Source organism: Aplidium turbinatum, chromosome 1 (assembly GCF_918807975.1).
Source record: "Aplidium turbinatum chromosome 1, kaAplTurb1.1, whole genome shotgun sequence".
Classification (NCBI taxonomy): Eukaryota; Metazoa; Chordata; class Ascidiacea; order Aplousobranchia; family Polyclinidae; genus Aplidium; species Aplidium turbinatum.
The window spans coordinates 34,782,638-34,914,930 of record NC_137472.1 but is presented as its reverse complement, the minus strand read 5'-3'; the positions used below and the strand labels follow the sequence as shown (position 1 = coordinate 34,914,930).

General features: G+C 37.7%; 5 protein-coding genes across 6 annotated transcripts; 1 reads left to right on the top strand and 4 right to left on the bottom strand.

Annotated features, from left to right (window-relative positions):
• Window positions 1–11,547: 11,547 nt before the first annotated feature.
• LOC145776222 (uncharacterized) lies at window positions 11,548–41,796 on the bottom strand. Its single transcript, XM_082587627.1, has 17 exons — window positions 41,648–41,796; window positions 41,045–41,185; window positions 40,312–40,448; window positions 39,130–39,196; window positions 38,025–38,224; window positions 37,369–37,485; window positions 32,250–32,311; window positions 25,833–26,047; window positions 25,212–25,285; window positions 24,811–24,915; window positions 24,243–24,458; window positions 23,855–23,992; window positions 22,894–23,019; window positions 17,802–17,927; window positions 17,330–17,434; window positions 16,915–17,031; window positions 11,548–13,336 (listed from the first exon to the last, which is right to left on the bottom strand). The coding sequence occupies exons 1-17, from the start codon at window positions 41,673–41,675 to the stop codon at window positions 13,211–13,213; spliced, it is 2,100 nt and encodes a 699-aa protein (XP_082443753.1). The 5' UTR covers window positions 41,676–41,796; the 3' UTR covers window positions 11,548–13,210.
• Window positions 41,797–41,931: 135 nt separating this feature from the next.
• LOC145776325 (histone H3.3A) lies at window positions 41,932–44,546 on the bottom strand. Its single transcript, XM_082587728.1, has one exon. The coding sequence runs from the start codon at window positions 44,440–44,442 to the stop codon at window positions 44,032–44,034; it is 411 nt and encodes a 136-aa protein (XP_082443854.1). The 5' UTR covers window positions 44,443–44,546; the 3' UTR covers window positions 41,932–44,031.
• A 23,912-nt stretch (window positions 44,547–68,458) lies between these two features.
• Window positions 68,459–78,679, bottom strand: LOC145776205 (uncharacterized). Its single transcript, XM_082587610.1, has 18 exons — window positions 78,628–78,679; window positions 78,426–78,486; window positions 77,935–78,108; window positions 77,591–77,734; window positions 76,737–76,922; window positions 76,401–76,550; window positions 75,839–76,000; window positions 75,591–75,734; window positions 75,268–75,489; window positions 74,391–74,537; window positions 73,945–74,187; window positions 73,666–73,815; window positions 72,178–72,348; window positions 71,648–71,797; window positions 70,480–70,644; window positions 70,037–70,195; window positions 69,395–69,592; window positions 68,459–69,239 (listed from the first exon to the last, which is right to left on the bottom strand). The coding sequence occupies exons 2-18, from the start codon at window positions 78,475–78,477 to the stop codon at window positions 68,998–69,000; spliced, it is 2,859 nt and encodes a 952-aa protein (XP_082443736.1). The 5' UTR covers window positions 78,478–78,486; window positions 78,628–78,679; the 3' UTR covers window positions 68,459–68,997.
• A 9,457-nt stretch (window positions 78,680–88,136) lies between these two features.
• LOC145776194 (cornifelin homolog A-like) lies at window positions 88,137–103,282 on the top strand. The gene is made up of 4 exons (XM_082587600.1): window positions 88,137–88,291; window positions 89,992–90,151; window positions 90,820–90,977; window positions 100,768–103,282. Exons 1-4 carry the CDS (start codon window positions 88,286–88,288, stop codon window positions 100,873–100,875), a joined length of 432 nt encoding a protein of 143 aa, XP_082443726.1. The 5' UTR covers window positions 88,137–88,285; the 3' UTR covers window positions 100,876–103,282.
• A 3,470-nt stretch (window positions 103,283–106,752) lies between these two features.
• Window positions 106,753–127,851, bottom strand: LOC145776179 (sarcoplasmic/endoplasmic reticulum calcium ATPase 1-like). Of its 2 annotated transcripts, XM_082587583.1 has the most exons (24): window positions 127,640–127,851; window positions 127,499–127,516; window positions 127,036–127,118; window positions 126,738–126,842; window positions 125,888–126,026; window positions 120,467–120,547; window positions 119,989–120,074; window positions 119,001–119,156; window positions 118,396–118,500; window positions 118,043–118,246; window positions 117,543–117,734; window positions 117,046–117,177; window positions 116,772–116,901; window positions 116,333–116,538; window positions 115,176–115,359; window positions 114,664–114,815; window positions 113,692–113,912; window positions 113,185–113,387; window positions 111,966–112,051; window positions 111,263–111,396; window positions 110,897–111,014; window positions 110,302–110,419; window positions 109,485–109,583; window positions 106,753–107,873 (listed from the first exon to the last, which is right to left on the bottom strand). In XM_082587583.1, exons 1-24 carry the CDS (start codon window positions 127,770–127,772, stop codon window positions 107,836–107,838), a joined length of 3,123 nt encoding a protein of 1,040 aa, XP_082443709.1. In that variant the 5' UTR covers window positions 127,773–127,851; the 3' UTR covers window positions 106,753–107,835. The 2 variants fall into 2 exon arrangements, with proteins under 2 accessions (XP_082443709.1, XP_082443716.1); XM_082587590.1 differs by lacking the exon at window positions 109,485–109,583.
• Between the last annotated feature and the right edge of the window lie 4,442 nt (window positions 127,852–132,293).

The following is a 132,293-nucleotide window of genomic DNA, read 5'->3' as shown; positions in this document are numbered from 1 at the left end:
GTGTGCGTTTTCCCTACGCCGGATTGCACCAAATCGATAAACAATTCAACTTTTGCTGTAGCAAATTTATTGCAACCAGATGAAGTGGTACGAAGTCAATCGTTAATAATAATAATAATAATAATATATGAGATGTTGTAAAGCAGAGTGCTTATTCATCTTTCAATCACGTACAGTAAACAACTAATAAAGATAATAACAATATTAAGATTAACAGAGGTATCAACAGTGATACACACGCAAAAGTAAACAGCTATATAAGGTAAAAAGACACACAAAAACAATACCAAAATTTTTGTTATTGTACTAAAGCAATATTGGTATGCATCAATTAGGCAGTGACTACTGGAATGCCTAATGCTAACAGTGTAATTGAACACTAGTGTTGGTACAGTAATAACAGTAGGCTACACAATCACAACAATAAATAGTACACTACAGTATTAGATATTGGCAACAACAGTATAAATAGAAGGTAACGTTAAAAATTTTGGAAACAAAACTTACTGTGGTAAGCTTGCACAAAACACAACATAAAAATTAGAAACATTGTGGGGTGTACACAATATCCCGGTTTTGGAAAAATTTATCTAACGAAGCTTTGAATGAATTTACACTTGGCGAAGTAACCACATGTTCAGGGAGACTGTTCCACCCATTGATCACACGGCAAGTAAAAAGTTACTAAATTTTCTGGTCTTGGGCCTTGGCTTTTCCAGCTTAAGGCTGTGTCCTCTTGTAGCAATGTTTTTCAGGTCCAGTGTGAATAGATTGTTGACATTGACATCATACAAGCCATGCATGTATTTAAATGTTTCGATGAGGTCACCTCGGAGTTTTCTGTGTTCTATAGTGGGCAGACCAAGTTTTTTCAGCCTTTCTGGATAGGTTAGTTTTCGAAATCCAAACACAAGTTTTGTGGCTCTTCGTTGAACTGCTTCTACTTTTACAGTTTGATGTTTGAATAAAGCGATTATAAAGCGGTTTTAATTATCTGATTTCATATGCACTTTGAAACCGGTTAGGCTTCACAACCGATTATTCTATATTCGGCATTCTATTTTGCCCATCCCTACATGCAAGACCGGGGGAGTTATTAGTCTGATGCAAATTGTGATCGAACACTACACTAACTGGTCAACAAATTTTAACTTAGAAATCTATTAATCAGAGATACAGTGTAACTTTTTCAGATTAATTTTTGGCGCTGATTCTAAATCTGCACTTGTTTTTTCTCGGATGCAACCCAGTTCGTACCCTAAAAAGATTGAGAAAAAAAATGTAAAAAAAGCCGAAGTTGCTGATCGCAGTTTGCGCAAACAAATAAAAACTCTTAGGATCATTACCGAAAACAGGGTTGATCTCTAAGTGGTCAAAACTGGCTTTTGACCACTAAGCGGTTTAAACCTGGTTTAAACTGGTCAAAACTGGTCAAAACCCTGACCTGACTGGTCAAAACCTCGTAATGTGTTGCTTGATCGTGTTCGCCAGAAAATCATTGAAAACGTGAGGGAGATGGTAGAAGGTGAGGGAGGAGGGAGAAGGTGAGGGAGAAGGAAAAGATGAAATTGACTGGTAAATGAAGCATTTGAATATACTGGAGAGACTTGTTAATTCCAATTGTTCAATTGAGGTGTTCTAAGTTGCATAAAGTAGATAGGCATAAGGCATCACAACTTGTTCCTTTTCTGATAATCCTTTCTTGGCTTGACGTGTACTTTGCTTCAAAGAACGAATCATAAACTATCCTGTCTTTAATTTTTAAAGCATCTTAGAATATGCATTTGCATTGTTTTATTTTAACTGGATAAAATTTGATGGCAAATGTTTTTCATAAAAAAAAAATTGTTGGAATAAATTCTTGTACTTCAGTTGGCTGTGCAAATTGTTCATCGTTCTACCAAGCATTTTTTGGTTCATCAGAAACTTATTTTTAAAATTTGAATTTTCTCAATAATTAAAATAACCAACTGGTTGAAATATCAAAAACAAACAGAGAAGTTGAATATTTTTTGTTCCAAATCCAGCATTTAGGTTATGTTGATCAAAACAAAATATAGTTGAACATCATTACTAATAACATGGAGGGTAATACTTTTAATTCAATTGAAAAGCAACTTAATTCATACACTAAAGGGGTTTTGACCAGTTTTGACCAGCAATAGGTGGTCAAAACTGCCCGGTTTAAACCAGGTTTTAACCGGGCGGTTTAAACGGCCCCGGATCAACCCTGACCGAAAATTTTAAAATGTTTGCGGAAACTGCGGAAAAACGGTTCTATTTTTTTCTCTCGATCTTTTCAGTTTGTTTGTTTTGCGGAACTCCGATCAGCGACTTTGGCCAGATAAGGAATCCTTCCCTAATTTGAGAAAAAGTATAAAGCTGTTGAAAACAAAAACTTGTATTTTGGAAATTTGTTTAATCCTGGGCAAAGATCAAAACCCTAACCTTATTCCTAACTCTGGCAACAGCTGATTGTAACCATGGCAACAAGTGTGTAAAATGGCCACTTCCTGAAAACAAACTGAACTTACCTTTCTGAACAGCTGACTCACCCTGACTGATCTGAGGATTCTTGACAGTTGAAATTGTTATGGCTTATGAGTTCAGCACAAGGCGCGAGCAACAGTTCAGAGCTGCCAAGCTTTTGGAAAATAATTTCATCAGCCTAGAGCCACGGGACGGCAACCTTTAGCATTGAAACAGCCATTTGGTCTCGTCTTCATCAAACTGTGTTTATGTTTTTTGTGTTTTTTTCATATCTTTATCCTGCATTGCGAGAAAGCGGACTTGAGCGTTATGCATCGGTGTACGCCTTCCGACGTACACCTGACCCACGCTGCAGCCGACGGCAATGTCTGTTTCCGGTTGTATACTCTACTTATGACTTAAATTTGGTACCGTACTACTCATTACTCGAAATCGATCACTGGGTAGAGGCAATTGTCGTAAAGTTTCTTTCCCAGAGAAACAATCAAACAACAGCAAGCGCAGGTGGCTGGAGTCGAACATGCAGGCTCTCGACTGCGAACCCAACGCGCTAACTAAAACCTGCTCTGAGCCGCACCATCTAATTGACTGCTTACAGCAAAAACCTAACGCTTACAGGAAAGCCTTTTGTTCGAGTTATTCGGCCGCACCCTGTAGAACTGATTAGTAGTTACCATTTCAACAGCCAGGGATGGAGGAACAACGTGGGCTTGCGCCCACCTACTTTATTTTCTGGGTGGGCCTATGATGGCCCACCCACTTTTGAAAGCCAAGTATTTTTGAAGAGAAAGCAAAAGATTTGACCAAGATAACTTGCAGTTTTTTGTGATATAGAGAAAGTAATTTAAGCTGCAGCAAGGGTAGAGAATGCAGCAACTTTGTCTCTAAAAGAAGGCACTTAAACCAGGCTAGATGGGGATATTGATGCTAATTTTCTCGAAAACGAACTCAAGCTGTTAAAATAGATAGCCTAAAACATTTACATAAATCTATTAAAACGGATCCAGTTTTACCTGAAAATCCCTATGTATGTTTAATGCTACTGCAAAAAGGTCTTTTTTGTGCAACAGACTGGTGAAAAATTACTTAAACAGCAGATTAACCCAAGAGCACTTGAACCATAGGATGAACAGTTGAACACATTCACAAAAACTTGATCGATCAGGTTGACCTCACCTCAATTTGCCAAGAATTTATTGCTTTCAATGATCGTATTATTAAGTTTTTTAGGAAAAAAGTTCAAGTGTAATAACTTACAGTACCGGTAGCCTATAGCCTAGCAGTCACTTAGGCTATAGGCTATAGTGACAGTTGAAGGAACCTTGTTGTTGTTTGATACCAGTAGCCTAGGCCTATTATATTTATTTGTATATTGGTGGTGCAGCTGTTTTGTATGCACATAATACTGCAGGCTCTTACTTTTGGATAACTTTGCTAACTGTTAAATATGTGTAGTTTATATACCATAATACCAGTGTCCAGTACCAGTACTCCTGGTATTGAAACTTTGTGGTAATTAGCTGTGCATTGATGATGCCAGTATTATATTTGCATATTGGTGCTGCGGCTGTTTCATATGCGCACAGCTTACTGTATAATGCTGCAGATTATTTATCCCAAGACCAGGTGGTGTTATAGCCTAACTGTGTGTGTATTGTTTCTTTTTTATTTGTGTGTTCATCGCCATATTTTGTACAGCACTATAAAGCATAGAGAAATAAAACATAGTACGGTAGGCCTAACCTTAGCGGGTTTAACATACTTTATTACACACAAAAAATAGGCTATAACATAATTAAAATAAACTCAAATGTTTTCGACACGTAGCCTACGTGTGTTCTCATCAGGAATTAAATCTGCAATAGGCCTTATAGGTAAAATGAAACTGCGAAGATAAATTTGACTTTGCACTGTAACTGTAACGACACTCTGGACTGAAAAGCACAAACTGAGCAAATGATACGAGAATGATTACGAGTAAATTATGCGGTGGGAAACAGATCACCTGAAGTGTAGACTACAGACATTGGACAAACAATTAGAACACACACAAAAGGAACGATGAGCCACAGGCGAATAACTGCCGGTTAGGAGATAGATTGTTACGTTTGATTCTTAAGGCTTCCATGATCTTAATCTGAAAACCAGATCTGCCTTGAGAGATGATTTTAAATTGGCCCATCGAGACATTGTCAGCGCACGTTTCACAAGAGGCGTGCACTGACAATGTCTCTTGTGAAACGTGTAGGCTACTCTAGTGAAAACGTGATCTTTAATTGTGAAACGTGCTCTTTAATTGCACTTTTAGTTGTTAGGTTTGGGTTTAAGTTGGATTGATTTTGACTGCTGCGCTCTTTAATTGTGAAACGTGCTCTTTAATTGCACTTTTAGTTGTTAGGTTTGGGTTTAAGTTGGATTGATTTTGACTGCTGCGCCTCTGGGCCCACCTACTTTTAAAATGGTTCCACCATCCCTGCCAATAACTGTCAACTCTTAACATGACTGGGAAACACAACTAATCGGTTCATGGTCACCACAGTGATTTAATTGTGACATGAACCAGCACAAAAAGTATCACGTGAGCCAGAGCGCAGAGATAAAAGAGCCGCAGGTTGCCGACCGCTGGCCTAGACTCTTTCTAGAGGAAGCGGCAGGAGTTAACATGACCATTGACCATTGATTTAACAAAGAAAAATAGGTATAAACAGTAAAAAAGAGTGTGGTATTTTTTCTTGCTGCTTATTCTTTTCATTTTAAAATGTTAGTCACTCATTTCATTTCCTCGTTTTCGTCAGTCATAGCCAGGGCTGGATTTCAGCCGGAGCGGTCCGGAGCGCCGCTCCGGAAGCTCGATAAAAAAATTGACTTCTCCGGAACGGCGTTCCGGAAGCTCAAATATTTTATACTCTTATTATGCTTTACCCTGTTCAGTAAAAGTATATCCATAATTCTTAATGAGTCAAACACGTTAAATCGGGTATTCACTCTGATAATATGTGTTCGTACTAGTCTTGACGGAAGCGAACCTGTGAATGTATTTGTAGGTCTTGTTGAGCTCGCTATTCTTACGGCGAATGGCATCTATGATTCCCTGAAGAGCTGCCTAAAATCATATGGCATGTCTACAACATTTTTATCTTCATGTTTGATTGGTGTTGTATGTGATGGCGCGGCTGTGATGATAGGTCGCAAAAATGGTGTAGCAAAATTGCTTCGTGATGAATTTCCAGACATTGTGGTGTGGTAGGCTATTGTGCAACCATAGATTTGAACTATCGGTTCGGCATGCTGTAAAATCAGTCAATAATTTGAATTGATTTCGATCTTTTATGGACAAACGCTATAGGGGAAGGTCGGGACCCATGATCATGGTGGGAGCCATAATTCACCCCCGTTTTTTTTAATATAAAGTACTCTTTTTGCATTTTTTGACGTCATTATATTTTTTATGCTTGGATAACTTTCCCACAATCCTTTGGTCAAAATTGTACTAAAAATGAAGGTGCAAAGAGGATTTATAGGTTTTGGGTTAAAAAAGTAAATTTTTTTGGCTGAATGTGTTTTAAAATAACTCATTTGTTATGCAAGAAATGTTCATGAACTTTTTTATAATGGTAGGTGACGTATTTATGATGAGATTAAGCTGAAAGTTTTTTAGATAGCAATGTTGGTTTTTTTTCAGCTGTAGTTTCATTTCTGAACGATCAGGTAGGGAGCCTTGAGTCACCTTGTGTTGGGACCTACAAGCCAGGGATATCTATAACTGCGGGATTGGAAACTCTGTGGAACTGAAAACCATGTTATACACCAGTAGGGTCATTTTTCTTTGTGCGCTGCTGTGATAAATAATCACATAAATTGACCTCAAAGGGTAGCAAGTAGTAGGCTAAACGAACAACCAAAAGTGTAATCATTAATTCACCTGTAAATTGTAAGGTCTATGCTTGCCTGGTTTGTTTATTTGTTTGTATTCCATTAGTGCAGTTATGTTGTATTTTGTTTGCTGCTTAAAAAATTTCCAGAATGACTATTGGTTTTAGTTCTGATGACGTCGTAAACGGATTGGTTTCGCACTGGATCGATCAGTGAACAAGTTGATGATACAACAGCATATTTCACTGATTGCTGAACACTCCTCATTTACTTCTGATCCGATTTGCAGTACGCACAATGCTACAGAACAACAGTAGGCTGTTTCTGGACTCGTTGCATTCATTCATTTTTTGGATTCATCGTTTTTTTTTTCTAGCAGCGTAAATGTACTTTTATACATCAATTAAGTTTATGTGAGTGTACATTTTGTATTATTATTGCAAAATCTAACTTTGTATATCTTTTAGTCGGTATTTTATTTTGTTAATCTTTCTGTAGTCCTAGTAATGTGATGACCCTACTGATGTATAGCACTGGATAGAGTTTCCAATCCCGTAGTTATAGATATCCCTGCTACAAGCCATGACAAGTGCCTGTGATAGTAGATGTTAAAGTGTCATATGACATCATTTTTTTGTTTTTACACCTTTCCATTAGGATATATCACAATTCTGACTTTTGTTTCGTTTGCAACTATTAATTATGCTATTTCACATGAAAATTCTGACAATTCATCCCAAGGAACCATTTGAAAATTCTCCATCGCTTATTTCAAAATTTAAAGCTTGGAAGCTGGCTTGAAGATTGATTTCACACATAAATAATACAACTATGTTTTAGAATTGTATTTTTGATAGGGCGAAGTGATTTCTTTGCTAAAGTACTACATTTTTTGGCTTATCGCAATTGTGGCTTATCGCTCCCCACATGTGGGGTGCGATAAGCCGCTTGGCATTGTTTATGTTTTTGAGCGTAAGTTAAACATTTGCTGAAATAATAACTTGCGCTTTTGCTGTAAAGTAGGTAGCACTACAAGGCATTGCAAAACCAATTTTTAGAGAAAAATATTGAGAAACGTAGAAGATATGCATCTAAAAGAAAAAAGTGGCTCGCAGGTCCCGACCTTCCCCTAGCCTTTACCACGCTTCTCCTAACAATAGCAGGAAATTGGGTGAATGTTCAGCGGCTGTTGAAGTGCAGTTGTTGAAAATCGGAAGGGTAGGCCTACTGGACACACACATTGGGTAGCCTCGAGTTTCCGCACAGTTAGTGCCGTCTGGAATGATTTCCCAGCACTTTTCGAATTTTTCAAAAAGGGGGCTATTAGCGACACAAGAGATTCTCGGGAACGTGCGAAATATCAAGGACTCTTGTCGAAGATAACATCCACGGATTTCTTGTTGGACTTGGCTTTGATGTACGAATACTCACAAGAATTATCCGAAATAGCCTAAGCTTTGAATTGTAAAACAGAGCATGTAGGCTACTATTTGAGATGCAGATAACAAAATTAATAATCTTGCAAAATTATTTGAAACACGAAGGAACGAACCCGGACGACATTATGGCATTGCTAAGGATGCTGAAGAAAACTTAGAGTTCAAAGGTGTAGAATTACATGTAAACAATTGCAGAAATAGCCCACTAATCAATCCCCGCATCTTCTACACTGTAAAACAAAAAGTGTAGTTGTAACCACTTCTAGGGGTGGTCTAAAAATTCCACTTCTAATTTTTCATTCTCACCCCATAGCCTATTGGGAAAAATGGTCATTTCCACCCTACCAAAGGGTGGTATTTTCCACCCAGCAGAGAAGGGTGTATAGCCTAATCACTTAGGAAATTCCATCCAAGATCGCTTGTTGAATTCAACAGACTTGTCATTTATTAACAGTTGAAAAATACTTGATTCAACTATTTGGCCAGAGGACACAGTAGCCTAATGACACACGGAGAAAACGAAAGCATTGAAGTGGCAAAGAGATTGCGCTTTGATGAACGCGAAGCTGCTGTGAGAGGACTTCGTGAATATATAACTACGAAAAGAAGATCCCAGAGTCTTCAAAATTTGATAACTTCACTATAATCCCTTTCAATTTCATCGAGCGAGTGTGAGCGCGGATTTTCACAAATGAACCTCATACTGACATCTGACTGTGCTTCTCTACACACTGTAACTGTTTCAAGTTTACTCTTTATACGAATGATCCGTCTTTCACTGAGAAATTTTTAACCAGCGAAGTATGTTGGATCCTGATTACGCCATGGACGTAACCCGGCAATTGAGACCGGAAATCGCCAGAGGTTTTACGATTTTGAATACGATAAGTGTCTTAAAAGTTGTAGGCTATAACTTGAAAAATCAAAAGTGGAAAGAACTAAAAACAAATTTTTTCCTTTTTTTTTTTTCTAGGCTATAACTTGTATTTTTTTGTATTATTGTTTTACTAAAATATGAATATTTGCATTGAACAACGCTATATACCATCTATAGATCATGATACTTACTTTAGCAACGTTTTAGGTACATCAAGTGTGTTGTTTCAAAGTCTTATAAAGACATATTTCTGAATTTCTTCTACGGCACCTAGCGCATTTGGAAAGTAAAAAACTAGCGCTCCGGAAGCTAATCTTCTGGAAATCCACCACTGGTCATACCCTACTCTTTTTTCTCCAAGAGCTTGTGCTTCTGCAGCGGATGTCATGCGTCACAACCGGCTACACTTGTTTTTCTTGTTGGTTAAATCGATAAATCGAGAAAATGTCTAGGCCTAGGCCTATACTGGAGGAAGCAGCTTCATGCAATTTTATGAAGACTAAAATTGACACGTGTGAAATAAATTATTATTATTATTATTTATGAACAATGTCATATGTAGCGGACGTTGCTGATTAGCATGCCCGTCAACACGTCTTCTCATCAGTGATGTACGAGCATACAAAAAATATTGACGCCGTCAGCGTAAACGCAAACGTTCGAAAAACCATACGCCGTATGCGTCAACGTAACTTGTAAAAAAAGTTGGCGGCGTCAGCGCATACACTAGCGTAAACTAATTTTGTTTGCTAGGTGCCAAACATTCACACGGTATAAACCACTCGAAACAAACAAGTTTTATTTTGAATTTCCACGAAGATACAGAAGCATCTGAAAGCGTTCATCTGACATTTTGCTGTGTTTTGGTTCCAATATATTGAAAACATTCTTTCAACTGCAGCGCTGGAAGGTATTGGCGTGTTGTAGCGAAAAAAAAATACATTAAAAAGTATACGTTGACGCTATGTGCTAAAAAACTGCGAAAATTTTACGGCGTAGCCTCAAGCGCAAACTATCCAAAAAGATGTCGCCGCAAGCGTTAGCGTAAACAAAAAGTCTACGCCGCATGTATGCGGCGTAGACTTTGCGGCGTATACATACATCTCTGCTTCTCATAAATAATTGGTTCTGGAATCCGAGTGCCTTTGCGCAGGCACTGAACGTGGCGGTAGGCTGTGCACTAAACTAACACTCGATGTGGGCCTAACCACTGAGCTAACACCCGAGATGCACCAAACAAGCAGAAAACATTTCTCAATTCAAACAAACAAAAAGCTGTCAGGTGAGCAACGTGGCCTAGGCTATGGTACTCTTACGGTGGAGCGTGATCTAGTTCTTACACCAGTTGGTCGACGTTGCCGATATGCGAGAGGGGGAGCTTTCTATGTTGGGTTGCGAAGGCAAGTTAACAACTTAGGTTGGTGGTAGACTTCTGAAATTGGTGGTTGACTTAAGAAAAATCTTGAAAAAGGATTCAGCTGTTTCGTGCCACAACTTCTTGAAAACAAAGAGGGGATAAAGATTTAACATAGAAAAGTACCAAAGCATTCCAAATGAAAGTAGGCTAGCCTTTGCTACTTTTCGGAGGTATGTTTGACTAACTCAGAGAACTTTTATACGTAGCATAACACGCAAAATCTATCTATTATTTTATAGCATAGGCTAAGGATCTTATCGAAACTCAATTAATTTAATTTACAAACTCTTCGAAGATAACCGACTAAGACTATAACTTAATCGACATAGATTAGTTAGCCAAGGTCTAATCAGGCACAGCGACAGAAACCAGCTGTCTTTGTCACACGCGACAAGACTAAGCTGGCAGACACAGATTTGAAACTTAGGCTTAACAGCAGGTTTCTCTACAAAATATTGTTTCCGGATTGTGATTTAGGGACAATCATTGACAATTCAGCGGCGTCGCCTACACTTCACAGCCGCAAATGCATTTGTAAATTGAATTGCTACGTGCACTGCTGACGACGGAACACCAAGCTTGCCTGCTAAACACTAATTGGACATGGTTGAAGTGTCTGCCCAAGTTTAATTACATAGGCTAGGCTGACATATTAGCCTTGTTGTAAGCTACTTAACTTATGCAACAACAACTTCCTTCTGACATTTTAATGTTGTCGCGATTAGCTGAAGAAACCGAAAAATGTTTTAGTCTACGTGAAAAGTGTAATTTTTTAAACATGTACGGCAGGCTTGTAAGGTCCACAAGAAACGCACGGCCGTGCCTACGCCTGTTGAAATACAAATGCTACTACTACAGTACAGGTTCGGTTCTAATGCAAGGACTGTTAACATCAGATTGAAAGTTTCCAAAGTGTGCTGACTGAATACGTGTCTTTTTCACTAGCAATAAAGCTACAGCATCTATGATTTGGGTAAGCACAGATAGCCTATCAACGACGTCGATACCTAGTCGCGAATATTTGGAGCCGAAATTATTTTAAAAGCATAAAATTTGCCCGTACGACAAAAACACCGCGTTTTCTTGCGATTCTTATTGTTTTCCTCGAAGACATTTTGTTTGAGGGACCTGGTCCCTTCATTAGTACAGTCAGGGCCTAAGAATTATCTTCGAACGGCCCTGGGAGTACCTAAAAAATTCGAAGAATTTCACATGACTAATTAATCTAACTGGGCTACCGGTACCTCGTCTTGATTTCCTGACCACTTCCAGGCTCGGATTCAAAGGGAAATTCCACACAATCGCTTTAATGTAAACCATATCAGAGATGGTCTCACTCGTATGGTTGCAATTTTATTTATTTTAAAATTTCCTTGCAAAATGTTTGATTCCATGATGTGGTTGCAAGACTAATATTGTAGCTTACTTGGAAATCAATGTAGAAAACAAAATATTTCATGAAGTTTATTGCAGAAAGCGCTTTTAATCTCCGATTATCTCATCACTGAATCAAGAACATCCGAAAAGGTGATGAGGTATCAATATTATTTAGCCATATAATTCGTTTTAAAATGGCAACACTGTTGCCCAATAATGATGATTTTCATATATAAAAAGCAGCACGACATAACTGCATTATGTGCACTTCTAAAAGGGTTGAATGATGACAACAACTTTGCATCTGTCGTAGATATGACTTCCACGGTACCAAAAATATATAAAGAATTCTGTCAACGCGCCAGCTGCAAGGTAAAAGACAACGGCAACTTCTTGAAAAAACTATTGGACATTGGTGGATAAATACAAATGACCTGCACGATCACTTGAAGGGCATGCGTGATTTACCAAAACGAAATTAAGCTTGTCACAAATCATACCGACATTGAAATCTTGCAAAATATGAGTACGTTAGAATGCACAGCTCTAATCGGAGCAACTACACCTCGAGTTGGTGAACACTTGACTTGTTTACTTATGCTTTATAGTAACAGGTGCACAAGTTTCGATAGATACAACTTTTAACAGCTTATATGTTCAGTTGCTTACATTACTTTGACGTCTGAATACGTTTAATTAATGGAAATATATTCTTTTTCTCTAACTGGAATGGTGCAAGGGCTTTGAAAACAACTAGGAAACACTGTTTTAGCACAACAAAGCTGATGACAAAAGACAACAGCAAAAACATTTTTTCTAAAATTATTGCATGCCCTAAGTCGGGGCTACGTTTAAATAACAACATCAAGCACGACAAAAATGAAACTAAACCAAGAAACAAAAGAAGTTATATTTTCCTTGATTCAACGTCTGCAGACGATGCCATATCAAACATCTATGAACAATACTATGAACAACAATAATGTCGAGTCAATGTGAAATTCATTAGTCGGTCAATCGAATGCCGGATCAACGCAAAAAAGAACTAATTTTATTAGCTAAGAGCTCTCTGGGCAAAATAAATATTTTAACGCTTCCATGCAACAATGTGCACAATCAAGTACAATACACAAAAGTCCATTGTCCAGGATAAGTCTGAATGATGTTGTCAACATCTTTTGAATAAGCGAGTTATTTCTCAAAACAACTTACCGACTTAAACTCGTCAGACTATTTTGTTGAAAAGGCGTTTAAAGCAAGCTGTGTAAAAACTATAAGTTATAATAAAGAGACATATGTTTCACATGAATATCCTTTTCAATTGGGTTGAGCGATAGTAATTTGGGCGAAAAAGCACCAGCCGAGAAGGAAATGTTGCGCAGAACCACAAAAGAATATTCGTCATGTTGTACTCTAAATCGTACCACAACCAAACAAACAACTGAAAAAATATACCTTAAAATTCAAACGATAAACTATGAAGCCAAAAAGGCAGCAAAAGATGATTTCACATTTGTTTCAGGTTCTGCGATGAGGTTAAAAAAAAATTCGGTGGCTTTGAAGTCAGAGCAGCGTCAAGAATGACTTTCCCAGACAGCAAATCAGTCGTTTATATTTGCTATCTGGGTTATTCAAACGGAATTTCACTATGAGGCAACCAATCCATTCCGCATTGGCACTTCATCGACAGTGTGAGAATGGATGTTATGGCTAGCTAGCTGTAGTATGTGACGTTGGTTAGTCCGGACTTCGACTACTCGATTGAAAGTCAAAGTTTGAATCAGTTCGTTTCGAAGCGGTGTGAGAATTAAACTTGGAGAAAACCCCGCCTTCTTCTCTCTGCCTTATTTCTTCCAGTTTCATCTAAACATTAAAAAACAGTTAATACAACACAGATCAAAATCACGTGAATGGGTTTGATGGAAAAGGGGAAAGTTGCTTACGGATGTTTACGGTTAAGACCAGGGCCTATGAGAGGGGGTAAGGAGGGTACGACGTACCCTTGAGGGCCCAGGCCTGTGACTGTTGGGGGGCCCAAAATTGTGATTTTATACTTTACGCGCAAAAATGTTGGTTAAAGCCATTCTAAACGACTAAATTCAAGCATAAAAGTTGCTATTCTTTAGTCCTGGGGGACCCGTAATTTAGCAAAAGAGCCCGGAAAAGTATTTGAGTGCATTGCGCGCAAATCAGGGGCCCCAAGTGATGATTTAATGCTTTATGTGCAAAAATGTTCTGTTAAAAGCACCCGAAATTAAATCATAAAAGTTGATTGGTGAAATTGTTGAAGTTGATTAAAAAGTTGAATAAAAAGTTGACATTTGTTGAATTTTTGACATTTTTGACAAAAGTTGAAGTTGATTAAAAAGTTGACATAAAAGTTGAATTCTCCTGTTCGGGAGAGGGGGGCATAGGGTAGCAAAAGCAGGGTTGAGAAAAAAGTTTTGGGGCTTTTTTGTGTTTTCTTTTAAAATTATTTGAAAAAGGTAGTTTCACGCTTATTTCACTTCAAAATGAATTTCGGAATTGGTGCAGGAGTCAATACTTTCGGAATCGGAGCGGAACCGGAGTCAAAAAAACAAGTGACTTCGTTCACCTCTGCTAGACATGTGGTGAATGCAAAAGTTAATGCAGAAAGGTTATTGGTCAATTTGTTTGAGCCTTGGTAGAGAGCTTGACTTTTTGTACCAGATACATATAACACTCAGTAACATTAGCGGATTTAACATTTTTTATTAATTGAAATTGAACACACACAAAAAAAAACTACTAAATCCAACGTTTTGCGACATCACATAGTGTCCTCATCAGGAATAATTATAGGCTACATGTAAGCTACATGATGGGGGCCCGGGCCACTTTTAGATCGGGGGGGCCACGTGCAAAAATTTTTTTTGTGCCTATGGCGCAAAAAACCACCTCTACGTCTACAGTAGCATTAATCCAGCACTGCACAGCATTTTGCAGAAACTTCAAAGGCTGAAAGAAAAAAAAACACAAAACCACACTTTTTCCACGTAGGGGGGGGCCTTTAAAAGTTGGGGGCCTTTAAAAGTTGGAGGGCCTGAGGCACCTGCACCCTTTGCCCTCTCTTAAATCCGGGCCTGCATGTAAGAGAAATAAATGAATCAATTTGAAGAATTTACATTAAAGCTGTACAAGCGACACCTCTCAACAGCACCATTAACAACTGACACACGAATTCAATGCAGGATGGCCTACACAAATTGGCGAGGACAGATCACATGATATGCACAACACAAAACACTAAATAATAGTTTTATTGCAGCCTGATCCTATTATTGTGCACAGATGTCCAATTCTGCAGTAAAATGTTGTATGGTGTGCAATACGCCTAAGCAAACATCACGCGTTTTTCCAAAGGCAAAGGGGGCCCGGAGTGAGAGGGGGGCCCGGAATGACTTCTCGTACCCCTAGTGAAAATTTCTCTCAGAGGCCCTGGTTAAGACTTCCAAAGAAGGGCATACTTTCCAGATTTCTATATTTGCGATTTAAACCATGGAAAAGGAAGTTCACTTGCAAATCAGCACAAAGCTGAGCAGTGAGCACTCACTGGTACTGAGAGCATTTGGGTTTCACCAACGAATACCACGACATCTCGTGTTACATCAATGCCAACTTCAAAGAGAGTCAAATTGTATTTGCAGTCAACTCTGGCAAGAAGGTTTTTCGACAAAAATAGATTAAAACTTGTTTTCGATAATTATTTATAGATCACAACACAAGGTAAACAAATGCTCGAGCGAAACAAAAATTTACCCTCCCTCCGTAATCTTACCACGGCAGGCATAGCTACAATTTAATTACTCAATACTATTTGGATCAGCAAGAGTCGTGAAAGGTCAAAAGTTAAATTCTAAGTAGTCAAGTAAAAAGCAACCATTGAAGAGTCCAATTTGTTCAAATAATGTGCAATAATCGGACGTGGAACCAGATGGTTAGGCTATTTTACTGGTGACTACGTTAATGTGGATAACAAATCAATTCTTTTTTTTGTTGATTCATCGTCTTGAAACTTTGAATCTATGTAGAAGGATGTGATTCTGTTAGTTTGCTGGAGCTTTAGAATATAAAACTAAACCTCAACTGTGCGACATTGAAAACAATATTTGGAATTACCAGTCATCGATTACAATCTACTCCCCGAGTAAATCAGACCTTTTCTACATTGACTCAAAATCTGCAGACGTTGAATCAATGTAGAAAAGGCTGATTTGCTAGCTAGGTGACACCAGATACACACTCATGCACTAACAAGAGCGCATGCACTTCACTCAAAAACATTTCTTCCCAACTCGAAGCAATCTCAACAAGCAAAGCAGTTCTTCACGTAATCAACGTCTGTAAAAGTTGATCCACGACGCTGCAGAGGTACCTTGGCAAGACAATTAGTTACATACATGAAGTGAACACGGGTATTGGCTTCTTCGTCTTCTTATCCTCCACAAATGACTAATCTTGGTGAACAATATGATAGCATCAACGCTATACATCGATGGTTACCAAACGGTGCCAACGTTTAAATATTGCAAGAGCATCATTAATGACACAAAAAAGAAATACTACTGATATAACTAGGGGGGGGGGGGGGCAATTTTAATCTTGATTTTAAAATACAAAAGGACATTCTAAGACTTCTGGAAAAAATTGAAATATCCGTCCAAAACCTCCCCCTTCCCTGAAAATTACTTTTTGCGTTTAATTGCTTTGGCGTCAATTTTTGTTTATGGCATTTAAAGTTTAAGTAGTATTTGTTACTTTACTAAAACACGTTAATAATGTTGCAAGACAGCCATAAACAGTTTTTCTGGTTTTGGTTTCATCGAAAAACAGGAAAAGTGGTCATTTTGATTTGTGCGCTTGTTGTCTTTTTGTACAGTAGCAAATGAAAACTTTGAATGCCGTAAACAAAAAGTGACATCCATACAATATTACGCAATTTTCAAGGTAGGTGGAGGTTTTTGGACGGAAGTGGATTTTTTTCCTGAGGTCTTAGAATGTTCTGTTGTATTCTAAAACCAGAGCTAAAGTTGAATTTGAAAAAAAGCCGATTAACTCCCCCCAAATATAACCGCAGTAGAAAATACACCACGCGTCATAACAACTATGAGATCCAGCTTGGTCTATACGAGCCTTTACTGTTACGTGGGTTTAACAAATTTGCGAAGAACAGAAAAACGTCTAAAACTTTTACAATATGTAAGAAGTTTTGACGAGGTTCTGACATGCAGCAGCAGGACAGAACATACGTCAATCATACAAATGACAACTTTCGTGATTAAACACAAAAGTTAGTCACAGCCAATCGGTCTTGTTACATTGATTTAACGTCTGCAGACGTTGAATCAATGTAAAAAATGACTAGCTTTCTGGCTGGAGTAGCTACGGACCAGAAACGAAGTAAGCATCGTCTTATCTACCTGTAGGGATTGTGAGAGTCTAACAAAATCCTGCTGAACTTGTTCGCTTGTCTTAAGAGCATCTTGCAGGGAGGAGACTTGATTTTTGGTTGCTGAAAGTTTACTCTCTAGCTCTTCCTTGCGACAAAAAGGTAAGAAGGAATTACAATTACGCAATGACGTGCACAATTAAAGTGATTCGATGTTTCAATTCAGACTCGCAAACACTCAGTGCGCGTGGCAGACACAGAAGCAGAAAATTAACAAGAAAAATTCTGAGCGGAAAAAAGATATACACAAATCTAAATATAGTTTTCATTACAGTACACGAGCAGCAAATTAAAGCGATTATAACTCCAACAATTTAGTCTCATTGTGAGGTGAGACTAACGAAATTGTGGGACTATGAAAATAGTTGGTTTTATCTCTCAATCACCTTCAATGTTGTTTCAGTTTTGAGCTTTTCTCTCAAGCCCTTGATGATTTCCTTAGATTTGTTTCTTATCGAATCAAACGACAGTTGATCCTTCTCGGCTTGGGCCTGAAAGGAAGAAAGGAAAGCTTGTTTTGCAATCATGGCGTGGAAGGTTACAATAGAACGGAAGTGCTGGTAACAAAACTTCTTTGCAAACACATGTGACAGCCACGGTGACGTTTCCAACACAGAAGCAGCAACTCGCGTGCAAACATGTAAAACTAAGCATGCAAAACCGTAGGTGCTTCCCTTCAGAAATGATATTTATTAAGTGGAAAGGAGCGGTCTACCTGGCAGTCAGCACAAATCTGAGTATTCACTAAATCCGCGAGCAATTGCAATTTGCTAACCATAACAACGCAGCCATCAGGCCAAAGGTACTAGTTTGGCAATTCGATACAATTTGATACATTTTCACAGACACAATACAAACCAGCAGGTCTCGCTTCTCTGATGCTTCTCTGTGTAACTTTCCTTTTATACCTCGAAGTGTCGTTAGTTCCTTATTAACTTGGTCTAGTTCAGCTGATAATGTAATTTCAAGTTGCTCTTTTGCCACCTAAAAAAATGAAAGAAAAAACACAATATCAAAAACCAGTCATACGACACGACTTTCTTTCATATGAAATCTACGTTCCACTTTCACAACCTCGACTCACAATACTTTGTGATAAGATTGTCACTCATACAACGTCAGATGCATGGATAACTAAATTGGTTAAGCGCTTGAGTTTCTGCAGGAAGGAATAGCAAGATCAAGTAGCGCATGTTTGGATTTGGAGATGTACGCTTCAACAACGCAACTTTAAGAGCTGTTCTCCTTTCAGCAGCACTTAGTAGGTGGAATAATTAACCCACAGCACTCAACAACAAGCGGAAACTTTACTCTGTCAAACTCGGTAACCGGGCCGGCATGTGTCGGTGATTCAAAGCCTCTGGTCTACAAGTATCCAAAACTATCCAAATCAAGCTCCAAAAGAAGCTTTCTCGGTTACGATAAGGATTCTTGCACAATCAATCGCCAACAATAAGCGATTGGGAAAATCGTTGGATCGAGAAACCTTTCAGAATATTAGCCCAGGCAGTTTCACACACTGGCACAGGTTTTAAACCCCTGACGAATACCAAGTTACTGTGATCGACAGAGTAAGCTTCTGCGTGTAATGTTATCATTTGTGAACTCTTCAATCTCATAGATAGATGATGCTGAATGATAATGCGCTGCACTACAGCAATAACTGTGAGATCAACCTTCTTTGCTTGACCGATTGAGTTATGGGGACGAACCAATAAGCAACTTGCCATCCATTGAGTTAGAATCACAACGTTCTGGAATCAACATGCAAGTTCCAGCTGAGAAGCAGCTGCTAGCTTTTCCGCAAGTGAGGAATAGCAACTTCCGATTATCTATCCGAGTTGCTTGTTGAGAAACAGATGGCAAGCAACAACGTGGCACTATATTTCACTCGTCAATAACCAATAACCATTAGGGTGGCTCTTAAAATTGAGTTTTTGAATTTTGCTTGGGACACCCTTTCAAATGGTGAGGTTGTCAGAAAAAATAACTCTTGCAAATTTTTTTTTAATTTGAAGTTGATTTAGGGGTGGCCCTCCCCCCCTAAAGTTCTGTGCCCTCCCTCGAAATACCAAATCTGCGTATCTCGAAAACCACTTGAGCTAGAGATACGGTTTTTGTGTTAAAAGATGCAGAAAACATGGTTTTCTATCTGCTTTCTGAACATTGAATGCATCTATCTTGAGTAGAAAAGCAGTTATTTAGAAAAAAACGCATTTGACAAAATCTTGATTTTACAACCTTTTTTGTGACCACGAAACCGTCTATAAAATTTCGTTTTTTTTCTTAATTTTTGCACCTTAGAGGGAACACTGGTAACGATGTTCATTTCAAAATGTAATTCTGGTCAGTACTGCAAGAAGCGATATTATCGACAATATTTTACATATTGCCTTGCGTATTGTGACAGGATGTCTGCGACCTACACCATCGGACAATTTCCCTGTCCTTGCAGGCAACCAACCAGCTGAGTTTTGTCGCGAAGAAGCCATCCTGTCTCTTTCTCTGCACTACGAACCCCAACCACTTGCTCCACTCAAGTCTCTACAAGTCTGTGAGCGAGCAATCGAGCATCCTCGGCAACTGAAATCGAGACACCCATTTGTATGTGACGCACAACTCCTGATGAAAACCGCTGAAAACCAATCCATCAGCGCGGCTACCTGGGAGGACAACAAATGGAGCTCAGAGTAGAAGAAGAACTCCTCAAGGCTCTAAAGTTTTATCTCTGACACCAGCCCCCATCCAACCAGAATGCATAGTTTGCCAAGGAAGGCCTGGGTGTGGCACAACCGCCTGCGTACTAGGCTACTGGAGTGAGACTATTCCGTTCAAACATGCACAAATGGGGGATGGCTCCATCCACAATCTGTGAGTGCGGCATAGAGGAACAAACCACAGACCACACCATCTGTAACTGCGCCAAATGGTGTGCGTGGTCTGCTTGAACTGGATGACGAATCAATGCAATTGCTGCTCGACACCTGCTCAAGCATCTAAACCGCATCGGCACTGCCCAAGGGTGGTAAAAGACAGAGCCCCTTGACCCCTGGAGTAACAAAGAAGGTTTAAACGAAGAAGAATCGACAATATTGTTCTTGTTGGAATTTGGATTCAACAGTTTCCTGTGCTCAGTAACAACTTGCAAAAGAAACTGAAGTTGGTACTCATCATCAGTTGGGAGTTTGTTAAAATCCGGGATTAGACTTAGAGCAACTCCTCTCTCTGCTCTGTCATTGACTACTGAAAGTCCCTTCGCCATGTGTAAAGCTTGAATAAATGCACCATCTTCAGTCCAATGAGCAGGATCCTTTGAAAGTATAATTATTGCTTCATCTTCAGTTCTTCACCCAACAGCTGAAGCCATTTTGAATTAGAGGTGCAATACTGTTCTAGACCCTTGTTGCTAAGAAACGCATCTACAGTACTTTGATGCTTCGTCTCCATGGTGGACGTTCTGCTGTTTCATTTAACATGGTTGCCACCATTAGCTTTTTACTTTCCACAGACAATCGAGAGTCAAACAAGGCTAGTCCAACCATTTCTTCGGACAGATACCATAAATGCAGACCAAGCTTTTTGCATAAATCGCCTTCGCCATGCAACAAGTGCGATGCATAGCACCTGAAGCTTGAAAGCGGATTCTACGCTCAAGAGTTTCTCCAAGGAATATGACAAAAAACGGGCATTTTAGCTATGCATGAATGCATAAAAGTTTAGAAATACTTATTTCGTTTATTGCTTTACCAGTTTTACAGGTTAGTTTATGAACTTTGTTTATTGAATAGCTTGGGCCACAATACTTGTTTAGCACTGTTTTGTGCTAGAATACCGAAAACAGGTTTTTTCTAATAACTGCTTTTCTACTCAAGATAGACGCAATCACTGTTCAGAAAGCAGATAGGAAATCATGCTTTCTGCATCTTTTGACACAAAAACCGTATCTCTAGCTCAAGCAGTTTTTGAGATATGCAGATTTGGTATTTGGGAGGAGGGCGCAAAACTTTAGGGGGGGAGGGCCACCTCTAAATCAATTTCAAATTCAAAAATTTTTTGCAAGAGTTATTTTTTCTGACAACCTCACCTTTTCAAAGGGTGTCCCACACAAAATTCAAATTTTTTTCATTTTTTGCCAAATAAGAGCCACCCTAATAACCATGTATTGTAGATTATGTTCTAAATCACAAAAAATGACTGCTCGACGGGGAGTGTTTGCACCGCACTCCTGCCCTAGAGTGGTGGAATGATAGACTTCAACAGGGTCGAGAAAACGATCGGAAAAGCTTACAAAGATGGTTTTTGAGCAGTTTTCTTTGTAGAAGCCAGTTAAACAGACAAGTATCACAGTGCTTACCATAAACTCAAAATCAATCTTTGTATTTGGTACATTATGACTCAGCTCTTCGGAGTTGAGTATCTGCTTTGTTTCTACTTTTTATGTTTGATTGTGATATGGACCATCTTGGGTCTGATGCAAATAAATAAATAAATATATATATAAATTATGATGATTACATAGAAACCTGTTTAATAGGGTGAGCTGAAAAACACTTTTTCTGAATTTCAAAGAAAGGAGGTTCAACAATCTGGTAAATGGACCCAAAACTCATTTTTCAAAATGTTGGAAAGTGGCCCCCTCTAACGGCTAAATCAAATAAAGGTGAAATTGACCTATCTCGAGAACTACTTAGGCTGGAAGGGTCAAACAAAGCTCAGAAGAAACAGAAACGCAAAGTTTCTATGTACTGTACTAAGAGACCTTGTTGTTCTAGTTGCACTAAATTAAGTTATTTAAAAAAAAAAAACGCTTTTAATGTTAAACCTAGGAGTCAAAATCACACAAATTGTTAATTATAGGGTTATATCAGTTTTGCTGAATAGTGTATTGTATTTAGGCCTATTTATGCTTCTTAGCCGTCTGTGACTGTTACAGCTCAAGGGTTATTATTTTTATAGGTAAAATGGCAAAACAAGGAGTCCAACATATGAGCCAGGCAACCTGATAGAGGTATTTCACCTTTTCTTCCATTTTCAACCAAAACTTTTCGTGTTTCGGCAGCCAATTGTAGCAAGAATTGACAGCGATAAACACCGTGTTTCGCTCATGAGACTAGGCTCGTCAGTTTCGCATATATAGCTGATTGGATGGTCTAAATAGCTAGCGTGGAAGCTACACCGTTGTGGTTAGCAAATCGCAACTGCTCGCTGTACCAGTGAGTGCTCACTGCTCAGCCTTGTGCTGATAACCGGGAAGAACGTTTATTTCTTCACAAATCCTTTCATTTTCGCTTTTTATTGGTAGTCTCAGTGCAGACCAAAACTATACTTAAGTCGTTTGTTTGGTGTTAATGGTTATATCTGTTGACGTAGACTTGAAGCTGATGGTGGATGTTGGTCCAAATAAGGTGGCTGACCCTGGCTGGTCGCATGCTACGTTTTTATACCGCAACAGAAAATCTCAACCAATTTGGTGTTGCTAGCAAAACTTTGGATGCTGATATATTTTCCATCCTGGTTTAAAATAAAGCAAAATCACAAATTTCCACATGGATCAGAGAACTTTTACAATATGCTACAACAGCAGAACTGATATAACCCTATAATTTACAATTTGTGTGATTTTGACCTCTCGGTTTAACATAAAAAGCGTTTTTTTTTAAATAACTTAATTTTTAATGCAACTACAACAAAAAGGTCTCTTAGGACATGTAGAAACTTTGCATTTCTGCTCCTTTTGAGCCTTGTTTCCCCCTTCCAACAAGTAGTTCTCGAGATAGCTCAATTTAACCTTTAATTGATCTTTTGGGCTGGGTGACACGGTCGTTAGAGGAGGCCACTCTCCAAAATTTTGGGAAACGAGTTTTAGGTCCATTTACTAGCTTTTTGAACCTCCTCTCTTTAAAATTCAAAAAAGGGTTTTTCAGCCCACCCTACTTTCCAAGATACACACTTGTTCAGCGTTGAGTCTCTCTTGCATGAAGCCCAGCTTGCTCTGCAGACGCGATTCTACGTGGCTCTTCTCCACCCTCGCCGCAAGCAACGCTTCACGATACTTGCGAACTTGAAAGTTTAATCCCTGCAAAAATACCGCATTCAAGACGCCATGGTGGCAGTGTACAAAAGTCGCGTTTGTTAAGCCGACGGTTAATAGGCGCACCCACTTTAAGCCAAATGTGGTCAGGTGAGATGTTACTGAATGTATAGGAGTGGCAGAGAATTGTCTCTCGCTCAATGGGCCCACACGCTTCATAATCCGAAATCGTCCGGTCCGGAGGTGGTCTTAATAAGCGGAGACTACTGTACTAGATTTTCGATGTTGTCGTTGTTTGCTGCGCACCCCACTCTCCAAGTCTTAAGAACCACCGTCCATATTTGTGATATCAGCCAGCATTTGTTACGATGGTACAGGAGATCTACAGTGACACCTGGAAGAACCTTCTAAAAAGTGTCACTGTAGCGCAATGTCACTATTGCCAAATCCTACTATACATAATATTATGTACAAAGTACGTGTAAGTTCAAATACTGTATTTTGACTGCACTGTGACGTAATTGGATTGCTTGTGAATTTGTTATTTACTGATCTAGTGAAATGTACTGTAGCGGACAGGTAGAGGTAGAATCGTTTTCTTGCGGTATAAGTGTATAGACGTGAGCGAATATCAACACGTGGGAATGATTAATTTGGTCATTACCATTGTCTAAGCTACTATTATTTTTGTAACTTTGGCTTTTGCAGTCCGGGTTTGAGATGTTCCGTGCCTACCGTTGTCACAATCAAAGACGATTTCGTGGATTCTTTTAATCCTTGATTAGCGGTCAATCAAATCTTGTTGCTACATTCCAGACGGTAAATCAGCCTTTTTTACATTGATTAAACGGCTGATTTGCCGTCTGGGATGAATACAAACCTCCAGGTTAAGGGCAAGCACAGGTTCTTTGCTCAGGTCCATTCTGTGCTTCTCATAGAAGGTTCTGACGCGATCATTTTCTTTCTTTATTTGGAGAAATTCCGTATTAAAATTTTCGCGATCCCTTTGAAGGGTAGACTGTACGAAAACAGCAGTTATTAGCAGCGAATTTTTATTAAACAACAGATCAGTTAACAATGACTACATCATTTCGCTATGAAATCTAGCTTTCACTTAAACGACTACAACTAATGAAAAAAAAAAACTTTCAAAAAGTTTGATTAACCTTAGAGTTCAAATTTCTTATTCTCAAAGCTATCGTGGAAACAAAAGCACCAGTACCCGGGATTGATGCACTCACACTCGTGATTGAGTAAAAACCACTTACCAGTCGCTTGTCATCTTCCGTTTCTTTTCTCTTCCGCCAAGCTTTATCCTCTTCCATCCGACCTTCGAGATCAGTTAACTTCTTGGTTAAATCCATGATTTGCTTCTGCGCTTCCTCAGACGCGTGGGCCACCGACTCCTCGACTTGTATGCGGATTTTCCTTTCCTTATCGAGGAGCTTCCTCAGCTCAGTCGCTTCTTCTTGCAATTTCAAGCACTGAAATATCATAATTAGTTAAACTGTTAAAATATTTCTTTAGAGTTATGCGCAAAAGGGGAAAACCCATAAGCTTTCAATCCTGACGTACCATTCAAAAACAAAACTACTCCAACTTTTGCGCACAATTTGAGTTATCTTGATCATTAACATCCAGCGGGCAGTAGGTTCAAAGAATATGGAAATAAATTTTCATCAAAATCAGAGTGTTTTTTTTTTAATGCTAAACAAAAGTAGATTTTTCAAAAGTTTCCCCGTCTCAGACGTTGTTTTCGCCGACATCCATCAAATTAATCTTGTTTTATTTCAAGCAGCATGGCACGTTTGAAATGAATTGGAATAAAAAAACAACCTTATCTTTCAAAGCTTTCAATTCCTGGTCTGCGTGACTTGTCGTGCAGGCAAACTCTAGGCATTCTTGAGGCGATTCGCTTCTATCAGTTGCATCGGACGCAATCTGAACAAAAGAGATTCACTCACTAGCACCAGTCATTACAAAGGAAATGGAAAGTGTTCAGTTCGTTGAAACCTATTTAAAACCTTAAACTCAGAGACTATATTTATTATTTATTGATGAGTGGAAACTTTGTTACTTTTGTTTTAAGCTGAATCGTCCAACCATCCATTGGCCGAAATATAAAAGCAAGGACTTTTTATCGAAACAAGTTCAATTTCATGTGTAAGTATTTATTTAATATTTTAATATGATGTGAATACTGAATAGTTCAGAATTCACAATGTAGCATATCATACTTCGTCCCAAGCTCTGGCCTTCTTCAGAGAAGATTGATCGATTCCCAGGCGGCTGAGGTGTGGAGCAGAAAGAACTACAAGAAAATTTTGAATAATAAATCATAACACGCAAATGGAAAATGGGCTCAAACCCAGATGGCAAATCAGTCGTTTTTTACATTGATTCAACGTCTGCAGACGTTGAATGTAATCAATCAATGTAAAAAAATCAATCAATGTAGTAAATCAATGTAAAAAACAACTAATTTACCATCTGCAAAGTGCTTGGTTTGTGACAGAAATAAGTGCAGTTTACTTGAATAAACCGACAGAGATGAAGGTGATGTTGCCAGACGTAACTATAAACTAGTGGTGGCAGAATTCTCGCAATAAAGAATAGTGCTGGCACGCAACTGCAAGTTTTCTGTTCAGTTCCCATCATTGAACATGGTCAAAACTGGTCGTTCTACAACTATGGGCGTTTCTTGTTTGATTAGATATAACAAAAATACCAGATTTCACATCAATCATTGTCAAAGTAGCTTTATTTTACATCTTAAAATGTTGCCTCGCTGTTTCAAATGTGCGCTGGTAAATAAACTTTCGAGCTCCACAATATTTACTAGCCTGAGTTTTGCATACCTCGTTGTGTTTGTGACATGTCGTTAGGTACCAAACCCGTTGAACTTGGTAGCGATGAGACGGACGAAATAGAGAGAGAATCTTGAGACAAGGTCGTTGCAGCCGGTTCACATTCCGAAGTTGACGAAGGTGGAATGTGTTGCGTGGGGTAGCTTTGAAACGGCGTGAATCCATCGTCATCGTTTGGCGCTTTGTCATAGGTGATGCTGGGAACTCTAGAAAGAAGATGGCGGATTGCAATTCAAACTCCAGAACATTTGTTCGCCTTAACTATTCTACGAGCCTACATCGACTGCTTGCTTACATACAAACTTGCCTTAAAATTTACAAACTTAAAACTACACGTAGAACTGCAAGGCAGTGTCAGATCCAGGGTTGTTGGTATTTTACCCGACCCAAAAAAACCCGGGTGGGTTTTTTTAATAAAACCCACTTAAAAAAACCCAAAAAAAACCATAAAAAAACCCAGAGCATCATATTTGTCCAGTTTTTATTGGAAAATTAAAAAAATTTACAAAAACACTACAAGGCACTTACAACAAACTTTAAATTAGGACTTAAGGATGTGATTGTGCAGTAATTTCCAAGAATAAACTGAAAACGCAGTGGATATTGCACAGTACACAAAAATCAAGTAATGTCACTTTGTGTATACTACACTAAAACTCATTTATGCAAGAAGGCCTTATAGTTAAATTGGTGAAAGTACTACTCTACTGTAGTCTGTATATATGATGTGAAATGCAATTTAGGAGGCTATTTACCAATTACAGATTCTGGATTCTAACGCATGGCTGTTTCAGAGCATTTGCCTAATTGGCCACGCAATCGCTCAATTGCTCATCCATTACTATATATATATAAATGATAAAAAATATTTAAACATGATGGCATAAATGCTCCTTGCCTTCAAATCTAAACAAATGATGCAATAATGTGATTTCTACCACAGTAGCATCAACTTGGTATAGAAATCAGTGGATGATGCAACATCCAACTTGATCTTGAAACTAATGGATGATGCAACATTCAAGCAACAACAGCCCTAGTGCATTATTTTATTGAGTTATGCAAGCATGTACTGTGAGTGAAAGGCACTTCACTCGTAAAAAGTAGTTTTGAGGTGAAATAAGCATGAATCTACCTTTTTTTGCATCTATTTTAAAAAAACCCAATAAAACCCCAAAAAACCCGGGTTTTATTAAAAAAACCCGGGCGGGTTGGGCTTTTTTAAAAAAACCCGGGTTTTTCTCAACCCTGGTCAGATCACAAACGTGAAAACATTTAGAGCAGTGGTTGTCAACCTTTTGTCTTGGCGGACCCCGTTTGGTGCCCTCGAAGCGGTTGCGGACCCCAAAAAAAAGATTATCTGAAATTTTGGTATATCGCGTCTCCTATAACGGAAACAAATGTTTCATAAGTCTCGAAGTGACACACTTCAAAGAATTTGCTGAACTCGTGACGCACTTATGACGATTGATGGCATTGACAAAGTTAAGAACTTTGAGTTGGCAAACAGGGTCAAAAATCCGTAATCTACATGCTGATTTAATGGTTTTCTATAAATTGTATCGCAAAATAATAGAGTTTTTGCGACCCTGATAAAGAATTTCCTTTTTTTCATTTGTAATCAATATTTCGTTGTAATCACAATCATGGCAAAACTATGACTGCTAATTGGCTGCTGACTAGCGTTTGGATTTATAAATTAAACATTGATTAACAATCTGCTGCCTCAAAAGAATAAAGTTAAACAAAACATTAAAAAAAAATTAACCCTTTTATATGAATGTTTTTTTTTTAGTTAGTTAGGAACTGAACTTTTGTGCCTTTCAAAATTTCAAACGACGCACCAGGGGCATTCCATTTATAATTTTTGTTTGTGTGATAGAGAATGTAAAACTATGAAGAAAGCAAAAAAAATTTCTAAATATCTTGACGCACGGCCGAGATAGAGCACTTTGAATTTTTGGCCACTAGTAGGATTTTGGGAGGTGAGCGCACTGATTTTTTTATTTTGCACTTTTGTTTTTTGGCAATAACTCTTAATCTTGAAGGATTTTTACAATGAAAACAAGTAGTTTACCATTTTTTACCCAAGGAATTCATATTTGCAGTTAAAATTGCAATAAAACATAGATTTGAGTGAGAAATTTAGGTTTGAAATTTTTTTTCAATTTTTTTTCTCTCTTCCCGCTTCGGACAAATTTTTCGGAATGTTGGCAAACAGTTACAAAAATTTTTTTTCCATTGAAGAAAACCATTGTAGTTCTATAATTTCTCCAAGTTTGGTAGATGTAAGTTTTGTTTAGAAGAAGATATTTGACTTGGAAAATCACAAAATTTTTGGTAGAATTAGTATGAAAAATCGAGCAAAAATCTCTATATAAACACTTATGACATTTAAGAACTGTGAATACATCTGCCACATAGATATCCAAGAAGAAGGCTGCTTTATTGTCTAGTCTGTTTCTAACCAGTATATAGAAAGCTATTCAGACAATGCTGAGGCACCCTCCTTCCTTTTCATCTAAAAATAACACACACAAACAAAATCAACATGGCTAAAAACAAGCGACACAATTGCAGCAGTTGGTTTTAAGTGTAATTTTTTTTCAGCATTTACACCAGAAAGGTAATATTTTCCGGTTATTTATGGTCTAGGGGACAGTGGACTCCGCCACTTGCAAAGATAGCCAAAGAGTTTGTTTGGTCCCGGTATGCATTGCTTGCATTCAATAAGAAAATAGGAACCAAAGAGTCTTTTGGCAATACAGCTTCCAGTTTACATCTAGTACAAAAACAAGATTATGAACCAGACAATTATTAACATCGTTGTTCACTCATGAAATCACTGAAAAGCTGTAGAATTTTCTCAAAGTCTTGTTTCTCTATTTGGTAATTACGACCCGATATTGTTGCAGAGGTAGGAGGTGAAACTACACACAAAATATGTTCAGATGGCACACAACAGTAATCATTCCTTGGCCAATAGAAGTATGAGGAGGGACCGGGAGGTGCCATAAACTTTATGTTAATATCTCCTTCTTCATTGAATATTTCACTCACCATACCAATCCACCAGTTTGAGTCCTTTATGCATGCAACATAATCACTAACTTTAAAAGAAAAGGGAGGAGTGGTTTCAAAAAATTTACGTATACCAGTAAAATATGTATCATCACTGATCCTTTTAAAGGCGATAGTGTTTAAAGACTGTAGTTCAAAATGATGGAAAGACCTTGTGCCATGAACAATTGAGCCTTGTGCTACCTTTCAGAAAGATCTCGTCAAATCACTTCAAGCTCACTTCTTTGTATGTCAAAAAATCTTATGCCATTTATGTGCAGCTTGCAAAATTTCAGTAAATCGTTAAATGTCAGAATTTGGTCATTATAAGGTCTTTGAAGGCTTGCCCTAGTTGCCAATCGTTTAACTGTTCCTCCTATTCCATCGCATGAAGATTTACCATGACTAGTGGCGAAAAAACTCCATGAACAATCCATTCCAAAGTCAGTTTTGTGGTAAGAAAGATTCAACAGGTTTTTGTAGTTTTTGTATTGAGCAGCACACCCATCCGAAAAGTATTCAATTTTTTTTATTTCTTCATTCAGGTCTTGACCTACAAAGGTTGTGATCTGTTCGAAAATTTTATAAACAAATGCAGTGTCATGGCATAAATCATCTGAAAGAAAACACAAAGAAATTTGGATAAGGTCATTTTCATTATTTTTGTAATACAATGCCACTGGATGTAACGAACACTGACTTTGATTCCAGTGAAATGATTGCACTTCATCTTGAACTATGAACTGATAGTTCTTTGCAAAATCCAGGAGAGCGATGCAACTATGTAGATCCAAACTTTGCTTGCGTTCAGACAAATATCTGGATTGGCATTTAGCTATATATGAGTGTGCGGTTAGTTTTTCTACTGCCTCAGTAAGACTGTCTACAAAACTGGATGGAGAAGAAACTAGGGTTTTTAATGTTGTTCGATCGGTTGACTGCCACTGTGTGTAAATCATGTCATCTCCAACTTCGCCGATCAGCTTTTCTGTTAAAAAATTATGTAAAAATTCTTTTCCAGGGCAACGTTCACATCTATGGACCATGCATATTTTATTTTCTGTGCTGCATACTACCATAGCCATCAAATCTTTGTAATTTTGCTTTAGATTAGCAGCATTGCATAGTAAAATCGTATTTTGGTGTTGAGTGCAAACACACACTGAATGTGTACCACCATGTGTAACATTGACACACCATTTTACACATAAGGCACAAAACTTTGAAAAGCCAATTTTAACTGCAAAATATTTCTCTTTGAATGCAAAATAAAGTTCCTTCTAGTTGCAAAGAATTAACCGTTTTTGCTTATAAACATTTTTTGCTACACTTACACAATCAGTTTTGCCTGGCATAACCCTAGTGTACTCATCATTTTCATAAAATGCAGCAACAGCTTCGAGTGTTGATTGTGGCAACTTGTTTCTACTCTTGTATGTTGGTTCTGCCAAAATACCATTAGCTGTTTTTAGGCTTTGCGCTTTCCTCACCAGATATTCTGACACTTCAAAAAAATCAGCAGTCTTTTTAACACTCCACGACTTGGGTTTCATTGTTAAAAGTTGTTGCTTTTTCTTGTTTGAATGTTCTGTTACCATTTTTTCTTTTATTTCAATCATCAAATTAAATAAGTCTGTTGAATCCTTTTTTAATGCATTTACCTCAGATTTTGTAACTTCAGTGTGTTTTTGAGCATGGCTTATGTCTTCGCCAATGGATGTGTTGAAAGCATCCTCGAATCTTTCCACAACTTTATTGATCTTTTGCTTGGCCTGCAGTTTTCTTTGCTTCTTTGGTATAACATGAGAAGCTATAGGAGATAACTGACAGGCATCAAATGTACTGTCAAGGCAACGTTTTGCAGATTGTTTTTGTTCGTTTTCTTCTTCGCTGTTAGTGCTGCTTGCAGAACTGGCTTGAGACATTTCTTCACTGAATGACGTGCTTACATCAATGTTTTTGGCCATTTGGTAACAGACAGCACATAATTTCCAACCTGGAATAATCTTAATAGAATGCAGTTCCAGTTTTTCAGCCATTGCTATAGTCACCTTATGGTTTGCCTTGACCTTTTTTTGGTGTTTTTTAAATATATCAGAACATCTAGAAATTTTTTTTTCAAATGTCTTGCCAATAAAGCATTTGTAGTGGTGCATGCACACAGTTTCAAGTTTATCAATATGCCGTAACCCAGACCTCCATTTGAGGAGAATTTTTTCTTCGATAGTATCAAAGTTGAGTAATTGCTTTGATCTTGTGAAGGTGAGTTTATGACATTCATCCCTTAAAGCAAGACCTACTGAACAGCTTTTGTTACTTTCCATAGTATACTAAGTTACCAAATAATTACAGTATATAATATTCAATATCTGTCTAGAATCTGCAGAGAAAAGGAAAATGAGTAAGATGGTGCACAATTACCAATAGTACAAAATAATTATAATGTATCACCAATTAGCAATTTTATTGCTAAATTTGATAAGGTACTGGCATATATACAAAACTGTTGTGATTTTCCAAGTCAAATATTTCGTTTCAAACAAAACTTACATCTACCAAACTTAGTGAAATTATGGTGCAATAGTTGTTTTGTTCAATACAAAAAAAAATATTTTGTAACTGTTTGCCAACATCCCGAAAAATTTGTCCGAAGCTGGAAGAGAGAAAAAAAATTGAAAAAAATTTTAAACATAAATTTCTCACTCAAATCTTTACTTTATTGCAAATTTAACTTCAAATATGAACTCCTTGGGTGCAAAAATGGTAAAATACTTACTTTCGTAAAAACCTTCAAGATGAAGAGTTATTGCCAAAAAACGAAGGTGCAAAATGAAAAAATCAGTGCGCTCGCCTCCTAAAATCCTACTAGTGGCCAAAAATTCAAAGTGCTCTATCTCGGCCGTGCGTCAAGATATTTAAAAAATTTTTTTTGCTTTCTGCATAATTGTACATTCTCTATCACACAAACAAAAATCAGCAAAATCCATTAGTAGGGATTACAAAATTTGAAAAAATCTGATGATTATAAATGGAATGCCCCACCAGGGCGTCACGACGCACAGTTTGAGAAGCACTGTAGCCTAACACACAAAGAAAGCATAATCAATTTTTAAATGTTGTAATTTATCAATCATGCCGGAAATTCGAAAACTTTCACTGACCCCTTGAAAATGCTTTGCGGACCCTCGGGGGTCCGCGGACCCCCGGTTGAGAACCGTTGATTTAGATACCCAGTTTTTATAAATGACTGATTTTGCTATCTGGGTAGGTGTCTTAGAATGACTAATATCAGTACCATAACACAGATGACAGAAACGTCACTCTTGAATCAAAGCTGATTCAACTCACCCACTCTGCTCTGTAGCGTCCCAAGCGGTTAGAGAGCTTGAAATGAACGACTGGTTTTCGACCTGTCAAAAACAAATAATGAAATGAATTGCTAGAAAGTGATTAAGAACATGATTGAACGCAGCATTTGATATTTTACAACACAAGGATTTGGCAAGAAGCTTTAACCCATAAAATTTTGCGATAAATTGGATTGGGAGGAAAACCATTGAATTTTTTTGCAAATCCCACCAATATAAACAAAAGTACATCAGCTTGCAGTAGCCTAATGCAGCTTTAATGTGACTTATACTGAAGAACACAGCTTGGTTAAACATTGCAGGTCCACTGGAGAGTAGAAACATTGAATAATGGACCACGAAATCAAGCATTGAAACATACAGCGGAGCAATCGAACAAGTGATCGATGGATTTCGTGCAAATGTAAACCTGAATGAGCAGGGCGAAAAAAAAACACAGACAGAACATAGGCTCATTGATCAACTGAATTATTATAACTTGCCTTGGAATAATGTGTATGCCAGATAAAGTAATTTTTTACAACAAAAGTATAGTAGAAAGGTTGGAATCACATACGGTTCTAAGCAGCGCCAGCACATAAGTACAGACACAAGAATATAATACGAATGGGTACACCGAGGAATATGATGAACTGAAACAAGGAATAATGCATAAAACAAACACTCACATAACAAATTATCGTTATTACCTTGATTCAACATCTGCAAGCGTTAAATCAACGTAAAAATAACCAATTTTCCTACTTGGCAGGCGATGTTATTCCGATTGAAAAATGAACCTGCTTGCCACCAACTGACAAACATTTTGTAAGACTAAACAAACTACTGTGTAGTCACGTGGATTTTTCGTTTCTCTTTTTCACGTCAGTTTCTAACCGGAATAAATAAATATGGATGACTAGCAAGGGTAAAAGCAGCGCATGATAATCACAAAAACAAATCGCTGTCAAGTTTTCACATGTTTAGGAGATTCTAACTCCAAGCAGTGAAATTATAAAGACACAGTTCTGAAAAAAGTTATTATTTTCAGTCAAAGTACAGGATAAAATACTCGTACACAATAGCCTACAGATTATGCTGCTGCCGCAATGCAACTTTGCAACATTTACTTTCAAAGCAGCTATCCGTTCCGTTGGCAAACCAACTGACAATGAAGACATGTTGACAACAGATATTCTACAACAAAATGTTGGTAGAATTTTACAATTCTTACTATTTTACAATTTTGCGGTAAAAATGACGGATTTCGCTGTCTGGGATTTGATCGGACGTCTGTCTTCATCAAAAGCTGGTTTGGACTAAGATGAACGAGAGTGGACACTGGACACAAGACAGAAGGCCATATCAGAGACAGGTCCACTGTGACAGAAACACAGTCTCTTGCCTCGTTTTGCAACTGGAACAGTCTAATTCGCTTCCACTGTTTCTTGCAGATGACAGACTTGACAACCTCCATGTCGTGCTGATGCAATTGCTGTGACGCAATAAATTCCTTGTTCGCTTCTTTCCAGGTTTGCTTCAGTGAAGAATGCTCTTCCACCTCGCGTTTCCACAAACGGTAAACTAAAAAAAGAATAACCTAAAAGATATTTGTATGAGCAGCCAGCTAAACAAAACAACATGCGATAAGTAATTCAAATTGAATTGTGCAATAGGTCGTCCAAAAGTGAGAGAATAGGCTAATAAAGTTGGATGTACAACTGTACCCGGACGGCCACAAGAAAATATAAAAATATATTCAAACACATACCTAACCTTAAATTTTGGTCGTATATTTCATGTGTTGTATGTATGTAGATCATGTTGCCACAAAGCACTAAAGCAGCAGTTATCACATGCTTTAAAAACCCAGATCATCTAATGCGACCATATTACAACTCGCAAGAGGTTTCAATAACATTGTCTACGGAAAATCCTGACCATTTTCTGGGAGGTGTGAAGCATAACTCCGAGCGTACCGGAAGAAGCAGAACTACAAGCATTGAGTTTGGCATCATTCAAAATAACTCAGATGGTGCGGGCAAGCCGGGCATGTATTACGAATGCCAGATGAACGTCTACCTAAGCAAATCTTCTACTCTAAACTGGTGAAAGGTTAGTGATCAGAATGAGGACAAAGAGCTATAAAGATTCTTTGAAAAGCAACCTCAAAACGTGCAACATCAATCACATTAACTGGGTGAAAACCGCAGAGAATGAGCTTCTTTGGAGAACCACCATTTCAAAAAGTCCTGCCACTTTAAAAAAAATAAATTTATATAAAAGCTAGATTGAGAAAAAAAGCAGAGAAAGAAGCGCCAACTGCACCCAAAACCTGTGCACTGTTAGCGCTTAAATGCAAAGATCATCATTCTCGAATACGATGGGAATAGACATCATCTAATGCCTTATGTTTGGTTGTGTGTGGTCAGATGATGGCGAAACATTCTTATCGGGTTATGAAGCAAAAATATTTTACATAGAGGGTGGACCATTATGAATCAAAGTTGATTAAGCACATGTTTGTGATCATTTTTCTAGTTTTTGGGATTACTTATGTTTAATAGCCTAAGCTTGTTTCCTGTGAAGTCTATCGCATATAGTTTCATAAGCAATGCACGTCTATACTCTAACTTACAGATTAAGCTTGTAACATTTTTTATTAAGTAACATTTTTTAAGAGCTAAGTTTGAAACACAACTTATTCAGACGACGCTAAGTTTCCACACAAAAAAAAGGAAGAGCACGTCAAAAACACGCTTTTATGTGAAATGTATTCTCTACAACAATCCGTGAATTCCTATCTAGACATTAAACGCACCTTCAAAACAATCTAAAATATGAAAAATACGTCAACACTCTTTCCTTGGGGAGAAAATTAATTTCAAGCTCCGTATTATCATATTAAATATATATATGTGGTACACTGGTGTGACTGCACTTCAGCGTCGAGAGTTGAGACTAACAGTTGCAAATGCTGCATATCTGAATTACACATCATTCTGCTATGGTATTCCTATTGCGTCATAAACGAGAATAAAAATCTTTTTACACCTGGCACACAGATTAATAAAAGGTAAAGCTTTCTACGTAAAGCTAAAAATTTTAAGAAACAAAAAATATCGTTTCGGAGTGCCAGCATTGTTTCAATTATATAGTTTTTAAATAACATTAAAAACAGCAAGACAAAATGTACCTTCGTGCAATTCTACTTTGAAGTTGTCATTTTCACAACTTAGTTTAACCTTCTGGTCATGTAATATGTCAACATAAAATTCCAAATCAGAACGAGAAGATTTTTCTACTGATAGTGAATATTTCAGTTCTGCAATCTAAAAAATAAAAATCTTGTCACTCGCTCAAACCACAAGAAAGATTGCTCATTATTGCCCCAAGGGGATATTCATCATTCAAGGTTTACGTTAGGTTACTCAACCGACATGTGTAAATAAAAACGTTTAAATAAATGCGATGACGTTACACCGACAGTGTCACTGAATCACGTATGCATCAACACAGGAAGGAACCGAGAAGCTTTCGCTTGCAAACGCTCACAAAACCATGTCATGAACTTAAATGCTTCAGGAAACCCGATTGAGAAAAAGTTCACCAACGCAAAACATCACCAACACTCGCCAACACCACAACAACAACAGCATACCACAACAGCATTAAAATGAACAAAAAAAAAAAGATTTATAAAATGCATCGTTGATGTGATGCAATTTCAAAATCGGTGCATATGATATAATTTCAAACAATAAAATTAAAAAAAAAATGAAGACATGTATCGCTTTTGGTTTAGGTGGAGATTTATCTACGTGTTTTGAAAAAAGTTATCCTTATAAACGTTGCATTCACGTTTATCGCTCATGAAGAAACAGCATTTGTGCATCTGCAAACAAAAACTGCCATGAAAGCAAAGAGCATGAGAGCAACTGATGAATTTATTATTGATCAGTAAAACGCTTTTTCACACAGCAAACAAACCGTAACCCTGAAAGCGACAAGTGCGATTTTTGTAGTAATTTAATACTTTACCTACTTCACTTCAGACATACTCAACAATTGATTGAATGTGTAGAAAACCTTTTGAAATGGTCAATCTGAGTGTGAACAATGTTAATTAAACGTAACAACGACCGTGATAGATGTGGTGCTGCATGTAGCCTACACAATACATCAAGTCACTAACCTACGTTCACTTACCTGACCAGTTTGATCCCCATTTTATGTTCAGATGTTCTTCATGAGTGATCCGATATTCAATACCACAAGCGTAGATGGCAAAGCTACAATGCGTAGATAGCCAAAAGGAGGAATCGAAACACTAAAAGACACTTTTACAACTCGTATATCAGCTAATGAAAGCTAAAGTAAACTTTCTACGTGCAAGATATCTCAATTTTATTTAAAAACTGCTCACAGACGAAATCACCACGTTGCTCAGTAACAAATCCACATGGACGATACAAGAGCAATGGTATAAATTTAGCTCACCTAAGGTCAAGGATGGAAACATTCAATACAGAGCAATGATTTACGAAGTACAGAAGCATGACAAAGCTAACGTACCATACAACAGGGCGTCATTTGCAGTGTTCCCACGTGCCCGTACGCCATTGGGGGTACAGCTGCGCCTCAGCTCAAACATTGTGAGCAGTAGCAACACTTGCAGCCATTACAAAAAAGATACCACCAGCAGTACACAGAATAGCAAAAACAAGATTGTGCATTGAATCAGTGGATGATACAATTGATGCAGCAAACGGCAATAAAGACAAACGTAGTCTGCACTGTGACAAAACGTAATAAAGACGAAATTTGTACATATAGTAAATGCCAGCCCAAACGACAACTGAGCAAAAAACGGAAAGTGTTGCACGTTTCACAATAAATATAGTGATCATAAACAAAGTGCAAATAAAAATAAATTAAAAAGTCAAGCAGTTGTTAACGCTGCAACTGAAGCCGAAAATGCAATTCAAAACAGCAATATTGTCGTTTTAAAATATCATTTATCATCGCATTGCAGAAACAAGCAACATGCATGAAAGACAGCAATGTATGTGTTCAACTGGCAGTTAGAGTAAACGACCAAACGGCCCAGGTTTACTAACCTTAGTTCTAGCACCTTCTTCCGATTTGGTCGCCCACTGTAGTTTTTCTTTGAGCTCAGCTATTTCGGCTTCCAGGGGAAGAACAACCGCTTTGAGCGTTTCAGTCTCAATTTGGGCCTTCAAAGTGACTGTAAGATTAGTTTTGGAAAAAAAAAAAAACTCAAGAAAACCTGCGCTAAACAAAGCAGATTTTTATTTAACAAATTACTTTCGTGATAAGGCGGAAAACATTCTCTTTAATATTGCTTGGTTGACTGAAAGGGGAACCTTGTGGCGGGCAACGTTTAAAATAGGAATTGATGGGAAGCCGCCTGCCCATCAAACCAGATCGAAATTTGCTGACGTCCAACCCTTGCAGTACGGGGAACAAAGAACGGAAAACCGTACAGTACAGCAACATACAGAACTGATGACTGTAGGTCACAATAGGGGATTTTAGATGGACTATAATGTCTAGTTAGACTATAACTTGTTATTCAAACTCAAAGGCAAAACTAATAAATTATGACCAAGAAACAAATTAACTTCAATGATCTATTGAAAACATAACGGGAAAATATTCAACTTTTTTCAAAACTTACAGTGCGTCTTTGCCATTGAATTAACAGAGCGAACTCGTATATTTACAAACGCAACAATTTCAAATAACGTCATACTTTTTTCATATTCAGTTCGGACGCTTTCTTTCTCTGATCATTTTCTTCTTTACGCTTCATTTGTGGCGAATTTTCCAATTTGGAAAAGGCAACTCTTGCTTCCGCCTTCTCTTCCTTCAACACCGCTTTCTCTTCTTCCCACCGACGTCGCTCTTGCTCAAATTGCACAACCAAGTCTCGTCTCTGTTCTTCCATGGACTCTATCAAACGAACAGGATCAATTCGACCGAAAAATTTAATTATTATCGATGAACAAAACAAATCTAGCTGTGGCAAGAGGAAAAGCGAGAATGTAACAAATTTTATCTTCAATCCGACGTGACGAGTTTGAATTTCACTTGAGAATGCGATAAACTTTTCGAATAAAAACTTTAAGTTAATTTTTTAAGTTGGGGTCTGCTACTATTCGGTGAGTCCGATTCGGTGAGTTCCTAACCTCTAACCCTAAAACGGCAATGATAATTAGGCTACGGTACCCAATAATTTAAAAAAAAAAAATTTAAATCACCGAGTAGAGATCGGACTCACCGAAACGGGCCATTCCGGTAGCCCGGTAGCTGCAAGTCATAAACTATACCATATAAGAAGCTTTTGCAGGTGACAAAACCCTATCGTTTTTTACATTGATCAATGATTTATTCGGTAATTTTTTCAATTTTTTTTTTAAATTATCGGGTACCGTAGCCTAATTATCATTGCCGTTTTAGGGTTAGGAGTTAGAGATTAGAAACTCACCGAATCAGACTCACCGAATAGTAGCAGACCCTGCAGCTACTGTATCTTTAGTTTTTCAAGAGTCCAAAACATAACCTAAGTTTGTTACCCACTGCTTGTTCATACAGATTCTTCTGATACAGCATAAGAAACTTTATCGATAAATGTACTAAAATTTAAAAAGTTGTTATGCTTTTACTAAAATCTGATCAGCATCTCATGAATTGCATTAAAATTTACAAATCAGATAAACATTTTGCCGCATTATTGAAAATGCCTTGACGTAACAATGAATCAATAGCCAACTAGCAAAAAATATTGAATCAATAGACTTTCCTAGCTGAAACAGATCAGTGGAAATAATGTGAAATTTTAATTGAACTAAACAAACCATGAAGAACTTGACGTAAAGATTCAATTTCCTCTTGATGGTGAGTGTTTAGTTCTTGTACTGCCTCCTGCCAATAAAATTCAAGTTCAAATGCAATGACACCGTTTGGCAGTGACTGCACTTTTACCAAAACCATGCAAATCGGTTCAGCTTGCGGCTATGGCCGTCTAACCCAAATAACTCTCACGAAGTCACTTATCCTTGTATTATTTAATGCAAGCTAATGATTTAATGCAAGATTTAATGCAAGACATGCAAGATGTGCTAATGTCAAGAGAGCTGCAACAAGATTGGCGAAGTGTTTTGTTTGTGGGAAATGCAGTAAAGGAAGGAATGAAGTGGAAGGCCATGATGATGAGTTCTGCCATGGCATCGAAACAGTGACAGACTTCTGTTATCTGGGTGATCGGATAAATGGAAGTGGTGGATGTGAAGCAGCGGTGACAACAAGGGCAAGATTGGGCTGGGCAAAGTTCAGGGAATGTGGGGAAATGTTGCATGGTAGAAAATTTTCACTAAGGATGAAAGGAAAAGTATATCGGAGCTGTGTGCGGCCTGCAATGCTATATGGTAGCGAGACATGGGTATTGAGAGAGAGTGAACTGGCAATCCTGAGAAGAACGGAAAGGTCAATGGTGAGAGCAATGTGTGGGGTGAAAACGAGAAGGGAAAAAAGGACTGAAGAATTGTTGGATATGCTAGAGATGAGAGAGACCATAGACCAACTGGCAAGGGCAAATGGAGTAAGATGGTATGGACATGTGATAAGGAGGGAGGAAGGAAGTTTTCTTAAAAAGGCACTAGATCTAAAGGTGGATGGGAAGAGGAAACGCGGTCGTCCAAGAAGAACGTGGAAACAACAAGTGAAGGATGAATTTAAAAAAGTTGGACTGAAGGAGGAAGATGCAAGGGACAGGGTGAAATGGAGAAAAGGGGTTAAAACAATTGCTGCGCGGAAACAATCGGCCACCCCCACTAGTGGGGAACAAACCGACGATGGATTATGATGATGATATTTAATGCAAATATTATGATCGCACAATCAAGCAAAGAAAATATTCAACCTCGCCTAAGTAATAAACAATTCAAAAAAAGAAGAAAAAAGAAGTATATAACTAAGATATTATGTGATAGCAAGATGAATATGAGTGTGATTTTGTAATACTGTACAAGGGATTCCACCTCTTTTGTGTTTTCTGACACGGAAGCTATCATTTTAACATTTTCAATTTCCTCCTTCAAACTACGCATAGCAGATTCCATTGCACTTATTTGTCTCCCAGCATCAAGTAGCTTTAAATTTTGCTGCCGTGCATCATCTGTAAGGTGCAATACATTTTAAAATTACACACAGATTCCGGTGTGGTTACATTTTTTTTTCAAAATACAAATTGTTTATATATTACATATATGGAACGACTTTTCTATCCATTATAACAATCTCAATAGGTGTGTAACAAGCCGTTATTAAAATCATGCCAATGTCATGAATTAGTGGTGCGATACTGACGAGTCCAGCCTCATGGGCAAAACACGGTGTCTATCGCTGTCAATTCTTGCTACAATCGGCTGGCGAGAAACATAAAGTTGATTGGATGTCTAAAATCTAAATGGCTAGCATGGAAGCTACACCGTTATGGTTAGCGAATCGCAACTGCTCGCTGTACTACCACGGAGTGCTCAGCCTTGTGTTGATAGCCAGGAGGAACGCTCCCTTCTTCACAATAGTTATGGTATGTTAGCATATATAATTGGATCTAGTATAATTAGAAACAAGACGTCTAAAAAATACAATATTTTAACAAAAAACAATGCATTCAAATTTTGATATAAAATAATCCATATATACACAACATGTAGTTTTGTTAATAATTATATCGCAACTTCATATTTTAAATACACAAGCTTCACTTGCTTTCTTTCTCAAAATACCGCTCCTTCATTTTTGATTGTTTGTAATCAAAATCAGCTTGCATGTCATATATCTCCTGCTGAAGTGAAACTACACGATTTCGTGTGGTAGACAGTTGAAAGCGCAATTGTTCGACTAGATTATCTGTATGACAACATTTGAAAACATTTATTATGAGCATTCAACATCACTTTCAACGTAAATCAAATTTTCATACACACAAAACAAAAATGAAGTTTTTTGAGCACGGGGGCCACCTAAAATAACACAGCACTACTTGTAGTCTCAGATAAAGGTTTAAACAACAAAATCTTGGAGTTTTTACAGTCTACCCATTAAGGTACAAACTCAGCTAACATGAAAGATGCCTGTAAAACCGTCAATCTTTGTCAAACAACTAAGTTCTTTGATCTTTATGAAACATATAATCACATCCATATGAATGCTGTAGAAATGAAAACGTTGCAACACACATTTTATCATATATAAATACAACTGGTGTATAATATGTACTGACAGAACTTTAGTTACTGCAACAATATATACAGCATGAATAATGGCATAAAATGTTTAAGCCATAATGTAACATTTCATATGAATACATACCAGGGGTTTGAGATGACTGGGCATCCATGAGATCCACAAGAGAAACAACAAACAGCGACTAAAAAATAGTGCAAGATTATCCAGGATGATTTTCTTGCTTAACCAACCTTCAGTCAGCAATTTTGGTGACTAATATTTTTTTTGATCAAATCCATCTTGACTGAAGTTATTGACTAGTAAAGGTTTGTTTTTTTAGCACAAATCCCATGTCATAATGCTTGTCCAAAACAACACTCAAGTTCATGAAAGTCCTGTACATTAACAAGCCATATTTTGTAGAAAACCTAATATTTACAACCATGAAATGACACATCATGAATATAATGTCACACATATTGAAATAGAATTTCAGCAAAATTTGCAGTATAAGAAACTGCAAACAATTAGCCATTACCACAAGGCATTATAAACCACTAAAGCAAAACTCAACACTAACAAGTAAAAAAATGTTCCATTCTAGTTCAACATTTTACAAATACTTCGAATGTTACTTGTGTGATTTTAGATTGTTGTATGCTTTGTTTATTACTGTACGAGAAGCAACAAGTGAAAAAAAAATGCAGCAAATCATCCTTTTTATTAGGCTACAATGTAAAGAAAATCTTCTCAATTTGACCAACATGCAAAATACAATCTTTTCGTACAAACACTTTGAGAAGAAATGAAGCCAAAGACTGGCTGTTCTTTAGTAGCGTTTAGTATAATTCAGTAATACGTTGGTAAAAGTATATATAGGCCCTTAGCCCCGAGGTTCAAGCAATGACAACATTAAGACAAGCAATGGTATAACTGTGTGTGCTCTTGATATAAAACTTAATTTCAAAATAACATTTCCAAGAAATTATTTGCGATTTAAGTCACACATTTTTGTTGTAACTTACAGCACAGTAATTTAAACCATTCATGCTTCATTACACCGGTCATTCTACCATGTGTACTTACTGTACTGTAAATGCAGGCAATTCTGGGCATTTTTTAATTTAAAGTTTTCAATTAACTAGCTGATAACATTAATGAAATTCTAAAAAAAACGTTTAGTACCGGTAGCCAACTGCCGATAAAGTACAGTTAACTAGTGACGCCAATGCAATGATGCATCGCCATTAATAATACACATCACATTCAAAACTTTTATGGCCATGACAAGGATATTTCCCTTTCTACAATTTCTTATATTATACATTTAGCTAAAATGATAATATATATATACTCAGCCCATACAATGCATTAATTTCAAAAAGGTATGCAATCAGCCTGCTGAAGTACATTATATTTTTTCATATCTAGGTACGGTAGCAAAAATACTTAAGTTCAATTTGTTTATTATTTTTTTAGAATTTGAAGTGAAGCCAACTTAACAAAACGAACACAACAATGAAGTCTTGTAGAAGTAGATCAAAGTGAATCAAACTACAATAATTGTATGTTAGGCCTACTTGATGACGAGACATTGCTACAAAATAAAATCACTGTAAAAATGAAGAAGGTTAAGGTTGCCAATGCCTATTTCATCTAATGCTAAATTACTACCAGTAATTGAAACATAAAAAAAAATTAATTGAGAAAATTAGGATTATAGTATATCTGCATGCATTTTGTAGGCAAATTTTTAATCTAAACAGATAGTTTTTTACAAGTTGTTGCAATTTGATACATGCATCCAGAATTAAAGAGTTTAAAATTGAAATCATTTACTGACGTGCCAGCCAATCATGTCAATAACTGTGTACAAAACAACACAAAATAACTACACTTCATATACAAAAACAACAGCAAAATTTATACAAGAACAAAACCAAATTCATGAATGTTTTAGTTTGATTGATGGTAGAAAGCCTTGATCCTGTAAAATGTCAATAAATTCCATAACGGACTTCACACATTGAAAATTATTATAGGGATGGAATTACCTGGAAAGCGGCATTTTATTAAAATTTCTTGATACAGTTTTGGTACTTTTATGTACTGTACCCATACATGACTAACAAAAACTACAACATTCATCACTTGTTGACCTCAAAGCGGCAGTTACTAACATCCAGATATTTTAAAGTGTAGAATGATTTGAAATTTTATGAAATACAATATTGCCAGCTGCAAAATTACATTAATGGATGTGTAAGTAAACCTAAACAATAAACAATTAAACATATATATTGATATTGATCCACAAAACTGGTTTCATACATGTATCACAAAGTTGACTTATGAAGTTTAAACAAGTAGGACAAAGTAAAAATTTCAATAAAAACCTTCATGTTAAAAGACTTATATTGTCTACGTTTAGGTCCACTGTTTTTTTTTAGAAATAAGAGACTATGTACAAAATACACAAGTTTCTTGACTGTACATGTGGCCATTTTGATTTTCGGACTAAAATATTTTTATGCTCGTTCACCACGAATTCTCCTTGCAAGTTGAATATCTTTAGGCATGATGGTCACTCTTTTTGCATGAATTGCACACAAGTTGGTGTCTTCAAACAAGCCAACTAAATAAGCTTCACTTGCTTCTTGAAGCGCACCAATTGCAGCACTTTGAAATCGAAGATCTGTCTTGAAATCTTGAGCAATTTCTCGCACAAGACGTTGAAATGGCAATTTTCGGATAAGCAATTCTGTGGACTTTTGGTAACGACGAATTTCTCTCAAAGCTACGGTACCAGGTCGATATCTGTGAGGTTTTTTTACACCTCCGGTAGATGGAGCACTCTTTCTTGCTGCTTTAGTAGCAAGCTGCTTCCGAGGAGCCTTTCCTCCAGTAGATTTTCTTGCAGTTTGCTTGGTACGAGCCATTGTAAATAATTATAATGAAGAGTGTTAACTGATGATAACAAATGACAGATAAAAATATGCAACTGCAAAAGAACGATTATATTTATATTTTACAGATGCAACCTAGTACGTACCCTGAAAAGATCGAGAGAAAAAATAAAAAAAGCCGAAGTCGCTGATCGCAGTTTCCACAAACATTTTAGATTTTCCCTCTGAAAAGATCGAAAGAAAAAAATAGCACAAAGCCGAAGTCGCTGATAGCAGTTTCGGCAAACAAACAAAAACCCCCAGGATCATTACTGGAAATTTTAAAGTGTTTGCGGAAACTCCGATCTCAACCCTAACTCTTTTAAAATGTTTGCGGAAACTGCTATCAGCAACTTCGGCAAACTCTTAGGATCATTACCGGAAATTTTAAAATGTTTGCAGAAACTGCGGAAAAATAGAAACTGCGATCAGCGACTGATAGGCTTTGTTCTATTTTTTTCTCTCGATCTTTTCAGGTTGTTTGTTAGCAGAAACTCCGATCAGCGACTTCAGCTTTTTTTAATTTTTTTTCTCGATTTTTTTCTAACCCTAACCCTTTTAAAATGTTTGCAGAAACTGCTATCACGGTCATTCCATGTCAACTCAACAGGTCTTTGGAAAAGTACAAGCTCGACCCTTTTAGATTTTCTTGAAATTCACACTATAGTTTCATATTGATGTGTAATGAGCGCAAAAAAAATTTCAGCTCATTATCTCAAGACGTTTAGAAATTACAGCCCTTCAAAGTCACCAAGGTCCCTCAAAATGCGTTCGCATTTAAATTTTCCTCCATGTTTGGGTCTTCACAACTTTTCATGTATATAAAGCATTTACAAATCTGAAATTTGGTATTCTGATCAAGAAGCAGCACTAGTTTTCATATCTACCATCAAATAATGCGAATTTCAAAGTAGTTTTAAATATAGAACCTTTCAACAATTGAAATTTTTTACATTTGAAAAAATTATATCGATTTTTGATGTCTGCTATCTCCCAAACCAATAGTCCCAGAACTACCATTTTGCATATCCTCTATGACATAGTAATCAAGGTTGCGATGAAACCCTATCTGACAATAGGTAAATACCTTCCCTCCGCTAAAGACCCCATGAAAGAAGGTGAAGTTTCTGGATTGATCTACCAAGTTCCGTGTCATGACTGTGATTTAATCTACATTGGACAGACAAAACGTGATCTTAAATCTAGAATCAACGAGCACCAAAGAGCTATTAAATTTCAACGTCCAGAGCATTCCGCTCTTTGCAAACACTCTATAAATTCAGACCATAAAATTACTTGGACCAACGCCACCATTCTTAAAACTGAAAAGGATTATACAAAAAGATTGTTCACAGAAAAATGGTACATAAACCAGAAGGCACAACATGCTCTTAACCAAAAAGATGGTCAGAATTTCCCCTCTGTGTACAAAAAATTACTTTAACTTTAGCTTCACCTTTTCCATTCTCAGTGCGTCTTCTCTACCATTGTTATTGCTAATCCCATTGTTTTCTGTCTTGTCTGATGTTTTTTCAACGTTTCTTGACAGTGGCCCAATAGATAGATAAATTTACGCTGTTGGAAAGTAGCCTACTGGTTTTAGGCATTCACTGCATTTAGTTTAACCTCTAGGTATCGTTGCGTGTTTTAATTCTGATTCTTGCTGCTTTACTTTACTCATTTTATCAGTATGTTTTTGTGTTGTGCCATCGTTGCTGAACAGGTTGTGTTAACCTGTTTTAGCCACCTTGATAAAGTCAGTCGTGCTGACTGACGAAACGTCGGAAATACAAAAGCTAGTTATCATCTTTAACATCACGAGGTAACCTAGTATATACGGAATGGCCCGATTCGGTGAGTCCGATTCGGTGAGTCCGATTCGGTGAGTCCGATTCGGTGAGTCCGATCCCTTAACGGGGGATTTTTTCAATTTTTTTTTTTAATTATCGGGTACCGTGGCCTAATTATCATTGCCGTTTTAGGGTTAGGGGTTAGGAGTTAGGGTTAGGGGTTAGAGGTTAGGAACTCACCGAATCAGACTCACCGAATTGGACTCACCGAATCGGACTCACCGAATAGTAGCAGACCCTAGTATATAGTCACCAGAAGAACGCAAACTAATTTTATTTTGCATATCATTATTCTATACTAGTTGGTAATTAACCCCCATGAGACTGATGCCAAACAAACGTGAAAATATTGAAGTTTGGAGGGTGCAAAGATGAAGTCCGAGCAAAAAAGCTCAAAATGTGCCATCTTGTGGTTAATATTTGACCCTGTGGACAGTCATTCAGGAAGTTGAAACTTTCAGGAAAAAATCTTCTTTGCCTAAGCTATAAACAGTTCAAGTTTCAAATATGTAACCCAACTTCTTCAACAGTAAATGCAGCTGTGAAATCATGAGCTTGACCATCACATGCAAAAGTCTCGGGGGTGTGAGGTAGTGTGGCTTAATTTGCAAAAATAAAAATGATTTGAATTTTGCTAAGGACACCCTTTTAAATGGTGAGGTTGTCAGAAAAAATAACTTCTGCAAAACATTTTTGAATTTCAAATTGATTTAGGGGTGGCCTTCTCCCCCGGAAGTTCTGCGCCCTCCCCCAAAATACCAAATCTTCATATCTCAAAAACTGCTGGAGTTACAGATACAGTTTTTGTGTCAAAAGATGCAGAAAGCATGATTTCTTATCAGCTTTCTGAAAAGTGATTGCGCCTATCTTGAGTAGAAAAGCAGTTATTTTAAAAAACCTGTTTTGGGTATTCTAGCACAAAACAGCGCTGAACAAGTATTGTGGTCCAAGCTATTCAATACACAAAGTTCATAAACTAACTTGTATAACTGGTTAGTTTCAAGATAAAAATTCGGCAAACTCAAAGGATCATTACCGGAAATTTAAAAATGTTTGTGGAAACTGCAAAAAAGCGGAAACTGCTATCAGCGACTTCGGCTTTGTTCTATTTTTTTCTCTCAATCTTTTCAGTTTGTTTGTTTGCGGAAACACCCTAACCCTACACCCTATCCCTTTTAAAATGTTTGCGGAAACTCCCCTCAACCCTAACCCTTCTAAAATACTTGAGGAAACTGCGATCAGTGACTTCAGCAAACTCTTAGGATCATTACCGGAAATTTTAAAATGTTTGAGGAAACCACAAAAAAACGGAAACTGCAATCATCAGCGATGTTCTACTTTTCTCTCGATCTTTTCAGTTTGTTTGTTTGCGGATACCAATAGAAGATACCTAACCGATACTCCGATAGTCGATACCCTAACCCTGACCTTTTTAAAGTGTTTGCCGAAACTGCCATCAGCGACTTAGGCTTTTTTTAATTTTTTCTCTTGATCTTTTCAAGGTATGAATTGTTCATGGTACGAATTAGGTTGCACCCATAAATCTCAATCTGGAGGTCTGGTTCCTACCATTCAAGGGTTAGTTTTAACTTACTAGCTCTCAAAGGAAGCACTAAAAAAGCTAAACAAAAACGCAGAATCATGTACTGTGGCACAACAAGAAATAATTGTTTAGCATTCCAAGCAATTCACGCTCATTCAAAGCTTTGATAGGTTATTCCAGGTAGGTTCGCATACTTGTAAAGGCTTTTGATGCAGGGTCGGTTACCGAGATTGATAGATTGAGGTTTTATGATTGTTGAAGTGTTGTTGCCAGAAAATTATTTCATCCATTACATGTTGCTGAATGGAGAACAGTTTTTAGAATGCGTTGCTCAAGGGGGGTGCAACCTAATTCGTACCATGAACAATTCGTACCGTCAGTTCGTACCTTGAAAATCGAGAAAAAAAATTAAAAAAGTCGAAGTCACTGATTGCAGTTTCCGCAAACATTTTAAAAGGGTTAGGGTATCGGAGTATCGATTAGCGGTATCCGCATACAAACCAACTGAAAAGATCAAGAAAAAAAATAGAACATTGTTGATCGCAGTTTCCGTTTTTCCGCAGTTTCCTCAAATATTTTTAAACTTCCGGACTTCCGGTAAGGATCGTAAGAGTTTGCCAAAGTCGCTGATTGCAGTTTCCGCAAACATTTTAAAAGGGTTAAGGTTAGGGTATTTCCGCAAACAAACAAACTGAAAAAATCGAGAGAAAAAAATAGAACAAAGCCGAAGTCGCTGATCACAGTTTCCGTTTTTCCGCAAACATTTTTAAATTTCCGGTAATGATCCTAACAGTTTGTCGAAGTCGCTGATGAGTCATTCCATTATAATTCAACAAATGGTGAACACTACCACCTCTTAGATTTTCTTCATTTTTACATATTTAGTACATATTTTAGAATAATATTCATATAACTGTTGGAATTTTTTTGATACCTTGTGTCGTTTTCAAGTTATCGCGATTTAAAATTTCACATTTTTGCCACTAGTGGCGCCATTGTGCGTGGGAACATTTTGGGAAAATGCTCTAAAGTCACCATTTTTTGTCCAATTATGATGAACAAAGTGTCTATTCCCATGTTCTCATGGGTGAGGAATTCAATTATGCTATTAAAATATCAAAAAAACAATTGCTTGATATGAAAATCTTCATGTTAATTTTAAAAAGTTCCTCAAACTTTAAGGCCCCCCCACTCCCCCATGATTGCATAATTTTTTTTCTGATTCGCTCCATTTTGTAAAGTGATTGTTTAGTTACCAAGAAACTGAAAATCTTTCACTGAACTTTTCTCTAAGTGCTTTTATCACATTGACTGTTAGCATACCCAATGCAAGCTAATGATTGTATTTAAGCTATTGTGAAGTTAAGGATAACAATTATGACTTCAGAGCCATTATGACTTCACAAAGACATAAAAATGATGTGGTTAACCTCAATTTAAAATAAACAATATCACACAACATCATAAAAATCAATTTATTAAAATATAGAGCTTTTGCCACACATGTGTGGCTTCTTCAGTATAATCTTATTCAAATAGAATTATATTTGAATATTTTCAATCGCTTCAATCTTATTCAAATAGAATTATATTTGAATATTTTCAATAGTTTCTATTTGAATAAGATTATACTGAAGAAGCCAAACTTGTGTGGCAAAAGCTCTATATTTTAATAAATTGATTTTTATGATGTGGGGTGATATTGTTTATTTTAAATTGAGGTTAACCACATCATTTTTATGTCTTTGTGAAGTCATAATGGCTCTGCTCTGAAGTCATAATCGTTATCCTTAACTTCACAATAGCTTAAATACAATCATTAGCTTGCATTGGGTATGCTAACAGTTAATGTGATAAAAGCACTTAGAGAAAAGTTCAGTGAAAGATTTTCCGTTTCTTGGTAACTAAACAATCACTTTACAAAATGGAGCGAATCAGAAAAAAAATTATGCAATCATGGGGGAGTGGGGGGCCTTAAAGTTTGAGGAACTTATTAAAATTAACATGAAGATTTTCATATCAAGCAATTGTTTTTTTGATATTTTAATAGCATCATTGAATTCCTCACCCATGAGAACATGGGAATAGACACTTTGTTCATCATAATTGGACAAGAAATGGTGACTTTAGAGCATTTTCCCAAAATGTTCCCACGCACAATGGCGCCACTAGTGGCAAAAATGTCAAATTTTAAATCGCGATAACTTGAAAACGATACAAGGTATCAAAAAAATTCCAACAGTTATGAATATTATTCTAAAATATGTACTAAATATGTAAAAATGAAGAAAATCTAAGAGGTGGTAGTGTAAAATTTCTTTAAAATTTGTTGAATTATAATGGAAGGGTCCCACGAATTACCCATAAGCCCCATAAGTACCCATAGGTACCCATAAGCACCATAAGTCGCGTCGAATTACCCATAAGCCCCATAAGTCGCGTCGAATTACCTATAAGCCCCATAAGTCGCGTCGAATTACCCATAAGCCCCGTAAGTCGCGTCGAATTACCCATAAGCCCCATAAGTCGCGTCGAATTACCCATAGGCACCATAAGTAGCATTGAATTACCTAGAAGTAACGTCGAATTACCCGTAAGCCTGTATAGTGTAGAGTGTAGTCTATAGCCGTCTAGAAGCCTAGTAGTCGGCTGCATAGCCGAGTGGTGAGGAGCACTGGCTGGGCGTTCCAAAATATAGTTCGACACCGCTCAAGAGCAGGACACTTGAAGGCATGCCTAAAGGTGGACACGAAGATTGGCTTCGTTGCCTTCCCGTCCGCTTATGTGTAATCTGCAGTTTGCTGCAGCAGATGGAGTGTTTTGTCCGATAAAACACCTTAACATTGGGCAATTTTCCCTATGAACCAGGTGACTGCAGCATAGCAATCGTTCTCGCACTCAGCTAGAGACTTAATTCTTGCTTTGAACTTGATAATTAAAGAAAAAAAAGAATAATGGCAAGGGTGGGAATCAAACCCGTGTCACCAAATTCAATAGCCTTTGCCTTAACCACTCAGCCACGCAAGCGCTCGTGAAATCTTCGCTTAATTTGTTTATATGGGTAATGTTTCGAGAACGCTCACAATATTATCAGTTTAGTTTGTTTTTATTTCTGACCATCACAACGAAAAAACAATACACGACAAACTTAGCACAGATCTATAAAAGGTAGAAGCGACAAAACGCGGACGTTATAACGTGCACGATACCAAAGCCTGCAGATTACATATACGCTGACATGAGGCGTAAGTAATTCCACGTTGCTTATGGGTAATTCGACGCGACTTATGGGGCATTTGGGTAATTCGACGCGACTTATGGAGCTTATGGGTAATTCGACGCAACTTATGGGTAATTTGACTCGCGTCGAATTACCCATAAGTCGCGTCGAATTACCCATAAGCAAAGTGGAATTACTTACGCCTTCATGTCAGCGTATATGTAATCTGCAAGTCGCTGTTGCGACTTGCGATCGTGTCACTTAAACTGATTATCCTGCTTTGGTATCATGCACGTTATAACGTCCGCGTTTTGTCGCTTCTACCTTTTATAGACCTATGAACCAGGTGACTGCAGCATAGCAATCGTTCTCGCACTCAGCTAGAGACTTAATTCTTGCTTTGAACTTGATAATTAAAGAAAAAAAGAATAATGGCAAGGGTGGGAATCAAACCCGTGTCACCAAATTCAATAACCCTTTGGCTACACCACTCAGCCACGCAAGCGCTCGTGAAATCTTCGCTTAATTTGGTTTATATGGGTAATGTTTCGAGAACGTTCACAATATTATCAGTTTAGTTTGTTTTTATTTCTGACCATCACAACGAAAAAACAATATACGACAAACTTAGCAGAGGTCTATAAAAGGTAGAAGCGACAAAACGCGGACGTTATAACGTGCATGATACCAATAAGCAGGACAATCAGTTTAAGTGACACGATCGCAAGTCGCAACAGCGACTTGCAGATTACATATACGCTGACATGAAGGCGTAAGTAATTCCACGTTGCTTATGGGTAATTCGACGCGACTTATGGGTAATTCGACGCGAGTCGAATTACCCATAAGCCCCATAAGTCGCGTCGAATTACCCATAAGCCCCTTAAGTCGCGTCGAATTACCCAAATGCCCCATAAGTCGCGTCGAATTACCCATAAGCAACGTGGAATTACTTACGCCTCATGTCAGCGTATATGTAATCTGCAGGCTTTGGTATCGTGCACGTTATAACGTCCGCGTTTTGTCGCTTCTACCTTTTATAGATCTGTGCTAAGTTTGTCGTGTATTGTTTTTTCGTTGTGATGGTCAGAAATAAAAACAAACTAAACTGATAATATTGTGAGCGTTCTCGAAACATTACCCATATAAACAAATTAAGCGAAGATTTCACGAGCGCTTGCGTGGCTGAGTGGTTAAGGCAAAGGCTATTGAATTTGGTGACACGGGTTTGATTCCCACCCTTGCCATTATTCTTTTTTTTCTTTAATTATCAAGTTCAAAGCAAGAATTAAGTCTCTAGCTGAGTGCGAGAACGATTGCTATGCTGCAGTCACCTGGTTCATAGGGAAAATTGCCCAATGTTAAGGTGTTTTATCGGACAAAACACTCCATCTGCTGCAGCAAACTGCAGATTACACATAAGCGGACGGGAAGGCAACGAAGCCAATCTTCGTGTCCACCTTTAGGCATGCCTTCAAGTGTCCTGCTCTTGAGCGGTGTCGAACTATATTTTGGAACGCCCAGCCAGTGCTCCTCACCACTCGGCTATGCAGCCGACTACTAGGCTTCTAGACGGCTATAGACTACACTCTACACTATACAGGCTTACGGGTAATTCGACGTTACTTCTAGGTAATTCAATGCTACTTATGGTGCCTATGGGTAATTCGACGCGACTTATGGGGCTTATGGGTAATTCGACGCGACTTACGGGGCTTATGGGTAATTCGACGCGACTTATGGGGCTTATGGGTAATTCGACGCGACTTATGGGGCGTATGGGTAATTCGACGCGACTTATGGGTACATACGGTACTTATGGGTAATTCGACGCGACTTATGGGGCTTATGGGTACTTATGGGTAATTCGTGGGACCGTAATGGAATGACTCTGATTGCAGTTTCCGCAAACATTTTAAAAGAGTTAGGGTTGATCAGAGTTTCCGCAAACATTTTAGAAGGGTTAGGGTTGATCGGAGTTTCCACAAACATTTTCAAATTTCTGGTACCGGTAGCCTAATGATCCTCTGGTAATGATCTAAGAGTTTTTGTTTGTTGGCGGAAAATTTTAAAATGTTTGCGGAAACTGCAATCAGCAACTTCCGCTTTTTTTTTTTCTCTCGATCTTTTCAAGGGACGAACTGACGGTACGAATTGTTCATGGTACGAATTAGGTTGCATCCGCTCAAGGGCACATCTCGACAGTCAAACCAGCACCGCTTGATCTTTTTCATTCACGAAGTCACGCGCTAACCAACTGAGCTATCTGGACATTTCATTCAGTGCATCAGTTAATATTAAGCCTAGAAAATGAATCTCAAGAACTGGTAAAGCTGCACTGATGCGATAGCCTAGCAAGGTAGTTTTCACACTACCGTACCTTGCTAGTTAATACCTTTGGCACCTCACACCCAATAGCGGTGCTACACAGGCCTTGACAACGTGCGAATTGGAGGCCTGAATAAAGGCCAAATTTACTTATACCTCTTGTTTCGAGAATCCAAATTGCCACAATCACTGCATCTCATGCGGTATCACCATTTCACCAATAAAAATAAAACTCTTCATTTTTGGTCAAAATATGACAAAATCTTTCTTTACCAGCGTTGCCACATTTTTTTTTGGATTTCTAGCACAATTGCCAAATCGAGTGCATTTTATTTGGTTTTGAATCTTTATCCTCGGATCCTGGTGGTTCGCATACTTGTAGAGGCTTTTGACGCAGGGCTGGTTACCGAGATTGGATGAGTGAAGTTTTCGATTGTTGAAGTGTTGTTGCCGGAGAATTATAAGCGCACATCCCAAGAGTCGAACCAGCGCCGCTTGATCTTGGAGTTTTTTTGTAGGCTACATAAAGTCACGCACTGGAAGACTGAGCTATAGGGACAGACAATAGCTATCGGCAGAGATGGGCGTGATCTTGATCTTGATCTTCAAGATCACTTTTTTTTTGGTGATCTTGATCTAAGATCACTTTTTTTGTGTGATCTTGATCTTGAAGAACAATAAGATCAAGATCACTTTAAAATTGAATTTTACTTCATAGAGAGAAACATTTTTTTAGAACTCGTCCTGTACAAAGTAGTTAGTGGTAACTACTAACATTAAGCCACTGTTAATATGATATGTGTCCAACAAAAGACGATTTAAAGCAGGGGTGTCCAACCTTTTTGGCCAAAGGCTGAAAAAAACCTTTTTGGCTGAAAGTTCCCGCGCTTTTCAAAGCAAGCAGCAAAAATTTCTCTCTCCAGGCCCAAATCAAAAAATGAACTCATAAAAATAATTAAGGCCTGGAGAAAAGCTAATTCTAGAAAAACCAAGAAGAAAATTTGATTGTAGTCATATCAACACCAAAACTATCAAAATCAACCAGGAATTTGCAGAGATAATTAAACTTGAAAAGACCTTCAGTTAGGCTAGCTAAGAAGTCAGCAGTCATTGTTTGTTTTTTTTTTGTTTTTTTTTTTTGCATTAACGAAGATAATCACAGCTGCCAGTAAAATCCTCAAGTTTAGAAGACAAAGTAAGTTAAAAGGACTCATTTTTGACTTTCTTACATTTTCTAAACCCAGCCATTATTTTTCACCCAACCGTTACTAATAACCTTCAACCCAACCAAGACCAATTTCAGCACAAGCTCAACCATCAACACCAAAGAGGTTAATTTATTGGAAACAAATCAAATTTCAGAAGAAAAAAAGATCAAATCTGGACAGTTTATTGTACGCTACCACTCCATTTTTTGTTTAATTTTAGTTTGTTATTCTATTAATTTGTAGTTCTACACAATTTTGAAGTACAGTAATCAGATTCAGCTAGGTCAAGACTGACTAATATTTTTCCCCTAAGTTTTATCCTTTGTGACGTAATAATAATATTTTTGAAATCTTCACCTTCCGAACTCGTATTTTTTTTTCTCGTACTGTATTTTACATTTCGTATTCGACATTGATCGATATCATAAACCGACTAACTTAGGCTACGTCTACGTAAGTATATCCATTATCCTCGCCAGTCTTAATTCTCTTTTTAAGCTGCATATTTTAATCAGGTCATTTTAACACAATTCATTTGATTCTATATCACTGCTTGACGGAATTTTGCCCTGAGTTACCTCTCATCAACTAAAGTACCGTAATTTAATTTAGTTTCAAATTAAAATTATTACTTAGTCAATTTCCAAAATCCTTGCTAAATTAAATATTTCATAACGCAATAATAGTGTTTTGTTTATTTTCTAAAGTGTTTCTTACACCACTTAAACCAGACTTGTTATTTGTTCTTTTTCGGTGCTTGTTGGTCACCGTCCTATTTCGTCACACATAAGTGAATTCTTTGATTATCCTGACTACAAGTTATAAATGCAGGTGTTGGTGATTTTGCTTTTAATCTGTTTTGTTGCAAAGTCATTTTGTAATCTTTCGTGTCCTGCGTTATTGGTTTTGTATTCATCTGTTGGTCATACTTTGTTTGTGGCAATGTCTGCGGATTGTAAAAATTTTTATTCAAAAAACTCCTTCTCTTTAACTAACAATATTAATAGGAACCAGCTATCGATTTTACATGTAAACATGAGAAGCCTAGTTGGCAACTTTGAAAAATTAGAATCACTGCTTGTCGAAATGCAAGAAGCACCGGACCTTATTGCTGTGTCAGAAACCTGGCTGAATGAAAATCGATTGCATTTTGTTAGCTTGCAAGGCTATAATTTTGTCCACTTTAATAACAAACAAACTGATGCTAAAATACAAGCAGGTGGTGTCGGGCTATACGTAAGCAGTTCAATAAAGTATAATCAAATTAATAATTTAAGTCTAAACTTACAGGAATGTGAAGATCTCTGGGTGGATATTACTTTATCAAACAATAGACAGTGCACAGTTGGTGTAGTATACAGGCATCCCAAAAATAAGTTAATTGAGTTTCAAACCAAATTCTGTGAGTGCATTGATTCGTTAAATAATTTCAAAAAACAATATTACATTTGTGGTGATTTTAATATTGATATGTTAGCAAAGACAAAAAATTCTGCTGTAAAAAATTACTGTGATGCGTTTCTCTCTTTAGGCTGCAATCAATTAGTACAATCCCCAACCCGTGTAACTTCCACAAGTTCAACTTTAATCGATCATGTATACAGCAACGACCAATCAAATAAAATTCAATGCCATGTTCTTATTCACGATGTTTCTGACCACTTTCCTATTGTAGTTGTGATAAACTCTGTAAAACCAAAACAAGAAAAATATACACAAAAAGTAAGGAACATGAAAAACTTTGTTGCTGATGAATTCGTTTGTGATCTGGAAAATAGCTTGACCAACCAATACACAGAAAGGAATGATTCAGTTCATAGCAAATTTAATCATTTCATCGACACTTTTAATGACACTTTAAACAAGCATGCACCTTTACGATTGTTGTCTCGAAGAGAAAGAAAACTCAAGACCAAACCATGGCTAACAAAAGGAATTTTGAACTCCATCAAAACTAAAAACAGACTATATCACTTAAAAATAAAAGACCCAACAAACACTTCTGCACAAGCAACATACAAAAAGTACAGAAATGTACTTACTCATACCAAAGAGCAAGCAAAACAAATGCATTACAGTTTTCTTATTACGCAAAGCAAGCACAACACTGGAAAAATATGGAAAACCATAAATGACATCATCAAGTACAAACATAAGCACACAGCTCACATACCAGAAGAAATAATTAGCACTGACAATGAAAAAATATCTGACCCTGCACAAATAAGTAACTGTTTTAATGATTATTTCACAGAAATTGGTCTTTCTATGGCATCTAAAATCCCTCTACCGTCTCCTGGCTCATTATTGAAATTGCAAAGTGTCCCATTCTCCTTTTTCCTAAAACCTGTCAATCAAGAAGAAGTATTAAAACATCTTAATAATCTTTCTGTCTCTAAAAGTACAGGACATGATGGAATACCTATGAGATTTGTCAAACTATCCTCACCAATAATCGCCCCTTTCCTCACCAACTTATTCAATGAGTGTATCGATAAAGGTGTATATCCTGATGTACTAAAGGTCGCTCAAGTTACCCCAATCTTCAAAAGTGGCTCCAGGAAAAATTGTTCCAACTATAGGCCCATATCACTATTGTCCCCCTTCACCAAAATATTCGAAAAATGCCTGTATGAACAAATGTACAATTATCTAACAAAAAAAGACCTGATCACACCACATCAGTATGGATTTAGACCACAATATTCCACTTCGTTAGCTGTGTCAAACGTTTGTGATAACATCTTAACTAACCTAGATAATAAAGATACAACTTGCTCTGTATTTCTTGATTTAGCTAAAGCCTTCGACACAGTTGATCACACTATTCTCATACAGAAACTGCAAACATACGGTTTTCGGGGCCTTCCATTACAATTGTTAAAAAGCTATATCAGCAATCGTCTACAGCGCACGGTCGTCAATGGAATCTCTTCAAACTCAAGACAGGTTACCTGCGGTGTGCCCCAAGGATCGACATTGGGACCCCTTCTTTTCTTACTCTATATAAATGACTTACCAAATTACTGTGACTGGATGCCTGCGTCCCACTCCAACGGACTGCCTACCCATCCTAGCAGGCATCCAACCCGCTGAGCTACGCCGTAAAGGAGCCACGATTTCTCTCGCTCGCCGCGCTTTGGACCCCGACCATCTCCTCCATGCAACACTCAAGAGACCACCACCTATAAAGCAGCGCTTGAAATCAAGACGCCCCTTTGTGCCTGCCGCACAACAACTCCTTAAGAACGCAGAAGAACTTAGTTTAAGTGCGGCACACTGGACGAACCACATGTGGAACACGGAGCGGCAAAATCACACCTCCACGCTCCGTGACTTCATACCCAACGCCGATCCCCGTCCACCAGGGATGTCCCTCGTGGCTTACGTGGGTCAGGCTTAACCGCCTGCGAACTGGCGTCGGCCGCTTTCGTTCGGACATGCACAAATGGGGCCTGGCTCCTTCATCAGAATGCGAGTGTGGTGCCACGGAACAGACCGCAGACCATGTCATCCACCACTGCCTAACCCACCGGCCTCCACACGGTGCGCATGGTCTGAGAATCCTGGACGACGAGACTGCCGAGTGGCTGAAGATTTCCTGCCCTCCAATCTAGCCTGGAAAGATCGCTCATACGCCATCATCATCATCACTTACCAAATTCAACAAACATGAATGTTAAACTATTTGCTGACGACACCAATCTTACGATGAGCGACAAATGTGAAATAAATTTGCAGAACAATGTGAATGCCGAAATGCAAAAAGTTTACAACTGGTTGAAGCTTAATAGATTATCATTAAATTTCTCAAAAACTGAATACATGCTAATAACAAATAAAAAACACATAAAAAATTTTAACATTAACATTGGTAACACAAGCATTCAACAAAAAGATCAAATAAAATACCTTGGCGTTTACATAGATAACAAATTAACATGGAAATATCACATAGATAAAATTTGCAAAAAAGTAGCAAAAGGTTCATGGGCGTTGCTTAAACTCAGAAATTATGTCAACACAGACACTTTAAAAGATGTGTATCACGCTTTGATTTACTGTCATTTGCAATATTGTATTTCAAGCTGGGGAAAGGCCTGTGACAGTGCACTGGATCCATTAATAAAATTACAAAAAAAGGTTATAAGAATAATTACGAAACAAAATTACTATGCTCACACTAATTTTTTATTTTTCAAAATGAACATCTTGAAACTAAAAGACATACATAACATTGAAATAAAAAAACATATGTACAAAGTTCATTATGAATGAGTATCCGTCTACGTATTGTGATTTATTTACAAATGCTTCATCTATTCATCAGCATAACACAAGATATCAAACAGGCAACAATTATTTTATAAACAGATCAAACACAGAATTTGGCAAGAAGTCCATGCAGGTATTGGGACCAATGCTCTGGTCAGAGGTTCCAAGTAGGCTAAAAAACTTATCATTTCATTGTTTCAAAAAAGAGATCAAAACGTTAATTTTACAAAGCTACAGTGCATCGTAAGTGATATGTTATGGAAACCAACTTGTCAGTTGCTTCGGAAACTTTATTATTCTCTGCTTGCTTCATGGAATTTTGTGTTTTGGCCTACGTTATCATCAATATGTTTTTTTTGTGCGTATGCTGTTGTTGAAGCGCGGGAACGTTTCAATTATTATTTTTCTCTTGTAAGCTTATTTTAAATGGCAAAATCGTAATTTCCGTAGGGTGGCAATTGACTAGTAGACCGTATGGTCGTCTCGTTGTCTCCCTGTCGGTATGGGAACTTGTGTAACTTTTGTACTGTGTATATTGCATATTTCAAACATGTACCTATGTTCCTGTTACTAACAAATAAAACATTGATTGATTGATTGATTGATTGATTGAAAGGGCCACACGTAGTTTACGAATGGTTGCGCGGGCCACTTGAGTATTTACTGCTAATTTGTAATCTTAAAAATGACTGTCTGATAATTTATAATTAAAACCCTCACACCCAAATTCTAATCTTAGAAATGTGTTTGTACATTTTATGGGTTATATAGGAAGAGAGTGAAGTTGGTTTTAAAGTGGTTTAAGGTTTTTAGTTGAAAGCAAGCCAGCAGCAAAGCGTAAAAAATGTCAAATTGGCAATTGACCCTTCTGATGTTGCCGGAACAGCGGAGTTGCGCGTCCCGTAATGTATTGTCCGGCTGTCCCTAGGTTCATCCACGAAAACCTTGCTCGCACAAGTAAGTGCTGCCGAATAATGATGTTACGAAACTGCCAATCTATGAATCCTCTGATCTTTTTCTTAAGAAACAATTTTTTTGTAAAATTCTAGCAATACAAAGTTTTGAACTTCTCTCGCTAAAAGCAAGAAATATTGCTGATTGACTGACTCTTGAAGCACCAGTAGGCTACTATTGTGTGGAAAAGGGTGGACGTAACAATGTGGAAAATGTGATGCGTAACAATGTGCATTGTGATACAATAAAATTAACTTGAACAGTTGCGCACCCCATGCACTAGGCCCTTAGGGATTATAGAGTAATAGAGAAAAAAGCAAACAATAAATGCCAATTTATCGGAATGTAAGTTCGTCATAAATTACGTTGGCGATTGAGTTGACTATATAATATACAGTATGTCATTTCGAAAAATATCACGCGGGCCACTCAGAACCTTCTCCCGGGCCACATGTGGCCTGCGGGCCACGGGTTGGACGCCCCTGATTTAAAGTCTCCATCTAATCTGTTCAGTGTTGCCATTTCAAAATTGAAAAAATTGTCTGTGTTGGTCGTAATAAAGAAGTCAACTACCATGTAGGCTACTTTGTGTTGACGTATAATAAAAAATGATTTAACTTTGTTCACAATTTCCATGTGTGAATTTAAAAGAAATGTTTTCTTTCTTTTACCCAATTTTAGATGTTTCAAAACTCTAGAATGGCGGTGTTAAAAAATCTGGACTCTAGGACGCCGACTTTGGTCATGTAAAGTGGTTTATTGCAGCAAATCAACCAGACCAAGACTTGTTTAGGGTCTGAGTATGGAGCGGTTTGTCTGACCGCAGGCCTCTGAACTTTTTTGATAGCAGACAACAGCATCAAGGTTGTCAGATGGGTAAATGGTGCAATAAACATTGACACAATACAATGAAAGTTAAAACTGCTTAGTAATACGAATAAAAACTCCTACGTGAACCAGACAAAAATTTAGTAAAAAATGATGCAGTTCAAAGTTTATTTTTATTTATTTATTATATAATAATAAGTATAAAACTAATTGCAAATTTTGCGACTTTTTCAGAACTACTGTAATTAACCTCGGCCTTGGGTGTGACGTTACGATTCTACGCAAACTACGTCAACAATTGATAGGCCCAATAGCCACAGTCACTAACTTATTACAATTCTTAGGCCAGCGATCGAGTAGTTAAAAGTAAAAGTTAGCAATACCAACTATATACCTTTTCCCAGGTTGCTTATAACTTAGTAGGCTAATTATTTTTTGCAACATCATTGATCAAAAACTTCATTTTTTTTCAAGTACCTACACTAAAAGTGATCTTGAAAGTGATCTTGATCTTCAAGATCACGATCTTAATCTTGATCTTCAAGATCACATAGTTTGGTGATCTTGATCTTGATCTTCAAGATCACCTATTCTTGGTGATCTTGATCTTGATCTTGATCTTCAAGATCACCAATAGGCCTACTGGTGATCTTGCCCATCTTTGGCTATCGGGAAGGTAACAATAACATCAGAGCATCTCAAAATTACACAAAATATACACAAAGACTATATTTATTAACTAACAATCAAACTACCAATTTAAAGTGGCAATTAGGCTACTAACAAATCGATCTTCACTCAAATTTGACGCTGCACGTTGTCATGGCCATGGCCTGCCTGTAAAGGCCGCCATGCTCACACCTAATCACTTACCCGGCCTGGGTCTGTAGCTTACCATGGCAGTAAAATGTTGACATCGCCAAAAGTAGCCAAAAGTTTTCACAAGGTGAAGTACCGTACAAAAAACTAGCTACGTACGGTGGTAGGCTATTTATTTTTTGAGAATTGGTTTGAAATGGAACGAAATCAGCCAACACACAACACGCAACTGCCAAATTTTCCACGACTTCGAAGCAAATTAACTACCGTATAACCCACTGGGGTAGCCCAATTGTACGGAAAAAAAATGCAGAACTGGCAATTTTGCTACTGCCCAGTGCCCAGTCGAGAATATTGCCCAATTGTGTTTTTTGGTTTTTAAATCTTTATTCTCGAAGTGAAAATGCTTTTTAAAGGTTATTCTTGACAGTTTTGCATATCCTACTCGGAGAGGCTTTGAAGTTTGAACCACTGGTCGACGCAAGGCCGGTTACCGAGATTTGATGAGTGAAGTTGCAATAGTTGTGAAGCGTTGTTGTCTGTGAGCTATTCCGTCCACTACAAAGGCCGCTGAATGGAGAGCAGTCCGAAAATGCGTTGCTCAAGCGCTCACTTCGACAGCGCCGCGTAATAAATCGGGCACTTAACCACTGAGCAGGTTAAGATTGAGTAGACAGCAAGGTTACCAGCAGGACCAAGACCAAATTGGCTAAAAATGAACTTGCTGTGATTAGTGATTAACCTACCAGCAAGACAAGAAATTGCAATTTGTTTTTTGTTCCAACGTATGTCCACACCATTAGGCATTAGCTCAATGGTAAAGAACTCGACTTTGTAGCCTACCATAAAAAGCTTTAAGATCAAGCAGCTCTGGTTCGACTCTCTCGGTGTTTTGTTTGGTTTTGAATCTTCATCCTCGGACTGATAAAACCTTGATAGGTTATTCCTGGTAGTTTCGCATAGCCCACTTGTAGAGGCTTTTGACGCAGGGCCGGCTTTTGAGATTGACAGAGTGAAGTTTTCCTATTGTTGAAGTGTTGTTGGCAGAAAATTATTCCATCCATTAGGCGCCGCTGAATGGAGAGGAGTTCTAAAATGCATTGCTCAAGCGCAAACCCCGAGAGTCGAACTAGCGCCGCGTAATCTTGATCTTGAATCAACCACTGAGCTAAGGGGGCGGACAGGCGCTTGTGCGCTTGAGCAACGCGTTTCAGGATTGCTCAACAACACTTAGCCTTAACAACAAGTGGAAACTTTAGGCTAGCCTACTCTGTAAATCTTGGTAACCAGCCCTGCAGCGTCAGTCATTTAAAGCCCCTAGCCTACAAGTAGCCTATATATGCAAAGCTACCAGGAATAACTTATAAAATGCTTTGTCAGTCCGCGGATAAAGAACCCTTGCATTTTTGTAGCATTTATAGCCTATGTAGGCCTAAATGAAGAAGTTACAATATCCTAAAACTTTTGAAAGTAATAAACATGGTTCGAAACTATTTGAGAAAAACTCAGATGGCACAGTGGTCTGAAAATGATATGAAAAATGCTATCAAAGATAGGCTACATAGCAAAAATAAAGTTTAAGAGGTGCTGCGAAGATGTAGGCTAAGCTTACAAGATTCCAAAATCCACACCTGAAAAATACATAAAGTAGCTAGGCTACTCCAGGCAAAGCCAATTTAGGTCGTTTCAGGTCTGTATTGAATGAAAAACATAAAGCAGAGCTTGTGACTCATCATTTATGTGGAACATGCTAGCCTATTTGGTTGAACTGGTGAAGCGTTACGTAGCCTACATTAGCATATAATTTGGCTGTGACAAACGATGAGAATGCTACTTTTAACATTGCTAACAAAAAAGCAGGAGTGGATTAGCTTGAAAATTTTTTGAACGCCACCCACACTTTAGCCTTTGACAACCAGAAGTAACTAATCATTCTCCAGTCGCAGTCACAGGCAATATAGGGTGCAAGTGATTAGATTGAAACACCAGTTGAAAGAAGTGCTGCAAGCCAATAACATAACAGCAGACAGAATTCAGAATGTAGGCTAGATGATTGATTGAATCTTTATCCTCGGACTGGGAAGCTTCTTGAAGAACTTAATCCTGGTAGTTTCGCATAGCCTATTTGTAGAGGCTTTGAATCACTGACGCAGGCCCGGTCACCGAGATTGACAGAGTGAAGTTTCCCATTGTTGAAGTCTTTGTTGCCGGGGAATTATTCCATATTTCCATCCATTAGATGCCGCTGAATGGAGAGCAGTCCTTAACGTGCGTTGCTCAAGCGCACACCCCCAAAGTCGAATCAGCGCCGCTTGATCTTGAAGCTTCTTCGTTTCAGAAGTCACGCGCTAACCAACTGAGCTATCGGGGCGGAAAATTTTATAAGCCTAGCCCAGGGGTGTGCAACGTGCGGCCCGCGGGCCAAATCTGGCCCGCGAAGAAAAATTGTGCGGCCCGCGATGATGTACCAATTTTGAATTGTGTGCGGCCCGCGAAACGTGTTTATAATTTAGTTTAGTCTGGTACATGTGAACAATTCATTGTGGAGTGGATTATTGTAATTTCGCACCTTCTGTTAACCATTTTAGAAATTTCCCACCGGCCACCGCTAATCCGTTGTATTTAATTATTTGGAACGTCAGAAGATCAGAGGTGGAGCCTTGCTATTGTCTCTGGCTTTGTCGCCTTTTTATTTGATCTCTTGCTTTAGACCTTTTGTCGAGCCGGCTTGCGTCAAATTTAGCAGTTGCTTAATGTAGGCCTAGCCTATAGGCCTACAAGCAGTTGGATCAGAACAACTTCAGCCTAGCGGCCCATTCCTTGCCAAATTTGTTGAACCAGTCAAAATAGAAAATTTGTTAAAATTAGAAGTAAAAAAATAGAGGCATTGGAAGAAAAAAAAATTGAAAAAGTGGCAGTTGAAAAAAGGCAAAACAAAACAATTGAATGAACTCAATGCAAGACTGCAGCAAAAAAAAAACAGTATGCGAATGAGATGTATGGTCACATGAAAGGCTTTATGAACAAATTACGACTTTGGAAAGCCACATACAGACAGAAAATCTTTTCCACTTTCCAACTTTGAGAGACCATGGAATGCATCCTGAGAAGAAAACTGAATTTGCAGACCAACTTGAAAAATTGTTGTAGCCCTATGAATTTTTGGCTCGTTTCAAGGACTTTAAATCTCATGAACATTTGTTTGGTATATTCTCTTCGGCATTCAACACAGACATTGACAAAGCACCAGGTGATATCCAACTTGAACTGATTGATCTTCAAGAGAAAACGGATTTGAAAGCAAAGTATTTAGAAATGAATCTTGGCGATTTTTACCGAAAACATCTCAACCAAGATGACTTTCCACATTTGAAAAAGTTCATGGCTTCAAAAATGGCTCTTTTAGCTCAACGTATTTGTGCGAACAATTTTTTTCTAAAATGGGCGTCATAAAATCTCCCTATCGATCGGTTCTGACAGACGAACACTTGGAAAATGACACTTGGAACAAAAAACTACTTTTTTGTGCCTGTAACCACTAGAAATCATATGTCAAATAAACATGTGGCCCGCGGTTTCACCCAGTTGTTTATATCTGGCCCTCCTGTAAAAAAGGTTGCACACCCCTGGCCTAGCCTATAGGAAAAATGCCTTACAAACAAACCGTAGCCACGGGGTTTTTCAGCTAGTGCAAACCGCCATTACCACAGCGAACTCGCAGCATCAGGCTAAAACAGGTCGTTGGTATCTACAATTCTACATTGTGAAGCTAGTGTAGGTTAGGGCAAAGTGGGGCGTGTTGTCACAATTTTTACAAATCTGCATATATCTCGTTCTGTACCAATGGTATCAAGATGCTTGATAGTGCAATTGAAAGAGGTATCATTCGACTTCTTGTAGCTACAGCTAGACTAAAGTTTTTCTGGATTATTTTGTTTTTACATAAATCAGGGATATCTAGAACAACGGGATTGCTGACTTTGTAAATTTCGATAAAGCAATGGACACTAGAAGGGTCAGCGCTGTTAACAGAGCCACTATAGTTAACGCCCGAAAATGAAAAAGGCGAAAGCGCGTGTCAATTACGCTGTTGAGAAGTCGCCTTTTCTAGATATCCCTGCTGTGAAGCTAAAATAAGGTCTTGAAAGTGGGCACTCCTAGTCATCTTCCCTAGCAACGCCCATAGCAACAACTAATGGCTGGCCTTGTCTATAACTTAAGATCACCATTTTAAAGCAAACTTTTGCTGTTAGTCATCCAAGACTATTGAGTATTGAACACAGCTTTAGTTTTCATATTTAATTGATTATTGCATCACTTTTGGGCAAGTTTTAATCATCAAAAATAAGAAATAAAAAAAAACATGAAAAAAGTAAGAAAATTCAATTTCGTGGTATTGCTAAACAAAGAAAGTTGGATAAGGTTGGTTGTAAGTCGAACAATGTTGGTAGACTTGATGAACTGTTACTGTAACACAAGTGTAACCTTTCCTGTAACACCAGAAAGCCATCCAACAACAGAAGATCAAAGCCCTTTTTGCCAACCTTCTACTTCAGCAAAAAAAAATTAGGAAAACAAGACAGTAGCAAAATCTCTGCATATTCAGAAATCTGCCAAATACTCGACAAGTTTTGACTTGACAAATCAAGAAAAAGAAGCTTTGACACATTCAAGGCGAGGAGAAAAACATTAAAAGCACTTAAAAAAAATTACAAACCCAAGCAGAGGCAAAAAAGGGTCTACTTATGATAAAGGGAGTTTTAAGGTGTTGAAAATGTTTATTGTTGTTTTTCGTAAAATGTAATTTTTGACCAAGTACCAAATTTTAATCCCAAATATCTCTTTCATTTATTTGCCAATCGCTTTCAAATTTTTAACCCTATCAGACAGAGTAAACATGCAAAGCCTCTGGTCAAAGAATTTTGGAAATTTTGTCCATGATGCTGTCGGCACCCATTTTTTTCATGTCCGAGGATCAAAAATGTTTGAAAAAATGCAACAATTCGAATAACTTTTTATTTTCTCAAAATATCTTCATTTCCTTCCATAGAGCTTCAGTCTTGATACTTATAAATATTCTGTTAAAATTTGATTCAAATCCAGTAAGTGGTATTAAAAATATTTGTGTTTAAAATTTGTGTATTTTTCACCACTTGGTGGCGGTTTGGGGAAAAACGGCCACATTTTCAAAATTTTTTTTGCTTTTTTTAAATTATTTTATCTTCAAGCATCATTTTAAAAACAAGAAATGGGTTGTATGTTGAAAAATCCACATTTTAGTTTGTGCAGTAATGATGCAGTAACCCTCCTATCGTCCACTTCAAAACAGAGTCAGCAATCCCGTTGTTCTAGATATCCCTGACATAAATGCATGTTTAATGCAAATAAATGGGTTGTGACAACACGCCCCACCCCGGGGAGTGTTGTCACAGAGCATGGGGCGTGTTGTCACAAAATTTCTGCACATGGTTTATGACTAAAATATGATAGAAACCAACAAAAAATGGTTTTAACACAGGCTGAACGAATAAAAAAATATGCGAAATGCAAAAAAATTTAATTTACAACATAGGCTATTGGTAAAAATTTTATGCCCATTATCAAAAACAATAAAAATGTCAACTTGAGAATTATGTGTCACTATCGAATAATGTGTGTATCATTGTCTAATATTAGTTTTTATTTCCTAAAAAAGCGTTGTATTTTAATACGCATATTACCTCGTTGTATAAGCACAAATAATTTTTTACGTTTCTTAATATTAAAAATGCACACCACGGGGCGCGTAGTCACAGCTGTGACAACACGCCCCGTGGTATGAAATCACGTGGTTTCAACAACCATGTGCACATCTCTACTTGCATGTCTTATCTGTTTGGTATGATGAAAAAAGCAGGCGTAAAGCTAACGAATGGTATCTTTCCTGATCAGTTATGATCAAACCTTAGTTTGCCAGACCATTTTTTAGTTTAGTTATAAAACCTGATTTTGCCCAAAATTCAATGGCGCGTATCCTCATAATTTCTGCTGTGGTGACAAATTTATTAACCTTCACTGCTTGTACGAAAGAGAACTGAAAACTATGCCTTCCATTGAAAACTCGTGGTTATACGCTTGGGTTATCACATGGAAATCGTGCTGTGACAACACGCCCCACTTTGCCCTACTATCATTGTGTCATGAACACATAGACTATAGGCTATTCGTGAGAAGTAAGCCCATCTGTGATTTTGTGGAATCTCAAATTGATATAGATCTACAGTAGGTTACTTGAAAAATAAAAACCTAAGTTAACTTATTTTAAAAAAGTTGGCGCAATTCTGAAATGAAAGTTTCGCTGACTACATTTTCTGTATAGGCTACTAGCCTATCTATCACAGTTCCGAAATAAAAATATATCGTTCCGAATGCCATTCCTAGACGTGTTTGCTTTGATTGCTCCTGAAAGTTATCATGTGTTTCAGTTTGAGACCTGCATTGAAGTGTCGCTAGATCAATATCAAGCAATAGTCTCCACATAGTCCCCTCAACGGTAATGCTGACGACCTGGCCTTAATAATCTAAACATGGCCTTCAAACATACTCAGGGGCGTAGTCAGGAGGGCAACTGGGTGCTTCGCTTTCGCTGACTCGTTGCCGAGCTTGTTGACATATGCGCAACAAAAGCCTACTGGTTTGCACTCACCTCCGAAATTTTGTGCTGCAGCTATAGCCTACTACTGTAGCTGCAACTAAATGGAAAATTTCGTACCCAAGATACACAAAACATAGTAGGCCATACGATTACCGTAACCTGCGCGATTGGAGAATATTAGATAGGAGACGTTAAAGTAGCCTACAGCTAAAACTAGCCCATGGAGATCACCTTCAAAAAGTAAATGTGGTTGAACTCTAGAAATGAACTCGCTCTAAACAGTCTAAAGAAGTCCGTTTTTGTCTTGATACATAAACATGAAGCGAAGTTGTGAGTGCAATTGTCATTTTATTTATCGAGTTACGTTCAAATTGATATTTTATTGTTAGGCTATACACCAGTAGCCCTATAGTGATCTGTAAATCACACCAGGTTAAATAATTTGCACATTGTTTACAACTCAAACCAACTCTCGAATTACAAGAATCGATGCTGCAATAGAATGAATACAGATGAAATGAGCTGTATGTTTGTCGTTTCAATTTCTTTTTACGTTGTTTTATATACCATGCACAAACAATACACAAAAGATGTAGACTATCACTAACACTCATTTTTTAATGCAATATAATTTCGAGAGTGTAATTTCTAAGCCTCTAAGTGAAAGTAATCAATTCGTTTAACAGTAAATATTTCTTTGCCCTCAAAACTATTGTAGGCCTAATGATGCAAAGGGATAATGCCACGATGTCGTCTGCAAACAAAACAGAAAACAAAGTGCAGTAAGCTACTTTGAGCAGCTTATGTAATTTTGAACAATTTGACACTTTCAATAAAGAGGCTTTGATATTTCACTATCGGTCAATTATTATCATTCCAGCATCATATTTTTAAGCATAAGGATTGCCCGTGTTTCCACCAGGGACACGACTTCCAGGTCCCGGTCTGCCTTGACCAGGGCGACGTTGGGAACCTGTTCTACCACCACCTTGTGATGCTCTTGAGCACCTTGCAATGCATATTCGGCACGGATTGAATCGAAGTCGATTGGGTGCAGGCACAGAAGAACAAGTTGGGCAGGACTGACGAGCTTGTATCAGACATCTTGGTCTTTGAAACGCGGGATACTGGTCTAAAAAAGGAAGTATGGACTGTTGATCTAAAAAATGTTGGAATCTTTTTGTTAACATAAAATAAATCCTACAATTTTTGTCCAAACTTACTGAGTTTTAATGATAGGTTTTAGATTATTCTCCAAAGAGAACATTGAACAAAATGTGAACTTACTGCAACCCCGCTGTGCAATGCAGGCCAAGCATCCAGAAGACGACAACGTTGTGGGCATTGGACTTTGGGTGCTCATGCAGGCTGGAGACGATTGGCAAGATTGCCTGCACATTTCTATGGGAGTAAGTCCTGATGTAGTGGGACTTGGTGGCGCACGGGTTGGTCTTTGAGGCCTGTCGCTTGTACGATCACAATCATCTATCCAAAGACAAGAATAAAATAATTTGCTGCACAAAGCTATGATTTTCAATTCAATAGGAATTTTTCCGATCACTCAAGCCGTTTTATTTGTTGAAATAATTTAAAATGTCATAAACTGACTGTTTACTTCCAACTTTTAAACTTAGCCCAATCATGACATTATTTTCTGTGATCAAATGTTTTTGCACAGCTTTCTTTACCTTTGCTTCTTGATCAAATACTCAACTGTTGAAGTGTTTTTTTAACTGTTTGAGTATTAGAACTGATAGCCAATACGTGATAAAAAAATAAACTTCTATGCGATGCAATTCTACGCTGCTTGACCTAATCCACGTTTCACGTTATTTGATGGAAATAGACAATTTTTTAAGAACTACCAAATTATTCGGTGAGCTACGGAAATGTTTGTTCATTATTTTGTTTGTTGTGCTGATTTGTTACCTCCTCTTGACAAACACATTTTAACACAGGATCGACATGTGCGTCTTCTTCCTTGATCTTCTTCTGACAAATCCGGACAACCGGAACATTCTTCCTGAGCTTCATCGATACAATCTGCCATGTTGTCGTCACCATCTTCATCATTGAAGCCTGGTTGGCCTAATTTCAGAGTATTCCGATATAATTTATTGTTATGATATAAGTAAGTGCGACAAACTGTTTTAATACAGACTGCTCAGATTTTTTTATGAAAAGTTTGTTAAAACATTATACTTTAGTTGTAGTTAATTATTTGTAGTTATAAAACATTATACTTTCTTGTATTTAATAACATAAAGTCTTTACATTCGTGGTTAAAAGTAGCTCCATTTTACAATAATAAACAAACAACATGAAAAAAACATTTGTCCAACAAAGTTGCCGAGAAAACATTTTCAACTCACCACATTGGTTCATGACGCACAATTTGCATGATTTTGGGGTTTCCATAAACCGCCTCATAAATTCTCTCCTGCTGGGGCATCTGTTTTCGGAAGAACATTGTCGCATGCATGACAACATCTTCAATGGTCCTTTGCGAAAGCGTCTACGACGTTGCGGAAATCCTCCTGATCGATTAATGATAAAGAATTTGTTAGGATGTTTTTAATGTGTTATGATTGTATTGCAAACTTTGTCGTCTTCTTTTCAGTTGCTTCATTAAAGTAATTCAACACAGCCAAAGTACGAAATAACCTTTCTATCATATTTTAAAGAGAATGACTGTAGGCCTACACTTATGCATTCATCGAGTCGACTGCTCCAACTTCTGCTTGTCGCTATGTGTCTTGCCATGGCACATTTTAAGTCATGCAGAGTTTTTTCTTACGACTTTTAATAGCATCTGGTGAAAAGTATTCACCATAATATGCTGAACGTTCGGTACAAGACTGGACTAAAGTTTCCTTTGTGTCACTTTATGTTTCAAGTCAACTAACATCATTTCTCTGCATAATTTGCCAGAAACATGAAGATCTCCTTTTTATCGAAGAGAACATGGCACTGAGAAATCAAACATTGGCACTATAGTTGCAACGCCAAGATATCTCTTATGCAACCAAGTGCCAGCAAAAAGGAGGCAGTGATGTCACAAAAAAAATCCTTGTTGCAAACAATTTTGAAATAGCTGACACAACATGGAAAAGACGTGCTTCCGGCCTATAAGAGTTTTGTCCATCGCAAAGATATTCCATTGCGCATTTGTCGTAGAAAAATTGATTCTGTTTCTATGCCTTACAAATACTGTAGGTAGGCTATAGCCTACTCTAGGTTAAAGCGTATAATGGAAGGTATGTAAAATGCTGAAATTTTACCAATAAACTAATAATTGCCTCACTTTGAATTTATGATATCTCCCCGGATGAACCTTAACAAACATCTTGAAATGCTTAAGCCTAAGGTCGAAAATAGTCTACGGTAGTGGTAGTATAGATTTCTACAACAAATGAATAAATGGACTAATAGCGTAATGACTCCAGGTAGGCCAACTATTTTTTTTACATAAATGAATTAACCAGTTTCTATGCAGAATAACGAACATATAGATACGTAAAGTAAAAGTGTAAAACATACCACGGAAAGGAAAACATCCTCTGACGCAAGACATGCATCCTCGTCTTCTTCTTTGGTCTTGATCCGTTAAAGTGGGACACTCTTCACAATCTTCCCGAGCCTCAGCGATGCAGTCAGCTACTTCGCTCCGATTGCTTCGATTGAAATCACCTACAAATCACAGAAACGATTATAAAACTTATGAAAGTACAAAAAATTAAATTCAAAGATCTTTTGTCACAAAAAAAATTTCTAGGACCTAAGAATGACATCACAACAAACTAGAAGTAGGCTATATATCACGTATAGGCTTATAGGTTGTCCAAGAAAAGAATAGTGAACCGAGTTTATTTGTGCATTGTTAAGCCGGCATGCTTTGCCTTAGAAATTTGCAACACCATTCAATTTAAGCACCTAGTTTGAACACGATTGAGATGTTGATTTGTTGAACGATTAATAAACTAACGTGTAATATATTATCCACTTTAACCACACACTTAGCTACTTTTTTGCATGCTACACTTTCTCTTGAAGTCATTTGCTGTGCTTACCGCACTCTTCTTCAACGCACTCTTTGCATTCTTGTCGGGTGTTCATCAATCGATTTCTAATTTCATCCAACATAGGACACTTTTGTGGAGACTGGCAGCCCTTCATACATGTCATTGTCTTGAATATTCCACGCCTGAGTCCGCGGCGAACGGAGCCACGGTTTATAGGTCCTACATGTATTGCAAAAATTTATTTTACACGATGAATTTAATTTGATATGTGATAAAAGTTTATGTGCTACTGAGATATCTCTGAAATAACAAAGCAATCGCAAATACAATCGCTCTCATTCTCTTTACTACGTTTAGTTTTTATTGTAGCCTACTTCTTGAAAAGCATGCAATGTAATCTAACAACCAAAACTATTTCGTATGGTCCATGACTACATTGGCACCGATAGTTCACTTGATTAGCGCGTGACTTCGTGAACGAAGAAGCTTCAAGATCAAGTTGCGTGGGTTCGACTCTCGGGGTGTGCGCTTGAACAACTCATTCTAAAGACTACTCTCCATTGAGCCACGCCTAGTGGATAGTATAATTCCCCGGCAACATCACTTCAACAATGGGAATACTTCACTCTGGCGATCTCCTTGCATCAAAAGCCTCTACAAGTTTATAAGTATACGAAACTACCAGGAATTACCTCAAGACTTTGTCAGTCCGAGGATAAAGATTCAAAACCAAACAATTTGTGAATGGAATGGGCTACGATTACAATTTACAGGTAGGCCTAACTTATCGAAACTTTACAAGTGGGTGATTAATTTTATTGTCTGGATTCAACTTTTATTGACATGCTGGACAACTTAATATATATACATGAGCAGGGAATGGGATGGGATGGAATGGAAGATGGAATGGAATGGAAGACAGATTTTGGGATGGAAGATGGAAAATGTCAAGGATGAAAAGAAATGGAAGATCTTGATGATGGGATGGAAGAAAATCTTCCATCATTCCATCCCAATTCCATCATTAACTTTCTAACGCTTTAACAAGACATGCAAAATATTACGTTGCTTGCTGAAATGATTCGAACGGTACGTTCAAACAATAATTCAAATTCAAACAATAATCCTTAGGAAAATACTGCTGTTAAATTTTTAGCTTAAATTTAGCCTATGGTTTTTAGGTTTATTTGTAGCATATTATTTTACGCGGAGATGGAAGATGGAAGAGATTTCTGAGATAGAATGAAAGATGGAATGGAAGATTTCTAAGATGGAATGGAGATGGAATGGAAGAAAATCTCAGGATGGAAGATGGAAAAAACGTCTTCCATTCCATTCCATCCCATACCCTGTGCATGGGATCCATAAAATACGTACAATAAGTTCATAACATGCATTACAAGTTTTTGCCATACCGTACTACACGAATTCAAGCAATTTGCAGCAGTTTTTTGATGGCCGTTTCGATTCCAATTGACACTTCCAAAAAAATGGTATTCGCAGTATTCCAAAGTTAGAAAGTGTTTGAACGTTTACCTTTTCGCGGAGCACAGTTTCGAATGCAAGATTTACATGTTCTTGATCTTTCCTGTTCCTCTGGTGAAACAGTTGGGCATTCAGAACATTCTTCGCGGGCGTCATTGATACAATCGGCGACTTGACTTCGATTGCTTTCTTGAAATGAACCTACAATGAAAAGAAATATTTTCAATTTATATCTGCTTTAACGGGTGACATATGAATTCAGAAAAACGAGTTATTGACTAATAGAATCCCAAAATGTGTTTACAAAAGTCATACATGTGAGCATCTCACCACAGTAGCCCATGATGCAGGTCCTGCACTCCTGTGACACTGCCTGAAAATTAGTCATCGCTTCAGATCTTGTTGGACATGAGGTAGGAGATACGCAGTCAGTGAGACAAAAGTATGAAGCTAAACCAGGACGAGATCTACCTCGCCCTGGTCCACCTCGTCCTGGTCCACGTCGTCCTGGTCCACCATGTTCTGGTCCACCTTGCCCTGGTCCACCTTGCCTTGGTCCACGTGGTATATTATCTATGTAAGTTAGGCAAGATTAGTGTTGATCTCACAGGATATCGGGCAAACAATAAAGATTGAAAAGACGCATTTTTTAACTTTATTACTAAAATATATAAAAACGACTTATCAAAAACGTATCAAAACAATTTTGTCGCCAGTGACTCTGCGGGTTAATAAAGTTTACATTTGTTTTAGAATATTTTTCACACAATTCTTACCCATAGAACGGCATCCTCGTACACAAGATCTGCAACTTCTCATGTTTTGTTGCTCTTCGGATGTGAGAACGGGGCACGAATCACAATTAAGACGAGCTTGTGGAAGACATTCAATGATTTCATTGCTGGAAGTGCTTTCAAATTCACCTTGAAACCAAATACAAACCAAGAATATTTTTAGCCGAACATGAAAACCTACGATCGTCCACAGCTAACTTTCATGTGGTCTACACTCTACAACTACATAAACAGGTTACATCATGTTAAAAGATCAACTGTTTTGTTGCTTTTAGGAGGATCTTGGAAACTTTTTATCTATGCCAGCAAGAGCAGCAATGTAGTAACTTATTGTCAATCAATAGCAAAATTGGTAAGTATTTACTTTTAGTAGTCTACCATTGAATACTACTAAGTTTAAGCACAATAAGGTGAACTGTGCAACCAACAAATCTACACCGTTTTAAGTCATAGTTCAAAAAAGTAGATTCAGATCAACCCACCAAAATACTGTGATTATGATTGCAACTCCGGATGTCACAGAAGTGTAAGCTAGCTGTATTTTTTCTGTTAGCTACTTTGGTCTCAAGCGTTGAACGGGTGGAAGTGAGAATGGTAATGATGTATGTTACCAGGCTATAATCCTGTAGCCTCCTATAAGTTTCTGTATAACTATGTTTCATCGCATATACTCAAAACAATTAAGTGTGCAAAGTAAACTGAAAATTAGAGTTTTGTTCATTGTGTTGTTTTCGTCTTTTCTAGATCAGGGCAAATTCCAATTTTTTTTGTCGTTCAACTTCTGCAAATTGATTAGCTTTCGTCATCTGGGTTAAACTTCAAATATTATAAGTTGATCAAATGAATTAAGAAATCGTACCGCATTCTTCTTCGAGACATTCTCTGCATGGTCCTGTAGTTGATCTCACTCTGCTGATCAAAGCCGCTTTGGTTGGACATTGGGACGGAGATTGACAACTCAGCAAGCACGAAAGACGTTCGAACGGCCGCATTGGAGGTCCTCTTCTTGGCCCTGGTCCAAACGGTCCTGGTCTGAATGGCCCTGGTCTAAATGGCCCAGGTCCAAACCCACCAAACGTTTCTATAAGTGTAAAAAAGAGAACCGTTGTAGGTAAAACAACAAATTTTAAGTTTCAAAAACAACATAAAAAACTTTTTTTTTTAAATCTTAGCATATGTTACCTCGAAAACATCTTTTTCCACACGATCGGCACCTTTTCATTCTCATTTGTTGTGACACAGTCGTGATCGGGCAATCAATGCAGCCACGTCGTGCTCGCGCCACACAGCCCATAACTTTACTGAAGTTGTAACTGGTAAATGGACCTAAATATAATTAATGTAAAAAGTGTCTAGACATGAGCAAGAAAGCACATGTCAATGTATGACAGCCGGCGTCGTTATTCCTCAACCTAAGGTGTATCACTTACCACATTGTTCTGATATGCACTCTCGGCAAACCGGCAGCAGGTTCTCTATTTGATTTGTTACTTCTTCAAACGTTGGGCACGTCGATTCTGATTGGCAGTTTTCAATGCACGACAACCTTTGAAATGGTCTACGTACCAAGCCAGGTCGGAATGGTCCATTTCCTTCGAAAAGTACTTTATTGTAAATATCAATATGAATGTATTTCATATAAAGAAGCATTTCACATAACAACGTTAAGAAACACAATCTGTTTTATAAACAGGAGTTATATATAATTAAAACTTTGCCTTATCGATGTCAAGAAATGGATGTCCAAACCGAGAATCACTGTTCAAAAATGTGATTTTATTGTCTTTGAAGACTACTTAGAGTCTTAGACGTAAGATTAGCCTACTTAGATTTAGAAGATTAACTTAGTTTTTCATCTCCGCTTCATGATTGTACTGATAAAAATTTTGCGGTCCGTCGCCAATCGGGAAAAGGAAGTTGTGATATGAAATTTGACAATAATATGTCCAATATATCTATGACATTGGACAGAAGGCTACGCTGTTTTATTACCTCTGCGTGGAGTACAGCTTCGAAGGCATCTCTTACAACTTCTCGTTCTCATTTGCTGTTCCTGGTTTCTCACAGGACATTCAGAACAATCTTGGCGAGCATCCACAATACAGTCTTCAATGTCAGTTCGGTTGCTTCGGTCGTAAGGGCCTAGAAATTGGGCTTCTACCATTTAGGTGTTGATTACGTATCCATATTTTACAATTGAAGCGTTGCAGAATATTTTCTCTAGATAGAAATCTGTTTTTTGTTTTCTAACAATCGCACAAATATTTCAACCCGATTTAAATAAAGTTGATGAACTTGCGATTTACATCTTCAGCCCATTTCTCTCACCACAAGTTTCCATGACGCACTCTCGGCATTCTCTTCGCGATGCAAATAGTTGAGCTCGAACTTCTTGTCTACTTGGACAGTTATCTGGAGCTTGACAAGACCTCATACATCTCAGGGTACCAAAAAAGGTTTTGACTGGCCTAAACATGTTGGAGCCACGTCCAGGTCTCCTTCCAGGACGACGACCTATCACAACAATAAGTTTTTAACTTGCTTGGTTACAAATTCGTTTGTCAGAACATGAAAGTGAAAGCAGATTATGATTTGTAGTGCAAAACAACACAGTGTTATCAATTTTAAGAACGCATTTTGTATTTGAAGAACACAAACTACAGACAGAACCTCGAACAGGAATGGAACGAGCTGCCACATATCTCTCCCCAGTTTTCAGTTATACCAGCACTCTCCATCCCTCCTATAGCAGACCTCTCAAGAAAGGCATGGGTCACATTGAACAGGATCAGATGTGACGTTGGCTGCACTGGAGCTAATCTGTTTAGGTGGGGGTTGCATAATACGCCGATATGTGTCTGCGGAGCGGTAGAACAAACAATGCAACACATACTCCACGAATGTTCCATCTTACGCCCCCCAAGTGGAATCGTTGGTATTCGACAACTGGACCCAACTACCGTATCTTGGCTGCACGAGGAGGCATTGCCAATCTAAGCTAATACAAGTCAAACGAGAGAAGAAGAAGAAGAAGAAGAAGATTGCGGGATCTTTGACGATAGACTATTGTAACTTGTTAGGATAATCAGCCACTGTATTTTTTGTAATTCTAAAATGATTGCAAGTAAACACCTGCTGTGTGCATGGGTTGAATAATGAATATACACAAATAGCAAGCTCACCTCTGCTGGAGCACTTTCTCAAACAGGTTCGGCAGACTCTATGATTTCTTTGCTGTTCCGCATTCAACACTGGACAAGTGTCGCACTCGCTGTATGCATCAAATCTACATATGGCATTGTCTTCAGGGCTGGAACTCATTGCATCTGAAACAAATGTGTTTTTTGCTTTGATTGTTTATGTGTATACTTTAGTAAATTCTTTTACAACCTACTATCGGTGCATAGATCAATTTATGACGCATCTGATTCTCGTTTAAAAACCCATAGGAACGTATTCATTTTGTTATTGAAAATTACTCTTGAAGATGAAATGAACATTTTCATATAAAAATATTATTACTAACCACAGTCCTCTTCAATACATTCCCTGCATCTGCTGTCAAGTGCTCCCATCCCCGAACCGAAGGTACATTTGTTTTGGTTTGTACACTTTTGCATGCAGTTTTGCTGAGAATTTGCATTAGTCATTTCACCTGGACCTCCTGCTCCATCTGATCCATCTTGTGGAGGAGCGCCACCTTTCAAATAAAAAGTTCAAACTGTTGTTGCTAAGTGTGACTGGTTCCTTTCAAATAATAATAGAAATATAGAGCTGATACCAAAATATGCGGCAATTTGGATTTTTAAACTAAGTTTATTGAGTTAAAAAGAAAACTTTTAAACACTCTTAAAAAACAAATTGGACTTGTTGAAAAAATATAACTTTAGAAGTGGAACTTCAAAAAAAAAAGCTTGCATTACTTTTTAGGCTATTTTTTTTTTTGTATAAATGAATTAAAGAAGCCATTAAGTTATTTTGTTTGCACAGATACGTTTTGCATTAAAAAAAACTCACCATAAGCAGAAAGTAAACAACAGGACAATACAATTGCCCCGAACACATTCATGACGAAGTTCTGAAATATAAAGTTTACAATGTTTAAAACTTGCTTTCCCTAATTTAATCAGCTTTTAATCCATTAAGTTTATTATTCTGTTATTACAGTATAACTATCAATCGTAAGCTATCTATCTAGTAACACCGCACAGCGACGAACCTTTTTTTGCTTGGATTCTTTTGTGCAAGTTCTTCAATTGTGTGAACGATTGAGATGATTTGTGTGGAATTAACTTTTGTCCTTCCTTTTATACTTTTACAATCTTATAGAATCTTATTTAACCTGATACGGTGCAAGGGTTATTTTTAATCGAACTGCCTTAAGCCTTGTCACGTGATACTCTATTTTTATGTGCAGTTGGCCTGCACGTAACGTAAAGAACATAGCTTGCAAAGTTATTTTTTGTTTAAAACTATTTTTAAATGAATTATTTAATTTTAAAAACTGCCATAACTAAACAAAGACAAGTTTATATTACTTTTAAGATTTTTGACGTCAAAAAGCATTTTATAATGACATCACAGCCTGAGGGTGTTTTTTTCAATAGTCTACAAACCAAGTGCATATTTGATCTAGACATGACGTTTTAACGCCACATTGCACACTTTTGTCGATAGTTGCATCTTTAGATTTGGAGTTCTGTTTTACAAATTAAATACATCAGTTCTTTTACAATGTAAGCTACTTCAGTTTAAAACATCTGTGCAAGTTATTTTGCACATTAACAGTTTGCAAATATTCATACACACTTGCTACAAATTATTATGAAAACACCCTCGATGTTAATAATTTAGATTTATTCCAGTGATATTACTAAACGACAAAGAAAAAGTTAATCAATTCAAAAACTTTGCAGATTGTTTTGCTTTGTCCCAAAAACCTACCCCAGATTAGAAACAAATGCTCATGCTGAAGTGTGGTCACCTCACCATGTCTTGCTCTTAAATAGGATTTAGTTGAATAAATATCACGAATTTATGTCGATTAAAAGGAAATAAAAAAGATTCAAACTATGGTGACAAGCCCGGTGATTTATCACGAACGATACGCTTTCACCTGACGATATAGCGCAAGTCAACTGTCGGTGGTGAAATAGCGAAATGCAATGACATCTTTAAAGGCTGCTTTAACTCCGTTCTGTTTAAAACAACCTCAGTTTAGCATTTTATTATTTTTTTGATTATTTTACACTTTAAATATTATTTCTTTATAACAATCTGTCGCAGATATCTGCAGCAATTGTGACGTCACTTAAATTGTTCCCCGACGGCTACATTTTGTAACGTCACAGATCACGTGATAATTTCAAACAAGAAAGTAGACAATGCAGTTTTTAACTCCAAAAATATGTTTTATTTTGGTGCATTGGAACAAGCTTGTACGATACTGGATACCTTTTGATTTCTTTTAATTATTATTTGCAACGTGTTTATTGAGCTGAAATAAGTCTGGCCTAACAGATGTGACGTCACATAGTTGAAAAACCAGTCGTTGGGGTTTGGGTAGAATCGAATATCACTGGGACGTTTAGAACATGTTTGGTTCCCACGGGGTGGGGTAGGAAAAATCTATGAGCTTCAAACGTTTGCTTGCAAGAAAGTAATTTGTGTAGAAATTAATAAATGTACATATTGTTTTTACTAAGATGCATTCAATATTCTTTTTTAGCACTTTATCATGAAATCAAGCGCTGTCATTGATTGAATTAATATGATAGATAGTCCATGTTTGCTGAAGTTTAACGTCCAACAAGGTGGAAGTAAGTTTTATTACATAGCCTGCTGTGTAGCAAAAATTGAAATAAAGAAACATTAAATTTTGTTTGTTGTTGTTCCAATTTCTTTGTTCAATCTTGCAGAAATAAAAGTCGGTTATTTAGGCGGGACACAAATTTTAAATATAAGATTATAGGTAGTGGCGCATGCGCCAAGCAAATATAGCATCGCCTGAGGCACCGGAGACTGTTTTTGTTGAAATTGAGACGTTGCTGAATATGCACATTGCACAATCACGCATGGTTACCAGGTTGGGGTCATCAAAATAAATTGAGAGAATAATTGCTGTTAAAAGAAAAAATATCTCACAGGTGAAGAAAGAAAACTTAAAACCACAAAAAAGAGAACATTTGAGCACTTTTGAGAGTACCAATCATTTTTCTTTAAAAAAGGGGACAAGTCGTCTTATCAGAGAACATATAGGCCTAGTAACCTTAACTTTGGTAATTTTTGATGTCTTCAACCAAAACAAATGTTTCAGTAAAGCAAAAGTACAAACTTTGTTTCAACATTTAAATTTTAGACAGATTGTTGGTGCAAAACAAAAAACGATCGTCTTTTTTAATTTCTTTTTTTTTAAACAAAAACATAATTAAAAACAATACAAAAAAAACACTCACATCTCTAGTTGTGCAAAATGGAAATGACCAGGTTTTATTGTAAACGCGTTTACTGGTTAATGGGTAAAGGCTATATTTTCATGTCAACTTAAATGTTTGTGCTTCTGAAGTGCCACCAAAATCAAATGAGTCATTTTACGCCACTGCCGTACTCAGTGAGAATATATTTACAATTGATAAAGCTTTGTTAGAAAGTTGAACAATAGACACATTGTTGAACAAGTTGAACAATAAACCTTTGTTGAACAATAGACACATTGAAACAGAAGGAATAACACTGCCTTAGGAAAAACATCTCGATGATGCTGAGCTTGCTGGCCGTAATGCCCTCGGTGTTCAACTGCATTACAATGGGTCGTCGGTACTTTTCGACAGAGGAGCTGCCGCGCCCTGAGAAGGGCGTTTCCCTATCCACCCTGCGCTGAACCTGGGACAAGCTTCGCTTTGCATATCTTTTTTTCTTGAAGATATGGTACTGACGGGAGGAACCACGAGAAGGTGCTTGTTCTTCCCAAACATCTGCAGACCATGTCATCCACCGCTGCCTAACCCACTGGCCTCCACACGGTGCGCATGATCTGAGGGTCCTGGACGATGAGACTGCTGAGTGGCTGATGATTTCCTGCCCTCCAATCTAACATGGAAAGATCTGCTCATACGCCGATGATGAAAAACATCTCAAATATCTCGGAGTTGCACTTGACAGAAGCTTAACTTTTGAAAATCATCTCCAAAATTTTGCAACTAAACTCAAAACCAGAAACTCATAAATTAAAAAAACTAGCTTGAACAAGCTAGGGTAAGTCTCAAAACGTCTTGCACGTTTCCACTCTAGCACTATGCAATCAGTGGAGGAATACTGGGCTCATGTGTGAGCACAATGTGCACACACTGAAAGTATTGATGTTCAATTTTGAGAGTCGAAGCGCACAATCACCGGAGCGCTCAAATCGACTCCAATACAATGGCTACCCACGAAGTGCGGAATTTCACAACCACATCTGAGAAGAGGAGAAATCACAGCCAAACCAAATCAAAGACTTCAAACAGCTGGCGGTACTTGGAGTAACTCACCATTACAAAACGTAATCCAACAAAAAAACAAACGCCCACCGACTAAAATCACGTCGTCCGTTTTACAACCAAGAACTATGATCTAAATCATGAATGGAACAAATATTGTACAAAAAATTGACCATATGGTGAAGACATTATCGACGACCCAATGTTAATCCTCCCAAGTTTCTCTACATGCAACAGAAAGGAATGGATCAGTTACAATAGAATTTTATCCCATCATGCCCAAACTGCCATCACTCTTCATAGATGGGGTTATCAAAATAGGCTACACCAGCAATCCGTCCAACTTGCAAAAAAGCAGGCAAAATGTTGATCCAAAAAATAAAGAGGTGTATTTTTGGAATCTTAATACTTATATGTGCCGCTGGTATCTAATTTCTTGCATTTTAGATCCATCTCAGATGATTGTTATGTCCTAGCTTAGTGATAAATTTTTGTCTTTTTCTTGAGTTTTTATTTTTAACAAATTCCAGTCATTGCTTAGCACAACTTTTCTCAAAAAAGTCATATCTTCCAATTTACAGTAAAATTACGTTTCGCTGGAGTCCGAAATCAAAAATTAAATCAATTCTCATTGGCTTATTACATCACTTTCAGAAACCATTTTCTCAAGACAACTTTTCACTTTCATTTTACTACGCTGAAGGGATCGGAAGATCGAAACACTGGCCGCTGTCCGTAGTTATCTTTTTATAATGTTTTTTTAGACATTATTTTTAAACAAACATAAAAGATTTAAAATATCTTTTTAGACATTATTTTTAAACAAATAAAAAAAGAGTCGAAAGTCACGTAAATTTCACTCTGTTTGGAGCTACATGCAATGGCGTAGCCAGAAAATTTTTTTGGGGGGGGCCAAATATTTGATGAATTGAAGAGCATGACAAAATGTTTGATTTAAGACATCGCCACCTGATGTGCAGTGGCACATCCTGGTGGGTTAAGCAAGGAAAGCAATAAAGCTGGTGGGGGTTAGAGCGTGCCGAAGGCACGCGTATTCTAGGGGGGTCCGGGGGCATGCTCCCCCGGAAAATTTTTGCAAAATTACACTTAAATAATGGATTATAACGCTTTCTGGAAACACTTTCAGGGTAATATTTGTATGAAACTTATTAGCAGATAAACAGCTATTAACTTATTAAAGGTAGCTCTTATCTACACACAAACGGGCAAAAACTGCGGCTAAAATTAGAGAACACAAAAAACTCAGCTACACAAAAACCCTACAGAGTAAGCGATTCTGAAATTGCTTCCACAGATTAGTTAAAAGAAGCGTAAATCGCGTAAACTTTGCGCGATTTACGATTTGCAAAATTTATTGGTGTCTTTCTGTGTGTCTCAAACAAGTCCTGGGGAGTGTTAATAGCCAGATGTCTTGGAAAACAATATAAATTTATACAAATTATATTATATTTTCAACAAAGGGTTCAACTTCGGAATCCAAGCTTTGAAAATTTGGGGGGGGCCATGGCCCCGTTCGCCCCCCCTGGCTACGCCTATGGCTACATGTACTTGAGAGGTTAACTGTTATTTCTTCGGTTCGTTCTACGGTTTGAGAAAAAGTTTTCTCTGCCTATAAAACGTTAAATGGTAGTTTAATTAATTAATTGTTATTTCTTTATTCACAAACAGCTGATCATTTCATTTTAGACTGTCCGTGGACTGCACTTGGTGGTTTCAACACAGTTTACTAATGAGGAAACACATTTAAAAATTGGCTAAAAGACAACGAGCTTCAGGTGTGAAAATGCCAAACGAAACTATACTACTACCATAGACAGACAAAACAAAGCAACTTCAACCGGTTTAACGTATTTTATTACACAAAGAAATGTGACATAATGAAATTAAACTCAAACGTTTTCGACATGTACTTGTGTCTTCATCAGAAATTACTTTAAACCTGCAATATACGCAAAATGAGAATTATAAGATAAATCTGACAATCCACTATAACTGTAACGACACTGCGCACCGAAAAGCACAAACTCATTAACTGATAAAAGTGCTTTTCAGTCCAGAATGTCGTTACAGTTATAGTGCAAAGTCAGAATTCTCATTCTCATTTTATGTTTATTGCAGATTTAAAGTAATTCCTGATGAGGACACAAGTAGGAAAAAAAGGGGCAAAATGGACGTTTGTTTAAAAAAACAAAAAACAAATAAAAATAACACTTTTTTTCTTTTTCTTCTACTGTAATACTTTTTGAATGAATATTTCACATAAAACTTTGTGCTACACTCGGCGGCCAAGAGGTCGAAATAGCTTTCTCAGCACTTTGTTATAAAAACTTGTCTACCAAAATGTGATGATATTTAGGTATTTTTTGAAAAATTCTGCTTCTCTTTTAGTTTTGAACGTTGGTGGACAATGGATCACTATTCTTCAAACTATGAGCTTTCTATATATTTTAGTTTTGCTTATAATTATAGACTTTCTTAGGTAAGTTTACATATTATCAACCCTAGGACTGGCAAAGACAAACAGCAGCTTACTACTAAAACCTTTTTTATGGAAAACAGTGAAATCAAATGCTGGAAAATTCATGAATTGTTTTCATTCAATATACTTTTTCACTTTTTGCAGGCCTATAGTTAGTTGTCGGGATCAAATGCTTACAAAAGTGGTGTGTATGTGGCCTCACAAGTCACAACTGTTGATTAGGCTATTAGGCTATAGTTTATAACAAATGCTCAACTTGTTTGGCCATATGTAAAAATGAAAAGCTGTCTTCATATTGTTTAAATTAAATTTTGTTAGCATAGCATAACTACTCTGGTGTGCGCTTGAGCATGAGCAACGCACTTTTCAGGACTGCTCTCCATTCAGCGGCACCTAGTGAATGGAATAATCAGGGGCGCCGGAACGATTTTTGACTGGGGGGGGCAAGATTACGAAAAAAGGGCACTTTTGTTTACTAAAAGGCCAATTTTTTTTTCAAGTTTTAAGATAAAATATAGCGATAATGCTAATATATCAGCTCACTATGTATTGCGTAATGATAGCATACAAATGTCCGGTATACAAAGAAGAGCATCATGTTATGTTATAATGATGTAACCTACTGTCAAGCCTTAAAACAGCCTGCGGCCATGGCCGCTAAGTAGTGCTTGAATGATCGCCGGTGCTACCTCTTCGATTGGCCAAGTTTGGCCGCCGGTCTCTTCTAGCTTTAATTTCGCAATAGAATGATCGTGGATTAACTGTCGAAAATATGTACAGTAGTATCAAAGAGTGACACAAAATTAGGTCAGCGCGTCATAATCGCCGCTGTTGCATTGTGCGGGAATATTTGTTATTGATGAAATATATCCATCTGCGATCACCCGCGCTGTAAGTCTTGTTTGTAATTCCCGACGTATATTTTAACAAAGTCTTAATCCGAAGTGCTAATTTACATCGGCTGGCAATATTGTCGTTTTTATGTCGATTCGATGTTGTCGGACATGGAATCGTTGTTAAAAAGGAGAACTAGGTTAGTTGACATCCAAGGGGAAAACATTTTTTTATCATATTTTGCAAAAATCATGCTTCTTTTAGTAATGTCCTTCACATCATTGAAATACTTATTTTATTACCTTGCCTTCATCGTCAACACATTTTGAACGTTGTATTTCGTTGCTAAAAAGAATTCTAGGGGAGTGGCGAACTTCTTTAAAATCAGCCACATTGGAGACACTCGTGCGAGTGTCGTTAGATGGTCCCGCAGTACTGGATTACAATCCCGATAAAGCAGTTATTACGTGGTGCAACGATTCTATTGTAGGACGTCGCCCAGGCCCAGACTTCAACAACGCTAAAGTGATCATTTTAGCATTGTTGCAAGTTTAATTCTATTTACTTGTGCTATCGTTATTTTTATTTTGTATTTTGGCCTCCAAGCACGCAGATTTGGCCGCCGAGAAGGAGCTCCCGGTAGGCCACGACGGCTGCCGAAAAAAAAACGAGTTTTAAGGCCTGTACTGTGTTGCAAAATTTTGTGCCGTAAATATTATTTTGAGGCAAAAATGAAAGATTATAATGAGGCTAAAAGGGAATAGCAGAAATTGTTATATTGTAAAATGTGCAGTAGCTTACATGACTTTAAAAGGGCACCATTGCCCCCCCTGCCCCTCCATCTGCAGAAAAATTGAGGGCAGAGGGGGCACCCGCCCCCCCTGCCCCCCCGCTTCCGGCGCCCCTGGGAATAATTCCCGCCAACACCACTTCAACTATCGGAAAACTTCACTCTGTCAATCTTGGTAAACGGCCCTGCGTCAAGAGCCTCTACAAGTATGCGAAACTACCAGGAATAATCTATCAAGGCTTTGTCAGTCCGAGGATAAAGATTCCAAACCAACCAACCAACCCATGGTAAGATTGATTTATCCAATAACTAAATATTTTTGCTCAAATATTTTTACGAACAACTACATTAGTACGATATAGATAGAGAAAAAAGCAAAAAACCTTATAAGGTTAACAGAACTCAGCAGGGTTTCAAAATCTGACGATGATAACATGTAGGCTAGTGCAGTAGCGTAGCCAGGAATTTTGAAAGGGGGGGGGGTTTGACAACCCAGCGGCGGGGGGTCTGGGGGGCCTCCCATAGAAAATTTTGAAAAATTACTTTGAATTTGGTGCATTCTGAGAGCATTTTCAACAAAAATGTGGGTATGAATATTCCTGTAAAATGGTGCTGTCCGGTGGCATAGCAAAAGGATAAGGTCATGTTTTCTTCTGCATTTTTAGGAAATAAAGCTAAGTCTCTATGTTTTCTTGTTGCTAATTCCTGGCTGAGATGTTTGAATGTTTGGCATTGGCAAGACTCGCTCTTTTAATGCATTTTTGTATAAAACTAGGCAATTTTTTTTAGACTGAAAGCATCATTCTCAATATCGTGACGTCATACGCGTGCCAAAGGGGGGGGTTGTAACCCCCAAACCCTCCCCCTCTTGGCTACGCCACTGGGCTAGTGTGTACTGTAGGTAAGTGTATGTCGACCTAATGAAAATCTGTAATAAGCTTACCTCAGCTCGCCAAATGCATTATTTTACATATGCAGATAGCCTACTTAATCGAAACTTAACATTCCGACCAAATTGCAATGCCTAATAGCCTAAAAAAGTTTCCATAAATGTCGATGGTATATTTTAAATTAAAAAAATGTTAATGTATTTCATGGAAAATGCAACACTATAAAGTTACTAAACTGGTAGAATGTTAAAAACTTGAAAAACAACTGATTTGTCCAAATAATTAAACATTTTTACCCGAATGATTTTTACAAACAACTGCATTAGTAAGATATCGAGAAAAACACAAAAAACCTCATAAAGTTATCAATAGGCTACAGGCTTTTAAATCTTACCAATGAAGAAATGCAGCCTACATGTTACTGAATATCAGTAATAACCTTACCTCTGTTAAGAGAATACCTCTTTTAAGAGAAGTTAAGAAAAAAGTAGCGGTAGCACGCTACTTTGTTCCGAGTAGAGGGTAGCGGGCTACTTTTATTGATTGGCAAAAGGTAGCGTTAGCGTGCGCTACTTTATCCCGAGTAGCGGTAGCGCGCTACTTTTAAAGTAGCGGATGCCCACCACTGCCAATAATTCACTATAACATCAGTGGTTATTTGAAATACTCGCCTCTGTTGCTGTTGGGATGGAAGTTGGGGGCCTCAAAAGAGGAATAGCCTAGAGCCTCTTTTTATCTAAATTTGGCCCTGGGCAAGCCCCACACAACCCCTACTATCCAACTTTACTTTTTCGGACATTATGTTTTGTGTTGTGCATTTATCTGATAAATTTCGCTTTGTTGAAATTCTGGCCTTCCCAAACTTTTTTTCAGATCCGCTACTGCATTTTCAGCATATTTACTTTTTTTTTCTAAAAAATCTTAAAGTTGTTTGCTCTTTGCAGAAATGATGAATGTTAATTTTTTGCTGACATTGAAAACGTTTTCGGCTATAACCTAACGCTTTCTTGGCCAATTTTAAACAAACATCAATAAGCATAGTGGTCCACTAGTGGATTTCGGGGGCCCAAGATAGTTCTCACACGGTTCTATGCACTTGAATAAATACACAGCGATAAATCGCTATTGAAAACCAACTATTGTGACTAAAAAAACATTTCTTCAGTTTCTGTTTTATGATTAAAGCATTAGGCGACAATTTCGATAAGAAAAAGGCGTTCAGTTTTGCTTGGGCGACAAAGTGCTGATGAAACTTTTGCAGTTCATCGTCAATATAATTCAGTCACATTGATGTTTTAAAGGCTAGAGACTTACAGAGCATTGGAGTTGGTTTCTTAGTTTCAAATATATCATAGAAACTTTCCAATTTTTTTTCTGAAGGAGACATGACGGTAAGTAGGTGAATCGCAGATAAAGTAAAACAAGACCAAAGTGATGTAGTTTACAAATGTATACAAAAACGTAGTATTTTTAAAGTTGCGAGTGTAGTCTCTAGGCCTATAAATCTCATAGTAGCCTAGGCTATACCGCTACATAGTAGCGTATAGAAACATGGAACACAAACCGATCTTGTCAGTCGTATCAGTCAAATTCTTGTCAACTCGAAGTTTAAAGTATGACAACCTTGTGTATTAGGCTAACTTAGTTTTAAAATTTTATTTCTTTGTATCTGCATTTGCATACCCAGCGCTCGTTTTGCATACCCAGCATCATTCTCAATATCGTGACGTCACACTCGTGCCAAAGGGGGGGTTGTGACCCCCAACCCCCCCCCCCCCCCCCCCCCCTTGGCTACGCCACTGTTTCTTTGTATCTGCATTTGCATACCCAGCGCTACACAAATGACGGTGTAAAGTACAAGGCAACGCAAGAAAAATAAATTAAATTCTCTATTCGTCTATTATAGCTATAAAAATATTTCAAACCAATTTTATTTGGTTTCAAAAACGACATAAACAAAACTCTACTTAAAGCAAAGTTTCCGTGTTTTAACTTAACATTCTTTTGTCTTAATTTCGTCTTGAATTATTTTTCTAGTGAATTATTTTCTTCTCTTTTTTTATTTCGAACCCATTTTCACATCATATGGTTTTATATAATTTCGATAAAAATATTTGTTCGACACACCAAAAATCCCCCGACTCCGCAGATCTTGTTGCTGCGTCGCGTATCCAATATAAAAAAGGTGAGTCCCATACTTGAATCAAAGCATCGGGAGAGGAGAAGATAAGGTTCTCATTATACTAAGCCATCGGCACTAACTGGAGTAGGGTGGCCAGTTCCTTTCACCCGGCCGCCTTTACTTCAGCAATTACGCCCATCCAATTTATCACACCCTGGGTAGAGATGAGTGGTGTTTCTCAACAACCAGCATAAGCCGGAAGTCGAACCAGGACTGCGTGATTGGAAAGCGAGCGCGTTATTTGCTGCGCCATCCCACCGCTCATATCAATATATCTGATAAAAAAAATAAAGCACCCAAAATGTAGATAAAAAGCTCATGTTCATCGAACGTCTCTAAAACTATACGGACTGCATGTTCAGTGTTATACCATGGACTTCTAAATAGTAGCATCTGGACTGGACACTCAGTGGTCAACATGAGGCCAAACAGTTGGTACAACAGTTGGCCAACAGGGTTAGTTACTTGGCTGTTAGCCCACTGTTGGACTGAGTGTCCAGTCCAGATGCTACTATTTAGAAGTCCATGGTTATACCTACCATATCTTCGTAGCGTCACAATCACAAATTAACCAGGCGGTCCAAACATTTTGCTCCTAAGCTTAACTTTTTCATGAAACTGCGTTATTTTTAAGATGTTGAGATATTATTGGGAGTTAGTGGTAGCGGCAGTGAATAAGACTTAAGTCATGGTGTCACTAAAACAAACATTTTTTGTAATGTGTAGGCCTAGTAACAATGTTTAGAATTTCTCAAAAAGCAATGGTTGAATTGGCCTGTAGCGAAAAAGTTAATTCGACATGTTAAAGAAAATATTGAAACAAATCTGAAAAAGTAAACGACTTTCATCCTTAGATCTATGCATCTATTGCACATTGAACATGAGTTAATATTTTTGTGTAACTTTCAGGCCATCCAACCCACTGTGCAGTATCAAGGGGGAGTCGTTCACCATCAGGTAGTGACTGCCCAGCCGGTTGTCTCCACAACTACAACTGTGATATCACAACAACCTGGTTTCAGAAATTGGTCCAGTGGGATATGTGATTGTTTCCAGGACATGAAAAGCTGTAAGATTAATAAATAATAATTAATCTGCATTAAGTAATTTTTGAATATAGAAAATGAGAAAGCTTTTTTCTGTTGCTGAAACCTAGCTTGATTGATAGCTAATCTATACGCTGGCATGGACTGAATGATCAAGACTCATCAATTGGTAATGTAGCCTATCGCCAAGCAGTTTGATTGAGTCGCCTAATCGTTAGTTAATATGTTAGTACTGCGAAGAAACATTAATAATGGAAAAAAGCACGTTGCAACTGCAAAAAAATCGGTTGTAAAGATAACTTATCGATCAGTTTTATGATGTCGGCTGCATAGTCGAGTGATGAGAGCACTGGTGGTTCAGAGGACGGTCACTCGAAACGGCGCCGGTTCGACACCGCTTAAGAGCATGCGGTTGTGTCTTTGACAGGACACTTATAGGCATGCCTGAAGGTGAACGCGAAGATTGGTTTCCTTACCTTCCTGTCTACTTAATCTAATTTTTCACCCACTGGAAGAAAGCCTTTGATACGACAAAAAAAATCCTGATAGCAACCGCAAATATACAGCAAGAAAAAACTGAAAAGTGACCAAAAAGGCATTTAAATCATGCAGTTACAACTAGTCCAAGATGCTTGTCACACCCACACCCAGTTCTAGGTGAAAGCATTTTCAAATAACCAAAATTATTTAGGTTGCTGTGCCTATTGGTGTCAGAACTTTTACTACAGCTGCATTGCTCAACGAATGGGAGAGAACTGTTGCGTGGGATGCTCCGGTGATGACTCTGGTTGTGTTCCTGGCGGCCATCTTGCCATGAGGTCTAAGTTCCGTGCCCAGCATAATATTCAAGTCAGTGAAGTTTTTTTCATGCAAGCCTTTTTGCATAACACATTATTTTTTTTTATTATAGATGTATAGGTTTGATCAGCGGCAACTTTTGCGTCGCTCTGACGCATAGTTTGTATGGGTTTCACAGACACGGGCTGCGCTTTTGTGTTCGAAAGCCAGATTCTGGGGTCCGGTTTTGACTTCTTTTTATCCTGTTTCATGTTTAAGTATAAAATTTTACGAAAAACTTAGCATGGTGACTGGGCATTGTAGTATCTTAAATTGAGGAAGAATGATCTTTTTCTGAAGCAACAAAAATTCTCGAAAAAATTCGTCAAAAATTTCGCTGCTGCCAAATCATGTAGAAAAATCTCTTAGCGGCCAGTTTGTATGAAGCGTTTTCAGTGAGACCTTAATTTTTTCATTTTCTTAATGAATGTTAATTTAAACAAATGAAAAATATCATGCTGTGCTAGCGTAGGCTGGGACTGCAGTCAGTTTCCTAATTGTTATGGTTTTGTTGTGTAACCTAGCGTCTTAGCCTATTCAACATCAAGCAATTTTTGATGAAATATTTCGCTAAACCAACTTCAGCCGTGATAACAAGAGTTTTCAAGTAGGGACTGTTAAATCGAACTTAAACCGTTGAAGATAATCTTCTCTTTGTCAAGCAAACGTTGCTTGAACTTGGTGTTACAAAACCGCTGTGGCTTTCAAGAAGTGAAGATATTTAGGCCACTACGAGTAGCGAATTAGATCAATTTAGCTCTTTATGACACTGTATTGACATTGAATAAATATCTGGTTTAACAATTTAAAAAATACATCAATAGCACAACTTTTGGTTATCTGTTCTGCAAAACCAACATTTTAAAAAATTTTGATTTATAAACTTAACATGAGCTAGATTGTTGAGAAGGAGCGATCTTCCTGGCGTCAGCACTACCTGAAAATATTTCGCTAGATTATCACAGTGAAGTGATATGTTGTATTTATTATGATATGACCAGCAAAGATGGGCACCCGCTACTTCAAAAGTAGCGCCCTACCCCCTGCAGCTACTCGGGCAAAAGTAGCGCGCGCTACCTCTACCAATCGATAAAAGTTAAATGATAAAAGTAAAAACGAATGACGTCATTCGTCTACATTGCCGTTTCATCGTCGTTATCGAAAACACGTTCTAGGTGAAATTTATTGTTACTCATTATCAAAAGCATGAGCATTTCAAAATACGAGTCGCTGAGTCCTTTTGCTTATTGAGCTTCAGCACGTGTTTTCCATCAAAGGCCTTGAGTGCGAAAACTTTAAAACGGTATCGATTGTGTTCTTTCTTGCATAATGCAGTGAGAATAAGTTGGGTAATAATGCGATGACATTGTACAACCGATATAAAATTAAAAATGAGCCCCGTCGCAAAAAGACCTTGACTGTTGTAGAGCAACAATGAATAAAACCACCCAGACAGCAAATCAACCGCTTTTTATGTCTGCAGACGTTGATTCTATGAAAAAAAATGGTTGGTTTGTTGTCTAGACATAACGTTATTATTACTAGGGCCATTTTTATTTTGACCTAAAAAAATTTGTTTTTTTTACTTTACTTTTATCAAATTTTGACTTTATTTTGACCTAACGAAATTGCTTATTTGTAAAGGCCACAGTTCTTCCTTGAATGGAATTTTGTCGATTTTAGACCCAAACGTGTTCTATAAAAGAGGTTTGTTCAATAAAAGTTTGCCTTGATTGCGATGCTTGTTGTCGCTCCAATCCAGCTTGATGGCGTTTACTTTTCCTGTGGCTTTCAACAAAATACTTTTTATCGCACTTCAATATAAACTCGCAAAAATTGCACCTTGAATCACCCTAGGAAGTTGCATTGAATTCACCAGGAAAATCTCGACAAATCTGTCTAACTTTTGCCGAAGACGATTTAGCTTGCTTAGGCATTTTTGTATTACAGAATGTCAGTAATAGACCGAGAGCCTACGACAGAAGATTTCACCCCATAAGGTACAAAAGGTTTGAGCCCTTGAAGTTACTGGGGTCAACCATGTCACTCACAAAAAGTATGGAAGATTGACCGCACCGGGTGGATCTGGACCCTAGAGCCCCCTAAAAAGCCCAAAAAGGGGGTTAATTTCACCCCATAAGGTACATGGACCAAACTTGGTGAAAACGAAGTTCTATGTCAGGACATCACAAAAATATTAAATCTAACAATATTTTCGAGTGGAAAGGTGATGTAAGACTCCCCCCAAAGTGACCCCCCAGGGGGTTAATTTCACCCCATAAGGTACATGGACCAAACTTGGTCAAAACGAAGTCTTATGTCAGGACATCACAAAAATATCAAATCTAACAATATTTTCGGGTAGAAAGGTGATGTAAGATGCCTTCAAAGTGACTTCCCTTAATGTGACCCCCTCGGAAGGTTTATTCCACCCCATAAGGTACATGGACCAAACTTGGTCAAAATGAAGTCTTATGTCAGGACATCACAAAAATATCAAATCTAACAATATTTTCGGGTGGAAAGGTGATGTAAGATGCCTTCAAAGTGACTTCCCTTAATGTGACCCCCTCGGAAGGTTTATTCCACCCCATAAGGTACATGGACCAAACTTGGTCAAAATGAAGTCTTATGTCAGGACATCACAAAAATATCAAATCTAACAATATTTTCGGGTGGAAAGGTGGTGTAAGATGACTTCAAAGTGACTTTCCTTAATGTGACCCCCTCGGAAGGTGTATTTCACCCCATAAAGTACATGGACCAAACTTGGTCAAAACGAAGTCTTATGTCAGGACATCACAAAAATATCAAATCTAACAATATTTTCGGGTGGAAAGGTGATGTAAGATGTCATCAAAGTGACCCCCAGAGGGTTTATTTCACCATAGAGTACATGGACCAAACGTGGTCAAAACGAAGTCTTCTAGGGCACCACAAAATATCAAATCTAACAATACTCTCAGTTGGAAAGGTGATAAAAGACCTACCCAAAAGTGAATCTCCTCCTATAGTTTAATTTACTTCATCCCTTTCTCGAACCAACCTTGGTGTAACGAAAGTGCTATGCCAGGACAGTACGAATGGATTAAATTTAAAAATATTTTTATATAGGTTTTGATGAAATACATTCACAAGCTGTCCCATGATGCATGAAATGGAACTATAGCCTACTTTACAAAAAGTTTTTGTATAAATCATATTAAGTCAATCGAAAAAAGGCAACAGGACATGACAATACATGGCTTTGTAACACCAAAAACAGAAAGTACGTAAGAAGCATATAGGCTACAGTAGCCAGAAAATTGATCCAAGATCTTGATACCACCACTAAATGTGGACTTAATCGAACAACTGACTATCCAAATCAAAACGTTTCGAAATGAATCATTTGGAACGTTAATTTAGGCAGTAATGAACATTTTCCAGCTGCTACAATAAATAACCCAATAAACCCAATGTAGTAAATTTTTGTTTAATGCCATTTGCTTCATGTCTCCAATCAGTTATTGTAACTGTTCATTCATAAACAGAGATTGTTTGTGTAAATGTAAACGGTAACTCAATTGGTTAGCGCGTCACTTCTGGAACGAAGAAGCTTCAAGATCAATAGCGGCGCTGGTTCGACTCTCGGGGTGTGCGCTTGAGCAACGCACGTTAAGGGCTGCTCTCCATTCAGCGGCATCTAATGGATGGAATAATTCCCCGACAACAAGCCTTCAACAATCGGAAACTTCACTCTGTCAATCTCGGTGACCGGGCCTGCGCCAGTGATTCAAAGCCTCTACAAGTATGCGAAACTGCCAGGATTAAGCTCTGCAAGAAGCTTTCCCAGTCCGAGGATAAAGATTCAATCAATCAATCAATCACTGGTGTCGCTTTTACTTTCTTCGTCTTATTCTTCAGATTCATACAATTCTCCTGTTATATACAGAGAAATAAAGACTGTACGAAACAATTGCTATTATGCACTACAGATATGCGTAACATACAATAGTAATTTTATTATCTTTTACAGACGTCTATTTTTCTTCGAATAATGCAACATTGCAACTTACTATTAACTGGAAAAAGTTCAACATTTATTTGTTATTTAGTGCACCCAGGCATTTTTCTCAAGATTGCAGAAACTATTGGTTATAGGTTCCTAAAACGAAACTTTACAGCCAGTTATTGGCTAATGTTTACAGTAAGAAAGTAAACGACTGATAGACCAGGAGAAAGTTTTATATTTATAAAGGGTAACCCAAGCGACATCCAATGCTGTTTACCTTCTTCTTGACTTTCCTGGATGAGATCAGATTCCACGCAGAAACATCTAAAGATGCTTTATACCTTTACCTTCAAACCACACCACTTTATAAGAACCTCCTTCTTCTTTCCAGCCATACTCTAGCAGCAACGTTGCTGCTTGTTCACTTCTAGTTGAAGATAACCACCATCTTGTGATGAGATGTGTGCGCCTTGTCTTCTGGAGAAGTACTCGTAAACAAAGTGGTAGAGTACTACTATCTACAGTAGCTTCTGGTATGCATGATATCCTTTCATTTTCTTTTTTGGGTTTGTAGCCGTCTAAAAACATTTGTAAACGGACTTCGTTGACATAATTAATTTTCTTGTTTTTGTACATGTTACACACAAAGTTCTCTATGGCGATGATAGTGTCTTCACTAATTTCTTTGTCGTGTCCGAGTTGGCTAAAAGCTGCCTGCGCTTCGTGGTTTCCTTGGAGTAATTTCAGCGGCCGCACTTTCCCTTTCCTGCTAAATGACGAGGTGTAATCAGAATCTGTAAAGGCATGATATGCAGGTAAACACTTGCAAATCGTCACTCCAAGTGCGGTAGGCCTATGCAGCTGGTTGATGTTGATGTACCACTGCGTGTTATTGCTTTGCACGCCAGCTTCTATCCATATCTTTAATGAAGGATCAAAAGTTCCATAGCAACCTAAGCCAATTACAAGACAGTCAGTGTCAGACGTGCGGATAACCACATTGCTTGGGGCTGGTACATCGCAGACAGCTTGCTTTATCTCTGTATATAACAGGAGAATTGTATGAATCTGAAGAATAAGATGAAGAAAGTGAAAGCGACAGCAGTGACAATGAAGAATAAAGAAACGACCGTTTACATTTACACGAACAATCTCTGTTTATGAATGAACAGTTACGATAACTGATTGGAGACATGAAGCAAATGGCATTAAATAAAAATTTACTGCATTGGGTTTATTAGGTTATTTATTGTAGCAGCTGGAAAATGTTCATTACTGCCTAAATTAACGTTCCAAATGATTCATTTCGAAACGTTTTGATTTGGATAGTCAGTTGTTCGATTAAGTCCACATTTAGTGGTGGTATCAAGATCTTGGATCAATTTTCTGGCTACTGTAGCTTATATGCTTCTTGTGTACTTTCTGTTTTTGGTGTTACAAAGCCATGTATTGTCATGTCCTGTTGCCTTTTTTCGATTGACTTAATATGATTTATACAAAAACTTTTTGTAAAGTAGGCTATAGTTCCATTTCATGCATCATGGGACAGCTTGTGAATGTATTTCATCAAAACCTATATAAAAATATTTTTAAATTTAATCCATTCGTACTGTCCTGGCATAGCACTTTCGTTACACCAAGGTTGGTTCGAGAAAGGGATGAAGTAAATTAAACTATAGGAGGAGATTCACTTTTGGGTAGGTCTTTTATCACCTTTCCAACTGAGAGTATTGTTAGATTTGATATTTTGTGGTGCCCTAGAAGACTTCGTTTTGACCACGTTTGGTCCATGTACTCTATGGTGAAATAAACCCTCTGGGGGTCACTTTGATGACATCTTACATCACCTTTCCACCCGAAAATATTGTTAGATTTGATATTTTTGTGATGTCCTGACATAAGACTTCGTTTTGACCAAGTTTGGTCCATGTACTTTATGGGGTGAAATACACCTTCCGAGGGGGTCACATTAAGGAAAGTCACTTTGAAGTCATCTTACACCACCTTTCCACCCGAAAATATTGTTAGATTTGATATTTTTGTGATGTCCTGACATAAGACTTCATTTTGACCAAGTTTGGTCCATGTACCTTATGGGGTGGAATAAACCTTCCGAGGGGGTCACATTAAGGGAAGTCACTTTGAAGGCATCTTACATCACCTTTCCACCCGAAAATATTGTTAGATTTGATATTTTTGTGATGTCCTGACATAAGACTTCGTTTTGACCAACTTTGGTCCATGTACCTTATGGGGTGAAATTAACCCCCTGGGGGGTCACTTTGGGGGGAGTCTTACATCACCTTTCCACTCGAAAATATTGTTAGATTTGATATTTTTGTGATGTCCTGACATAGAACTTCGTTTTCACCAAGTTTGGTCCATGTACCTTATGGGGTGAAATTAACCCCCTTTTTGGGCTTTTTAGGGGGCTCTAGGGTCCAGATCCACCCGGTGCGGTCAATCTTCCATACTTTTTGTGAGTGACATGGTTGACCCCAGTAACTTCAAGGGGTCAAAGCTTTTGTACCTTATGGGGTGAAATCTTCTGTCGTAGGCTCCCAGACTATAAGCTATTCCTAAGATCCAAACTGTTGATCTTCGAAAAGACCACGTTTGTGAAGAGGAAGTGTTTTATAAGAATTATTTAAATACGTAACAATGAATAAACAATGGACAATTTGCGATAAAAGTTACTTCTGATCCAAGTGGACATTGTGATGACATATTTCCTGCTTTTATGGGTTAATTGTGTCGCAGTTCATGATTTACAATGCTTCTACGAGGATTTTAACAAAATTTTACTCTCAAGAAACACAAAAAGTTTGTCAAAAGTCATAATTTGACAAATTTTGACTTCATTCAAAATTTTGACTTTGTTGTCAATTTTAACTATTTTGACCTATAAACTTCTTAGAAACAGTCCGCTAGTGCTGAAAACAACTTTATTCTTAGATTCGTGGACAGACGAAATCCTCAAAAAAAAATTTGACTTGATTGACTTTTGTGGGCCCTAATTATTACTAAATGGACTGCGTGCGAGCAGCACAACAAATAGGTTACACAAGCGCACACAGGCTGATTGGCATTGCAGTTGCCTTTTCGGAAGTTTCCCTCAGAACTGTAATGATTTTATTTAGGATTTGCAAGTAGCCTATTTGCCCGGGATTTCGGCGCAATATGACCTTTATCTTGCGTGAAACGAAAACAATTTTTTTTATTGTTTCAAAGTTTGCAGACTGTAAATCAATGTGAAAAGCGGGTCTGTTGGTTGGTTTCACTTCGTTTGAATAACTGTATTATATCAATGAAATCAAAATAAAATTTTGTAAGTGGATGCCACGCTATTAATCGTAGGGGTACTGGAACAACAACTATATTGCGTAAGTCTCGCACATTGTTACTTTAAACTCCAGAGTTACCATCACCATTAAACTGAGATAACGTTTAACAGGAAAAGGTGGGAAAGCTATGAGCAGTGAGCACAGCACAGCAGTTACAGTAATTTCGGGTTTTAATGGACATAAGCCTAGTTTATGCTTCTAACAATACTTTAACTTTATTTGGCGTTTGAATCATTTTCCTTTAAGAAAATATTTAAAACTATTACAGAATAGAGACAATTCTACAGTAGAGTAGATTGGAATCCTCAACTAGCCTACTCAAAAATGCCAATCCGTAAGTGTTGGTGTCACTCTTGTCGTTATTAGCGTGGCTTGATGTTTCTTGCAATACCGTAGTCGAATGGTTTCTGCTTTAATTTTTTCACGCATTGTTTCAATGAAAAATCTCCAAAAACGAATCTTTTTTTTCACTTTAAATTGGAAAGTAGCGGAAGTGCGACTGAAAGAAATGTAGTGCCTTTCCGCTACCGCTACATTGAAAAAAACAGTAGCACTGCGCGCTACTGCCCACCTCTGACAACCAGTGGCGTTAACAGGAGGATTCTGCTGAATTGAACTACAGTAGCCTACTATCAAATGTTTAATATTTCTTTAAAATTATACTGCTATCCACTACCCAGCAGGTGCATACTGCATATCTTGTAAAAGAATGTTGAAAACAACAATCTCCGATGGCCGGCAAACTGCAACACACATTTTATGACTAAGGTTTTTTGCTTCCTATATGGCGACATAATAAGGACAAAAGAACTGATCATATGATCAGTATTGATCACTGTATCTAAACCGTTAATTGGTTTGAAGTAATGACAATTAACACAACAGTTTCATTTTTTCTTTGACGTCAGTTAAAAATGCGCGATGCCTTTAAAACTTTTTAACGACTCACCAGGGCGTTGCGACTCAGAGCTTACCTGCTGAGTCGCACAAAAGTACAATAAACGAAACAAAGTTCTTATATTTGCTTAAGAAATCTATTTTGAATTTTTTTCATTAAAAAGTAACTGCTGGTATTACTTCGCTAAGCTATGCGAATAAATTAAAGTCAATTAATAACATTTTTAACAACACTGTAAGTAAGTAATATTGAATCTTCGTTTGGAGAAAAATCAGATAAAAAGACTAGCCTACATTCACGATGTTTGGAGTTTCTCAAATTTGTTTCAATACAAAAAGTATGTCATAGCACAAAAAGATTGAAAAACCCAAGGCCACAGTATGTTTTTAAAGCATCTTGCCTATAGGCTTATAAACTTAAACATGAGTAAATAATCCTACAATAGGCTATGAAAATACACTTCTGTCTCCAGTTGTAGTTTTTCACAAATACACTCAAAAGGCTTATCTACCTTTTTCAATCAGGCTAAGCCTATTGTTACGGTTGTTGTGGCAACGTAGCCTAAGTAAAGTTTCGACGGTTGTTTGTTCTTAAGGTATTTTGGTGCTTTGAATAATAACTCAGCACGCGAAGAAAAAATACGAAAACAGCCAATTTCAAAAGAATCTTGACTCCGTATTCAAGCTCAGACTTGTTTTGTTGGACAATGCAAAACACAACAGACACAAACAACAACGCAAAAGAAATAAAACTACCTTTTGTAACGTCTATTTCATCATACTGTAAACATCTTTTTATCTTAACCTACATTTTTTAAACGATATTTTTGCTAAATTTTGACTACAATACATTTGCTTGTTATGCGGCAATTAACTTTTTTTTAATTTGTTTAACATTTTCAAATAGTGGCTATTGACTAACAATAGCAATAAACTGTTGGTCTACAAAAGCGCTTTCGTAGCAAGTTTACCGGAGGGGTGTGACCAAAACTTTTTTACTTTTTATAAAAACTGTTTGCATACTTGGAACAACGTGATTATTATACTGTTCCCAGTCGGCAAATCTGTTATTTTTTTACAATTGTTCAACGTCTGCAGACGTCTGAAACAATCTAGAAAAGATTTAGTTTGCTGGGTTTTAGGTGTAGAAATACATAATCTTCATGATATTGTAACGTGATCGATCAATCGTTAGTTTCTGCGCTTGTTTTCGTGTAGGCAACATTTAAAAATGGCTTTTGTTCAATCGCAAACTGCACCTGAATGCTATTTGAGCTGCCAACTACGCTTTCATTTGCATGAAGGACAAAATCAAACGCAAACGAACTGGTCAGCAGTCACATTCAAACTGCAGAAGTTTTTCGATACTCCATTTCCAGATAAATGATGCACAATGTAAAAAGTGAATTGATTTACGGCAGCCTACTTGAATTTTTCATCAATGGAGCAGGAAAATGTCTCTAGCCTCATTCACATGGCATTTCCCGGTGTTCAAAATGCATTTCAACCCATTCTGTTGATTCGTCTTTATTGTGATGTCGTGAGTAACAAACAAAATGTTTTTCAGGGGAGTATATGCGAAGATTGCTGCATCATGCACTTCTGCAAGCCCTGCGCGATGTGTCAAATGGCAAGGGAGATGAACCACCTCGGCTATGCCTACAGTGGATGCTAAAGCAAAGATTCCACAAATCAAATCCACATATGGACAGAATTCATATCTTAGAGTTAGCTAGTTGTGACAGCTTCGCATTGGCCGTTTAATTGCTTTTAAAACTTTGTGTTTATAACCTATTTGTAGGCTAGCCTATAATTTATTTTTGAGTAAAAAAAAACTTTTGCAAAAGCTTCGAGTTAGATTCTTCATATGCTGAAAGCTTTGTTGTAGGCTACCGTACTCTATAAGTAACCTTCATTGTTTGCGTAATTATGTGATTTGTGTGTGGACCTATCCTAACTTATGCATAAAATGGCAGACTCGATAGTTTCCGGACTAACCTACCAAACCATCTTGTAGGCTATAGCCTAGTGTTGAATTTAGTTTTTTTTAAGGGGGTTGGGGTGTAGCAATAGTACAGCCTATAGCCTACGTGAGGCACACCTTAGTGCCTAGTCGTAAGTTATATTAGCCTACGTAGTTTTTTATACTCTGCAGTAACCTATAGTGTAAGAAAGTCTACCACTTTCTTTTTAAATGGAGGGCTCTTTTTAGTATTAGGCCTATGCATTTCATTTTGTTCGCCCCCTAAGTTAGCTCAATGGTTAAGCGCCGGACTCAAGATCAAGCGGCGCTGCGGTCTGGCTGGGGTATGCACTTAAGCAACGCATTTCAGGACTGCTCTCCATTAAGCGGCAATTATTGGATGGAAAAATCCCCCAGCAACAACTATCGGAGACTGCTCTGTCAACCTTGCTAACAGGCCCTGTGTCAGTGGTTCAAAGCCTCTACAAGTAGATACGAAACTTTCACGAATCACCTATCAAAGGCTTTATCAGTCGGAGGGTAAAGATTCAAAACCTATCCAACCGTCCTTGGAAAACTGCTGATTGTAAGTAGGATACCGTACAGTGTTTGGTGTAGACCTGTGGTATCGAGGTTATGTGGCAGGGTGGTTCTCCATCTGGGGTGCACAAAAAGTCTCAATGAGTCCTCGTAACATTGTTTAAATTTATTGAATAATAAAGTAGGCTATGTTAACCATTTCGCTTTTTCTTTGTTTTACACTTCTAGATTTTTTTCGCACTTTTGGCAAGCGGCCGAAGTGCGAGTCGTATGTGTGTCCAGCATAGACCCAATCTAGCCATGTTAGATGAAGTGGGGTACAGCTTCAAATAACTTACATGCGTGATTTGCACGGTGACTTTTTATATCATATCACATTATTTTGATACGATAAATCAAATGTAGTTATTACTATCTGAAGCCTTTACAAATGTACTTTACATTTAATTCGCTCTGCTTTGCCTTTTTGCTTGGCATTGAGCACTTTTTGTAGTGTTAATAGTTTTCATTGTTTTAATTTTGATACGATATATATGAACAGCTATTGAACAAATGCAATCCTAGCCTACTATGCTAAAAGCTTACTGAAAAAGGTGAAACCCAAAAAAATGGCAACTGTAGGGGAAGGTGCGGACACTTTTTTGAAACTTGGCGGTAAACATTTTTTAAAACTTTTTTGAAGCTTAAATTTTATGTCAACTTAGGCTATAGCTATGTCTTTCTTGAAAAAGGGGTGCACAGCATGGATTTCTCAAAATTTGTTTTCTTATTAATTTTCCTAAAATGCTGACATCACTGAATTGTCCGAACCTACCCCAATGAGGGGGTAGGTTCGGACAAGGTATGGGGCTATGTTGGACAAACCAAAATATGGTTGAAAATAGTCTTGAATAACATGTATTGTACCGATAATATTTACAAAGAAATCCTGCAATTGTTTCATGTTGAAGGGAATAACAAATATCAAAAAAATTAAAGGTCTATAGCATGGGGATACCCCGGACACTTAGATATATTATGTCCGCGGTATCCCCATGGTCACGTGTAGCAAACAATGGCGGATTTCTACTAGTACAAAATGCTCTGCTAGAAAACTCTTTTGCTGTAAAGAACCTGCTATCTACAACGCATATACTACACTAAAGGTTAAAAGCTTTACTGCACAAACTTTTTTCTAAAAGCTTACGACGTTCACTGAAAATATTAGCCTACGTCTTTGAGAAAAAAATCTAAACTTCTAAATTTGAACAACTGAAGTTCTTAAAGCAGTCCTAACGCAGCTGGCAACTTTGACCAATGGTGAAAGTTGGGGTGCAAACTGCGTGGCGAAGTGAAAATTAAACCGGAAGTTGCTTGTCCGGGGTATCCTCTTGTCCGAACCATCCCCGCCTTCCCCTATGCAACTGGGTCTGAAATCTGAATAATCTCCTGTTTGGCCACCAGGGTTTACACATTACATCAAAAAGAATGGTTTTATGATTTAAAACTGACCCAAATTTTGCAATGCAGGCTATTAAGATATTTTAGCTTAAATTTTAGTTGCCACATTAAATTGTCTAAAAAATAAATCAATTTCTAATTGCTTATAGCCGGGAACGTTCACTTTTCTGATAAGCGACTTGTGCAACAGCTAGATATGCTCGCTTTTCTGTAGTGAGTAGTCAGGTAGTGCTGACTCTAGGCAGATCGCTCCTTTTCAACAGGCGACAGCTAGTTAAGTCGTTTTCTTTCCACAATAATAAGGATTCAATTGACTGCCAAAAGCAGAGGCTGAGAACGATAGGCTATACGCCATGAATTAGAGGTGCGGTACTGATGAGCCCAGCCTCATGAACAAATCAGGTGTCTATAGCTGTCAATTCTTGCTACACTCGACTTCCGAGAAACAGATGGTAAGTCATTTCATTTCGAAATGTTGTAGGAAAACAGTTCAACCAGTCAAATGCCGGTTAAACAAAGTTTGGATAATCGAGGAAGCACTGTCGGCACTCGACCGTGAAACCCAAAAATAACCGACCTTTCTGATTATTGTATGGTAATTTTTAAAAATGTTTCCTGGTTTTAAAAAAGTGATGGGGGTCTTCTGTCATTCCAAAGAAGCAAAATGTGTTTGCTATAAGCAAAAAAGTTTGAAAACCACCTTCGAAATGGCATCTAGGTCCTACAGGCAAATTACCGTACTAAATTGTCGGTAGGCCTATAGGCTATGGGCAATTAAAGTATTCTTTTCCTGAAAATATGAGATTATTCTTTACTAAAATAAAAATTAACATTTTCCTTACACTGAAAGAGTTTTCGAGTCTATTTTTAAACAGATCAATGGTTTGATAAACAATTTAAGCGACATCACGACGAGGACCACTCATGAATTTGAATTGGGGGCGAGCTGGTGCTTACACAGCACTGAAGACAACAGTAGGGGAAGTGCGGGACCGATGGGACACGGGGACCGAAGGGACAGCGCAATATCTTGCCCTCTAGTGAATAGTTTTTGGCAATATTGATTTTGGACACGAAATATGTATCTCAGGTTGCGCACGTGAAAAGAGTAGGATCTAGCTCAACTGTGTAAACAATGGCGGCAAAATATTAATTTTAAGACACTAAAATAACTTGTAGCTATAGGATTAAAAAAAATCTGTGGAAAATATCAGACATAACAATGATTGACAATAAAGTTGTTTTAAATCAGTGATATAAGAAGCAAGGTTTGTGATACTAATGGAGTTTCAGATGTCAACAGCATGGACAGCAGAAAAATATTTTCCAAAATTGTTGATTGCGGGACCGATGGGACAAGGGCATTTTAAATAGGCATTTTAATTTGTCTTTCCAAACAATGAGGATGTTGCCTCAATTTCTCAAAAAGATAAAGAAGAAATAATCCTTGCCACAACCAGTTGATATGACAACACGCCTAAGCGGCATTCCACGTTTCTCAGAAATTGTTTCGTCTGTATAGACAATCTATACATGGATATTGCAATTGCTTACGAACATTGACGAAGGAACTTGACTTTTCATGTTGATTTTTCACTTTTAATGTAAATAACCAATTTCAGTTCATAAAATCATTTTTTGTACTTCTTTTGTGCAATTTTGGATATGTCCCATCGGTCCCATAACACTGTCCTATCGGTCCCATAGGTATGGGACCCATGGGACAACCAACAACATTGATAAAATGTTGAATAACTCAATAACTAATTATAACATTTCAATAATTTTTACATCATAACTTGTAAGTCTGTGGATCTACAAACTATGAAAAAATGGACGACGTAGTATTTATGTTGGAGTCGCTATTAACAAATAAAAAAATCTGTCCCATGGGTCCCGCACCTACCCTACTCTTTTGATGGCTCGCGAGGTGCAACACTGATAGCCTAGCCCTATATCACCTAATCTATGTGTTCAGTTCTGATGTGGTCTTGCAGGCCATAGCACGTCTTGAGGTTGTGACGAAATAATAAAGCGCGTTTAAAAAAACGCACAACCAACGCAAAAAGTGTCCGCCCCGATGGCTCAGCAGGTGACATCGTGAACAAGAAGCTTTAAGAGGAAGCGGCGCTGGTTCGGCTCTCCGGATGTGCGTTTGAGCAACGCATCTGAGGACTGCTCCCCATTCAGCGGTAATAGATGGAATAATGCCCGGCAACACCACTTCAACAATCGGAAACTTCACTCTCGGTAACCGGCCCTGTGTCAAAAGCCTCTATAAGTATACGAAACTACCAGCTATAACCCATCAAGGTTTTGTCAGTCCAAAATAAAGATTCAAAACCAAACCAAAAGGCCACATTTTCGTACCAGAAAACGTTAAAAAACAAGTCAGAACTATTTAGTAGTCAGGTTCTTACATAATCTAGAGCAGTGGCTCTTAACCTTTACTAACCTGCCGAACCCTTACGCTAATCTGCAAGCTTTCGTTGAACCCTAAATTTTTGCTGAATCACAAAAACGAAAATCTACCACATTTAATAGTAGGCCTAATACATTACTGTATCAATGAGACTTCTGTTGATGTTTTTTTGGGATTCGAAGCTTTGTCTCGGAAACAGCAAATTCTCATGTCATTTTCGCATGCAAGCCGGTTTCGTTTTTTTTTTTGCTTTAACATCCACAAGATTAGAAAACGCACCCTCGCATAAATAAATGGTTACGAATGGCATGAGAACTTCAAGGTCAACTTTTGTAATAAGATAACTTTCCATTTGTTGGCACCAAAACGTTTGAAAATTTGTTGTGTTGAGGTTTTTTTTGTATCTTGCTTTCTTGAAGCTCGATAATGTAATTCAAGTAGCCTATGGACTGTTTATATCTGCTGTTGTTGAAAAAAAATTGAAAATAGAACTAAATTTCCTTAAACTAAGGAAGTTTCCTCGAAAGTGAGAGCCCTGCTTTTGCAGTTCCATGCAAATAGCAAACGTGAAGAAATTCATGCTTTAAGAAAATAAAGTTTTTCATACGGTACGGATTGTTTTTACAATGTTAGGTAAAAATATACTTTTTTGCATTCTATGTTACATGCAGAATTGCAGATGGCATCATTACATCACGCGTCAATCACACAAATGTTTATTTACCATCATGTAAGCCGCAATCAAGTTTCGGCTGGACAGTATTTTCCAAAAATATCCTCTGATATAGGCCTACCATTCAGTAGGCTATGCCGTGTGTTAATGTTTCAGAGGACGTTCGCGCCGAACCCCTGTAACAGCTTCGTCGAACCCCAGGGGTTTGATCGAACCCTGGTTAAGAACCACTGATCAAGAGTCAGCGCCTTTTAACCTTTACAGGTCGCGGATTTTTTTCACACAAGCATAAATATTCACGGACTAGAATTAACTACATATGAATTACAGAAAATAAAGTAGGTCAAAGTAAACACTAAACTGTTGAGTATGAGAAAGACTTTTAAATTTGTGTTTCCAGTTTAGGCATTTGTTGACTTAGCAACTAAACCAAATCGTTCTGTAATGTACGGTAGGTAGTCATTTGGAGGTAAAGACGAAGGCCGTAGCTCTACTTGAGGCAATCAGTTCCAAACACACAAAACTGAGTTTATTAATTTTAACCAAAAGTGAGGTGCGATCATATACAAACGACTGCAAACGGCAGAGCAACATGAAAACTTTGTCTCGACATCAAAACTTCAAATAAATAGCTGCTGCAGTGTCAGATGCAATGTTGGTGAAAGCCCAGACAGCAAATCAGTTGTCTTTTATATTAATTTAACGTCTGTAGAATGTATAAACGACTGATTTGAAGTCTGGGCGTTGGAACGAATCATGCAAAAAATATGAAGTTGTTTCGGGAACTCAATGTAATGCTCATGTTGCTTCCAAGATGATTTGGTCTAGAAAAAAAATTAACTACAAGACAATTCCAAAATGGTTCAGCTATGAACGTTCAGAAGCGCCACAGGTAATGTCGAAGGTCGAAATCCAAATTTGCAGACTAACCTATAAGAAATTTGGACCTTGGGGCTAAAAATCTTATTTTTTTAACACAGTGGGAGAGAAAGTGTTTGCTCAAATAGGCAATATATGCTAAATTTACTATCAGTGTGAAGTCTGACAATGTTTGAGATGTAAGGTACTTGATAAGAATTTTTTCCATTCTAATCAACTTTAAAACGACGGGATAGATACATAACCTATCTTCGCCGCATCCATCTCAGCCAATGCAAATATCAAGAAACTCAACGTCACTTAGATTTGAATAATAATTCTAAAAACAAAACATCCACAACACAAAAACAAATTGACCTAAAAATTGTATGGTACAGGTTGACAATTAATTTACAAAACCACACTCACGTTTACGCAATACATTGTTGTTGTTAGTCAAGCCAGACAGCCAAAATGCAAAACCTTTTATAAAAACAATTAGAATCAGTAATAGGTCAACTAGTAACCTCTGACCTTGGCAACAAAAAAATTTACAACTTTTGTTTATTTTGTCTCATTCCGAATAGGAAACAGTTGAATTGACAAAAAGTACATAATTTGTCAAAAGGTCATCAAGCAATGTCAACTCGACTTGAAAGCAAATGAGTTTGTGTTAAAATTTGGCTGGGAATTCGACCAGGATGTTCTTTGGGATGGAGAGAAGTTGCTGGTGACGTCATCACTGATGCTTCTTCTCAGCGTTGGACACATCGCCTCCTGTCAGAATGACGAGTTAAAAGTCAAGTAGAGGAATGAAATGACGCAATTATCAAGACTCCTTGAAATTAATGTCTGAAAGTCACGTCTCAGTAAAACTCTCGTTTCCATCAGTGCAGCAACGCAGCACTGATAGAGCATGAGACGCGATGGCTTACAAAAACATTTTGGATCTCACAAGGTGTTATTTTAACTTCAATGGCAGAACGTGAAATACTAAACTGATAATTCAGTTTTATTATGAAGTTATGCGTAGCTTCACCCATGGTTACCTGGAGGTGCGGCCTGATTTGTCACATTTTGATTACCGCTACTGCTTACTGTTTGACCAAACTGTTTTAAGACTTTTTACTTTTTGCTAACTCGTAATCAGTGCTCCCTAAAAGAAAATTTTCCGCTGTGCAACAATTTCTTAAGGGAGCATATTTTAATCCTGCGTTTGCAAAGTTACAAGTGAATTGCAAACTTAGCGAATTGTTATAAGTAACCTCAAAATATCAAAGAGCATGAAAAAATTACAAATTCAATTTAAACAGCTCTTTTTTTACATTTGTACTTTCACGGTGATCACACACTTTTCATTTCACTGTCGTCACGTAATTATTTCTGATGCTTTTGTCAAGACAGATTGATGATCACTCAGTAGCGGATGTAGAACCAAAAATTGGGGCACCGAGCACCGTCCAAAAAATCTTGTTAAGAATGGACTAAAAAATTTGAGGTATGAAGAAATAGAAAAATAGGCAGAGATCTGGGGGTTGCATCAAAAAAAAAGGGACAATTTTTTACCTTATTTGATCGTTTTTCGATTCTGATTGCTTATTGTTTAAAATGCATACTTTACTTGTATTTAAGTAAGTATAATTCAACAAATCACATATACTGTATAAACAAGGTTTGCTTTACGTTTAAAGGGTTATAAATCATATAACTCTGCACAAATGGTCTGGTGTTGCTGCACATTTGCACCACCGTAGAGGGAACACTGCTCGTGATGATATAAAAGCTGTTTATTGCTTTGTGAAAGCAGTAAATATCGAAAAAAAGTTAAAAAAACGTTCTATCAGATTGTTAGCAAGTGGCTAACACTCTGACTGACATTTTCTGAACCAAATTGTCTTTGTTTTTCGAAGGTTGGTGATGTAAAAACTAATTTGTCACTTGGAAAAAACAGTAAAAAAGATGTTGAAATATTATTTTTAGAAAGTTTCATTCAGACAGTCACCAAAAGTTGACAATTTCTTGTTATCTTCAAAATGTTTCGTAGTTTTTTTGAAATTGTATTTAAGACGATCTTAAAAATGCGTCTCGCCACTGAGGTGAAATCACGCACACGTTTCCATGGATACATGTAATTGAATACACAGAGACAGGCTCAATTCTGTGGCAGTGGTAGTATTTTTGGAAACATGATGAAAGTTGAGAAGTTCATTCCATAAGTTTATCTACAAATCTTTAAATTGTGAAAAATAAAGAAACAAACACCATTTAGTGTTTGTTTGCCTTTGCTGCCTCAATGACAAATTGCTTGTGCTTTTGTTACATATCACACTGTTGCAAAATAATTTAAACCAATTTAAAATTTTAAAGAGACGCTAAGCTCTTTTCCACCTGGTTCGTAATGCTGTTCCTTTTTCTTTCTGACCTTTCTGTCAACATCCAGCCATGAAGATCTTCGACGAAGATGTTCCTTCAATCTCCAGCCCCTCTCTGAGTGGGAAATTGCAAACACGCTTTTTCAAAGCAGAATCTCAAACTAGCTACGAGTGCTGGAGCTAAAAACTTCATTAACTACAAGCTGGAAACGCTTCTCTAGCTGTTATTTGCGATGCAAAACTTTCACAAAGCTATTCACTGCAACAACCACTGCGTGTTAAAGTGTCAACGCCTGATAACTGCAAACTATTCAAACAACACAGCAAACTGCTCTGCTTATTAGTTGTGTTAAAAAGCTGCATTTAAATTCACAACAGTCTAGGACTCAATGAGTGTGATTCTGTTTGAAAGCTGAATCATACAAAGCCTGAACCTATGTATGTGATAGTAGGAAACAAATCAGCACGCAAAAGTTACCAATTTTACATCGTTTCAATACATTGAAACGATGTAAAAATGGCAATTTGTTTTGACTGGAAAGATCATAGAAGCTAGTGAAAACACTACTCTCATAAAAGCGTAAACCATGAGTAAGGTTAGTGCACGGCAAACAAGGTGAGTATTGAAAACACAAGCCAACCTGTTGAATGGTATATTTTATGTAAAAGTGAAAAGATATCAAACCCTTTCCGCGCTTTGAAGTGGCATTGTGTGAGTTGAAAACATTTTGGCGAGACGAATCGTCATAGCTCGTTCTCGAACATCAGCTTGGGTCAAACCAAACTCATAAGGTATCCCCTACAGTCGTCAAAAGTCACGTCACTGCAAATACCTTCAACAAAGTTCCTCGCGAACCATTTGAGCCCTTCGTCTATGAAGATGACTGGAAACGATATCTTGAGCACCATTGCCCATTCCGCATAGTTTAATGGACAGATTTGGAAAACCATCTAAAAACAATGATAATTGTGATCATTCAGCCGCAGTGGGCTTGCGTTCGTGCCTGGTATAAGTATACCGGTAATTTACAACAACCAAACTAACATAAGATGTGCATTTCACAAACATGAGTTGGTGGAGAGCAATTACGCGCATGTCAACTTTCTTGATTCTCCAAATGAAATTGCAAAGCAAAAAATAAAAGTCAAAACTGATCATCCAGATGTCAAAAAGTTAAGCGGTCGCCGAAGCAAGCCGCGTAAAGATGAGTTATAACAAATTTGCCAGCAATTCTTGCAACGACCGTTTGAACAACAGGACTACGAGTGGTTTTATCGGATAAATTTCAAGCAGAGAAAAAAACGAACCAAATTCAATCTGCTGTAGCGTTACGCGCCATGACAGTCACCTATTCTGGCGATGAAGAGATAACGCAGATGATAGTTTATCTAACTAAAACATTCGACCACAATCGTGGGAAATCTTACCGGAAGTGGATCGACATAGAGAATCATGAAGTGGAGAGTCATCGAAAGACAGATGGCGCCAATGAGCCACATATTCCTCCATGGTGGCATCCGGAAGAGAGACTGGTTCTCGGAGACGCTAGAGGAGAAATAATAGTTGGTCACTTTGACATTACTAATACGGGATGTGAAAAAGATTTCAATGGAAGCTCTTTATTCGTCGCCATGATCGTGAATGAAATAGACGCTGGAAACTTATGACCACATTTAAATTGCATGAAATGATTTCATATTGTCAACTTCGGCAACAAAAATCCACAAATGGGATTCATCAAAAAACACAACCAATTTAAACCTGTCAATGATGTGCAACATCCTCTTTCTCACCTGTTAAGCGCGTTAAACATCTCAATGGTGACCAACACAGACAAAGCCATGGTCATCGGGTGGGGATCTTCGAATATGTGGCAGTTCAAGCCTTCGAAGTTCTGTGGTTGGGTCTTGCACGACGTGTAGTGTGTCTGAAGGTTTCAATGTATTTTAGTTGAGAATAAAACAGCACGGATGGCACATGATACTAATCGTCGTCATACATTCGACTACATACTACATATACATTTACTCCATATACATTACGACTACATACATTCACAAATGCCACGCTATGGTTTGAAAAATACCGTTGGAGAAGTTTCCGAAACTCACAACGAACAGGAAGTAATAGAAAAACTAGCGTAAAAGACTAAACTAAATATTTTGTCAGTATGGAAAAAAGGGGGAGTTCGCACATTTAAATCCAGCTACTGAGGCATTGTAGTTTTAAATCTCGCCGTGTTCCAGACAGCAAACTATTTCCTGTATTCTTCACTGATTCAAAAAGTAAAATCTATCAGTCAATAACTCTGTATCTAGTGGAAGCAGCGAGCGCAGCCTTATTAATTATTTACTCTGCGATGAGACAGCAACTGATCTATTCTGCTTCCGCCTATAGCTTTATTACAAGTAAAATTAAGTTGAAATCTTTCATTTGTTCTCCATTAACCGAGATCTAAAAAAACAAGTCGGATGCAAGACAAAACTATCAACCAACCAGCTGCCACCACGTCATAGAAGGTCCGTTATCAGCGTACATAAACCACCAGGATGCGGATGCCACGGTCGCCATGCCAACGTAAGCTGGAAAAGATAACGTTGGAGAGTTAGTGTTTATTTTGCGTTAAATGCATCTTTTTTCTTTAAATTTGGGTAAAAATTACACAAGAATAATGGATATGAGGCAACACAGCAAAACAACAGACAATTGAAATTTCGGACACTACACGCATTGTTCTGACTGTTCCTTTTTCTTAATTAAAAACAGTTTTTATGCAACGTGATAATTTTTCATCTAGGGCACATCAGTGAATGTAGCGGCAGAGAGCAAACTTGTATGACAATTGCTTAAAAAAATCAATTTCAAAATGTCACTCGTTGGTGAAATTAACAAAAGAGTGACGTCATGTCACGTGAAGGTGTGACGTGTCAAGACGACCTTTTGTAGATGGACACGTGTATATTGGCGAGTGATCAGCTGTGGCGCAACAGACTCCTAATGAGGCTCAAAGCAAAACGACACAGATAACTATGATCTTGAGTGTAACGATGGCAATTAAGTGACGATCAATTAAGTTAAGAAACGTGGAAGAACTTGTTGAAAGTGGTCTCGTGCTTATTTTCACAAAACAAAGTTCAAAATTATATTAAACGCAATAACAAATTTTGGTATGTGGACTGTGGAGTGTCGTAGAAAAATTCGAGCCAGCTAATTGTAAAACCGAAGATTTTACTGCAGTTTCGCACAAACAAGTCGACTTGCTTTAAAGACACCCCAGCTCTAACCGAATTTCTTCATCATTACAAAGCTTTAAATGAGACTTACGTACATTGTGCAAGTTCGCGTGTGTTTACCGTGGAGAATGCGATAATTAATTATTTACAAACGCTTCTCGCTCGCCGCTGCAGTCAAAATACCACTTGATACAATATTGACTTTGGGATTGACAACCGACGCTTTAGATGTCTAACTGACGTGTGCTTACATTGAATTTAGGTAGATTGCAACTTAATCGTTTGGCGTATTCTTTTCAAACCTGTCATGAAAACCAGATTCTGATTCACCATACGGCAACTTTGAAAAGTCGGGAAGCTCACTTCCTCAGCTACATTAAACGCATGCCACGTATTCTCCACAAACGTGCGCGTCATTTTACGTCGGGTCAAAGCGATGTGACGTCGCGCGTCAATCAAACCTGAATCGGTTTAAACATTACCTCCGACAACGCAGTAACGGAACATCAGCCATCGACTGATGAGAGTGTCTTTGGTTGATCTTGGACATTTCTTCATGATGTCGAGATCAGCTGGGTTGAAGCTGAGAGCAGTGGCGGGAAGACCATCCGTGACAAGATTCACCCACAGGAGTTGGACGGGGATCAAGGCCTCTGGCACTCCAAGAGCAGCAGCCAAGAAGATGCTGAAAAAGCAATCGATCATCAACAAAATAGCATCGAATGTCTGTGAAAGCGAGTTTCAATTGATATAAGACAAAGTTTTGCACATACGAACATAAACACCTTAATATCCCAAACTAATGTGCCTTGCACTTATTGTTTAGTTCTTGTCACACGGAAGCCGATCTTTCGCTACCTAGATAGCATACGATTTTACATCTTCGTTTACATCTTTTGTCAACGTCATCACGCGTTGAAACGATGTACAAAAATGGCAGCTTTTCCTGGCTCGCTAACATCTTCTCAAAGTCATCATCGCCAACTCACCAAACGACTTCCCCGATGTTGGACGAGATGAGATAGCGAATGAATTGCTTCATGTTGTTATAGATGGCTCTTCCTTCCTCGACAGCTGCAACGATCGATGTGAAGTTGTCGTCCGCTAGCACCATGTCGGATGCGCTCTTCGCCACGGCGGTGCCACTTCCCATCGCGATCCCAATTTCGGCTTTCTTCAGCGCAGGAGCATCGTTGACACCATCACCAGTCTGAAAGATGTTGATGAAGACAGGTTTTTATTTTCGGAGATTTCAAATTCAGGAACAGAAACCCGGTGCAGAAATTATATTCCTGTTCAGCAAACGTTTCCAAAATTGATTTTAAATCAATCATCCAATTTTAGTACTAAAGATGAAGGCAGTATAGATTTCGAAACATTAATTGAATATGCGCAGTTTCAGCATGTTGGGCTCTGTATTTTCTACGCGGAAAGTAGCTGACTGTTCAGTGTTCAGGTGTACAAAAACAGCAGAATATGTCTCAGTGAATGTCGTGCTTGTATTTTAGAATCAATGTAAGCGTGAACTGCTGTATGTTGCTCAGAAATACATCCATCCTACTTTTACCAAGTAGTTTAAATAAACGCCTGTTCATCAGGTATGGAAGCTTCAACCCCTAGCAGTTAGCACTTATTCCAATCAAACCATCTGTAAAATCTAGTTGATAGACAGATGCAATAAAAGGTTTTGAAAAAAAAACTGTTTGCTTGCAATATGCAACACAAGACGTCATTTAAATTTGAGAAACTTTTTTTCTTTATGTTTATAGCAACTCTGTTGTTAAGTCACCCCATGAAGAGTGGTGGGCACGCTGCGAAACCGAAATGTTTTGAAATGACGCATTTTTAAGTGCAGCATCGTGTCACAAAGTCGTGCAATAGCACCAAGTTCCGTTTCCACAGCCATGACCTCAAACGCTCATGAGGTTGTTTAATATTTTATACACGTCACCATGACATACCATAGCTGTGATGTCACCATTGGCTTGCAGATACTCGACAATCTTGCTCTTGTGTGCTGGTTCGACACGAGCGAACAATCGGGCGCGAAGACATGCCTTGAATTGTTCTTCCGTGTTGAGATGGTCGAACTCACGGCCGGTGTAGGATAGCCCTGGGAAATGAGGGAAAGATAATTGAAAACCAGACAACTTTGCGTCAATGCGATATCAATACTGAAAACAAGAGGAATGGCTAAGAGTGCATGGAAACACGTCATATCTTGAATGAAGAGTTGAAAGCCTCATTAAAATGTACGATCTTCTTTGTTTGGACCCTGCTTGCTGTCCAAAGGTCGAGAGTTTTGACAAATATTAAAAGCACAAGTTTGCTTTCTAGAATGTCCAACAAACACTCAAAAAATACAAAAAAAAAACAACTTAAAGACAAGTCAACTTAGAAATCCCATGAAAACGTTAAAAAAAGAACAAGTCAAGTTGAATCCCACTAGTCTCTGAACAGCCTCATCCCCCACCTGTCGTATCCTCGTCTTCCATGAAAATTCCAATGCGGCGACATATGGCCTCGGCTGTTGACTTGTTGTCTCCAGTGATGACGATAACACGGATGCCAGCATCCCGGCAGTCTTGAACAGCCTGGAAGACTTCCATGCGAGGAGGATCAAGCATGCCAACAATCCCGACGAAAGTGATGCCGGTCTGCGTGATGCAACAAAACGGGTTAATTCTAAAGATTCCTGCAACGTGGAACATTCCGGGAAAAAAATGAGATGCTCTATCTCAGACAGCAAATCTGCCGTTTTTATATCACGTTTTTTTACATTGATATTTTTAAATTTTTTACATTGATACGACGTCTGCAAACGTTGAATCAATGTAAAAAAATGGTCCATTTACTGTCTAGGATCGCACGCTTAAATAAGTTTTAGAAGTAAACGGTATGAAGAAATGTGGGAATAGAATTTGGGGCTTATTCAAAAGAAAGCGAAGCTGTAAATAAGTATTCCTCCAGATGCGTAAGGTAGTTTTAAATGTGTCTTTTAACGATCGTTTCACGATAATAATAATCACAGCTATCTTGAAAGAAATGTGAAACTGAATACGATGCGTTAAAAACCACAACCAGCAGTTCAAGAAACCGTAGATTTTAGTTGATGTATTCGAAGTTGAATAAGGTACAAAAATCTAACTTCGATCGATACCAACAGGCTTTTAGCATGGGGACTGGGCAATCAAGTAACAATCGACTAAATCAATAGTATCAACGAATTACATCGTCTAAATGTCTTTTGACGTTGCACGAGTGTTCATGACAAAGCTTGGGATGCAAAAACAAGTTTCATGAAATATTTTAATCAGTAACTTCAGTGTAGATCATGTAGGAATTGAAAGCGTAGGAAAGCTTGGCTGACTCAAAAAGTTTAAAGCTTTCGGCCGTGTAAATGAACTCAAATAACATTTTCACGCTCACGTGCATAATGTGCATTGGGATGTATCGACTTAACATTGGAAACGTCTCCTCTAAGCAGTATAATTTTCAAACAAAATCCCATTCGCTGATCATGCAAAACTTTTGTTTGTTTATGCCATTTGAACAATGAAAGCATTAAAAACCTAGAAGTATGTTGCTTTTTGAAGTAGAAACTAAAATCTTTAAATCTGCACCCTTCACCTCATAAGAAGCAAACTTGGTCGAGTCACTGAGGTCCATGTCAGCTATTTTAGCAGCGTTATCGATTGTTCCCAAGGCAAGACATCGCAGAGTGTCACGGCCAGTGCCGTACTCCTTCACCAGTTGCATGATGTCGCGTTTAACTTCGGGGGTAAGCGGGAGGGTGTCTCCTCCCACGCGAACATGGCTACAGCGCTCCAAGATACCTGAGATTAAAAAACATTTCACCAACATGAAATAGGGAACATCCAGTTTTCAAAAAACACAAGAAATACGAATAGAGAAACACGATCACTAAAATAGGTTTCCTTTGATAAATTCAAGTTTTTGCAATAAAGCAGACGACTTTTGTTACCTTATGTTTAAAAAGCGTAGAAACTACATTTCAAACAAAAACATACTTAAAAATAATTCATGTTTAGAATCAATAACTCAGTACCTTCAGGGGCCCCTTTCACATACATCTTCGCTCCAGCTTTGGAACCTTGAGGGACACAATAAGCGCTCATCGACTTCCGATCGCGAGAAAATTCGAGAGTGAACTGTTTTGTCATTTTTGACTTTATCAACTGAAAAAAAGCAGCGGAGGCTATTATACATCTTTTAAATTGACAAAAAAACAATCACTTGAAAGCGGGATTGACTAACATTGCTTGTACAAAAGTGCTATTTCTAAAGCAAATACATTGAAAAATAAAAGAATCTGCACGCACGCTGTTGCAAGGATGGGACCTCTCCGATTTGGTCATCTTGGACAGATCAGTGTTGTAAACGTTCATCTTCTCACAAAGGACCGTTAGTGCTGTTTCTGTCGCTTCTCCTACTTTCTCATAAGTGCCTTTGGCCTGAAAGTGAAAGATCATCACAGACTTATAGAAATTCCCATGACATTGACTTATTGCATACACAATATACAGAATCAATCACACAATCAGCATGTAACACAATTCGTGTTTGGCTACTTTGTTTTAATGTCCCTTTATGTAAAACTGATAGCATTTTTGGAATCAGCGGTTGAAAATCATACAAATACATTTCAAAATTGTAGCCAAATAAAAAAAAAATTGAATTTTGTTACGCAGTGAATTCCTATATATACTGTATTGATGCTTTTCGCTAAGCGTCACGATTTAAAAGCGTTTTTGTTTAGATTCTCGGCATCTGATGCACGGTTACATTCAACCTAAACCAAGAACGACCAATTTTATACCTCGTTGTAGTCCAATGAGGAATCGTTGCATTGGGCACATATCGTCGCCATTTCGACCAACGCGGGAAAGTCGGAGCATGTTACTTTGTCTCCGTCCTTCGTCACTTCACCCACAGGGTCGTAGGTCGACCCCGAGATGTGAAACTCGTTGAAGTCAGCGCCACCGGGACTCACCTTGTCCATGACGAACATCTGTGAACGCAATTGGATGACGCTTTGTGAAAAGTGCCCAAGACTTTCGTCAATTTGAAAAATCAAAAATACCCAGATAGCTTTGTTATTAACTTGAAAAACGAAACTTTTTCATGCTGAATATTTTACACGCAGTAACACAGGTAAGTAGTTTAAAAGTTTATGCTTTAATACCAAAATGTCACAAATATCGCTTTTAAGACTTTGAATGTGTTCCAACGAAAGAAAGTTTATTTCCCAGGCAAAACTTTAGTTTTAAAAGTCTCAAAATAATATTTAACCAGCACTTTCCATGGCTCCAACATTACCCGGCAAACAGACATTTGGTTCGTGGTGAGGGTTCCTGTTTTATCGGAGCAAATCACAGAAGTACAACCCAAGGTCTCAACGGAAGGAAGGCTTCGAACAATCGAGTTCTTCTTTGCCATGCGTCTAGTTCCGAGGGCCAGACAAGTGGTGATGACTGCAGGCAGACCTTCAGGGATAGCGGCCACAGCCAAGGCAACGGCAATCTATGAAAATCGATCCATACATTTTAGCAGTCATTAAACTTTCATGACAAACGCTTTTCGAGGTTTCACAAACTCAATGTTTGTTGTGTTACAAATCGCTTCCATTCGTACGTAAAATTTGTGTGTGAAAAACATTAAATAGTACAAACCTTGAAATAGTAAATCGCTCCTTTAAGCCACGACCCACCGTGGATTGGGTCGTTAAAATGTCCAATATTGATCGCCCATACGGCGATGCATATGAGAGAGATGATCTGCAATTGCAAAAAACCTCAATTGATTTCTACCAATAATTCTTATTGATCGAATTGTATGTTGCGTTCTGACAAACTGTAACATCTGCCAGCGTAAACGTAAAGCATGGTTTTACCGTCTGTGGATGCCTTTGTGCAACCAAAGTTGAGTTAAAAACATTGACAATTGGCGATAACCCATTAAAGATGAACGCTATCCAGACACCGTATGTGACAGAGGGGGATCATCATTCAGCAAAAGTCCACCCATCATTGCAAGTAGCAGGCTAGTGCTTATCACTTGAAAATGCACGATACATATATAAAACAAGTAAAAAAAAATTAACTACATAATGAACGTAAGGTGAAAGGCGAGCGGAAAAAAACAAACAAGCGCGACCAAATTTATCCTATCGCAATACTACGTCATATATCAGAAGATTGTTACATGTTACCAATGAGACACGTGATCTATTACGACCAATCACAGGCTATGAGTCCGGACAAGACGCGGGGATTACCTTGGAAAGCTGTTCGCTGAATTCATCAAGTTTTTGTTCCAGCGGCGTCTTATCGGATTCAGTTTCTGCCATTTGGTCGCGAATTTTCCCGATCTCAGTGTTGCTGCCTGTGCCAATCACAACTCCGATAGCTTTGCCCGAAGAAATGTTGGTTCCCTGCAGGTTAAGTCAACACTAGTCCAACATACAACAGAATACGGCCCGTACTGTCTTTCGATTAAATGCATAGTGGTGTCAAGTTCAGCACCGATACATTTTAATAAAAGTAGCAGTAAAAATAATATAGGATGGCAATATTTGAAAGGTGAGCAGGTTTGATTGTTGTTGATGCCTTTAACTCTAAAGCTATGCCGCACAAGAATAAAAACCTGGCAGAAAGAAACGTGAGCCTAGCAACGAGTCGATTTTTTAACATGCAAATAAAATTCCTGTTGCCTCTTTTAAACGAAAAACTGTTAACTTGAAAGTCTAAAGCACAAGCTGCAAACACGATTTTCATTTGTGTTACATTGTACTGAAGCAAAAATAGTTCAACAACTTAAATTCTATTGCAAGGCATTAACCAGGGCAAACATAATATTAAGCAGTGGCAGAAAAATAATCATGGTGTATCAAGTGTTGGCCCAGATTGATATCACACAAACTAACATATTTGGTCATTTCAACGTGACGCGTGTTCTTCGAACAAATGTGTCAAATATTTACTGGTTTAAATTTGATGCACCTTACACTAAAAACCATAAGAAAACTTGAGCATAGCGTACTAACGCATCAGTAACCAAGAAAGCAACATGTGCGTAAAAATTCATATCAAAACCAAAAATCATGAAAACTCAGGATTTAGCCGAGTTCAACGATAAAGCAAGAGCTTGCGTAATGTTCTGGGCCACGGCCGTGTGACACACGAAGACTTATCTGTTTGTTCTTTGGCCATGACTAACATGCGAAAAAGGAAGAGAGTTTTTTTTAACTTGAGCAAGTAACTCACAGAAAACAGCATGTTCTTCTTGTCTTGATTGACAGCTCGAGGATCAGGGACAGGATCGGTGTGTTTTATAACACTGACGCTTTCACCTAGATGTCAAGTGATGTTGAATAAACGTTAGAAAACAAAGTTTGCGATCTGTGAAGCAGGTGCTACAATGCTTGCTCGCAAATCAGTCCACTCTACGTTCGTTCAACAACTAGAGATGTTGAATCAATGTAAAAAAATAATCCGATTCGCTGCTGACTTCGCTGCTGAAACATTTATCCTTACAATGCGTTTGTCAAAGTATTATTTCAAACTTTTCTTAAAAAAAAAAGAAACTTATCTCAAAATTACAGCGCAGTAAACGTGATGACTTAGAATGGAACTATCACATCTTTCATCACTCATTCAACGTTATATGGAGATTGTTCTTTGATTTAAAGGTAACGGATCTTACGAATGACACTGATTCTCAGGCAAAGACAATACTACATACCGGTTAGGATAGCCTGGTCAACACGAAGAGTTGTCGAGTGAATCGCGATTAAACGCATATCAGCTGGCACTTTGTCGCCGACTGTGAAAGAAACCAGACGGAAGGTTAGTCAGAGATAGAAAATACCAGAAAGTGAAATTCGTCATGCTGGTTGCATCAGCCGCGCGTCAAGAGCAGCGCTTGCAAACTGTCACATTTGCTTTCTGAAAATGCTAGAGGGGGTATCCGAACTCCAACCGATCTTGATGCAACCAAACGCTTGAAAGAATTTACGGTCATTTAAATGTAATTTTTAATCAAAACGATATTTCGTTGCTCCAACAACCAATTAGGATCTCTTCGTATTAATTGGCGTGCTGATGCTGTCAAGGCGCATATTGCGATTTGCAACTTTTTTTTCAACTCAGACAGGTTAATGATGAAAAACAAAACTTCATTCGAAACAGAAGGTTCAAATGTGAGAGATAATTGTGCAACATGAACAAGAAAAGGAATCTTCCACAAAGCCACAAATATGGAAAACAATATTGAAAAAATAGTTTCCATCTAACTCTGAGAAATTATGCTATTTTCCTTTAATATATATACCAAATGTTTTTCTTCCAATTACATAAGCCATACAAACATCTGATTATTTTTTTTTGCGTAACAGAAGGTTAGACAGTCATAAAACATGGTGAGTAGCAATTTGTTTGCAGGAAGTTTTTTGTTAACGTTACAATGACATCGCCTGATAAAATATTTGCATAAGCAGAAAACAGACTTTGCCAAAAATCAATAAGGATTAACATCGCTGTGTATTCAAACAGTGGTGCCCAGTAAAGTAGCCAGTTATGGAGGACAGTCGATGTGAACTCTTTCACATCGTCTTTTCCCCTTGTATGCTCATGAAGCAAACAGGTTCACCAGAATGAGAATACAAAAAGTCGGATGCACGGAAATGCGAAATTCTCCATGAAGTACACTTTGTCTTTGTTCAAACAAAGCCGCCCGTATTGACCATGGGCGAAAATAGAATTTTTAATAACTAAGCGTTTCGAGACCACAAATGAATTGACTTAAGAATTGTTCAAAATCTTGTCAGTCTCTTAAACATTATAAACTTTACTTCCATGCAAGAATTTCCAGTTTTATATCGGTTAACATCTGACGAAGTTGAAAGTAAGAAAAAATCAAATTTTGCTAACTGGGCTGTATGTTCAACACTTTCATCTGGTAGTTCGGGGAATAATCCGAAATAGATTCAAGTATATAATTGATAAGATAGTAGTCAACATAGTGATGAAATCAATAGAGAATTAGAGATATGCTGTCAGTCCACGAAAGTTGACACATAAAAGTCACAAAGATATTTATAGACACTGCTTGAAAGGTTAAACACATTGCCTCAAAAACAGTGATACATTATATACACACACTATACAATGTATATATTATATTACATTTAAGATAAAAGTATTTAATCAAAATTAAACAATTTTATGTATTGTCTTTGTTATCAAAATTCAATGAAAAAACTTTTGCAATTTATGCCCAGTCATAAAAATCTGTTCTTTTCGCACAAGATTCAAAGTCTGCATACATTCAATCTAACCATTCAAGAAAAACAAGCGACCTTCAAATTACTAAATTAGTTTGGAATATTTGTTTAGACCATGACCACAAAATGGCAAAGAGCACTTAAAGCATACTTAAAGCCGTGGATATAGAATTATAGATCGCCTTACTTAAAGCTAATGGCAGCAAAAGAGTTTTCAAGTTATAAATGGATTGATCATAATATTGACGCTTTGTTATCTGGAAATACAAATATCTAATTTTGAGTCTGCGAAGAGCAGCCTGGTAATGAAATAATTGCCGAACGAACTAATAACCAAGTCTCAAACCACATTAAGTTGTGATTTTAACTTCTCGAGTCCGTCCCAAAAACTAGGCAATATTCCAGCAAGAAAATACGTACTTTTACACATTGATTCGACGTCTGCACACGCTAAATTAATGTAAAAAGGATCGACTTGCTGGCTGGATGTGGCCAATCCTGAAAGGTGTGTTAAAGCACCAAAACCAACATAAAAGGCGGTTGAATGACTGTACAGAATATCCAATTTGCAACTTTTTCTACGCTAATTGCGAGACTTAAAATCAGGCATACGTAGTTACGTACATATGATGTATTGCTAGTAAATGCTCATTATACAAGTCGGCAGCCAGGTACAGCTTCCCCTTTCCGTTGGCATAATGTTATTGCCGTGGCCACTCAGAGGTGCCAGTCCAGTTGTATTTGGTAGAATTAGCCAACGCACGTCACTATGTTTATAGAAACTCTGTTGTAGCTGGAGTGCCTTCAGAGTGTGGGTTTTTTTTGAGACATTAGCCCAAATTGTTCGGTGGTTCATCAAGAAGAGATTATATACTTCGCTTTGTTTATCACTGAATCAAGCTGGAAGAAGTGTCTGCCAATGAGATCACGGTATCAGACACAAACTCTCTTCGATCAATCGCATGATCATCAATTACAGTTCAATTAAACAACTCATCTGGGAAAGACTTTTTTAATGAGAAACTGCACTTCAAGTTAGGGTTATGACGTTGAGGAGTTACAATCATGCCAATGACTGAAGGTCGCTTACAGGTCGCAGTTCCATTGCCAAAGTCAATAAAAAAAACGGCAAGACGACTATGAAATCAAAAAGGCACATGTGGGGGACAACAAAGCTTGTAAAGTTTATCAAAAACCATGTATGATCAATTCCCAACTTAAACATTTCATTCATCTCAGACGATAATAAACAGCCGTATTATTTGTAGCCTTGTGGTTGTTAAAAACTAAGCAGCCAGCCGACTTTATCTTAGGCAGTCGGAAAAGCAGGGTCGAGTCCAATAAGTGCGTGACTGAATGACGGAAGAATTCATTGCAATCCACACTTCGGCGGCGATAAAAAAAGATCAAGTTATATTTAGCTGGGCATCTGTCAGCAGCCATGCCATGACAAGCTGTCAAAGAAGGTATTTCGTAAGGAAGTCTTGGGATTAAACAATTCTAGATTCGGGAGTTAACCTAATTTGATGAAGTATGGTTTTGAAATAACTCTTGGTATACAAAACCACACGAAGGTTAAAGCAATTTGAGTGAGAATTGCATTGCTTGCTTGTGTGATGTTGTATGTTTTTACTTGAAATCTGAAACTGTTTTGCAGTACACTGAAAGTTTCGTGACACAAGATATTTAATAGCTTTGACTTTACACTAACAGATAGCACAATAGAATTAGGTCAGTTGTGTCAAACAACTGCCGCAAAAAATCTTAAAAATCTTTTACAAAAGTTCAACAGCAAGAGCATGGCCCAATAGATCAGTGACAAGTTGACATCGGGTCAACCGACACTAGGATTGAAACTTGAAAGTATGACAAGAGCGTTATCACGGTGGTTCATTGCAAAGCCTCAATTAGCAAATCATTCCTTTTTACATTGATCCAACGTCCGCAGAGGTTGAATCGATGCAAAAAAATTGCTTCCTAACTGGAAGCGTGCTGTCCTGTGGATATGAGTGATCGTGCTCAGAATCTCTTGACAGACTGGCCAGGTAATGACAGCGCGCTCGCGAAACGTGATAATGAATGTGCTGGTCTTGAATCACGGACAGTGAATCAACGAGCCCAAGGAACAAAGAAAATGTCAAGATATTAGGATTTCATAATGTGCAATCTGTAAATCCAATCAACTTTTCACACAGTCAGTCCGAAGACTCGCTTTATAACTGCATGTACTTATGTACTTTTTTATGTGAAGTAGACTTGTAATCTGGTCACATCACATAATAACTCTTCACTTTTAACAAATTCCCAAATTTTTTAACTTTGAGGTCAAATAAATACAACTTATCCACACAAGTAGAAACAAACGTACATCAAGTTAATAGTCACCGAAGAACTGCAATTGCATTTTAATTACAGTTCTATGAATAAATATATTGACGCAATGGAGGCTACCCTAAATTGATAACCCTGATCTGAAGTAACTAAACATGGCTGCGAGGTTGCCGTCGCGGATACACTCTGACGTCGCTAGATAAGGGTTTCCTTAGCAACGGTGCTATATTAGACTGAGATAAAGCGTTGCAAAGGAGGCGTTGATATGAGACAGATTAGTTGGTCCCACAGCAACTGCGCATTTTCAAAGCTTTCTCACAGTAACGTCATCATATTTCGTTATATTTGTTGGTACGGCACGACACAGTGAGAAAAATGGACAAATCGCAACTTTCTTCAACTCCTGGACGTTGGAATTCTCCAGTACAAAGCAAAAGTAGTTTGCTAATATAGCGAAAAAATTATATATAATGCCCTTTTTATATCCTAATATGCTGACACGTGCAAACACGTCATGAAACTTTGAAGCTTATATAAGACAAATTCATCAAAAACAGTGGTATTACCACAGGCTGCACACTGCACATAACACGATATGTTTAAATGTGACAATTATAATGTGTTACAATTACATAAACGCAGCCAGCACTGTTAAAATCCTTTGTTACATTGTCTACCGGCTAATTATTCTTTTTATGAACATCATGTTGTCAGTTTGCATAGGTTTTTATATCATGCCATTTCACGCAGCAATATGTTTTAACAAAATGACAATTTAGAAAAACAACCGTTATATTGGCTACGGTATATGAAACTTTTTAAACATCATATGAAGTTGCCAGGAAAAGCTTGCAATAAGGGGATGAAAGAAGCTTCGTTGATGATACGCTAGCCAATGTTATACTGATAAAATAAAAATTTTATGTCAATCACCACAAATGAAAATCTCTCTTTAACAACCTTTAATGCAAAAACAGTTGGATTGGCTAAAGTGTGGTTATGACTGTTGCCATGGTAACAAACAACAGGTGAACGACAAACGCTCGTGAGTCATCACTGCAACTCGATCTGAGTTAAAAAGTCAAATCAAAAACAATTCAAACTTCAGAGGTTGGTGCTAGGGAATGCGCACAATAATGCACAAGGATACACAGTACACACCACATTGTCAACAACAGTTCCATACAATGTACATGTTCAACATGTGGAAAGGAAACCTGACAGTAGAACTAGCTCCAAAAATTAGCGCAACGTGAGATATGTACTGTTCGATTGTCAGCAGACGACAGGCTGTGTTGAAAGTGTGCCACGAAACTCCACATCTGTAGTGATGGTTTTTAAATAGTGATAACAAAATAGCCATATCTCACTCCATTTTACTTCTGGTCCACATCCCGAAACATCAGAGACGACCAGAAATAATCTGTGTTAGCTATCTTATCGCATTTCGATTAGTGGCGAATGGCTTCAATTTCTGCTGCTCATTAAAAGAACAGCTCGTGTGTATAGCGCTCGAACAACAAACAGCCGTAAAAACAAAGCAATCTTACCGGAAACATGAACGATATCGCCGGGAACAATGTCTCTGGCTAGCACCCGTTGGACTGAAGCTTTGTCTTGACGTAATACTTTACCCATTTCGGGTTCATACTCTTTCAATGCTTCTATGGCACTCTCTGCATTTCGTTCCTGTGAAAGAAAACATGCTGAATTGGAAAAGTGATCAGAAAGCGCCAAAGTGCATGGAAATCCTATCTCGCGCTTGTACTCCAGTGACGTCCATATGCATAGTTTTTTCCCAAGACAATGCAGCTTAAAGATAATGCTTGATAAGTTGAAAATGACCTTTGATCACTTGATCAGATGCTCAGCAACGAAAGACGTCGCCTTTTCGTGCGACATTTCTTTGCGATATTCCGACTAACAGGTCAGTTGATTAAACCTCCCAGAAGCCTAATGTTGAAGTGAAGATACAGGTGTATCTGAAGACTCTAAACCCCTGCGCAAGGTCGTTCACCAAACTTGCTGCAAAGCTGATATATACAGTGTCTTTTCCATGCACTACGGTACCTGTTAGTTGAAAACTGTCCATTATACTTGTGAAGGGCCGTTTAATTACACATGCTTCAAGGTGAATCGTCAGCTCGCTAAAAAATCAGATCCAGGTGTGTGTTGCATCATCGACTGAGGCATTCCCAGATAGCAAATCAACCATTTAAAAAAAAAGCTGATTTGGTGTTTGGGTTGCCAGTCACATAAATGCAATTTATCACATATTGGTGTCACCCTACTTTGTAATCCAACTTTAAACTTGATGGAGACGGTGTCGCAAAACAAAAAATTGTAATATCAGTTTGTTAGTAGGAGTAAACAAAAACACATTAAAAAATTGTCACATACCTGCCATATCCCAATGATGGAATTCGCAATTAAAATTAATAGAATTACAAATGGTTCTACAAAAGCAGTGATTGACTCTTCTCCTTCTTCAAAAAGGGCTAGTATCTGAAAACATAAAATAAATCTTTTACTGAGTAAACAATTCACCACATGAATCTTTAATCATTCTTTTCTACATCTCTTCATCAGAGCTTGCTTAATGCTTATTGCTTATGAACAAATATACATTATAAGGCTTACTATCAATTGTTATCAAAACCCTGTATGTTAATTGATAAAAAAGACAAGATTGACTTACAAAAGATATAATCGCAGCAAGTAATAATATTCGGACTAAAAGATCTTCAAATTGTTCTACAACCATTTGCCATAATGGTTTACCTGTAAAATAAATATAAGATAAAAATGCACCATCAAGTACCACAGTATAGGATAGTCGATGCATATTGCTATGTATAAATTTAATAAAATATATATATACCGGTACTTAATAACTTGATACAAAACAATTTGTACATAAAATACATGATTTTAATCTCAGTATATCCAACATTTGGAACACCTTTTACTTATTTTCCGTCAAAATGAAAACACAAACCATCCCCTCCTTTTACTTCACATCTTAAAAACTAAAAACTACTGTACTTTAGTCTAATGTCTCTACAAGCTCAAAGACATTGTGAAAGTGCATTTGCAGTATTGAGTAAAGTAGCTTAGCTGTCAAGCATGGGTAAATAATGCATTGTTCCATGATAGCTCACCTTCATCTGCAGGTAATTCTGCAAAACAAATACAACTACATTTTAAAATAATAAAAAAAGAAAAGCACATAATATTAATATATGGTATTGGTAAAACTCTACAAAATACAATTAAAAATTTCACTTATTTATGAATCTTACCATTTGGTCCATATTTCTCTCGACTTCTTTTCACCTCTTCTTGGCTAAGACCAAGATTTTCTGATACATTAAACTGCTTCAAAACTTCTTCCGTTGTCTTTGTGTATGCGTCCTCCATATTGGACAATGACATAAATTACTCTTTTAAGTGGTACCACGTCGTCTACTAGGATTGGTTGTTAGTATTTATTTAGACTAAATAGATACCTGAGAGACCTGATGAAAGCAAAATGATCATAATCAGTTGTATCTTACAAATTGTTTCACCTAACGGATCATCAGAAGGTCTTAAAGACCTGTATAATTGAGTAGAATTACATAGTAATATATAAATAGCCTGTGTATACCGTAAATATTAATGTAATGGAATATATTTGCTATAGCTTTTATGGAGCTGTATGTGATGAGTATTGAGTAGGCCTATCCTATTGTGTTTGTGTTCGAAGTGCGAGCTACTGATTAACCAGCAATCTTGTACTATGTGTAGTAAGGTCAGATTACTGACAAAGCCTCTAGCCTAGCCCCATAAATTCTCTAGGATAACAATTTAAACAATAAAAAGTAAATAACTTTGTTCATGAAGAAATGTTTCCAGGTAGCAAAGTATTGTTATTATCAAATAAAAGTACTAGATGTAGTATGTTTTTTTGCGAAACAAACCCCAAACAACCTCAGCACATCAATTCTCAGACTAGTATTCTCCTTTTTAACATACCAGTAATCAAATTTATACCAGTAATCATACCAGTAATGTTGGAAATCGTTATCAAGATTTGCCACCAGTTAGGTTCTGTGACGTGCTAGCTACAGACATCTAGGCTATCATGCTACATGAACATCGAACAATGTAGCCCCTGCAAGCTTTACACAATGCACATGCCACTTCTACGTTTTTCTGACCACTCATTATTGGTTCTAAAATCTTGTAAACCCGCAGGCTCATAGTTCACTTCTGTGTCTCTCAAGGCATTTTGACTTTCTTACAAAACCCTTGGAATTAAAATTCTGCAGAGTGCTTGGTCGTCACAATTGCGTTACAAATACATAGTTTTGCGTCCATCAACGCTGTCCATTGTTAGTTTGTTATCATACGCGCCGACTTCCGGGGGGGCCGGGGGGTGGCGCCCCCCGTAAGTTTATGGTTGAGGGGCAAAAAAAATGGTTATTACAAGTGGTGTTTCAAGGATAAAACACTTTGCGAAAGAGATTTAGATCATTTAAACGGACTTAAAGAATGCCGAAAGCGAAATATAGCCTACGTTGCTCTTGCCCGCAAAACAGCAGCTGATCGCATGGCTTTCTCATACGGTATGGAAATTTCAAAGTAGATGGTAGAGTAACTTACGCTGATGGAATAGTCATGTAACTATTCACTGCAATATTAAGTAAACCAACTAAATTAGACGCGCTATTTTCAATGAGGTCTTTCCGTTGTGAGATCAATTATGATTCAACAGAACGCATTGTTTTTGTCGCAATGTTGTCGCAATAAATCGAAAACCGATAAAAGAAAAGGTGTTTAGTGGTCTTGGTTGCAGATATTGCTTGCATTAACAATCGCCTCCTACCGCTATTATCACCTAACTAACCTGACATCATTGTTTTATGCGCCGCTAAGGTTTAACATAGACTTCCACGATCATGGAATGTTACGTAATAAAACGTAATTAGAACGATTAATGATAAACGATTAAATATAACGGTAATAAGTATAACGATTAACGATAGAACGATTAACGATAGAACGATTAACGATAGAACGATTAACGATAGAACGATTAACGATAGAACGATTAACGATAGAACGATTAACGATAGAACGATTAACGATAGAACGATTAACGATAGAACGATTAACGATAGAACGATTAACGATAGAACGATTAACGATAGAACGATTAACGATAGAACGATTAACGATAGAACGATTAACGATAGAACGATTAACGATAGAACGATAGAACGATTAACGATAGAACGATTAACGATAAACGTAATTAGAACGATTATATCCTACACGCAAAAATAAAAAAATTGATCTCTTAAAATAGCTCTTTCCACTGTTTTGTCTCGTGAGCTTTGTATATTGTTCAACAAGTGCATAAAGTTTAAAATTGATAGAAATCATTAAATTGGAATTTTATTTTCTTAATATATAACTTCACTGTCTTGATCGTTGTTATTCACTCGCACGAAAAGAAAATGAATCGGCTTGTTTTCCAACTGTTCCAATTATGAGCTAACAATATCAAAATTTTTACGACTAGACGTAGGCTACTGCATGCGTAAAACTAATCGTTTCAAGCAGCGGTTCTAATAAATTTGGTTTGCGACCTAGGTGTCAATATAAACAAGACACTAAGCTTAATCAAAGACTATTTTAATTGAGTAAAATAGCGTTATGGTTATGACGTCATCACCTTTCTCACCCCCCAAGGTTTTTTGAAAAGTTGGCGCCTATGTTTGTTACATGCCGCTTATATATAATCAATATGTCGTGAACAGTGAACACACATTTTTAATGTAGGCAAGTTCTTAAGCTGAAGCGCCCAGCTTTTAGTTTCAATTTGTATGAAATAAGTCTTAATGAGTTTCAATCAGTACATACATCAAACGTTTTTGTACGTTTCAGCATGTATCGATATGTACCAGAGAGTATACACCAAAGTATCTAGATGACAGTATGGTTGTATAATAGTACATTAGGGGTGCAACCTATTTCGTCCCCTGAGCACTTTGTCTCCTAAAAAAATCGAGAAAAGATACAACAACGCCGAAGTTGCTGATCGGAGTTACCGCAAACATTTCAAATGTTTTCTTTTGAAAAGATCGAGACAAAAATACAAAAGCGCCATAGTCGCTGATCGATGTTGGCGAAACAGTTGGGTTAGGGTGTAGCTGCCACACTGGAATGATCTATTCACTTCCAACTAACATTTCTATATATAAAAAATCACAAAGAAAAAGTCACAGTTATTTTCTGGTGGCCAATGATTAATTCAAGGGGAAAATTTTAAAATGTATGCGGAAACTCTGATCAGCGACTCTTCTTTGTTCTAATTTTTAGTTCTCTCAATGTTCTTAGTTCTCTTTATGGCTTAGTTCTCTCGATCTTTTCAGGGGACGAAGTGTTCAAGGGATGAAATAGGTTACATCCGTACATTAGTAGCCTATACTAGCATGTTTTGTTTGATATGAGTATCTGTATCAGTTTTGCTGTATGCTGTATCAGTTTTAAGTTTAATTCTATTTAATATCAACTGTTCTACTTTCTGTTAATGGTTTGTTTTAGGGTGTCAGACTGGTCTTTCCATTTTGTTCTGATGGTGTCAATTCATTTCCTTACTGCAAACTATTACGCAAGAGTATAGACATTTCTCAGATCATCCCCACCACTATCATGACAGAGATGTTGCTGCACTAACTACTGTACTACAGCTCTGCATGGGCAGATTACTACGTATACTAGTAACAACTACTCAGCACATTTTAAACAGTCAAGGTTTTACCATCTTTCCCTAGTCTTTCCTTGACTTAGATAACCGCATGGTTTTTTCGGTGTCTTCATGGTGTAGTTTCCATATTAAAAAAAACGATTTGTTATATCTCCTGATGTGTACATTGAAAATGAATGTGGAGCTATGCCGAAATAAACTTGATTGATTGATAGTATCGTACTATCTTTTTCGGTCTGGATACATTAAAGAAGAAAAATAAAATGATATGACTTATTCCATCCGCTAGGTGCCACTGAACCCTAAGAATGTCCTGTGCAAGCGGACAATCTGGACATCCTGAAAGCCAAACCAGAACTGCTTGATCCAGCAATTGATATCTTGATGCAAAAAGTCAAGCGCTAAAACAACTGTAACTGACTAAGTCAGCACAACTAACTTGATAAAGTCAGTCATGCTGACTGACGAAATGTCAGCAATAAAAGCTACCGTAGGTATCATCCATCCTTAACAGCAACAAGTAATCTAGTGGCCTACAGTCACCAGAAGAACGCTTAGTCAGTAATAGTCACTTTATGTAACTGACATATATTGGGACAAACAGTTGATTAAGAAAATGATTTTCAGAACAAAGAAATAGAAAGATTAAACATGGCTGGTTCAAATCTCAGGTTATGGGCTGAAGCAATGGATTTTGAGGACTGCTTTCCATTTAGGAGCACCCATTTAATAGAATAATTCACAAACAAAAAGCAGTTTAACAGTGGAAACTTCTCTCTCAGTACTGGTAACTTCGGTGGTTTAAAGCCGATACAAGTGCGAAACTGCCAGGACTAAATTGTTAAAGTAGCTTTCTCAGTACAAAGATAAATTCAAATCAATCAAACATGCAATCCCAACTGACTTCCAGATGGACAATGAACTTCAAGGAAACTAGGCACTTCTACCGAATATGCTAGTCTACAATATTCTTCGCTGGTCATTGAAGTTACATTAAATTAATACAAATTGTTTTATCAAATCCAACTTATTTATCAAAAGGTTCATTACATAACGAAAATGTTTTTATATAAACAAGTTTGGGACCATGATAAATCCTTCCAAGTAACCTAAACGTATCACTTCCGCCCTTTTCTAGACCCCTGCTACGTTATGTATAATTTACCTTTGATAGAAAAAAATCAAAATAAACTGAAGTG

Coding starts and splice junctions, on each gene's coding strand:
- LOC145776222 (XM_082587627.1), bottom strand. CDS start 41,675: ATGGATGCCCAGTCATCTCAAACCCCTG. Junction 23,020..23,854: donor TGCTTGCCCTTAACCTGGAG/GTTTGTATTCAT, acceptor GTATTTTTGCAG/GGATTAAACTTTCAAGTTCG. Junction 17,435..17,801: donor CAGAGAAGCGAGACCTGCTG/GTTTGTATTGTG, acceptor TCTTCCTTTCAG/GCCCAAGCCGAGAAGGATCA.
- LOC145776325 (XM_082587728.1), bottom strand. CDS start 44,442: ATGGCTCGTACCAAGCAAACTGCAAGAAAATCTACTGGAGGAAAGGCT.
- LOC145776205 (XM_082587610.1), bottom strand. CDS start 78,477: ATGAATGTGTTCGGGGCAATTGTATTGTCCTGTTGTTTACTTTCTGCT. Junction 77,735..77,934: donor ATGTATTGAAGAGGACTGTG/GTTAGTAATAAT, acceptor CATTTGTTTCAG/ATGCAATGAGTTCCAGCCCT. Junction 72,349..73,665: donor AAACTGTGCTCCGCGAAAAG/GTAAACGTTCAA, acceptor CAATACATGTAG/GACCTATAAACCGTGGCTCC.
- LOC145776194 (XM_082587600.1), top strand. Junction 90,152..90,819: donor TTTCCAGGACATGAAAAGCT/GTAAGATTAATA, acceptor AAAATTATTTAG/GTTGCTGTGCCTATTGGTGT. Junction 90,978..100,767: donor GTGCCCAGCATAATATTCAA/GTCAGTGAAGTT, acceptor AATGTTTTTCAG/GGGAGTATATGCGAAGATTG.
- LOC145776179 (XM_082587583.1), bottom strand. CDS start 127,772: ATGTCATTGTCCAATATGGAGGACGCATACACAAAGACAACGGAAGAA. Junction 120,548..125,887: donor CGATATCGTTCATGTTTCCG/GTAAGATTGCTT, acceptor TTTCTTTCACAG/TCGGCGACAAAGTGCCAGCT. Junction 115,360..116,332: donor CCAAGTTTGCTTCTTATGAG/GTGAAGGGTGCA, acceptor TGCATCACGCAG/ACCGGCATCACTTTCGTCGG.